Genomic DNA, 144,179 nt, shown 5'->3' with positions numbered 1-144,179 from the left:
TTGGGTATTTAGGTGTTCAATTAGGCAACAGAGAGCAAACTGTGGCTAGAGAGCAACTCCAGGTGCTTTTTCTCTTTCTCTGCGACTTTAATGCTCCAGGTGGGATCACTGAGTTAAACCTGTTTATTCAAAGAGTAGAAGGCTAAAGGAGCTCTGTCTGAATTTTTCTTTGGTAGGCTCTAAATTTAGAGCTGTATCTCTGCCTCTCAGAATTCAGTTCAATCTCACAATCCAAATTTGGGTGAAGAGATTCCCTGCTCTATTACCCTGCTAATAAGAGGCAGATCTGGAATTTGAACTTATGTCTATCTGGCTCCACATGTCAGTATTTAATTTATATATTATACGGGCTACCAACTGAAACATGAGACATTTCAAGAAGGCCACTTTATCCAAGACCCAACAGTGAGACATAGAGAGGATCAGTTTGTTTCCCACTTCTCATTCCTAAATGTCATCAGCATAAAACAAATCAAGATCTAGCATGGCATTTGTACAAAAATCAGCTCCTGACTCTAAAATAGAGCATAGGGCAGAAGGAACCTACTTTATTGATAAAACAGAGAATGGGTTATAAAAGAGGTCCCATGCATACCATGAATTGGGCTAGAAACCTGTATCCCAGTGTCATTATCTCAGGGAAGACAACAACTCAGGTGACCGCTTAGGAAGGGAGGGGTTGCTTGGTGGTCTGACAGCCTGGAGTTTCCCTGGCTCCTGCAGGGCTTACAGTCTGTGTGATCAATCCCCATCTGTTGTCTGTATCTCTGCCTACCGAGTGGTGATCTCTTTCACATGTCTTGTTACTGCTTAAAAACTAGAATATCACCACCTCTGTGAAGCCCACCCCTACTCTCTGAGGACAGCTAATCATGTCCTCCCTACTGAGCTCACTAGTTCTGGGCCTGTTCCTTCACATCTTTGCTTCTCACACTGTGTATTGTTCTCTGTCCTGTCACAATCCCAGTTAACCCTCTGAGGTCAAAGACTACAATATTCTTTTTTAAGGTTGAAGGGAGAATAAATTGAGATGATGTAAGTAAAGTGATAGTGTCTGGTGCATAATAGGTGTTCAATAAATGTTCCCTCACTTTGTTCTCTCACTTGTTGCAGTACTCAGAGCAATTCCTTCAAGGTCATGGTTTCTAGGCATATTTTTCTTGAATAAATGAACGAGTAAATTAACAAGTGTATTTCACCTCTTGCTCCAGAGTAGGCATCACATCTTATACTGACCTATATCTCCTGGAATATCTGCTTCCCTATATTTGTATCCTCTAAAACATCTGTAACAATAATGATCACTTGACTGGGCAGAGTATATAACTTGACTGGCATTCTCTTCTTGCAAAGGATATTGATAGATTGAACAATTACCTCTGGGGCAGTTGTAGGAAAAATATTTTCTATCATCTGTTTCATCTTGAATAAGTGAGATTGCCAGAAGTCTTATAGACAAAAACTTTCAATCTTGCTAGTAAAACTCAGCCCACTTGCCAAAGAGAGGGCTGATTTCCTTTCTTTCTTTCTTTCTAAATAGTTAACAACCAGTATAAACTACAGAAGGATAAGGCCTCCAAAAGTAAGAACCCTGATGAAATCCAAGTGTTGACTGTTATGATCCTAAGTAAGGTCTGGAAAATCTCATTTATTTCCATGTCCCCATGCCAACTTCACAGGTACTCAAAAAGTCTTTCTTTAATAAATAAAGTTCCTTTTAAGGAGATAAAGAGAAGGAAAGTGATGATTTCTGCAGTGTGATTTTGTGATGGTCTGTGGCTTTAAAGGCAAATAGTCCATAGGAAAGATGGAAAAACTAAGAATTCACATATCTGGATAGCATTACACAATTGTAAAAGCATTTTCCCCATATGTTATATAGTATTAGTTGCATAGCATTAATTGAACCCTTACTCTACAATAGGTGAGTTAAATACCATTGTGTTTAGTCCTGACAACAAATCTTGAAATGCTATGGCAGTGCTCATCTTATAGTTGGAAAAAAACAAGCTTGGACAGACTAAATGATTTGCCCAGGGCCACAGACGAGTACTGATTATCGTTCTCCCCATTAAAATATGGGCTTCATGAGGGAAGCATCTATAGCTCCTAGAATAGTACCTGGTATATAGTAGATGCTAAACTAATATCTGGTGAAGAATTAACCTGGTTGACTGACTCCAAAACCTTAGGTCTCTGTAATGTCATCTGTTACTTTGTAAAAAAAATATTTTTTTTTTGAAGAATCCAGAGGTAGCACCCTCTTTACACCCATGAGAAACTGAGGTTCTGGGAGATAAAGTTAATCTGCCTACAGCTAACAAGAATAGCTGTGCTGGGACTGGGCCTTAAGGTTCCAGAGTCCTGGCAGTATTTTCTGCTGGCTAGTCTGCCTGAAGACCATGGGACAGACACAACCTGTAGCCCGCTTTCTCCCTCTAGGAAAATCCAAGGAGCCTGGCCTGAAGAGAAACAGTTAAGAAAGAGTTAGGGCAGGGAAGGGATAAATTAGGAATATGGAATTAACAGATACACACTAACATATATAAAATATATAAACAAGGATTTACTGTGTAGCACAGGGAACTATATTCAAAGTCTTGTAATGATCTATAATGGAAAAGAATTAGAAAAAGGAATATATATATATATGTGTGCATGTGTGTTGAATCATTTTTCTATATACTCAAAACTAACACAATCTTGTAAATCAACTGTACTTCAATTAAAAAAAAGTGATATTCAAGACTTTCTGTCTAGAAACTGAAAGACAGCCTGATGCTAGAAGAAAATTTTGTCCTCCAATAGATAAATGGACATTTGAGAGTTACTTTCTTATTATACCAGAATTTGATGTTTTGAGATAGGGCTAGTCTCATGGTAATGTCTAGCCTGGTTAGACCTGCCTAGTTAGACAACAAATACAGTAGCTACTTCATCACACAATTGTTTTTTTTCTCTTAATCATATTATTTAAGGCTTCAAATGGTCTACGGGCCTTAAGTTTTTCAAAGAAGAGATATGTGTTCAATTAAACATTTCAAGGTTATGCAAACATCATATAAATATTTTGCCAAATACTTTTTTCTTTTCTTTTTTTATTTTGAATGCCAAAGAAAATGTCTCTATGTATATCCCAATGTTATTATAAGTTAGTAGCTATGCCAACTCCTATATTCATTTGTTAAGTATCCAGTTGGGTATGACCCTATGCTAGGTATAGTGTAAAACAAGTAGGTAAATATATACATAAGTAAATAAAAGTTTACAATATTCTATATAGCAATAAAGAGGTCATGAAAAAGGAGATGAACTTATATCAAACCCACAGACAGTAAAATAAACCTTTTATTATCTGATATAATAGACAATGAAATATTTATAGCTCTAAAGGTCAAGGAACTAGCCCATCTCACCTGCCATTCCTTTTTTGCTTTCAGGCTATCCTTTCTCTTTCTTTTCCATTAAAAAAAAAAAAACAAAAAAACAACTTTTCAAAGCATCAGTATCAGTGGAGACAAAGCAATGCCTATTCTGGTTACATCCACCTCAGGAATCCCCAAACCTAAGTATCTGGCAACAGCTTGCAGAACAGCCATACAAAGTACTCCTGGTGGGGAGAGAAGTCATCGACCTGCTAGCAGCTCATGTGCTGACAAAGCCCCCACAAAGGAGATTATACGTGGGCAAAATAGCCACATGGATATGCAGTCTGTAGCTGACACATCAGTCCCTGGATTCTCACACTGTGTCTGCTGTATGCCCAGGCAAAGCTCACTCTGAGGAGACTGTGGAGCACGGCAGCCATGTTTTCCTTGGCTATTGTCCCTTCTCTCATCTCCACATTTAATAACTCCACGTTGCATAGTGAAATCCTTGGCAAGGTAAGAAAGAAATCAAGCCCGGAAGTCACTGGAAGGGATCTGTGATTGTCTCTTGCCCTTCTCTCTTCTCCTGAGTGCACTTTTGCTCTCCCCTAATTTTTCCATCTTATACATCGTTTACTCTTTTCTAAATATAGACTTGCTAAAAACCACAGTGGAAAGATCATCTATTGAAACCAGAGTGATAGCAAGTAATGCACCCAGCAGGCAAATCGCAAAACAAATAGAGGGTGCACTCAGCACTTTTGCTTCTGCTGCACAAAGAACCCAAATAAGGCTCCTGGAAACACGGGTTGAGTAATCAAGTCCTTTTCCTGGATGTACAACAGCACAGCTTTGGGAGATAACCAATTCAGCTCATGTAATTGTACACTCGTCTGGAAGAGCAAAAGGAAGCACAAAAAGAGAGAAAAAGGGAGTGGGCCAAACTTCAACTGCTCACCCCCCTTCTGCACCTGCCATGACTTGCAAGCATAATATCATGTCCCAGCTGGCCACTTGTCCTGAATTCTGGGACCCCAAGACACCCATTGCCCTTGGAATTAAAGAATTACAAATGGAATTTTTGCACCTGCAAATTAAAAAAAAAAAAAAAAAAGATAGCAGTGAGAGAGCTTAGGAAAGTTCCTTTGAAACATTTCTATCACCCTTGTCAGGCTGTGTTTTCTGTCCCTGGTGAATGCTAGCCAGACATATGAGCAAAGGACCCCTGAGGACCATTTGGCTGTTTCACTGAAATTAATTTTGGTTCCTACAGATTAACCAAAAAGACATGCACTGGATGCAGGTGTGCCAAAGCTTGTGTTAGGAGCAAACCCAGCAAATTTTCTGGAGATGGTTAATGACTCCTGCAAAATTAATTTAAATTGAAATAGGATAAGAACATATGGAAAGAATCAATCATTCCCCATTTTGAGTGAATATTATTTTAGCGTGCATAGATTTCTGGTATAATTTTCTTTCTTTCCCTTAAAGGACTGGGATGTACTCACACATGAAGTCTTTTTGCAAAAGAAAAGATTTTTTTCCCCAGGAAAGAGGAGATATGTGTTTCATAAATCTTTTTCCTTGTCTGATGCTGAAACATATATCTGGGGCTTCACAGGCACTGATAAAAGCCCTTGCAGAAAACACAACTCTGTTCTCGGGGTAATTGTGCTTTCCTAGTGTCTGGACACTGGCTCTGGCTTCCATTTAGAATAAGATCTGGACCCACTTATTATGCATGTCCACATTAATTGGATGGTTTATAGCATTTAAATGTGAAATGAGGAGAAAGCACAGAGGCAATGGCAATAGAATGGAAGATATAAAAGAAAAATATTTTTCAAGTGTTTGGAAAGAAATGACTACATTAACAAAAATCCCACAGCCACATGTTCACACTCTTGTACTCCCATTTCATGTGCAAAGCCATTTCCAAAGTTTGGCTCCAGTTCTTCTCAAGGGGAATAAGACAGAAGTAGACACACCCATTTTAAGGGATAGGTTCCCAGAGTAGGACTTAACACCAGTGTAGTCTCTTCTTCTCCACAGATATTCTTCTAATACTATTTATATTTTATTTACCTAAATTATTTATGCCTTGTTCCAGAAAATATTTAAGGAAATATTATTTATACAAATTCTCATCCACATCAACCAGATATTTAATGATATTTACTTAATGATATTTATTCATTCTTTGTTCAACAAACACAGATTAACTTTCTGCACCAGGTATTGTGTTGGGCACAGGGTAGGGCAGGATTGGGGCTTCCCTGGTAGCTCAGAGGTAAAGGATCTGCCTGCAATGCTGGAGACCCAGGTTCGATTCCTGGGTCAGGAAGATCCCCTGTAGCGGGGCACAGCAACCCACTCCAGTATTCTTGCCTGGAGAGCTCATGGACAGAGGAGCCTGGCAGGCTACAGTCCATAGGGTTGCAAAGAGTTGAACACAACTGAAGCGACTGAGCACGCACACACACAGGGAAGGATACAAAGAAGATGGAAGATAAGTCCCTGGCCTTAAGACCACATAATTCAGGGATGAAATGAACACTTATCCTCCTAAATTTAAATATAGAAACACTGTTCATGCAAAAATGATCTGATTTTTTTCTCTGTTTTCACTTTGGATTTATTTTCACATGTATTTATTGGAGGTCAATTATGTGGCAGGAAGTATGCTAGGAACTGGGACTATAAATTTGGATCCAAAAATCCAAAGAACTATAAATCCAATCAACTATGGCTGATTCATGTTGATGTATGGCAGAAACAACAACAAAAATCTTGATTATAAACCTATTTTTTCAATTAAAAAAAAAATCCAAAGAAGAATTTCAAAACAACATTCCACAATTCTAGGGACAGTAGAAAAGAAGTCAGAAGACATCTATTTGAAATATTGTACCAATGGAGGTAGAACAGAGAATTCAGAAAATTAAAAAAAAAAAAATCATTCCTATGTGACTTTGGAAGAGATCCTACATTTTGTGGAGAACAGGGGAATAGGGAGTGGTGAAGGATTAATGTTCATCTAATTCAACTTTCCTTAGGCTAATGTTACAACTAATCCCTGTTCCCTGAGCAGTCATCAGCTGGGGGTGGGGGAGGGGGATGGTGGCAAAGATGAATCCAGATTCCAGTAACCAGGTTTCAAATATCAATTGTAAAAAACCTACAAAAGAGATCATCTGTAATCAAGTCTAGTACAAATAGTTAAAAGTAGGGAAAGAAAGCGGATGTGAGGTAGGCAGAAAAGGAAGTTCTCAAGAGAAAAGGCAAGCTGGAGGAGAGTAAAAGAAAAGACAAAATCAGATAGTAACAGACTGAAAGAATATCACCCTTCTTCCAGCCTTGCTGACTAGAATCCTGGTCTAAGCACTTAACCAACTGGTGTAACTAGTTTATGTGCTTCATCTGCCTAACTGATCCCTTCAGCTGGGGGCTGTGACCACTTTCTGGTCCTCTGTATTGCCAACCTTAGCACGGCGCCTGGCCCATGGATTGGCCAGTAAGTGCTGGTTAAATAAGAAAATGAATCAAGTGAAGGAGAGGTCAGAAGTAAGTTCTACAAGCCTATGTATTCTGTACACAGTGTGCTGTATCTTCATTTCCATCCATCTCAAAGTAGTTTCTGACTTCTTGTTTGACCCACCTTGGTTATGTAGGTGCATTTTGTTTAATTTCCACATATGTGTGACCTTCCCAGATTTTCCATAGGAAAATGGTAATGTAAACTGCTTTAGTCTGGGAGGCGGAGAGGATGTAAGTGTACAGATTAGAAAAAGCACGAGGTTTCCTGGTAACCTCTGCTCAAAATGAACACATCTATATAAAACTGCGCTCCAGCTCTCCACCCAGAGAATCCAGATGTGTTCAGCAGGTGCATATTCTTCCAAAATATATATCAATTACATGTTCAATCACACATGATCCTAGACACAGAAAGATGTGGCACATGGCAGAATCAGGATTCTGGGAAGGCCATAGGTCATCATGGTTAAGAGCTTAAGTTCAAATCCTTATTCTGCCATGTTCTTGGATGCATGATCTTAGGAAAGGTGCTAACTTCTTTAGGTTTCAAGTTCCTCCTTTGTAAAATGGGAAAGGTTATAGTACCGTAAGATTATTGCAATAATGATAGTAACCACATAAAACACAGCACCACAGGAAGCTTTCAATAAATGTTAGCCAGTGTTACAGTTAGTACTTAGGGATCTGGAGTCTGAAGCTTTTAATATCAAATATGCTGCTGTAGAGGTTTCCCAGGTGGCACTAGTGGTAAAGAATCTGCCTGCCAATGCAGGAGACATAAGAGATGTGATTTTGATTTCTGGGTAGGGAAGATCCCCTGGAGGAGGAAATGGCAACCCACTCCACTATTATTGCTTGGAAAATCTCATGGACAGAGGAGCCTGGTGGGCTACAGTCCATAGAGTTACAAAAAGTTGGAAACGACTGAAGCAACTTAGCAGTCTGCATGCTCCTGTACTCCTGGGCTCCCACTGAATAAAAGAACTGGAGCCAGATTTCCTGGGTTTGAATCCCTGCTCTCCCACATAATAGCTCTGTGACTTTTATCAGATTACTTAAACTCTCTGTGCCTCAGTGTCCTCATTTCTAAAATTGGGATCAGAAAGACCCTCACAAGGTTTATTGTGAGTAGATGAATTAATGTAAGCAAAGCTCTTATAATAGTGCCTTTCCCATACTAAGTAGCCAGTCCCCGCAATGATAAAACTTAAATTTTTGTTAAGCAAACAGACAACAGCAACAAGGAGACAATTAAACAAAATTACAAATTGTGATAAGTGCTATGAAGGCAATAAAATAAGGCTGAACTATGGGAATGGGAATGGGAATGGGAAGGGACACCTAATTAAGGTATCAGATGGTCAGGGAAGACTTTCCTGAGGAATAAATGTCTGAACTGACAGTTAAAAGAGGAATATCCCAATCTTAACCTTGCCAAGACCTGAAGGAAAAGCCTCTTAGGTATAGGGAACAGAAGATACAATGGCCAGAAGAATATTTCAAATTGACTTCCTAAAGATATCGGTAATCATAACATTCCTTAACATAAATGTGTTATGTTTACAGAAACATGATATAAAATGATGTATGATGAGATGTGAGAACATGTGCCAAATACACACAACTGAACCTTGCTGGGCACTTGCTTGAGTTATGTGTGCTACAGTGTGTACTTGAATTAAGTGTGCTACAGTGGCTTACTAAAGTGCACCATTTTATATAAGAGAACATGTGTAGATCTGAATTTTTATAAAAGACTGATGCAGACCTAAGCCTGCCTGATTAGTAATCATTTAAGACATTCAAATAAAAGTACAGAAGAGGCAGGAGGATTCTTAATCTGAGGTTTGCACAAAACCAGATTTACCTGGCAGCACAAGCTGATGATGATTTGTTTCCAGTGTGTTCACAATTTTGATAGGCACCATGTGTGCCTGTGTGCATGTTGTATTTTAGCAGTCTTTTAAATAGTTAGGAAATATATACATATTTAAATGAGGAAATGTCTGTGGAACCCCTAAATTCACTAAACCCTTTAGTGCCACAGAACAATTTCAACAGTACTATTGAAAAATATTCCACGTGGGAAAAAATTAATATATCACTGTTCTCCATTGTCTACTTTTATTCATTCGTTCATTCACACATTTATTAAGCTCTGTGCTGGTTATTCTTCTACCTCTGCCCTCTTCCTGCTCTAACCTGTGTAGCTTCCACTTTTCTCTGTGCTACTCAGGGCTCTGGAAGGTGCATCGCTCAGCGTCCCTTGCCCTTAGGCTTTAGGTTCCTTGCAGTTGGTGGGAGCAGAGCTGAAGATCAAAGGTGAGTTCTCTCTCTGCTTGGCTCCTGGTTCAGGTGGCAACTGGGTCCCTCTGTAACTAGCGGTGCTGTTAGTCACTGAGTTGTGTCCAACTCTGTGTGGCCCCATGAATTGTAGCCCGCCAGGCTCCTCTGTCCATGGAATTCTCCAGCAAGAATACCGGAGTGGGTAACCATTCCTTTCTCCAGGGGATCTTCCTGACCCAGGGATAGAACCCGGGTCTCCAGCACTACAGGTGGATTCTTTACTGTCTAGGGATGCTAAGTGAGCCTGAGAGCACTTCTAGTGATCTAGTAACATCATTTCCTCCCCTTCTTTTGTAGGCTGAGTTTTAACTTCTCCCCTCTGTTGCCAGGCTCTTGGTGCTTCAGCCTCTTTTGTGTATTTCTTTAACCTGCCCACACTTTTGTAAATTGTCCCTTCATTAACATCTCTTCAAAACCCAAACTGAGTATATCTTCTTTTTCTTGCTAAAACTCTGACTTGAACAAACTGCTGCTATGTTCCAGACCAATGTTCCTGTCCAATTGAAATATAATTTTAAACTTTTTAAAAGTAAAAACAAACATAAAATTTTAATAATATATTTAACTCATATCCAAAATATTATCATTTTAATGGGTAACCAATACAAAAACTTATGAACTATTTTACATTCTTTTATTCATATGTCAAAGCCTGAAGTGTATTTTACATGTCTCAATTTTAGTTAGCCACATTTCCCATGCTCAACAGCCACATGTGGCTAGTGGCCCCTGTACTGGATAATACAATTCTAGATATTGGGTTGGGACTGGAGATACAGATATGAAAAATTTTTATCCTTCCCATCATGGAGTGGGTGGCCCAGCAAGAAAGGTAGACAAGCAAACTGTTACAAAACAATGTAGAAAAGCCATAATCTGTGTTATGTACAAAATGCTATGGAAACAGCTCTCTCCACCAGTGGGGTTTAGAGAGAGAAGATAATAGGAGACATGTGAGGGAATCCTGAACACTGATGAGGATTCCACCAAGGAAAGGAGGGTGGAGAGAGCAATGCAAGCAGATAGTCCCCACCTTTTCATCTGCCCTGGCTGTGTCTGGTGTTTTTGGACTGACATAGACAGTCCCCAAAAAATGGACCTGAAATGGACATGCTGACCATTCAGGGTGCACTTGAATCTCCATAGTTATTCGGGTACAGATTTGGGTAGACCACTGTGGTCTTAGGCTCTGGGACGAACAGTTTTCAGAGGAAACTCAAGTAGGCAATAATGGGGAGGGTGCTGGTGAGATACATGTGTGGGGAGAATGTCTATACACTTTGAGAGAACCTGGATCCATTTTCAGAGGTAACAAAGCTGGCCACTGATTAGCTTAGTTGGTTCAGGTTCCTGGGCACAGAACCCAGATTTACTTTCCTTAACTGTTTCCTTTGCTTTAAGAGTTGTCACCAGACAGATATTAAAACTCATTGTTTCTATCTTTTGGAGATGCTTTTTTTGCTATTATTTTTTTGCTATTATTGCTATTATTCATTATGAACCTCACTTCTTCTTCAGTGGTTCTCAGGACTTAAGGCCCAAAATCAACATGCCTTAAGTCTGTGTCTCATACGAAAATCCTACTGCCTTTTGCTAAACATATCTTTCTTTTTCCATTTCAAAATGAAGACTCCCTCTGAAGTGAAACTGAAAGTCCCTCAGTCCTGTCTGATTCTTTGCAACCCCGTGGACTGTAGTCCGCCAGCCTCCTCCATCCATGGGAGTTCCCAGGCAAGAATACTGGAATGGGTAGCCATTCCCTTCTCCAGGGGATCTTCCCCACCCAGGGATCGAACTTCTGAGTCACCAGGGAAGCCCAGACTCCCTCTAGGAAAGCTCAAAAAGTTCGTGCTTCCTATCTGAGAGATCCTGCTGGTTCTTTGCCCTTTGAATAAAGGATATAACTTAAGGGACAGTAAGGAATGGCCACATCTTTCCTGCCTCAGCATACTTTATCAGATATTTTTGTAAAAGGATAAAGATCTACACGATCTGAAGAGAAATCAGAGTGTGATCATCAGGTATTTTTGGAAGACTCACCTGACTCTCCTGAATTCACCAACTTGTTTTCCAGCATAAAAATACCTCAGGGACTTTCTTGGTGGTCCAATGGCTAAGGCTCCATGCTCCCAATACAGGGGGCCTGGGTTTGAGCCCTGGTCAGGGAACTAGATCCCACATGCCACAAGTAAGACCTAGTGCAACCAAATAAATAAAAAACAAAGTATTTTACACATGTAACAATAACAAAATAGAGCTGCTCACCTTTCAAGCCTAGGGCCTTGTGCAATGTTCCTCTGATCCTGTTTGGGATGTAATAAGCACCCCACAGATCTATGGGTGATTCCACAATACTTAATAGCTGGTGAGGATTCTTAAGGATACCCAAACAGTGATGAGAGAGGAAAGGAGGATAACTATTCTTAGATACTAAAAAAGAAGTATCCACTTAACTCAAACAAACATTCTGGCGCCTTTCTGTGTGAGCAGAGCTCTGATTTCCAAGAGGATGGAGAGCTATGGCTGTTTATACATCCTTTGTCTGCAGCAGTCAGAAGGTATATATACTGTAGCCTTATTTTCCTTGTCTCCTCCTTAAGTCAACCATAAATCATTTTCAATACCAAGCTTTCCACAAAAATTCCCTGTGGTTTCTTTCGGTCTCACACTCCAACTATCACGTTGCGATTTCCATTGGCAATAATGTCAGCATCTGTTCTCCATACTGGCGCTATTTGCAAATACTTTGAGACCAAGTCCTTGATTACTACTCAAAAGTTCAACTTCTGTCTTCTCAGAGCCAAAACACATACTGTATGATCCAGTTTAAATAGTTTCCAATCCTCATTTGCGCAGTGGGCTTCTTCAGTTCCTCCCACTACTCATATAACTGTTTTAAAATTTCTCTTTATCCTTTTCTTTCAGTTCATTCACTGTGTAGATGATTAACCTGGGTCTTGAACATGGCTAACTTTGTTCTTCTGAGCTCCCTATATCCCTCCTGAGTTCCTTCCCTAGGGATTTCTTCCATCCATGCTGTTGTAGGCTGAGCTCCCATACTCCCAAAGGCGATTTATTGATGCTGCCTTTTTGTTCTTCCTCGGAGTGGTGTATTTCAGACCTCTGTGTGCCAGGAATCAGGCAATGATTGCACACGGAGAATCAATTACTCTTAAAGAGAAATTTCCATGGCTTACATCTGGCTGTTTTCTCTGGCTTAAAACCTTCACGGTTTTATTTGTAATGTGCATGTATTTACATGGCTTGTTTTTGATTTTGGTTTTATAAGTGAGTGTATGTATGCAGTTTGATTTCACTTCTGGTTTTGTTTATTTGTTATTTTTCTAAATGACTTGGTTGAACAGTTCTTCAGCTGAGCTGGGTGTGCCATTCTAAGCACTGTCTGCAATCAACATTTCTATGAGCTGTCCCTTTTGCACAGACACTGTGTCTGGATTTGTGAAAAAGTACATACTCATATGCCTGTGTGTGTACACATACACATGCAAAACTAATACAGAAATTAAAACAAGAAAATACCAAACCCAGCAGGCCAAAAGAAGTTATATCTATATTACATAATAGGTTGCCCATTAATTTATCAAAGATAAGTATGCATCTATACAAGGACTAGAAGAAATATTTTAATTTTTGATATAAATTATAAAGAAAATCACTAATATATATTAGATAACTAATACCAGTGCTACTACTAGCTCTAATTCTAACTTTTTTTTTGAAGGTCCTCCATGTATCAGGTACTATTCTATATGCTTTACATTTAGAAACCCATTTAATCCAACATCAACTCTATAGAAAGGTACTATTAATTATTAGTCTGTTTACAAATAAGAAAACGGACCACAGAGAGGTTAAGTGACTCATCCACAGTTGCACAGCCAGATAAATGGAAAAAAGTATAATTAGACACTTCACAATACGACCAGTAACGCTGAAGAAGCTGAAGCTGAATGGTTCTATGAAGACCTACAAGACCTTCTAGAACTAACACCCAAAAAAGATATCCTTCTCAACATAGGGGACTGGAATGCAAAAGTAGGAAGTCAAGAAACACCTGGAGTAACAGGCAAATTTGGCCTTGGAATACAGAATGAAGCAGGACAAAGGCTAATAGAGTTCTGCCAAGAGAACCCACTGGTCATAACAAACACCCTCTTCCAACAACACAAGAGAAGACTCTACACATGGACATCACCAGATGGTCAACACTGAAACTGGATTGATTATATTCTTTGCAGCCAAAGATAGAGAAGCTCTATACAGTCAGCAGAAGCAAGACCAGGGGCTGACTGTGGCTCAGATCATGAACTCCTTATTGCCAAATTCAGACTGAAATTGAAGAAAGTAGGGAAAACCACTAGACCATTCAGGTATGACCTAAATCAAATCCCTTATGACTACACAGTGGAAGTGAGAAATAGATTTAAGGGACTAGATCTGACAGACAGAGTGCCTGATGAACTATGGAAGGAGGTTCATGACACTGTACAGGAGACAGGAATCAAGACCATCCCCAAGAAAAAGAAACGCAAAAAAGCAAAATGACTGTCTGAGGAGGCCTTACAAATAGCTGTGAGAAGAAGACAAGGGAAAAGCAAAGGAGAATAGGAAAGATATACCCATTTGAATGCAGAGTTCCAAAGAATAGCAAGGAGAGATAAGAAGGCCTTCCTCAGCGATCAGTGCAAAGAAATAGAGGAAAACAACAGAATGGGAAAGACTAGAGATCTCTTCAAGAAAATTAGAGATACCAAGGGAACATTTCATGCAAAGATGGACTCAATAAAGGAGAGAAATGGTATGGACCTAACAGAAGCAGAAAATATTAAGAAGAGGTGGCAAGAATACACAGAAGAACTGTACAAAAAGATCTTCATGACCCAGATAATCATGATGGTGTGATCACTCACACTCACCTAGAGCCAGACATCCTGGAATGTGAAGTCAAGTGGGCCTTAGGAAGCATCACTACGAACAAAGCTAACAGGTGATGGGATTCCGGTTAAGCTATTTCAAATCCTGAAAGATGATGCTGTGAAAGTGCTGCACTCAATATGCTAGCAAATTTGGAAAACTCAGTAGTGGCCACAGGACCACAGGACTGGCCACCCCAATTCCAAAGAAAGGCAATGCCAAAGAATGCTCAAACTACTGCACAATGCACTCATCTCACACGCTAGTAAAGTAATGCTCAAAATTCTCCAAGCCAGGCTTTAGCAATACATGAACCGTGAACTTCCAAATGTTCAAGCTGGTTTTAGAAAAGGCAGAGGAACCAGAGATCAATTGCCAACATCTGCTGGATCATTGAAAAAGCAAGCGAGTTCCAGAAAAACATCTATTTCTGCTTTATTGCCTATGTCAAAGCCTTTGACTGTGTGGATCACAAAAAACTGTGGAAAATTCTGAAAGAGATGGGAATACCAGACCACCTGACCTGCCTCTTGAGAAACCTGTATGCAGGTCAGGAAGCAACAGTTAGCACTGGACATGGAACAACAGACTAGCTCCAAATTGGGAAAGGAGTATGTCAAGGCTGTATACTGTCACCCTGCTTATTTAACTTAAATGCATAGTATATCATGAGGAACACTGGGCTGGTAGAAGCACAAGCTGGAATCAAGACTGCCAGGAGAAATATCAATAACCTCAGATATGCAGATGACACCACCCTTCTGACAGAAAGTGAAGAAGAAGTAAAGAGACTCTTGATGAAAGTGAAAGAGAAAACTAAGATCATGGCATCTGGTCCCATCACTTCATGGCAAATAGATGGGGAAATAGTGGAAACAGTGGCTGACTTTATTTTTCTGGGCTCCAAAATCACTGCAGATGGTGATTGCAGCCATGAAATTAAAAGACGCTTACTCCTTGGAAGGAAAGTTATGGCCAACCTAGATAGCATACTAAAAAGCAGAGACATTACTTTGCCAACAGAGGTCCGTTTAGTCAAGGTTATGGTTTTTCCAGTGGTCATGTATGGATGTGAGAGTTGGACTATAAAGAAAGCTGAGTGCCAAAGAATTGATGCTTTTGAACTGTGGTGTTGAAGAAGACTCTTGAGAGTCCTTGGACTGCAAGGAGATGCAACCAGTCCATCCTAAAGGAGATCAGTCCTGAATATTCATTGGAAGGACTGAAGCTGAAGCGGAAACTCCAATACTTTGGCCACCTGATGTGAAGAGCTAACTCATTTGAAAAGACCCTGATGCTGGGAAAGACTGAGGGTAGGAGGAGAAGGGGACAACAGAGGATGAGATAGTTGGATGCCATCATCCACTCAGTATACATGGGTTTGGGTGTCTGGGAGTTGGTGATCGACAGGGAGGCCTGGTGTCATGCAGTCCATGGGGTCACAAAGAGTTGGACACAACTGACTGACTGAACTGAACTGAACTGAGACACTTTACAGAAGCTAAAATGAAATCACAAATGGAAAAATGTTCAAGATTGCCTGTAATTAAAGAAATGTACGTTGACATTAAGTGTCATTTCATACCACACCTCTGGTGAGACTTTGGTTAAACTGTCACTCTCAGATTTGGTGGAAATAATGTAAATCATTGTAAGGTTTTAGGAAAGCCACTTGTCATTGCTTATAAGCAACTGTAAAGAGACTCTCTTGAACTCACTAATCACATCTCTAGAATTTATTCTTAGAAAATTATTCAAAAGAAGACTCATATGAATACAAAGTTTGCTGCAGCATTTATCAAACATTAAAAGCAATCTAAATTTACAAATATAGAAATACTTACACTATGGTACATTAATGAAATGGAATATTATGTGGTCACTTAAACTATAATTGTGAGTGATAATGATAATATAAAAATGTTAGATCATGTTGAGTAAGGTAAGTCAGATGTAAAATTTTACCTATTTGGAGTTATATAAAATTATCTATCCATATATTCAAGGCCCAGAATGGAACATAAAATGAAAACACTTTTAAATGTTGGGATAACAGAATTTTTTTCTGATTTTTGTTTTTATTTCTGTTATTTTCTATATGATGGCAAAACCAGGAGCTGGGAAAGATAGAAGATGTTGTCTTTGCCTTTTGATAATATATACTTTAACTGAGAATTTATAGAATCACTGACATGTAGAGCTGAAAAGGACCTCATTGGACTCTTGGTTCAATTTCCTGATTTTACAAACAAATACTTTGAGGCAGAAAAAGATTGACTTGCTCAATTGCTCATATTTAATTAGGAGCTAGAAATTACAACCTCAAAATGACTCACTTTCATTTAGGGTACATTTGTTGCAGAGAAATTAAGATGTTAGGACCCTACTTGAAATATATCATATCCATAAAAAATGACTATTTTACTGATTCTACTTTCTTATCTGCATTATCAACTGCCTCTTTCCCCACCTGAAATAAGCTTTATGCCAAAGCAAGAGCTCTAATTCTCGACTGTATGGTACGCATCATGCATATTTTTGGCATTTCAAAGCATGTCAAAATATTTATCAAGAAGATGAGTATTTCAATAACAATGGAGAAGCTGCTAGTCATTTTCCCCTGATGGTAACAGCAGGGATTCAATTAAGATTTGATAAATCAATTAAATTGAATTTCACTTTAAAGCACTTAAAATATGTTTTCTAACACTGACTTTAAAACATCTATTTAAATATCTTAAAACTAATTCCTGGGATAGGAATGAAGGGTATAGGTGAATATATGTTTACACAGGCCTTACAAAGAGGCCCCCATCTACTTACCCATGACCACAGAAGAAAAGCATATCTTCAGGAAAAGTAGACGCACCTGGCTGGTGAAGTTCTCTGCTCTCAAACCCATTCAGATGATGATCAATTCTGACTGAGCTCTCTGAAAGGACAAATAAAAATCAAAACACATGGGAAGAGGCTAAAGAAATTTTGGAAGCTGTAGGTTGGTGTGGTGATACTAAAGTTGTTTGTGTGTATGTGCTGGATGGTTATGCTGAGTCCCCACAGCTGATTTGCAAGAAGTGTATATGAGGACATTTGAGGTCACAAGGTCTTCACTGCTGGGATTCTAGCATGCCTGAGCCATGTGCATTAGTACAGTGAGTTTCTGGAGTATTCAAACAAATAGTACCAGCAGCCAAACTGATAGTGCTGGCTGCTCCCCCCAGTACTTTGTACCTGAGCCCTTGACAGCAGCACCAGCTTTGGTCCCTGGGTCAGAAGCATGGGCTTGGTGGAAAGCCCTTGAAACACTCTAATGAGAAGACAATAAGACACAAATAAGGAATAAGAGTGTGTGTGTGCTTAATTGTTCAGTCGTGTCCAACTCTCTGCAGCCCAGTGGACTGTGACCTGCCAGTCTCCTCTGTCCATGGAATTTTCCAGGCAAGAATACTGGAGTGAGTTGCCATTTCCTACTCCAGGGGATCTTCCCGACCTAGGGATCGAGCCCATGTCTCTTGTGTCTCCTGCACTGGCAAGTGGATTCTTTACTAGTGCCACTTGGAAAGCTCAGGAATAAGAGAGGAAGACTTTAAAAGTCACTTATACATACAATCTCTAGTTTCAAGTTAATATACATATATTTAGATTCAAAACCTATTTATACTTTACAGTCTGACTCTACTGTTTTGCAGCTCCAAATCAGTTCAAAAGTCATGGAATTCTCTGTGATATTTTAAGTCATACTCTCAATGGTTTTCCACCCTGGCTAGGCATCAAAATCTCTGAGAATCGAAAATAAACACCAGTGCTCATGGTCCCCATGGATGGATAAAATCAGAATAAAGTTGTAGGACCAAACGATCAATATGTTGTAAGAGCCTCCCAGGTGTTTCTAAGGCACAGCCAATGTGGAGATCCATTGCTCCAACAGGAGCAGCTAGAGGCTTTCTAGAACAGTTGTTGTTCTAATATCCATATGAATTACCTGGAGATCTTATTAAAATACAGATCCTGATTCAAAGCATCTGGGGTGGGGATAGATTCTGTATTTCCAACAGACTCCTCTGGTGGGCAGAGATAGTAACAAAATAGTATACATTTTTAATAAAAAAGGGCAAAATAGAAAGTGTATATGTCTTCATTTTATATGACCAAAACTTTTGACTTGGTCACCTAAACATTCTTTAAAGTCAAGAAGATACTGAATTTGATAGCATGTACATTTCTATATTGCATCCTACCTCACAGGGGTGCCATGTATGTCATGTGTGACACTCATCAGGACCAAGCCTTAGGGAGCACAGTTGAAAGGGATCTTTGGATTGAAATAGCAGGGAAGCCAAGGTAATAGGTAAGAAGATGAACATGAACTCTGAAGGGAGATGTAAGATCAGGAAAAGGGAAATGAACATTTTTGTCTGAAGGCAGGCGATGGAGAGCTGGAGTAGAGGCAGTGCCTAAAATTCTCATTAAGACCCTCAAAAAATGCCAGGGCGGCTTCTTCCTTTTGTGCCAGCACACTGTGTGGGGAAAGTCAATGTAACACCTTTGCTTTAAACACTCTGTTTACCCATCACTTCCAGCCACAAGGGTTGGTGGAAGGTCTGAGATTTTTCCAGGTCTGCTTGGTGAAGGGTTTGATGATTCTAGAGTATTCTTAGTGGTGGGCATTATGAGAAAGTACTGTGGTGGTAGGAGGCCCAGGATCTCTTGTACTTAACTCCTCTCTCCATGGAGTGGGCGATGAGAGTGTGTGCAAAGTGCCAGGCTGAGTCCAAGTGGGCTGGGAATAGTAAACAACAGTGGTAGACAGGGTGATGTATCTGGAAAGTGGGTGGGAAGAACAGAGCTAGCGATAGAAGACCGCAAATTCATGATTTGGGAAGGCCAGGCTCAACACAAGGGCTGGTTTTTAACTGTGGTAAAAATACACATAAAATTTACCATCAACCATTTTTAGTGTACAGCTCAGTAGCATTATGTACATTCAAACTGTATTACCATCACCACCATCCATCTACACAACACTTTGCATCTTGCAAAACTAAAACCCTGGCAACCCCAGCCTACTTACTCTGTAAACTTGAATATGGTGTCATACTCTAAGAAATCATTGCTATATCCAGTCATGAAGCTTTTCTGTCTCTATGAATTACATGTATCCGTAAGTGGAATCATACCTGGTCCTTTTGTGACTGGCTTATTTCAGCTAGCATAATGTCCTCAAGGTTTATCTATGTTGTAGCATGTGTCAGAATTTTCTTCTACTTGAAGACTGAATAACATCCCTTTGTATGTATATACCATATTTTGTTTACCCACTCATTGCTGATGAAAGCTTGGGTTACTTCCACCTTTCAGTTATTATGAATAATGCTTCTATGAATATATACCACTTTGGGTCCCCACTTCTAATTCTTTTGGATATATATCCAGAAGTGGGGTTGCTGGCTTACGTGGTAATGATACCTTCAACTTTTTGAAGAACCACCATACTGTTTTCCATAGGTGGCTGCACTGTTTTTCATTCCTACTAACAGGGCACAAGTGTTCCAATTTCTTCGCATTCTTGCCAACACTTGTTATCTTGTTTTTTAATAGTGCCATCCTAATGGGTGTCAGGTGCTGTGCCATTGTGGTTTTGATTCATAATGTTGAACATCTTTTCACATGCTAACTGGACACTTTTCATACCTTCTTTGGAGAAACGTCTCTTTAATTCATTTGTTCCTTCTTTTAATTGATTTGGTGTTGTTGAGTTGTAGGAGTTCTTTCTATATTCTGGATATTAACCCCTTGTCAAATATAAGGTTTGCAGATACTTTCTCCTGTTCTGTGGGTTGCCTTTCCACTCTGTTTTGTCTTTTGATTTACAAAAGTTTTAAATTTTGATGTGTTCCAGTTGATCATTCTTCTGTTATTATTGCCTGTGCTTCTGGTGTCATATTCCAAGAAATTATTACTAAATCCAACATCTTGAAGCTTTTCCCGTATGTTTTCTTCTAAGAGTTTCATAGTTTTAGGTTTTACATTTGGTTTTTTTTTTTTTTAATTCATCTTGAATTAATTTTTCTATGTGATATAAAGTTAGGGTCTAACTTAATTCTTTTGCATGTGGAAATCCAGTCTTCCCAACATAATTTATTGGAAAGACTGTCCTTTCCCCACTGAACGGTCACAGCACCCTTTGGAAAAATCACTTGAGCATGTATGCAAGGGTTTATTTCTGGCCTCCACAGAGGCTAGTTTTTTTAATTTATGTGATCAGGTGATGATTATAGCAAGAGATGAGCCAAATCAGGTTCTTTGGTTAGATGACCAGCTCAGATGAATCATGTATAGGGCGGGGTTTTGTAGCACTAACAGAGGAATACAGTTCTCTTGAAGGCAGCCCAGACCTCATCCAATTGTGACTTGTTTTCCATGCTGTTTGGTTTTTGCTGGGTAGCACATGACTAGATTTATTCATGGAGGGCTTTGAAAAGCGTCTGAAAAATTAGGATGCCAACTGATATTGTTTGGGTTGGGTAGACCATGGTGGTCAAATGGTAGTGGCCAGCTAAAGCCAAGAGACTTTAAGTAGGAGATACCACATCTCAAACAGATGGGCATCCATCCTAAGTTGTGGGCATCTAAAGAGCAAAGGCCAAGTCTTAGTCATCCCAGTATGCCGTGTCCAGCAGTTTCTGGCACATGGTGGACAGATGCTTAATACATGCTTGAAATGAACTGAATGTAAGCCAAGGAGACAGCAATAATTTGAATAAGAAAATTCTTTATAGTTAGGAAAAGTTTCTTATGTCTAATTTACAATATTTATATTACAGGAAGAGTACATTTCTCCTCCTTTCAAAAAGACAAAGACTTGATCACCATCCTTTGTTTTTAAAAATCTATTAATTACCACTTATTAAGGACCAATTATCTCCAGGCATCATGCCTTTGACTTGATGTGCATTGTATTTAGTCCTTGCAACAAGCTTCAGGTAGCAATATGATCTCCAATTACTGAGGCTCAGAGTTGTTAAGTATCTTGTTTAAGGTTACACAACCAGCAGGACAGAGCTAGGATTTATATGTAAACAGGTCCCATGTTTCTTCTCTGAGAACTCTCTGTTTCTACCTGGAAGCTATCATTCTCATCTTCTAATGTGATGTTCTTCCAGGGTTAATAAACACATTTTCTTCATGGCTCCTATTAAAAAAACTATTAATAATATTTTATCTGTCTCTGGCCTTCCCCCAAGTTCTCCATGTTCTTTGAGTTTGGCATCAACCCAGCATTTAAATACTATTGAGTGGGGGGAAAATATCACAGGTTTTGACTTCAACAAAAGAACTGAATCATCTCTCTTTCCATTTTACATCAGCATAGAAACTACTTTGCACCAATTCACATATTCACAAAAAAGTCAAAAATTTAAAAAGCGAACCAATAAAAACCATATGTAAAATAGATAGCCAACAGGAATTGGCTGTCTGGCTCAGGAAACTCAAACAGAGGCTCTGTATCAACCTAGAGGGATGGAATGGGGAGGGAGATGGGAGGGAGGTTCAAAAGGGAGGGGATATATGTGTACCTATGGCTGATTCCTGTTGAGGTTTGACGGAAAACAGCAAAATTCTGTAAAGCAGTTATCCTTCAATAAAGAATAAATTAAAAAAAAAAAAAGAACCCTGGTGACAGCAGGGTGGTGAGGTGTGGTTTTGTTTACTTCACACAGACAACTTGATGAGAAGGATGGCAGCAAAAATCACTGAGCATTGGACCAAACATTTCTAGGTGCAGGAGCCTAGGTCCTGGCATGGTACACTCTGAGGTAAAGAGAGACAATAGGGTTCTGGAGGCAAAGTCAGACAAATACTCTGACATAGGTTTTTAGTCTCCCTGTGGCTTATTATTTTTCTGGCCGTGCCACATGGCATGTGGGATCTTAGTTCCCTGACTAGGGATGGAACCTGCAGTGGAAACATGGAGTCTTAACCACTGGACCTCCAGGGAAGTCCCTTCCCTACGGTTTACAGGAGGGCAGGTCAAGGGATGGGTTGTGACTCGGTGCTGGTGTTTCCTTCCCGGTTCCTGATGGGGTGGGCAGAGAGACTGAGTAAATTTGTGTCCATGTCCTAACTTTACCTTTTCCTGTTCACCCCTTCATTCCCCACACCAACAGGGATGCCTGACACGTAACTGGTACACACTGGCTGTAGTTGTTCTTGGTTGTTCAGTCGCCAAGTCACATCCAACTCTTTGAGACCCTACGGAGTGCAGCCTGCCAGGCTCCTCTGTCCATGGGACTTCCCAGGCAAGAATGCTGGAGTGGCTTGCTCCTTCCTTCTCCAGGAGATCTTCCTGACCCAGAGATTGAACCCGCATCTCCTACGTTGGCAGGAGGATTCTTCACCACTAAGCAGGGAAGCCCCCCACACTGACTGAACGGGCAGTAACAAGGAGATTGTGGGGAGAGGGCAGGAACAAGGCAACAATGCCAGGAACTGGAGTAATTTTTTTTTTTCCTATTAATTTACCGTTATTGTGTTTTATGAAACTATGGATCTGGGACATGTGAAAATTGGTAAATTAAAACAAAAAGCAACCAGTGGTTTTTCACCTTAAATAGTTTAAGAAGTGTTGGTGTACAGTGAGTCAGTGTAGAAGTGCTGCTTGGCAGAGTTGTGAGACCTCCTGGCCATTTATTTAGCGATGTCTAGTAAAGGTTTAAGTGTAGTGGGGTTCCCAGAATAAGTCACTGGTTGTAACTTTGGAAATTCATTTTGTTTGCAGTTTCCAGTATTCTAACCATGTACAAGTGTCAGAGCATACTGTGTAGATTCTACCCATCACTAAGGCAGATGCTTACAGACCAGGTAAGCTGCCACAGCCTTACAGGTAAATGCTGAGCAGATGGCTCAGCAATTGACAAAACAACAAAGTCGAGTCCACTCCATACTGCTCTAGTCTCAGTAGATGTGGGGTATGTTTTAACTCAGCACTTACAAGACGTTGAGGTAACTTCCACTCCTGTTGTTTCTTGCTGTGTGGAGGGACAGCAAACGGTCTCTTGAGTCCTGTCTTCCTCATTCCTGGGAGAGGTGAAGTGACTTAGCTGAAAAGTGAATCTGGGAAGTGAATTAGGCATGTTTAACCTAGTCCTTTTTCACTGTCTCTTGGAAGCCAGGTACTCTGTACAATTCAGGTACTGATATAATCCAGGTAAACAGAAAAACAGCTCATGGCCTCTGAAGCCTTTGGTTCTTCCTGGGCCAGGCTAGGAGGCATTTAAGCTTGCAGTCTAGTTCTCTGAAGTTCAATTACAAGTCACTCTTGCCACAATCTTCCCTGGCCTTGCATTTTTCTTTGGGTCACTGGAACAGTATTTGGCTACTCTGCCTGTGAACACTGCCTACTTTCTCTGGGCCAGAGTGCCAGCTGCTTCTACTGGTAGCCTTTCACAGTGGTGACTGTCTGTATGTGCCTGACCCTAGATTCCTTCTCATCATACTGACACGGTATGCTTCCTTAACTGGACCTTGTCTATGCCAATAACTTTGTCTGTAACTCTCTCCCCATATGGTATTTTATTTGCCATATTATTTTATATTATAGATTAAGTCCTTAAAGACAACACCCACCCAATGTAGTGAAGACCTTTATCAGTCAAGGTTTTCTATTTTTATCATTCCACTATCCTAGTTTAAACATCTTTTAATTTAAAAATGCATCAGTATATTTAAAGTATAGGCTCCAGGTTTGGAAAGTTACTGACACCTCATAACAAACTATGGATAAATTCCCCATGGTAGAATGAATGAAGAGTAACTTATACTCATATATAACCGTAACTCTAGTATAGATAAAGATACACAACTAGAATCAAACAATGTAAATGTGCCCAAGAGAAGAAAGCACAAGATTTACAAAGCTTACATGAAATAAGAAAATGTAACTGGGTTATAACCAAAGCTTTGTTGACTCGGCAGTCTTGTGGACTTAGAAAGGGAGGTGGCTCAAGCCAGATTCTTTGGGTGTCACAGCTTCTTCTTTCCAAGGTCAGGCAGTTGGGTACGGAACTGCATGCAGCAGGGGTAAACACTGCATGTGTTGTACATCATTTTCATTGTAGGTAAAAAACAGCAAACAGGGAATTCTTCATTCTTGAGAGTTTCCTTGTACCCATGATCAGCTTCTGAATGCACTTGGAGGAGAAACAATCCTATTAAAATGTCTCTCAAAAGCCAAAGCTAAATGACTAAACATCAAAACTTTGAGGAATGGAAAAAAAATCTATGAGGAAAGCATCAGCTTGCTTATCCAGGGAATGAGTAGAATTTTAATTCTCATTCCAGCATGGGGCCACTGGGCACCAAGCTCCTTTCACTCTGGGTAGAAAACAAATCCCCAGGTTGCTACTGAGCCAAACTTTAACTGGCCAGTCAGGAAATGAGCAGCACTCCCCCAAATGGGAAAGCCTGGATCAGTGTTTTTTTCTAAAGTAAACAAAAGATCTGCAGAAGTATTTCCTTGCGCTATTTGGCAAGAGAAAGAAGCACCTGGAGAGTAAGTTAGGAAGAGAAAGCCTGTAAGACATGGGAGTAGAACAAGGATGGTTATAATGAAGCTTTGTCTCACTAATCTCCAGAGCCCGAGTGTTCTATTACGAAACAAAGCAGCAAATGAAGAGACGCTTAGAAAGACTGGTTGATTAAGAATACATTCATGACAGGATAAATAGATGCCTTTCTGGATCCTGAATTTCATCTTTCATTTGGATTTTTAAAAAACCTTTAAAAATTATCTTCCAGAGAGTCAAAATGGAATATATACATTAAAATAAATGAGGGATGTGAAGGAAGATGTATGAGCAAGGAGAAAAGCTATTATCCTCGGAGGCAGAAATTTCCTTGCTTCAATGCGGCATGTGATGCTGGCAATTTCAGCCATTCTCTTTCAGGCAATTTTCAGTGCAAGTTCCAATGCTGCTTAAGGGGACGCTGTCTCAGCTCACCTGAAGGAGGAGGGCATAACTAAAGATGTATGGAGAGCTATTACGTTCTGTTCAGCAGGACAGACTCAGGAGAAAGACAAGTTTCTCTCAAGAGGCTGGAGGTGAGAGAAATGAGGCAGCAACCATAGTTGCTTTTGTTAAGTACACAGGATTAAAAAAACAAAACACGACTGAGCGACTGAACAACAAACTAATGCAAGAGACTCAACATCTCATTAATGCCAGGAAGTTACACAGTTTTAGAGCTTTTCACCAATAAAGTCTTAAAAGACTTGAAGGGTGATTGTCCTTCCCTAAAGTGTTCTGAAACAACCAACAATTGATATCTAAAGATTACATAAGAAAGAAAAAATTAACTTCTGCTTTTCCTGCGAAGAACTAGAAGTCTCATGTAAAGGAGCAATGGGTTGAAAACACTGCCAAAGAATCTGTGTTAAGGATAATAAAACTCATAGTTTTCTTGAGTAGGCCCAAGTAGGAGAGACGTTTGGGCCTTTTTTAGGAGGCAATCAATAGCTCACCTAATTTGGCAGGTAACAGCTGATAGAAAAGCACATATTTTCTGGAGTCCAGGCTCTACTTAGTGCCTATCTGCTGAAAAAAATCAAAGGTAAGGACACAAATCACAGGGGTGCCAAGGACACTGCTAACCAAACACTGTGTGTGACTACTTGACATCTATGTGCTCTTAAATATCCTTTTTTGCTCCTTATGTAATGTTAACATTATTTATCTCTTCACCTGCCTCTAGCTCTTCCTGACTGAAGGCTGAGTGGTTGTGAAACCACATGCACCGCAGAATCCAAAGCACCTGTTTTAAACCCTTGGCTAGTGGAGCTGCCTCGGAGTGTGCTTTCGACGAGCTCTGGGAGCAGCTGAGGGTGGGCTGCTTTGAGCCATCTGGAGGTTTTAATGTGCCCCGTGCAGCTCATGCCAACCTGGCTTGCCAGAGTCCGGGTCACTGTGCCGAGACACTTCAGAATGGTGCTCAAGGGAGCCGTGCTCTGCCACCACCTGGGCCCTCTCGCAGATGAACTTGCACTTTCAATTTGATGCTGTTTTTCTTACCCTCTGCAGGCACTTACACGCAGAACTATTATTACTTGCTTGTTACTGCATGTTGCTGATTCATACGCAGAGGAAAATGTAATTTTGTCTTAACACCTCTTCCCTGTCATTTAAGGCATATGTTAATGAAAGACAGATTTTGGCACCCAGTCTCCTCTGCAGCTTTGAGGCCACAGTATATATTCATTATAAATGAAGATGCAACTGTTATTTTATTTCTATTTGTATTTATAACTACACCAAAGCCATCTTGCAGGTATCTTTGTGCCTCTCAAATCCCAAACCATATTCCAAGAAATGCTCAGTATTTCATGCTTGAATTGGCATTAATGTGGCATTCATGTACATACAATGTTTTAAATAAAGATGTTTTCACTCATATTTTATTATTGACACTCTCTGATCACATATTTTAGATTATGCTGGAGCTGAGCCCTTGAGGACACTTTAAGAGTTTTTCTTTCCACTTGCAGTACAGACTGACTTTTTTTTTTAAGTGAGGAGTATGCAACTGATGGGTGCTCTGCTTGTTTGGAGGGGAGCCAAATAGAAGTCTGAAGCCCCGAGGGGGTGGGGCCAGAGCAGAAGTAAACATATGCAGAATGCGAAAAGAGCTGACTGCAAGCTTCTGCTTTGTCATTCCTCTCCCTTCCTTTCCTTCTCTTTCCTTCCCAGTGTGGAATGTGCATAAGTGCTACCTACTTATTTCATAGAATCACTGTATCTAGAAGGAGCTATCTCCTTGAAGATCGTCTGATCCACACTCCCCCCTACTGCAGTAATTCTCCGCTTGATTCAGGAGCTCTTTTTCTTCTCCAGCATCATTGTAGCCTATCAATTAAAAGTGGACTGGTGAGAGGCACAGTTTTTGGAATCAAGACAGTTCTGGGTCCAAACTGTGTTTCTGCCACTGACTCGTGGTGATATCCTAGGCAAGTTACCCAATACCTCAGTGTTCTAGTCTTATCTGTTAAATGGTTACAATAAAACTAATTTGTAGGAGTTTGAGGATTAAATGAAGGAATAACGTGGTATATAAAAGTGTGGTATATAAGAGACTTAGCACTCAGAGCTGAATTAAGAGCAGCTAAATGGTTCAATAGGAACCAGGACCCATGTTTCCTGACAGGCAATACTTCTCCACACATTTTACTGTCTTTCTCGCAAGGTCTCATAAAACCATGGAAAACGTTTCTGTTGCTGGAGTACTCTGTATGCGGCCTTGTAGACTGCAGATGCTGTTATTAATAACAACATTGCACACATATTCAGCACTTTAGATTTTACAGTGCACTTTCACAAGAGGGGGGTGAATAACCCCGCCAACATGTCTACTGATGACTAATAGAGGCAGGAAGCAGAAGGAGCAGAGGCTCTGAAAGAAGTCTATTAATGATGCAAATGTGAAGTTATCTGCACTTGTGAGAAGCATAACAAACATTAACACCAACTGGAAGTAACAGTGCATGATATATTCTGGCTTCAGAACTTGGCTTTGATGAGTTAGAAAAGAGGAATACAGCATAGGAGTTTGGGGGCAAGAATTTAAGTTACCTGAAATTTAATGGTCTAAATGCTTCAGAAGTCCAAGAGGGCAGCTCTTCACAATAGGTGAATAATTTTCACGTACAGATGAGTATAGCAATGATTTAGATCACATGATGGTAGAAACCTCAATGTGTTCGTAATTTAGAGACAAAGCATATGGAACTGAGACAAGTAAAACAAAGAAGTTCTCAGAAGTCAGTGTTAACTGGGTGTTTCAATACTACAAACGTGTCACACCGAAAGGCAAAACTTTTAATAACAGAAACTGTTACCTTGGCTTTCTCACAACCTTCTGAAACAGTACTTCATGTGCGTGAGAATTTTTACATTTGGAAAATGCTCAAAAGTGAATTTTTAGAAAGGGAGGAAAATGCAGGGTGCATTTTTAATATAGCATATTTCATTGTTTCTGTATTATAAAATGAATGAATACATCTTTTTGTTAGAAAGAAAACGGTCCTTTTGAAATTTAGCTCCCTCAGCAGATGAATTTTTAAATATCAAACTCTGCCTAACTAGTCCTACCTCTATGGATATGAGGGAAAAATGAGAATTTCATGCAGCTGTCAATTATTTTAAACTAATACCCAAGCAGATATATTTGCAACATTTCATGATTTCTTAATATCTATAGGCAATATTCCAAATCAGGTCTTTCTCTTTTTTTTCCTCTGCCAAAAATCTATATTTTGTCTGGCAGCAAATTCAAGGTAGGGGGTTGATTCAGGTAGGCTGAGGAAGAGAAAGCAGAAGACACTGATAGAAATGGCCTGATAAGCAGCCATGTGGAATAGGAGGTCTATGCTAGACAGAGCCCAAAAGAGCCCAGTTTGTGTCTCACAGTCCAAATTTGGTTTGATGTATTTTTGAAGTTTCTAAAGGTTAACTACATGCTGTAATACATTATAGAAAGACACGAAGCAGAATTTTACTGTGCCAGTCAAGAAGCTGGCTTGAATCTGCTATTTAGGACTGAGAGAGACAGTACAATTTACATGTGTGAGAATGTGGGAATAATTTTACCTTCTGTTGTTTTTAAAACCACCTTGGGCCATGATTTTTAAATTGAGACACAAGAAGATCTGCGGGAGCGGGTGGAGGGGGTGGGGGGGAGTTCCCATAGCAACATTAACTTATCTAACTGCCCTTGTTGTATGTAATACTTTCGATACTAGTTTGGCTTTAACATACACACTTTAATTAGGAAAAACAACTGAGTTAAGAGTCTCAGGCAAATTTTGACTTTTATATTTACTGCATGTTTAAACAGAAACCTTGATATTGTACTTCTGAGGATTTGCTACCAAGGCAAATGTATGCAGATACCTTTCATGATTTTCCTTGCCCCCATCTCTGACCTCACTGCATTCCATTCTATTGACGACTCCTCGATCAATCTCTCTATATACATTTAAAGCATGCTGTGGCTAGGATAAAACAGAAACAAACCAATCTTGAATGACTCCAGTCCAGAGGTGAGAACCCAATGCACCCTCTTAATTAAGGCTGTCTACAAGCTGGTGCCCTCCCCATCTTTTCTCCGCTATTCTGAACTATGAACAGCCCTATCAAACATACTTGTCTTCTCACCATCTTCTGAGAGCATACGTTCTAGGACTAGTCTGAGACCTACCTCCTCCCACAGCCCTAATTCTTTCCTTCTATCCCACAGCTGATCTTTCTCTCTCTTCAGAACATTATTACTACTGCTGCCACCACGCAATGTCTGACTGGGCAGCATCCATCCCGTCTTTTTTTTACCACAGTGTCCTCATTTTCCTTCGAGGAACTTTCCTCCATTCACTATGGTCTGGTGGAACCATCAAATAACCTGCCCTGACTCAGTCTGTCAAGAGAAGAATCCATGACCCAGCTTGGATTAATCACCTCCTGCCAGGAAGTTGAATTTTAAGTGAGTTCAAAAAGAAAAAATTGTTGGAATGATCATTCTAGGTCCTTTCAAGAGATTGTCCATGTCTTTCAGATTTCTGTGGCTCATAATCAAAGTCTGTTAGCTGAAAAGCTCCCTATTTGAGTACTTGCTCATATATTATCTTGGTCATGATTTAGAGGCTTGGGATGCACACATTTTGCTTTGCCAGCTAGAGCCTCTTACACTCTCAAAAGACAGGGCTGGGACTTTATTTATTTACTGTATTATTCCATATAATTCACAAAGCACAAAGTAAGTACTCAGTATACATTGTGTAACAAATGAAAGCCCAGTCTTAGAAACTCCATTTTTACCAAATGCAACTTGCAAGCAAATTTATATCTTTTTTGAGGCAAAGTGGTAAATACATTTTTATTTTTTCGGATGCATGGGTCTTTGATGCAGCTCATGGGCACTTCATTGTTGTGTGAAGGCTTTCTCTAGTTGCACTGAGCTGGGGCTGCTCTCTAGTTTGGTGTGCGGGCTTCTCATTGCAGTGGCTTCTTCTTCTTGTGGAGCACTAGGGTGTGCAGGTCTAGTTGCCCCATGTCATATGGGACCTTAGTTCCTGGATCAGGGATTGAATTTATGTCCCCTGCATTGGTAGGCAGATTCTTAACTACTGGACCACCAGAAAATAGTAAAAAATTTTTAATTGCTACAATTTAAGAATTTTCCTGGGTAAGTAGTCTTCCTAAAGAAGGCTTCCAACTTGTACACCAAAGAATAGCCTGAAAATAATGTTAGCATTAGTCATACTTCCCCAATTTTAGGAAAGGAAAGAGAAATTAAAATTCTGTTTCAGACATTAGTCTCTAAGTTTAAAAAAAAAAGGTTTGGGGATGGACAATAGACAATAACAAAACAAAAAAAATAGGCCTTTGCCTTGGTCTTGTGACCTTCCTTGGAAACAAGGCGAGCTGACTCTGCTATCAGTTAACAATGGAGGAGAGTTCAACTGTGTTAAACTAATGTATAAATAAAGGAGATGGTTTTTTTCACTTCTAAAAAAATGGCAGGCTTTGGTTTCTCAGAATCATCTGACTTATATCAATAATTTACCTAAATGCTTTTAAAACTCAGAGAACAAACAAAATGGTTAAGACATAATAAATCCAAACAAGCTTGCGCATATTAAGATTTGAAAACACAGAATGTTGTGCTCTCTTCCAAGTCACTTCTGTGTGCTTAACATGCACAAAACAGTTCATCCAGGACAAACAGCAGGACACATAAATTCTCTTCTTCTGACTGACTTTTCAAAAATGAAAGATTTACCGAAGACTCTGAATACTGTAAGCCTCTGATTTGTACCTTAACACGATACATAGTTCAGCCATGAGAAAGGACTGAAAATACCAAGTTGGAGCTTTTTTGAGTCAAGTGTAATGGCTTCTGGAATTTGCCTTGAACCCACACTCGGTGCATTTTCACTTTTTTTTTCCTATTAACTTGTAAGCGACGATCAACCAGATTCTGCTTCTCATCTAACCCAGCCTTGCAGAACATATTGTGGACTTCCCCTGTGAGACAAAAATGGCAATCAAATATATGACATGTGACTTGGGGGGGAGAGGGGCAGACAGGAACAATGGAACATTAATGGAATGATTGACCATATGAATTTCATTTATACCAAGAAACATTTTCTAGTACAAATTGATGAAGGAAACCTATGACACCAAGTAGGTTTCCTCTACTTCACACAAACACACCAAGTATAAAACAGCTGAACGCAGTAGGTATAAATAGATACACAACACTACTGGCTGCAGCTTTCAATATTTTGAGACATGCCTTAGGTCTGAATTCTTGCTGGTTTGCAGAGATCCCAAATGGCACATTATAAAAGTACTCATGTAAGTTTGGGGAAAGTACTTGAATGCAGAATTCATTTTAAATGCTTTTTTTAAAATGAGACGTTGACAAAGGATAAGTAATTTTCTATGGACTCTTAAAATCAAACTCCCTCTTTTGACTGTGGCATGTCATCAATTTTTTCATAACTGGGCTAATGGTACCTCCAAAACAGAAACTTCATTTGGGCATGAGAATAAAACAAGTGATTCTTTAAAGCAGTTTCAATTGGAAAGAGATTAAAAGGCAAAAGGCCACTTTCAAGCTTTTACACACAACAGTTATAATCACTAAAGTGTAAAGACATCTAATGTTTAATCAGCTCCTGAAGCCTCAGTTTAGAGCTTTTGAGTTTCTCCCTGCAAATAATACCCAAGAAAAGTTTCCACAGCTAATTATTTCCTCTTATAGATATGCATACCTTTTGTAAAGAAATATGCTCTGGTGCCATCTCCTCGAACATAAAAGTTTTCAGATAAACAATGTCCTAAAAAAAAATTGTGACAAGAGAAACTTAGTATTCTTTAAAAAACTACCACCCACAACAAAACTGACATGAAATGTAAACACAGCATTATTTAAAACACATGAAAATAATTCCAAACTGAATAGAACATTACCCCTTTTAAAACGAAGCTGAGTCTTATCATATCTTCCATAGTCCCGAAATAACAGCATTCCCCCAGGTTTCAGTAACTTGGACAGTCGGTTTATAACACCTTGCATCCTTTGAAAACAAAGCAGGAGGTTGTGGAAGTCTTGTTTTCTATGCCACATTTAACATTCTTAATGATAAAATAAGCATAGCTTGATAAGGCCAAAGAAATCTATGCCACAAACATAAGGGCACCAAAAACAAAAGTATTTTGTATAGAAAGAAAAAAGGATACCAATTTGCTCAATAATCAGATTCAAAAAGTCTAGGATATCAAGAAATCACCCAAATAACTAGAGTGGTAACTTCACATAGCTTGATGTATGATGTCAAAACTGAACTGCAAAACTATACAGACATTCCTGATATTTACAGCAAATTAAGGTAGTTACAAGGCAGAAAAAACCAAAGTCGTTTCATTTTCCTTGCATGACAAAAAAATATGCCAGGGCTGTCTCAAATCAGATAGATATACCTAAACAGGGACATCTTTTCCTCCAAAACAAGCTGCTTTTCCTTCTGACTTCTTTATTTAGTTCAAAGGTACCATCATTCACTGAAGTGTAACACCTCAGAAAAATCTTTGACCTCTTTTACTTTTCTCTTCTTCTACTATACTCTTCACAACTACTCAGGCATCAAATTGTATGTCTTTTTATTATCGTTATTACATATTTGGTATTTTCTCTCTTTAGTTTCCATTAGTACTCCCTTAGTACAAACTCCAAAGTCCTCTGGCTGGAAAGAGAATTGCTTCCTAACTAGCTTTATTATTTTCCCTACCAATACTTCCTGTATATTATTGATGAATTATTCTGTTTAAAATGATGGTTTTCTCAAATCATCCCTTTGCTCAAATTTTCACGATATTAATCCGTAGGATAAAAATCTTAGTTCTCTTAGTTTCTTAGTTGAATCCTTAAGATCACCCACAACTGGGCTCAATTAACCTTTCCAACATCTTTCCCACTGCTTCTTAATCTAAGCATGGCTAGCCAAACTGTTACATGCTTGGTTCTGAGCCGCCCATGCCTGTGCTCGCGTGGCTCCCGCGAAAGAATTCTCTCCTCCTTATTCTCTGCCCATTTAAATTCTATTCACACTCTAAGCTCCAGCTCAATACTGGGAAGCCTTTCTTTCTTTTACTGTTTATTCTACCCATCTGGCTCCCAATCAGACATGACCTCTTGTGACTGCTCTTGAGTTAATGTTTTTTGGTTAAGTGTTCAAAGCCTTACGTGTGATTATGGTACAGAGATGGCAAAGATTTCAGATCTCATAACAAGCCAAGTGACTGACACTGGCTGCCAACAGAGCTCTATTAAGAAGGACTCAAGACTTGCTGGGAATGACAATCTACAAAATCAGTTATCACTGTCGGCCCTGGGCAGAGAATGGTAAATGGTAGCCTGTGTACTAAGTCCTTTCTGTCTCTGCTTTATCCAAACTACTTAAGGCTTCTGAGCATTTCTTATTTAAAAAAAAATGAAAGGTCTGGATCACATAATCTGTAAATTCCTTCCAATTAAAACATTGTTCAGTGGAATAATGGGGTGAAAGAGTATGTCAGGTAATGAAGGAAGTAGGCAGTGAGAAACTGAAAGTAACTATGAAAATAAGAGACAAAAAAAAGTGGCATGACTAGGAGAAAATCTCATTTAAACAAACTGGAACATAAGTACATGAAAAAGAAAACTATTTTTCCTTGTTTATTTTATTACAGGTTATTTTCACACTGTGCTTATATCCTTAGGATCTGGCAATTAAAACCATATCTAAAGCTTAAAATATTCACTTTTAGGATAAACAGTTTAGGTACAGAGAAAAATCTCTTTCTGCAATTATTAGCAAGACAAGCATGAAATGAAAACACAGAAAAGCAAAGAGCCAAATACTTCAAAATGTAGTCTCCTTTTGCAAACCCTTTGCTCCCAACTGTCCTTTAAAGTCTGCAGTGTGGGTCAAGGCAAGGGGTGGGGAACTGCTTCTCTTATCAGTCCATCTTGGCTCATAGTGCAATTCCAGAGCCAGTTCCTGAGAAATGCAGGTGGGAGTGGGTTGGGGGTGAGAGCGACAAGACAAGAATGAGGAAAGCCCCTTTTCTCTTTTTCCATCTGACTTGGGCCAATTCTGCTATCCTCACCTATCTTTGGAAGGAGGAAGATGAGAAAGAAAAGAAGAGATTTTTAAAAAAGTGTTTATTGACAATCTCTGTGTAGATCTTTAGAAAAGATATTATCTTTTTATTTCAATGATAAGAAGGACAGTTACTTCTTGTTTTGTAGCCTTCTATGGTTTACTTCCATTTAAGCTGGGACCCCCTAGACTCAAGGCTTGCTGAATTGCTTTTCCAAGCTGGCAAGAAGCTACTTTTCTAGAATTTTCCTGGGGCTAAATCTACTATCACAGTGCTAGATGACCTGAAAGATAACTGCCTCACTTTTCACTTACTATTATACAACTTCTACTCACTTACCTCATTTTTAGATAATTTCCATGTAGGTAAGAAAGTACCTATGTTAATGTACTGACATGATACATCTGAATCTATTTTAAAATAAACAGAATGAATATATGTACTATAAAAACAATCTTTTCAAGACATCTGCTTCCCCTTCTCCTTTCCATTCAATTCAAATCATGAAAAAACACATAATCTAAACTAATATAAACAGCCTTCTTGAGGGTTTATTTGAATTGAAACATTTCCTGTTATACGTGTTAGATAGAAAATCTTGTTCATTATCCACCTCCTCTATCCTTTTAGCTGTGAAACAAAATATAGATGACATCTTTCTACTAGTACCTAAATAATGCCAATAGCCTAAACAAGTTAGCAGAAAGAGGTTACAGAAACTGGGAGGAAGTAACTTCATGAAACTGGATAAATCTCATCAGGTGCAATTATATATTTCATTCATTATTTGGAAATCTAATTATTTTTTCTACAAGTAATCAAAGTGAACATCTCTGAATGAGAAGTAAAAGGCCTATAAAGGATCCTAATGATCTTATAGCAAAGAAAGAAGTACACAATGCTTGATTTCTCTGGGAAAGAGTAACACTCACCAAAGTGGTTGATGCCAAGTCTGCACCTACTAACCAGAAGATCACAAAAACCCAATTTTAAGACACATTCTGAAGGGACAACTCCAGACATTTAGCACACATGTGTCTTAATACATACAAAGTGGAAAAATTTTAAGAAAAGTGATCATTTTAATTGCTGTAATATCTCTTTGTGCTTCCTCTTTGGAGAAAAGCTATATTTATTATTTCAGAACACTATATGAACAAAAATATTTAAGTCATAAATACTTAAATGATGGCACTAGACCAACCTTAGATTATAAAGGTCCAAGGTTAATCTGGAAAATCTTGATAAACCCTAATTCCCTAGTGCGCTTCCTTAAAACAAATATTTTAAAGACCTATGTGAAGCCAGATTCACAGCCCACCTCATTACGAACATTCAGCAAGAAGCTAAATCAAAGATGTTTGTTTCTGATCACCAAGTACAGTTTCCCTCTTGGGAGTCTATTAGGCTGTTCTGAATTTGTAATTTTCTTGAAGCACTGTCACTTTTAATAGGTATGTGTCTTGCCAGAAGATGCTCGCTTCTTTCTGACAGTGACAGAAAGCTCACTAATGAAACAGTTTGGCCAGTTTCTTTCTAAAAGTCTGAAGAAAGGAAAAAACTGCATTTAAAAGGCTGCATATTACATGTAATGTAGTTCACTAAATAATAAATTCAAGAATTGTCTTTTTGCTTTGATAGATCTGAAAGCCACTCCTGATAAAGGGGCTGTACATATTTGCTCTGCCCTTTCGTCGTCATTTACCTGTCAGGATGAATAGAAGACAGCACAAAGACAAGGAGAATGACATCCAGGGTCCCATCCGGAAAAGGGTAGGGTAAGCCATGGTCACAAACGTCATGAACAAAGGCACAGCACTGGGATGCTCTGTACGATGCATGAGACTGTCATAATAAAGGAATGAAAGTTTTTAGCAGACTTCTAGTATTTTTTTTCCAAATCAAAAAGGTTAATTTAACTTCTCCCAAAGGCCTTTCTTCTATAAATTTGATTTTCTGATTAGCTTATTTCAAGCTGTCATAAAAAATTAAGTCTAGCACTTGGAGTTGATAACAAATATTCTTTTGCAGCCCTTCTTTAGCTTTAAAAGTGGAGTAGGGCAATCTTTCTGGGTCAGCAGGCAGCAATGCTGGAAGCTCACCCTATGTTACTTCGCAGGCACTGAGACGGTCCTCTGCGCTCTCTCTCACTGCTTGTTCCATGTCTCCTTTGGCTTAATACGTAAATATCCTATAGTATGCAATCAACATTAGGTAATGGTGATGACTGTATAACTCTGTAAATATGCTTAAAAAATCACTGGATTGTATACTTTTAAATGGTGAATTTTATGGTACATGAACTATATCTCACTAAAGATGCTATTTTAAAAATGCATTAGAGTACACACATACTATTTGCCTATAGAAACAATACTAAAAGAATATATACCAAAATTCTGAGTCACTCTAGGACTCTAGAAAGCATGACTATAGGTAAATTTTATCTTTCCCTTTAGGCTTTTCAGTACTTTAGAAAATGTCTACAATGAAAACCTAGTAACCCTTATTACCAGAAATTATGTTCCATGTGTTTACCAAACATTTTTGTTAGCAGAATTTCCATTCCTTTTCCATTTTCTAAAATTACCTCTTTTTCCTATGATAATGCTTACTAGAATTTGGGGATTGGTCAAATAAAACCAAGTTCCAACTGTTTTCCTTATAATCAAGGACATTTCAGATTTGTGATAATGCCTTTTCAGACCTTTTTTTTTTTTTTTTTTCCTGCAGAATTTTTAATTTAATGAGTGCCTACCATGTGCCAGGCTACATATAAAGTTCTAGGGACATAAATATAAATATCACCCTGTAGGAGCCACTCCCCTGAACTCTTAAGTCCCAAACAACTTCAATTGTTTTGATGATATGATTTGCAAAATAGTAAAAGTTCAGTTAAAAATGGTCACAGAGGTGCTTCCCTGGTGGTCCAGTGGTTAAGAGTCTGCCTTGCAATCACGGGTTCAATTCCTGGTTGTGGAAGATCCCACATGCCATGGGGCAACGAAGCCCGTGCACCACAACTACTGAACCTGTGCTCTAGAGCCTGGGAGCTGCAACTACTGAAACCTGCGTGGCCTGAGCCTGTGCTCTGTGACAAGAGAAACCACCACAATGAGAAGCCCACGTGCTGCAGCTAGAGGGTACCCCCCACTCTCCACAACTAGAGAAAGCCCATGTGCACAGCAACAAAGGCCCTGTGCATCCAAAAAATAAATAAATATAAAAAAAGAAAATGACATATCTCAAAAAAAAGGGGGGGGGGTCACAGATAACATTTGATGCAGTTACATTAAAAAAAATCACTTCAACAGTAAATAAATTAGATTTTTTTAAAATACAGCTCTCTTTAAAGAAAATATAAGGCATACCTTTACTAGCTCCACAGCTCCAGAAGCAAAATCACAACAATAAAGAAAGAACTCTGGCACATTCCTATGAAAATGGAAGAAATATTTAAATCTAGAGTTCAGATAAGCTGAAGCAACACAAGAAAGAAACTGTAAGTTGGAATTTGTTAATAAGTACTTAACAGAATTTTGGATGACGCTTGGCTTGTTGTTTCTTCTTTTAAGGTACTGTTCTCTATAGTGGTGTGTGAATGCCTTCATGTTGTTTCTGAACCAACACTGTCTCAAAACACTTATCATTTACAGGGTAACTTTCAAGTTCCTGATCTGGTTTTAAGGCCCTCCCTTTCTTGGGCCTACTTGCCCTATATTCCAGCATACTCTCACATGAGAAACCTCCACAGCCATCCATCAGCATTGCTCAATCTCGCTCCTACCCCTCCCAGGCACTCTTTCTTGTCTGCCTCCAGCTGGCATGGCCTGTAATTCCTCTCAGCTTAGCCAAGTTCTATTCTCTCCAAGGACCCTCAACCCCATGTCTGTTGGCACCTCATTCCTTTTCCTGTGTGTATACTCATTTGTTCCTGGGTCTCTCACAGAGGCTCTAATGCTCCGATGATGATGTATATACATATGAAAAAAATAAAATAAATATATATATTTTAGAAGTTGTAGTTACATGCTATTAAATGTTTATATTAATACCATGTACATACATCTAAAAATAATAAAACATTTGTATATTAATTTTGTTATCTTTTCAAATGATTTTCAAACTTTTACTGAGCCCCATATATGGACCAAGCATTAGAATACAAAGTAGTAAATGAAACTGTCTAATAAAATAGTAAGAGTATGGGATTTGGGAGCCAATTACACGTGTTTTTAAATCCTGGATTTGCCACTTATTAACACGGAATTAGACTTAACGTCTCCAAGACTCAGTTGCTTTATTTACAATATGCAAAGAAAGTGTAAGTTAAGGGTTTTTTTTTGAGGGGGTATGTTTATCCATATGAAAATCTTGACTAATTTTAACTGGCCTCCACTGAACTTAGATAAGTTTTTTACCTGAAATTCAGTAAGGATGGCTGAGCCATGGTTACTAACAGGCAGGGACATATAGCTGACCCTTAAACAACGCAAGTTTGAACTTCTAGGTCAATTACACATGGATATTGTTCAACAGTAAATACTAAGTACTATATGATCTGTGGTTGGCTGAATCTGCAGATATGGAGGACTCACAAATACAAAGGGATGTCTATAAATTTTTGTGGATTAATCACCTGCACTGTTCAGTGGTCAACTGTACTTTGAATTTCGTGGGTCAATACTCTTCCTAATCATATCTTACGTGCTATTATCAAAAGAATTCTCAAATCATCTTGCTTAGTTTTGTGTCTGAATGACAAGAGATTAGTATGTCCTTAAACAGTAATTACAGGTATGGTGTTGGTTTTTGTGGACTTTACAGCCTAATTTCCATAGAAGTTTGGATAAGGCAGGCACTTTCAGGCCAAAGTTTAAGAATTTTGAAGGGGGAGGATGGCATTGCCAAGTGCAAAGAGGGGAAAGGTTTATAGGTGTGAGTCACATGCCAGGGATGAGAAGCAGAGGTGATTTAGAATAGAAGGAAGGATATATGGGCTTTGAAGCACATAATTAGAACTTCTAATCTGATTCAGGAGGCATATTAGGCAAGGAGGATTTCTAAATAAATATGGAATACAAGCACAAACATGCATTTATTAGCAAAATCTCACCCAGGCTGACATTACTCTCTTAAAGGCTACTCACTGATGAATACTATATTAACATATAGTATTCTCATATATAGTACAGTTTTCACATACAGTGCCACTCTGTGGCACTAGGAATTTTAATTCAAATTAAGATCTGTCCAAATAAATGAACGTATGATGAATAGGATTTGGTTATGAAAAGTTAACCAATGCTGAATCAAAGTTAAAATTTATGCTGCTTTTCTTTTTCATTCAACCCATTTAAAAATGCCTCCTTGGTGGCTCAGACAGTAAAGAGTCTGCGGGCAGTGCAGGAGACCCGAGTTTGATTCCTGGGTTGGGAGGATTCCCTGGAGAAGGAAATGACAACCCCCTCCAGTATCCTTGCCTGGAAAATTCCATGGACGAAGGAGCCTGGCAGGCCACAGCCCATGGGGTTGCAAAGAGTCGGACACGACTGAGTGACTTCACATATAAAAATAGTGCTTTATTGCAGCACGCACCCTTGTTGTTTCCTATGAAATCCCTATATTTGTGACTCGTAATTTCTTGGGTGGTCACACATGTTTGAAATGTCTCAGTAAACACTCAGATACATATATTATTAGTACTACATGATATGCTGGCCAAGGGCAAGGGCTCTGAAACCAGACTGCCTAGGGTTGAATCCCAGTTCTACTGCTTAGTTGGGTAACCATGGATGAGTTACCTAAGCTCTCTGTAATTGGTGTCCTTATCTTTATTTTTAAAATTATTTTATATTTGAATATAGTTGATTAACAATGTTGTGTTAGTTTCAGGTGTATAGCAAGGTGATTCAGCTATACACATACATGTATATATTCTTTTTCAAATTCTTTCCTCATTTAGGTTGTTACAGAATATTGAGCAGAGTTCCTTGTGCTATACAGTAAGTCCTTGTTAGCTATTTTAAATATAGTAGTAGTAGAAATGTCAATCCCAAACTCCTAACAGAAGTAAAATATGGCATCTAAGTTGGTTGTGAGGATAAAATGGACTCAGATAGTAAAATTTATAGAAAAATGCCTGACTCAGAGTAAGCACCTAATAAATGTTAAAAAAATATCATTTTTATTATTCTTGCTATCATCATCACAATCATCATTGTCAAAGGAATATCTGCCTCTGCCTTCCAGGAACTTAAAAACTTAAGAACTTAATATGCTTTTGTAAAAACTTCCATATAGCTCAAAATGCTTCTCTGGATACTGGCACATCTAGCTCATTATGACAGGCATGCAGTCTACCCTTGTGCAGAAATTATTAAACAACCACAAGATACAGAACACTCTAGTAGCTGAAGGAAAGCTTGTGCCATTTGCCATGTGTCCTACCAGATAGCAACATGACCTCTGAGACTGAATTCCCACTGCATCAGCAGCCCAACTTGGTCTTGTGACCACTCAATGATTTTCCAGGGCTTTTCTTTAAAATCAGCTGACTGTCTTGGCCCTTCTCCCAGGAAACAGGTGTAAATATCACTACTACTACCACACCACCAAACACTCTCTTGGCAGGAGGTTTAAGAATTAAATGATCCTTGGAGAATGATATGACCTCTCAATTCCGGGGGTCTAATTATGGTAAAATATTCTGAAAATGTAAAATATTAATTCTATGATCTCCAAAAGTAATAAAACATAATTTCTTTGGTGGGGAAAAAAGGTTTAATCCTCCCTTTGGAAGGCGAATCACTAGTTGCCTTTTAAAGATGAATTAATTATCTCAGGTTATTGAGTTACAGTGATTTCTAAAATATGAATATGAGGCCAAAAAAAGACCCAGTCACAAAGAAAGAGTCAGGGGGTGAGAAGGCAAGAGCCTGCAATTATTAGTCAGATGGAGAAGTTGAAGGGGGGAAAAATACAACTAACAAGTGGGGAATCAGAGATATTAACCAGTCAGCAGGCACCAAGCTCTGTCTAACTATCTACATTATATTGTTAGGCTACCTGGAAAACCAAATTAGAATACATTATGCTCTCTACCTCAAGAAATATATAAATAGTAGCTGAAGAAAGAAGATATAAGGAAATAACTTGCTAAATAATAATTTGAGATGAGTCATAGAGTAACACATAATCAACTACCAACGTAGTAGATTTACGTGTATTACAAGTTCAGAGAACACCAGGGTGAAGGAATCTGGCTATGTGGTATAAGAACAGGAAATTTTGGCCTAGAAACGGGAAAAGGAAAACAAAGAAAATAAATCCTGAAAGAAAAACGCCATTCAGAACTGCAAATTGGCCAGTATCACTTCTGGCCAGACACTTTTAACTGGTAATTTGATGATATTATGGAATTACTTTTTATTATGTTAGGTTTATAACAGCAATTAGGAATGTCTTGCTTTCTGGAGATCCATCATAAGTTCATAAAAATAATGTGTCATGATGTTGGCCTCATGTAAGTAACTGCTGAAACAAGGTGGTGGCTATATGAGAATTTACTGTATTACTCAATTTTTCTGAATGCGTTTACATTTTCACAATAGAAAGTTTAAAAAAAGACTTTAATAAATTTTAAAATATGCATAGTGAAAAGACTGAAAGGAATTATAATAAAAATTCTGTCAGCAGCTATATTTTGATGTTTTGATGGTGGGAATAACGGGTGATTCCTTCCCACCCACTTTTCCTCTAATGGGAAAGTTCTACAATGTGCTTGTGTTAATTTTATAATGGAAAAATGACAATCGGAAAGCTATTGTGTAAACTTAAAAAACATAGGCACTTGACAGACCAGCCATAGGTAAAAGGAGTAAAAGTTTTGTAAGATGTGTCTTCTTCATCACCTACTAAAACACATTGGTGAGGTGTTGAACAGGAAGGGCAGGTCAGGAGAACATCTCTGCTCCTATTACAGACTTCACCCTTTATGAATCTTAGGGTTAGGTGTGATAACTCCAAAAATTTCAACTCTAGAGAGTCATTTCAACTCTACAGGAAGGTTTTATCCTGGGTGTGGCTCCAGAAGTGATGACAAAATAAAATGAGTTTAAAGCTTACACAAAATAAAGTGTAAGCTTTAAACTCAATTCTCTATGTGTAAAATGACACCTAAGTAACCTGGAGGAGTAAATAAATCTCTAAAGTTCAGTAATTCCCAGCTTAGCAGAAGGATCAAATCTCTTGCTCATTTCTTACTCTCATCTACATAAGCACAAACTTAAAAAATTACTTCAACTCATGGTGGACAACCTATGTCTGTGAAACATTATTTCCAGAGTAATTATCAGTTCACATGAAATCAGATACAAAGACCAAGCCACTGCTTTTGAAATTTGGTTTAGTCATTGTTTATATGGGAACAAGAACACTATTGGTATATATATGACAACATTTTCCAAGTATTTCTCAATATCCCATACATGTGCAGAATTTTGTAGGAGAAAATTCTAAAACTCACTGCAAAGTGTTCAGAATTGGAAAAACACTATTCCCAGCACCGCAGCCAACCTAAAATCAAAGAATAACTAAGTATCATGAAAAGAAAGTTAAATTTTCCTCATCAATATCAGATTTTTACTTTAAAAAACTAAAAGAAGTGTTCTGAATCTTTGGCTATCGGAGAGTTGTATAAGCTCAAAATGGAATAAATCACAAAAATAATATGTACTGAGAAATTTGACTAAAATTTTTACATACCAAAACCCCAAATGAACCAAATTAAAAGGTGACAAAAACACTGTGAAAAAAATATTTGAATTAAATATGATAAAGGGCAGAGTTCCTTAAAAAAACACAACTAATAAATAAAGGAAATAAGTAGATGACAGAAGAACAAATGGTTTCTAAACATCTGAAGAACTATATGACCTATTTAACAATCAAAGGAATCAAGTTAAAATATGGTTTTTGTCTAACAAAGCAGAAAGCAATAAAAATAAGATTATTCCAATCAATGAGGGTGTGACGAGACAGACCTACACTGCTGTAAATAGGTATTAGTACAACTTCTTAGAAAGCAACTTGGCAAAATATTTTAACAATATTAAAAATTTTAATAAGTTATGAACAAGTCAATTGAACTCAAATAATAAAAGAAAATACAGAGAAGTCTATACCTGAGGATACTTGCTGTACAAAACCTGAAAACAATTTAAATGCCCAGTCAAGTGAAAACAGATAAGTAGAATCAGTACTTCACTTAGTATAGTAATTTTTAGCCATGAAAATGTTTATAGAGAATTTTTAAAGATAGGGAAAACTGCTTATGTTATAATGTTAAATACAAACAAAGAAAAACACTAAAATGCAGATATAGTATAGCTCAACTATATAAAACAGTATAAACAAAAGGAGAAAAAAGTTAAATGTTAACAGTGGTTAAATCCTTTGTTTATGGGATTGTTTATTCTTTCTCTTTACCAAATTCTTTGTAATCAGCATCTACTATGTTTATAATCAGAAGGAAAAGTTTTCTTTTTCTAAAATAGAAAATCAAAGTCTACACCAGATTATAGCAAATTATATACGTCACTTATTTCTATTTCATCTACAAGTGGGTAACAACAGAAAGAGATGGAAATTGAGGCCAAAACTTCACTGGTATTTAAAACGGCCTTCAAGTTAGAAATTAAAGCAGACAAACTTAAGAATAGTTTTAAATCACAAACTTAAAACCTGACTGATTAAAGATATGAGTCCCTTACATAATTTTTATGCACAAAAGTACACAGTTATTTGATCATTTTCCCTCTAAAGAATCTGGATCATTAATAAAGTAATATGTGATGTACATTAAAAAAATTTTCTCATGTAGTACCATACCTCAAGGATTCTGAAAGCAGCACTGCTACCAGGAAACAATTCAGTCTTCAGAGGTCTTTCTCTGTATTCTTCAGAGTCCAGTTTAGAAAAGTCAGATCCTGCTTTGCTTTGACCATCTGATGAGCCAGAACTTTCTTTATAATGATTTTTTTCTTCAGGCATAGTAGGGCAGTGCATTTTTGAGAAAAAACTTTCAGTATTAATTTTCACATGATTCCATGATAATTCTTTCACCTTCTCTTCAGTTTTCTGACCAACCGGAAGAATTTCAGGGAATTCCCTCAATAGCCAATTACGATCTTTGAAAAACTTATTCTTATGAATTTTATAAAATGTGTCCCAATATTTACTGGCTTCACTCTCATACTTAACTAAAATAAAGAGAAAAAAAGATTTATTTTATTATGAATTATATGTATTATTAGTTACTATTTTAATAACTAAATATATTAAAGTCACTCAGTCGTGATTGATTCTCAGTGGCCCCATGGACTGTGACCCACCAGGCTCCTTTGTCTATGGAATTTTCCAGGCAAGAATAGTGGAATGGGTTGCCATTTCCCAAGGGGATCTTCCCGACCCAGGGATCGAACCCGTGTCTCTTGCATCTCCTGCACTGGCAGGTGGATTCTTTACCACTAGTGCCACCTGGGAAGCATTTAATGATTAAATACTACTGAGTATATTACATATACTATTAATTTATAACAATTATATTTACTATTGAATAATATTACAGTAATTTTTACTTATCTGATTCTTTTTGAACCTCTTAAAGGTTAGAACTACAAAGTATTAGTCCTCTCAAAATGTGTCAATGTGTAGGGTATTTGGGCTTTTCCTGGTAAACCTGCTTCTGTCTCAATTGTTTAGCTGATACATTTTTGTGAGGAATAAAATAATTGCAAAATACTTTCTAGAGTCTCTTCTTGAAATCTTAATAATCACATTTTTACCAATAACCCTGTAAGTCTCTTTATTATCTTAGAGAAATAATAACCTCACTTTTTATGTTGCTATAAATGTAGTTTTAACATAACAAGTGTCTGTGCAAACTGGTAATCGAACAGGAAACTGTGGAATAATAAATGATGTAATCTTGAGCTAGAATGGTGCACTGAAAAAATCTACTCCAACCTCCTTGTTTTGCATTTGAAGTAAGGACACACAGAGGGATGAACCCACTTGTCTGGGTCCTGGAGCCCTGTCATAGAACCAGGACCAGACGTCCTGACTCGTGGGGTTTAGGGGCCATCCCACAACTCCATTCTTCACCCACCTCCAGAGGCATCTCTTCATACTGACATCTCCTAATATGAAGGCTTAAAGAGAATTTCTGATGCAATTTAAAAGGAGATATGCATTTTGTGATGTCATTCCTTAGATCAATCCTGGGTCCCAGCATCAGGGTCAGGTCAACAGTCACAGACCTTCCAGCGATTCTTAGCTTTCTGCCTCTTTCTATCTGTATGTTAAATTAACATAATCACTAATTCACTTACTTTCTCACTCACTCATTCAAGAAGCATTCCTTGGATACTATCATGTACCAGACGTAAACCCTGGCTTAGGAATTACTTTCAGTCAGTGCAGCAGCCATGAAATTAAAAGACGCTTGCTCCTTGGAAGAAAAGCTATGACCAACCTAGACAGCATATTAAAAAGCAGAGACATTACTTTGCCAACAAAGGTCCGTCTAGTCAAGCTATGGTTTTTCTAGTAGTCATGTATGGATGTGAGAGTTGGACCATAAAAAAAGCTGAGCACTGAAGAATTGATGCTTTTGAACTGTGGTGTTGGAGAAGACTCTTGAGAGTCCCTTGGACTGCAAGGAGATGCAACCAGTCCATCCTAAAGGAGATCAGTCCTGAATATTCATTGGAAGGACTGAAGCTGGAGCGGAAACTCCAACAGTTTGGCCACCTGATGCGAAGAGCTGACTCATTTGAAAAGACCCTGATGCTGGGAAAGATTGAAGGCAGGAAGAGAAGGGTACGACAAAGGATGAGATGGCTGGATGGCATCACCGACTAAATGGACAATGAGTTTGAGCAAGCTTCGGGAGTTGGTGATGGTCAGGGAAGCCTGGCATGATGCAGTCCATGGGGTTGCAGAGTCAGACACAACTGAGCAACTGAACTGAACTGAGACACATGACATTTTTAAAGTGCTTTCAAAAATTTTAAAAAATATTCTGTTATAGAATAATTTCCAAGACTTAATGTTACGCGAGAAAGCAAAATGTAGAACAGTATGTATACGATGCTATTTTTTAGGGGAAAAAAAACTATTTTTTAGGGAAAAAAGGAGGAAAAACGCATGTGTTACATGAACAGAAGACTTTGGGCAGGATAATCACATAATCAGTCATACTGGTTGCCTCTCAAGAGTAGAACTGAGTGGTTGGGGACCAGGGTTTCAGGAAGAATTTTCATTTGAATTTTGATCCATGTAAATTTTGATTATCTATTCCCAACCCCCTCCCAAAAAATTAAACTAAAACTAAAAACAACAGACTCTATTCTTTCATAATTTTAAAGAAGCCCCTATCCTGAGAACAAGCAGTTGCCTACAGTCAGTTTTGTCTTTGTTACAGAACCCTGTCCTGAAACCCTTATAGTTTTCCTTTTCTTTCCACTTTTATCTTTATGGCCTTGTACCATGGATCTCCACCCATTTAGCCACAAGACTTCCTTCCCATCAAGGCTGAATTGTATCTGGCAGCAGGACTGCTTGAAAGACAGAAACTCCTATCTTTATTTAAGGTCTGAGAAATGAAAGTAGATCTCTGTAACAAAAGAATTATGTGATGTTGAAGTCCAAAACATGCTTGCTCACATCTGTACTAATGGGTGGTGGTGGTGGTTTAGTTGCTAAGTCATGTCTAAATAATGGGAAGAAGGCTATTTATGGTTAATCTAAAAATGTTGTAGTTTTTCAAAGGAAACTATAAGTAAGGTGAAAAGACAACCCTCAGATTGGGAGAAAATAATAGCAAATGAAGAAACAGCCAAAGGATTAATCTCAAAAATATACAAGCAACTCTTGAAGCTCAATTCCAGAAAAATAAATGACCCAATCAAAAAATGGGCCAAAGAACTAAACAGACATTTCTCCAAAGAAGACATACAGATGGCTAACAAACACATGAAAAGATGCTCAACATCACTCATTATCAGAGAAATGCAAATCAAAACCACAATGAGGTACCATTACACGCCAGTCAGGACGGCTGCTATCCAAAAGTCTACAAGCAATAAATGCTGGAGAGGGTGTGGAGAAAAGGGAACCCTCTTACACTGTTGGTGGGAATGTAAACTAGTACAGCCACTATGGAAAACAGTGTGGAGAGTTCTTAAAAACTGGAAACAGAACTGCCATATGACCCAGCAATCCCACTTCTGGGCATACACACCAAGGAAACCAGATCTGAAAGAGACACGTGCACCCCAATGTTTATCGCAGCACTGTTTACAATAGCCAGGACATGGAAGCAACCTAGATGTCCATCAGCAGACGAATGGATAAGGAAGCTGTGGTACATATACACCATGGAATATTACTCAGCCATTAAAAAGAATTCATTTGAATCAGTTCTAATGAGATGGATGAAACTGGAGCCCATTATACAGAGTGAAGTAAGCCAGAAAGATAAAGAACATTACAGCATACTAACACATATATATGGAATTTAGAAAGATGGTAACGACAACCCTTTATGCAAAACAGAAAAAGAGACACAGAAGTACAGAACAGACTTTTGAACTCTGTGGGAGAAGGTGAGGGTGGGATGTTGCGAAAGAACAGCATGTATATTATCTATGATGAAACAGGTCACCAGCCCAGGTGGGATGCATGAGACAAGTGCTCGGGCCTGGTGCACTGGGAAGACCCAGAGGAATCAGGTGGAGAGGGAGGTGGGAGGGGGGATTGGGATGGGGAATACGTGTAAATCTATGGCTGGTTCATATCAATGTATGACAAAACCCACTGAAAAAATAAATTAATTAATTTTAAAAAATAAATAAAAATAAAAACCACCCAGGAGAGATTCCTAAAAAAAAAAAAAAAATCTAAAAATGTTGTATTTTTAAAAATAGTTCTATCTCAACTCAAAAACATTGGGAACGTGCCTGATATACTGTGTAAGAAAACAAAACAACATTCTGAAAATCAGACTCAGGAGGAATTAGGAAACTGTCAAATTTCCCCAGTCTTTTCATACCTTCTCTTCTTCCTCTTATCTTAAAAACTTGCTTTGTAACTCACTCTGTGCTAGTAAAAGATTCTTCTGCTTAATAAAAAGTGACCCACCTAAGAAGACCTATATTTAGTCAAATCTCTAGTATCTGAGTTTCCTATACCAAGCTACTTCTGAAGTGAGTTTGAACCTAACTATTAGTAACTAGAATGTTAACACTACAAGTGATTAATTTGTGGCACTATCCCCCTCGGAATTAACTGGCAGAAGAAGGGATAGACAGCAGGGGAGTAACTTGAAAGAAAAGATGTTCCTAGCAGTATTACTTATAACATGAAAAATGGGAAATAACTCAAAACAGCCTCAACATTGGAATGATCAAGCAAACCATGCATGTCAAAACAGAGTAATCTTATGCAGCAATTAAAATTTAAAGGATAATAATATTAAGAGAAAAACTTAACACAGAATGGTCTGCAACTTTAAAATTGCACTGGCTGCACTTTAAAATTTATATTCATTTATAATCATCAGATGGAAATTTGGAGTGTTAAATTGCTAAAATAATTTAACAATTATCAGGTAGTTCTTCCTTGGCAAAGGTTTTTTGGCTTTTTGAATTGGGGTATAGTTGCTTTACACTGCTGTGTCAGTTTCTGTCGGCAGCAAAGTGAACCAGCCGTATGTACACATATGCCCCCTCTCTTCTGGACTTCCTTCCCGTTTAGGTCACCACAGAACACTGAGTAGGGTTCCCTGTGCTGCACAGCAGGTTCTCATTATTTATCTAGTTTACGCGTAATAGTACATATACGTCCATCCCAACCTCGCAGTTCATCCCATGCCCTGCACCCCTTCCTGCTTGGTATCCGTATGTCTGTTCCCTATGTCTGTGTCTCCATTTCTGCTTTGCAAGTAAAAGTATGTATACCATTTTCTAGATTCCACATATATACATTAATATATGATATTTTTCTCTTTCTGATTTACTTCACTGTGTATGTCAGTCTCTAGGTCTATCCATGTCTCTGCAAATGACACAATTTCATTCCTTTTTATGATTGAGTAATATTTGCAAAGTTTTATCTGCATCTTAAACAAAGATAAAGAATCTTGGTTGAATTCTTCATTCTACTTTCCTAAAGGATATCTCTATGTTCAAGTTCTAAAAAGTCTATGTACTTTCCTATTAAATCCCATGAATTTATGGAGAACATTAACAAATGGCACCCCACTCCAGTATTCTTGCCTGGAGAATCCCACGGACAGAGGAGCCTGAGGGGGCTATAGGCCGTGGGGTCACACAGTGTTGGACACGACTTAGTGACTAAACAACAAACATTATAGTTCTACAAACTGCAAAGTGTTGGATCAGACTGCTGTAATAAATATGAGCTTGTACTACGTTTAATTTCTACAATTTATCATGAAAATGAACCTGCAGTGAGGTGACTAGAATCTGATTCAGATACCAAATATATCAAGCACCTAAATTCAACCTAAGCTTATCCAATCTTTAAAAGGATCTGATTACTATTAAAAGATGATGGTCAGGTCTGCTAATATGTACACTTTCAAGCTTTTTCAAGTATTTCTCACTCAGGAATTAGGAGAAAACAAACAATCACATAAATCATTGTACCAATAACAGCAGCATTAAAAATAATAACAATAGTATATACTGAGTGTTTATTTTGTGCCAGGCACTATGTCAAATGCCTTACTTGGATTTTTTCCCCATTTAATCCTAACAATACCTCTCAGACATACATACTATTATAGACAAAGAAGTTCAAGGTTAGAGGGGATAAAAAATTTGCCCATGGTCATCACCAGAGCTAGGACCTGAACTAAGTCTATCAGACTTTATGCTCTTAACCATTATATTGCCTTCTAACACAAAATCTAGATTAACCTCCTCCAAAATACCTCTGAAAATAACCTGTTTTCCTGATTTTGTACTTTCCTCTTATTATGAAGCATCAAGTTGAAATTAAAACCTCAGTATGACTTAAAATCAGTAAAACAGAACAGTAAAAATAATGCTGATTGGAGTGAACCTACATAAAGGCAGATCAGAAATACAGAATTAATTAAACTCCATTTGAATTATATAAACAATAAACTATGCAAGATTGCATGATGAAATTATGATGAGCAATGGGAACATAAAATGTTCTATGAGAATAGATGGGTTTGTGGGACAGCAACAAAACAGAAACAAAACAGAATTGGCTGGGATAAAGGCTAATGGACTGGAACTGGGTTTTGGGGTTGTTGTTTTTTTTTCAAGTTGTGCTTTCAGCAGTACCTTCAATCAATGCTGGCAATTCCACAGTTCCCAGCAATGTATATAACAGCTTCTGAGACCCTAAGGAAGCTCAATCAAACTCATAATTATGGCTGTGAGACAAGGTAAACACATCCAACATTTAATTTAATTTTGTGAACTTCAAGAGTATCTGTGGTATCAGGGGAACTGGATGAGCGACTTTCCTGACCATGAGAGAAAAGTTTAGTTTAAACCTCTGTTTCGCTCACGGTCAGTCCAATAATGATAGAAGAATACAATGTGGAGAAATCAGCCCTGTCTTTATCTTGTCCAGCTGACTTTCTAAACAGGTATATCAATTTTTCCTGGAGGAGAAAAATTTCCCTTTACTTTCCTAGGTTACCAACTCAGAGTTAATTGCTCTATGCCAACGGTGATAAAAGGGGTGTAGTGATCTGTTTAACCACAGTCAGATGAAACAACTTCTCAATTATTCATTTATTAAATTCAATACTGCTGAGGGGAAGAAAGACTATGACACACTAACCATACTTAAATATTCAGAATTCACTCTGAATCACACTGAATATCACAACTAAAAAAACTGAATTAAACCATCTATGTATTTGACATATTAGTACAAATTATGAAAATTTATTCTAAGTTGCAATGTAACAAAAGTCATTTTAAAGCTGTTTTTGTACATCAATTACACAAACACCTAAGCTCTCAAAGTTGGAAATTTCCACATGTCATTGATAAAGTTAATTGTCTAATAAAATAAAACTCTTAAAGTTATGAAATTTAAAGTCTGAGCACAGTATGAAATTAACAACCAAAGCTGACCTATAAACAAGTACTCTAAATTTATCAGCACACAAAACTTTAAGCTACTCTATTTTTTTTCTCACATAGGACACTCTCAAGTGGCAAGGTATTCACAAAGGAAGGTATAGTGGGATTCTTTTACTATTTTTCTTGACATAGGCAACTCACTCTAGGTAGATAGTTATTTACAAGGATATTTTAAAGTAAAAATAGCAGCTGCATTTGTTATTAAGTTTAAAAAACCCATTACATTTGCTAAATTACCAGCTGAGATATAACACACTGGAAATGTTTTTAGGAAATTAAAAATATAATCATATTAACTCAAAAACTGCCAAATGTATCTTTCTCATTTCTCTGAATTAATCTGTTTTAAAAAGAAATCTGAGCTATTATAAAATTTAAAATAAATTACCAAAAGGAAATGTGGAATCACAAATCATTAATCTGAGCATCTAATTGAAAGAAATATTGCTAATGATAGCCTAGATGCTTTACATTTTAATCACAGGAATGAAAATGTCAGCCACTGTACAGCAAAAGACTGTCTCATCTGTGACGGCTAAGTTCTTATTTTCAGAATTGTGAGGGTGTTTCCGGACTTCAGTTCTCACCAACAGCTGAGACAATAGATGAGAAATGGGAAATGGGAGTGACAGGAGAGACTGACATACACAGAGACCAAAAGGAAGGTGCCAGAGAGCTGGTCAGCATGGGAGAACCAGCAGTACCTCCTCCTAGGGGCATTGAAATAAGTAAGATAAAATCAATAAGCAAGGCTCATGCTATATACTATTCTGTAAGTGGAATACTTTGCAATGAGAGAAAATTGGCTTTTTCAAAGATTTAGGACTCTCCTGGATAAGAAGAGATGGTAGGGACTTCCCTGGTGGTCCAGTGGCTAAGACTCTGTGCTCCCAATGCAGGGGGCCTGGGTTTGATCTCTGGTTGGGGAATAAGATCCCACATGCCACAACTACAAACCCATGCAGCCAAACAAATAAAAATAAATATATATTAAAAAACAAGAGAGACTGTGGTTAACAGGGGCAGTGGGAGAGGAACCGGGTCACAGCTTCCTTTGGGCTTTCACAACGTTTGGGAATAGAGCTTTTAAACGGATCTCTTCACCTTGACCCATATTCATCAGAGACATTAAATATCCAATGAGGAGCCTCACCAAGGGCTTCTGCAGACCTGCAGGTTGATGATCCCTAGTGGAGACTGGAGTGGGTGGCTGAGTATGTACCTGGTCTCACTGTAACGTCCTGTCACTCAACATGGTTCCTCAGGACAGAAGTTTTCTCTCTTTCTTTGCCACCCTCAGCAGCTGCCTTGGTTGCTGCTCTGGGCAACCTTGCTTAAGTGTGATGTAATGGCCACCCTCATTGTGGGTTCCTCTACTTGTAGCGGTTCTCTGACATGTATAAAATCCACTGCACTGAGTAGTGTTATGCGGGTAGGGACTCAACAGAAGCCTTGATCACTGGGAGGAATTTTTAAATGAATTCTTTTGTTCTGTGTCTCCACAGCAGCCAGAAAACTTGCTCAGAAAGAGACTGGACATGCTAATAAGCAAACCAAACGCTTCAAAGGAGTACCATCAGTCCTCTCCAGCTTGCTTTTCCTGCTTCTACAGAGAAAGGCCAGTCACCACCTTTCTATTTCAGTCACATTATGGTTCTGTGGGAACTGTCATTTTCCTTTACTGCGGTTTCCAAGGCCCGAAAATAACCTCCTCATTAGCTTCACTCAAGTTCATTGTTAACATAAATAGGCCAAAATAGGCAGCCACATATAGAGTACTTTAAGGGAACATTATCAGCACTGCTCATCTATTTATGTTCTAAACAGAAATACTCAAAAGAGCATGAAAAAAATCCTTGGTTTTTCAAATTCTCAGGAAATAAACTATGGATAATTTTTAACTTCCTGGAAAAGAATTAAGATGACTGATATCTTTTAATTCTGTTTAGGCTTGATTCTCTCTGTCATATCCAGGTGGCCACTAGCAGAAGCTTGAGTAATGTGGAAAATATGTCTGTGCAGCTGCTGGCAAAGAAGCAAAATTATACTTCCTCAGAAACAGTGTGACAGAGTTCCTGCAAAGGAATGCAATGTTGGCTGATTTGTAAGCAGAATTGCCACTGGTATGCACTCTCAAATCCAACCCCAACACTCCCTGGCCACATCCCATTCTGGGACTGCATGGCTGGAGCTCATAAAAATAGAATGGTTCCACTGTGGATCAGGTGCTCTTCCCTCCTGTCCATCCTTCAGGACACATTCATGCTTACGGTAAGGAAGGAAAACTAGCTCTGAGGGACAGCAAATGATACCAGAGGATAAGATAGGGCCACACTGCCCCCTTCACTGGTAAAGGGCAGTTAATGAGGGCTATTTCACTAGCTCAGTTTTCAAAAGCACCCTTTGCTTCAAACTTTAGCCTCAAGTGTAGACTAAAGTCACCAGAACAATAGTTAACTACCAGTGGGATTAGTGATTTTTACTATACTTGGCTTGAACAGAGGAGGAATGCAAACATTTTTCCCTGGGGAGTTTCAGGACAGCTGATCAATGTGGAAACAAAATTCTATCTCAGGGGCTGGCAAACTTTTTCTGTAAAGGGCCAGACAATAAGTAGTCTGTGTGGGCTATATAGACTCTTTTGCAACTATTCAACTCTTTAGATACACTCTAAAGCAGCTATGGGCAATGTTAACAAATGAGTATGTGCTCCAATAAAACTTTATTTATAAAAACAGGCAGTGGGCTGGATTTCGACCCATGGCCACAGTTTGCTGCCTCTTGTTCTATCTAACAGGTACACTGATATTGCTACATGAGTGATTGAGAAATGATGATAACCAGAACCAAGTTGCTCTGGAAAAACTAACTTATGGTATTAGAAGCCAGAATAGTGGGTGCTCTTTGTGGAGTTTTAGGGGTTTAGGAAAGTAATTGGGACACAGCATGAGGAAATTTCTGGATTACTGATAATTTTCTGTTTCTTAATAAGGGTATTGGGAAAATTCACTGAGTTTTGTGAAAACTCATTTATAAATTGTGTTTATTTCTGTGGGTATTTGGTATATCAATAAACTGTATTTTCTTTAAAGAAAACAAAACAAAACAACCTGTTTTAAAGGAGAAGTCATTTAAGAAAAACAAAGCAGAAAATCCTCTCTAGAAGACAGTTGGGCCAACTGTCTGTGGGTTCCCAGCTACTCAGTGAGGACAGAGGCAACATTTTTTTAGTGTCTTTTTAAAAAAAAAAGAAATGTGGTTAAAAAAACACATAACATTCACCATCCTAACCATTTGTAAGTGAACAGTCCAGCAATGTTAAGTGTATTTACATTGCTGTGAAACAGATGCCCATAACTTTTTCATCCTGCAGATCCAAAACCCTATACTCACTAAACAACAACTCTGTTTCCCATTCTTCTAAGCCCTTGCTAACCACCATTCAACTTTCTGTTTCTATGAATCTGACTACTTTAGATACCTCATATTAGTGGACTCATATAGTATTTGCCTTTTTTGTGACTAGCTTATTTCACCTAACATAGTGTCCTCAAAGTTCATCCAGATTATATGGCATGGGACAGGGATTCCATTTCTTTTTATAGCTGAATAATATTCCATATGAATAGGCCACATTTTATTTATCAATTTATCTGCTGGACACTTGGGCTATTTCTACCTTTTGCCTACTGTGAATAGCGTTGCTATGAACGAAGGTATACAAATATTCCTTCAAGACCTTTTGGGTATCTCTTTCAATTCTTTTGGCTATATATCCAGAGATGGGGCTGTCAGATCATATGGTAGTTCCATTTTTAATTTCTAGAGGAACTTACATATTGTTTTCAGCAGAGGTTGTACCATTTTATAATTATACCACTAGTGCACAAGGGTTTCATTTCTCCACATCTTCACCCATACTTACTATTTTCTGGCTTGGTGATTACACAATAGGGCAATATTTTAGAGACCATTTTTGAAGGTTGGCAAGGCCTTACCTAAATTAAACTCTAAATATCAAAGGCCTCCAAGAAAAATAGCTTAAATCGTTATTGAAACTTTGTGTTCATCTTAAAAGACCAGCAACATTTTGATATGATTTTACCTTCTTTGCTCAAAGTTTTGAATTCATTGAATATTCCCAGCAGTTGAAATGCACAATAGCATACTAAAAGATAACAAGGAAAAATTTTAAATTGTGTTCTCCTGTGTTCTCTCTCAAACATTTCAAATGTTTGAAATGCCACCTTTACCTATCTCCCAGAGAAAGCAATAATATGACTATCAAAAGAGCAAGTACGTATAGGGTAAGTATGCAATTTATTTCATTAACTTTGGTTTCACTACACTGGAATGATTGGGAATTCTCCTAAAGGAACAAGTAAATTAGCATAGGCAGAAGCTAAGGACTCTCTAAAATGGTGACACAATTAGGAGGAAAAGAGACTGCGGTGTGAACGGAGTCAGTGGGAGGTCAAACAGAGAAGCAGGCTCCAGGAGCTACATATAGCTGCTTACCTTGCTCTTCCGAAAGGACTCGCACAGCTGAGTTTTCCTCTACTATTTTTCTGGCCGCTTCTTCTTCTTCTTTTGACCATTGCATGTGATCCCTTTCAAAAAAATAAAGATTATAAAATGTGTTTTATAATTGAAGAAGGCAGAAAAAGAGTGCTAAGGGATACATCTTTCATTCTAGATTAGTCAAAGACAAAGGATACAAACAAATCCCATATCAAATGAATATATTTTGTGTCAGATATTCCTTCTGATAGTGCTGGTATAATCCTGGAACTCCTACAGTTCTGTTTAACTTTGGTTGTGTTGCAAGCCCCAGCCACCTTTTGGAAATGATTGCTGAAGTAATGTCCCAGGAGCACTATGGTGCCTGTTTATCTGGGTGCTGGTATGGTTTCCTGTGTTTTATTCTAAAGCTTAATCTTTTTGTTAATTTATGAACAGGGCATTCTTTAAAAGTTTTTTAATATTCCTTTTATACTTTTCTTATTAGCTGCCTTAATTTCTGTGTATGGATTTACTTATGTTTAAATGATAGACTATTTGACACAGCATATTCGAAGGTTATCCTTCTAAGATCTGGCACTTTCTAGAAATAAGTATTTTCAGGTTCATAATTTACTCTATACGAGAGAATATTATTTTCTGCTACTAAAATACCTTTCTTTAAATAGAAATAACATCTTTATACAAAAAAAGGTGATTTTTTTGTTTTGTTTTTACAAAATCTGCATTTCTTTTTTTTTTTTTTTTTTTTGCAATAGGTAAGACTATAAGTAAGTGATGCAGTTTCCTGGAATAAACCACTTTTCTAAGCAATAAAATCACATATACAAAATTCAAGTCTGTTGCAGTGGTACAGAAGTAATGAGTCTCAGGACTAAGGTGGCAGTAATGGAAAACAGAAAGGAAGAATACAGGGAGTTATGATCTGGAGATTAACTAGATATTGAGGGGAGAGAAGACTGAGAGTCAGGAATGATTTTAAGGTATTAAAACTGAGTACTGAGGAAAGTGCAGGCAACAATGACAGAATAAGGGGTTGCTTTGGGTGGAATGATGACAAGCTTGGTACTATTTTAAGTCAGGCTTATACAATTAGATATGACAGGGTATAGTCTAGTGACCTGGTTATAAATACATCTGTGAAAGGTGAGAAATTACTTATTAGATGAATCAGAACCAATATACTGAAGTTCCTAGGAAAAGTATATGATAATGTAGAAATTACAGTTTCACAGACGAAAATTTAACCTCAGTTATTTAAAAAACCCAATTATTTACAAACCAAATAATCACTTAACAGCTTTATCACTTGCTTTAATGAATGAGATTGGGACAAATTTTTCCTTTGACTTATTTTAACATATGTGAGCAACATATATATAACTTGGAACTGATAAGTACATTTTATATTCTGTACATAAAAATTACAGAGAATATTATTAGATGACAGTTACGACATTAAAAGCAAGAAATCATTTGTTGAAAAAATAGTATTACTAAAGCTGGGGATAAGTTTCTCATCTATAAATTTCTAGGAAAATAGAACAGTCAATTTTCCTGTTAAAAAAATCAAGCTCTGAGACAAAGAGAGTATATGTGGTTTTTAGCTTTACACATTTGTTTTAAATTGTAAAACTTGCTTCTTCCTGAGTATTTAATAGATTCAGTTATTTCTTAAATTGCTCTAACTTCCTTACACTGTTTTTTATGTTGCTTCATTTTCTTAACTGCTAAGTGAGGAGAATATTATACCCTAAGCCCCAACTGAACAGATTTTCCACTATATAGTTACAGAATCCCCTCAGAAACCTATAAAATGTTTCTACTGTATTTATGGGGACTTCCTCCAGACCTGCTGCTTTATGGCTGTTCTTATATTAGAAGAGTCTGATTCATGTATACCCAAGCCCAAGAGACAGCAATAAGAATCATTCAGGTTTATAATAAATATAATTATAATAGAATTTAAGCATAGAGACAGCTAACTAACAAACAAACTGAAAATAATCAGGTATTTAACAACCACCACCACCACAACTGAAGGAAGAAAAAATAGTTTATTTGTTTGACTTGCAAATTATACTTCTGGGAATTTATTGTAATGAAGCCACTAAAACAGAGAAGTACCTATACAACAGTATTCACTGGAATACCAAATATAATAGCAAAAAATTGTAAACAACCTCAGTGATAGGATAATGGGAAAATTATTGTAACTCAAAGGAATATTATGTAGACATTTAAAATGGCACATATGAAGGTTATTTAACAATATGGAAAAGTGTATATGAAATAAGATGAAGTTAAAATGCAGGTCCCCAAACTGTATATGTATTATAATCACAACTACACATACACACATACACACACTGGATAAAATAAAAACAATTATAGTAGAATTGTGGAATTAAGAGTAACTGCCTTACAGCCTGGAGGGGAGAAGAGTCTGGGGGAGAATGGACATATGTACATGTATGGCTGAGTTTCTTCACTGCTCACCTGACACTATCACAACATTGTTAATTGGTTACATCCCAATACAAAATGAAAAGTTAAAAAAGAGTAACTGCCTTAAAATTTTCTTAATATTTTAAAGCTGCTTCAATTAGAGATAATTAAAAATATTTATTAAAAAAAACTATACTGTATGTTTAAGATATGTTAATAACAATGGTCATTAAAACTTTACATTATCTGTTGGGGGAAAACCCAGCAATCTTTATACTAAAAAAGAATATATGTTTTCCTAAAAAAGAGAACTGAGAAGAAAATATAAAACATATTGAGTATTTTTCCTGAAAACTTGAAATTGAGAAAAAAGATCTTAAAAAAGACAGGATTTTTAAAAAGAAAAGTTTCACAACATGGCTAGTAGAATAAAATCATAATTTTGGAGTAGTCGTAAGTCCTATGAGTTCAGTTCATATGTGTCTGTGTGTGTGCGATTTTATATTCCTTCTATATACATAGTACAAAGCTTCTGACTGTGTGGATCACAACAAACTGTGGAAAATTCTTAAAGAGATGGGAATACCAGACCACCTGACCTGCCTCCTGGGAAATCTGTATGTAGGTCAAGAAGCAACAGTTAGACATGGACATGGAACAATGGATTGGTTCCAAATCGGGAAAGGAGTATGTCAAGCCTGTATATTGTCACCCTGATTATTTAACTTAAATCATGTGAAATGCCAGACTGGATGAAGCACAAGCTGAAACAAAGATTGCCAGGAGAAGTATCAATAACCTCAGATATGCAGATGACACCACCTTTAGGGCAGAAAGTGAAGAAAAACTAAAGAGCCTCTTGATGAAAGTGAAAAAAGGAGAGTGAAAAAGTTGGCTTAAAACAACATCAGAAAACTAAGATCATTAAAAAAAAAAAAAAAAAAAACTAAGATCATGGCATCTGGTCCCATCACTTCATGGCAAATAGATGGAGAAACAATGGAAACAGTGACAGACTTTACTTTCTTGGGTTCTAAAATCACTGCAGATGGTGACTGCAGCCATGAAATTAAAAGATGCTTGCCCCTTGGAAGAAAAGCAGTGACCAACCTAGACAGCATATTAAAAAGCAGAGACATTACTTTGCTAACAAAGGTCTGTCTCTTCAAAGCTATGGTTTTTCCAGTAGTCATGTATGGGTGTGAGAGTTGGACTATAAAGAAAGCTGAGCATCAAAGAATTGATGCTTTTGAACTGTAGTGTTGAAGAAGACTCTTGAGGGTCTCTTGGACTGCAAGGAGATTAAACCAGTCAATCCTAAAGTAAATCAACCTTGAATATTCATTGGAAGGACTGATGCTGAAGCAGAAACTAAAATACTTTGGCCACCTGACGCGAAGAACTGACTCATTGGAAAAGACCCTGATGCTGGAAAACATTGAAGGTGGGAAGAGAAGGGGACGACAGAGGATGAGATGGTTGGATGGTTGGACCAACTCAATGGACATGAATTTGAGTAGGCTACCTACTCAAATGGATAGGGAAGCCTGACGTGTTGCAATCCATTGGGTCGCAAAGAGTTGGTCATGACTGAGTGACTGAACTGAACTGATACATATTACAACTGAATGATGGTTCCTTGATTAGCTTTAAGTTGATGGGAATAACAGTCTAAAATAATCATGCATTTGGTTTGGTTTCAAAAAGTTAAAACACACACACGCTCTCCAGTCACTTAGCTGGGGTACTAATGTTTTTGAGGATCCTACTTACAGAAAACTCTGCTGAATGTGGTGCCACTGCCTATTATAATTTTTAACAGTTAGATATAAAACAAAGTACCCAGTGTAAACTATGCATATAAAATGTTTTTGTCTTTGTCATTTACTGTGTATGTAAAAGTGTTATTACAGAATAGAATTTAAAGATAAATTTAAGGAATGTATTAGGTGCCTAGTGAAATTAAAAATAAAATATTCTAAAGTAAAAGGAAGAAATAAAGTTAAATAGTTTCAACCTAAAACTATTCCAATAATCTTTAATTCCATAACAAAGTCATTTTTATTGCACAGTCACAATTATGGTAACAGAAAAATCTGAAATCTGACCTTTGGTTTAAATATCCTAATCAATTAACAATTCTTAATTTTTCAAGTTCCCTTCCTGTATGTTTGGATACACATACACAAACACTTTTCTATATAACCAGAAAATCTTCATAATTATTAATAGGACTTAAAACTGTTGTATAGAATCTGTGATTTGGACCATGACAGAGTACCTAGAAATAGGCTTATCTTTCTGCCATAAAATACAATAAATCTGGATAAAATAGTATATAAAGCAACTCTTTTTAGGCATTGGACTATACTTCAGACAGCACAGGACTGTGATCCTTAAAAGAAGAGAAACACAATAGGTCATTCCCCAATTTACTCTGGCTTTCTGTCTAGGACATGTTCTAGACTCTGGTGCAGAGGGGAGTCCAAGAAGAGCCTGGCTGTCTCACTGAATGACAGCATTGTGAGTTAAGAAGGCAGAAATCAGGGTTCAGAGCCACTGAGATGGTGAGGCTTTGTGTGGCGGAATACTGAAGAAGAGAGGGTTGGACAAAGAGGAGGGCCACTGAAGTCTGCATAGATTGTGCAGTGCAGTGCTTGGAGATGCTAGAGTTCTGGCTAAGCCAGAGATCACTCTGAACACCTTGGGTATTCAGTTAAGACCCCCAAAATGCCATGCTATAGAAATAAGAACCACACTAGATTCAGAACAGATTCAGAAAACAAACTTTTATGGTTACCGGGGCGGGGCGGGGGCGGGGGAGGGGGCGGGAGAAGGGATAAACTGGGAGACTGATACATACATACCACTGTATATAAAACGGGTATCTAATAAGGACCTACTATACAGCACAGGGAACTCTACTCAATACTCTGTAATGACCATGACCTATATGGGAAAAGAACCTAAAAAAGAGTGGATATATGTATATGTATAACTGATTCACTTTGCTATATACCTGAAACTAGCACAAAACTATCAATCAATTATACTCCAATAAAAATTTAAAAAAGAAAAAAAAATTTTTAATGCTGAAAGAAAAAATCTGTCAACCTTGATTTCTATATGTGGTGAAGATATCTTTCAAAATTTAAAAACAGAGATATCTTCAGGTATATAAAACTTGAGATAATTTGTTATCAGCAGAATCTACATGACAAAAAATTTTTTCAGACTAAAGGAGAATGGTACCACATAGACACTGAGGTAGACTAAAGAGACCACAAGCGATAAATATGTGACTAACTATAAAAGACAATATTAAAAAAAAATCCCTTCTTAATTTCTCTTAAAAATTACTACCTATACACAGCAAAAATAATGAATTACAAAGTTTATAACATGTATAGAAGTAAAAGTGTGTGTTAGTTGCTCAGCTGTGTCTGATTCTTTGCGACCCCATGGACTATAGCCCCCACAGGCTCCTCTGTCCATGCGATTCCCCAGGCAAGAATACTGGAGCGGGTTTCCATTCCCTTCTCTAGGGGATCTTCCTGACCCAGGGATTGAACCCACATCTCCTGCATAGCAGGCAGATCCTTTACTGTCTGAGCCACTAGAGGGCTATAGAAGTAAACTGCTGCTGCTGCTAAGTCGCTTCAGTCGTGTCTGACTCTGTGCGACCCCATAGACGGCAGCCCACCAGGCTCCCCCATCCCTGGGATTCTCCAGGCAAGAATACTGGAGTGGGTTGCCATTTCCTTCTCCAATGCATGAAAGAGAAAAGTGAAAGTGAAGTTGCTCAGTCGTGTCCGACTCTTCGAGACCCCATGGACTACAGCCCACCAGGCTCCTCCGTCCATGGGATTCTCCAGGCAAGAGTACTGGAGTGGGGTGCCACTGCCCTCTCCAATAGAAATAAACTATATAACCACAATAAAGCAAACACTGCATGAATAAGTAGAATCACACTGTTGTAAGGTTTTTACATTTTACTGACATATAATGTTAGCTGAACTGAATGGAATGTTGTAAAATATTAATTCTAAGTGGACTTGTATGAAGTTGAGGAAGCACACTGCAATGTCTAGAATTGTGGTTCTCCAAGTGTGATCCATTTTCAGGCAGTTCATTAAGTCAAAACTATTTTCATAATAATACTGTTATTTTCATTTTTCACTGTGCAACATTTGCATGGATGGTATAAGAGCAATGATGGGTAAAACTGCAACTGCCCAAGTATGAAACGAGGCAGTAGCACCAAAGTGTATTGATGATCTCTGATTTATGATGGTTCAATTTGTGATTTTTCGACTTCATGATGGTACAAAAGTGATATGCATTTAGTAGACATTGTACTTGGAATTGTGATCTTTTTCTGGGCTAATCATAGTGCTATAATACTGTCTCATGATGCTAGGCACTGGCAGTGACCTGCAGCTCCCAGTCAGCCATGTGATCACAGAGATAAACAATCAATGCACTTACCATTCTGTATGTATACAACCTTCTGTTTTTCACTTTCAGTACAGCCTTCAATACATTACACAAGATACTCAATTTATTAAAAAATATGTGTGGTATTACATGATTTTGCCCAATTGTAGGCTAATGTAAAAGTCCTGAGCACAGGCTAAATTCTGTTTGGTAGGTTAGATATTATTAATTGCATTTTTGACTTACAATATTTTCAACTTATTTGTACATAACCCCATTGTAAGTCAAGGAAGATCTGTACTAGCAGTCATCAATTCTATACCACCAGTCAGGGGATGATAAAGAATATACCAGTTTTTGTTTTAAAAAATTCGATTCACTGGAGAGTGTGTTGGTAAGCATGCAAAAAGCTGCACACTGAAGACAGATGACTGACTCGTAGAAGAGCACTTGTACGACTGTTTGCACTGTGAACTGAATTAGGTGCTTTTTTCATGGAAAGCTATTTTTACTTGAAAGAGCAACTGTAGACAAACTACAGCTATTCAGACTTGAGTATTTGGCATCTTAAAAGTAAATGAAATGAGCTTATCTATCACTTTAAGGAAAAAAAATGACAGTATTTGCTGTCAAAGATAAATTTTGTGCTTTCAAACAAAAATTTGAATCTTGGAAAAACTGTGTCCACCACCATGAGTTTGATAGCTTTCAATACTTAAGAGATTTTTCCTGATGGGAATAATGGTGTATTAATAAATGTAATTTCTGATTATTAACGAAATGTGTCATTTGGATCTACATAAAACAGGGAGCTAAACTTTCCAAATTATCCATGTGTGATATTATAAAATGATACCTAGGTTTAAAAAAATATTCATTCAAAGTTTAAGGTGCAACAATGGTTTATAATATAGCAGAATATCAAAAGTTCACTGATATGGTTTCATATTCCATATTTGCTACTAAGAAACTGCTACTAATAAAATTATCATGCTTATAAACTTATCATAAAAGGTTATTATAAAACTCTTCTCCTTTACAAGTACATATTTGTGTGAGGCCAAATTTTCTTTATATAATTCAACCTAAACAGCATGACATAACAGACTGAATGAAGAAGCAGATATAAGAATCCAGCTTTTTCCATTGTCAGATATTAAAGAGACTCTCAAATATTTAAAACAATGCCATTCCTTGCACTACATTTTTGGGGAGCACATAGATATTTTCATTAAAATATGTAATTTATATGAACATGTAATGAATTTATTATTGTTTTAAAATGAATTAATACTTTTAATGTTCAGTTTCAATGTCTAATATGGAACATATCAATATATACAGTCCACATAAATAAAAAGTTTTGGGGTCCTCAATAATTTACAGTGTACTGGGGTCCTAAGACCACAATGTTTGAAACTGTTGCTCTAAAATAACATCCAAAAAATAATTTTAATATGTATAGTCAAAAAGTTAGTAGAGAAAAATAAAAGAACAGATGAGTCAAAAAATAAACAGAAATATAACCAGATTGTATCAACTTACAAAGCTACCAGGATTGGGTGTTACCTTAAATTTCTTGCTCTTTTTCTTTCATTTTTGACATTATTTTAGTAGATCTAAAAAGGTACCAAATTGTTTTGATTTGTATTTCTTTTACTGTTGTATATTTTCCCATATGTTCACATGCACTTCTTTCTGGGTCAACTTTCTATTTCTGTTGCCAATTTATCCACCTAATAAAAGGTTTTCATGCTTTTCTAACAATATAACAAACACTCAAATGTTAATCTTGATGTATGGCAGTGGAAAGTAATTTAGATTTTCTGTGTCTCAGTTTTACTATTAGTAAAATAAGTGTAATAGTTCTCAAAACAGTATACAACTAAGATTATGTACTTTGAAATTATAATTATCCTATTTCATCAAATCTAAGATACCATTATTTTCTGCTTAAAGCTCAACATTCAGAAAACTAAGATTATGGCATCTGGACCCATCACTTCATGGGAAATAGATGGGGAAAGAGTGGAAGCAGTGTCAGACTTTATTTTTTTGGGCTCCAAAATAACTGCAGATGGTGATTATAGCCATGAAATTAAAAGATGCTTACTCCTTGGAAGGAAAGTTATGACCAACCTAGACAGCATATTAAAAAGCAGAGACATTACTTTGTCAACAAAGGTCCATCTAGTCAAGGCTATGGTTTTTCTGGTGGTCATGTATGGATGTGAGAGTTGGACTGTGAAGAAGGCTGAGCGCCGAAGAATTGATGCTTTTGAACTGCGGTGTTGGAGAAGACTCTTGAGAGTCCCTTGGACTGCAAGGAGATCCAACCAGTCCATCCTAACGGAGATCAGTCCTGGGTGTTCATTGGAAGGACTGATGTTGAAGCTGAAACTCCAATACTTTGGCCACCTCATGCAAAGAGTTGACTCATTGGAAAAGACTCTGATGCTGGGAGGGACTGGGGGCAGGAGGAGAAGAGGACGACAGAGGATGAGATGGCTGGATGGCATCACCGACTTGATGGACATGAGTTTGAGTAAACTCCAGGAGTTGGTGATGGACAGGGAGGCCTGGCGTGCTGCGATTCATGGGGTCGCAAAGAGTCGGACACGACTGAGCGACTGAACTGAACTGAACTGAGGAAAGAAAAAACACTTCCAATTACAATGGTAAGATGCTATCAATTTTAAGAAATATCCTGATTTCAGAGATGTTAATTTGTGAAAAAAATGTCTCAGGCGGATAAAATATAGCTGTTATAGATATATCAGACAATAACTGAATTAACTTCAACTAAATCTTTTCTACTACTGACACTAATTTGTATTTCTGACTCCTGGATTTCCACTTATCTTTTTGACTGTAATAAACATTTAAATTGATTGTTTTTTATTAATAGGTCAGTTTCTCACTTAGGAAGGTGTGACTTACAAAAGATACACAAAAGAACCAATGCCTTCCCATTTCTGCATAAAATGAAATAGAGCTCACAGCTGCTGGGGAAAAAAAATTCACTTCTCTCATTAAACATTTATCGACAACCTGTATCTATTAGCCTGTGAACTGGGGATTTGAAGATGAAGATTTGGTATAACTCAGAATTGTTAAGATGAGGAGCTGTAATTGATTATTAAAGAACAAAGACCGTAAGATAGACAATAAGATGGGAATAGGTATGGGGGGCATTCTTTTTAAAAAATCAAAATGCAAATAATACTAATGCTTATAAAGTTTCATCTCTACCCTATCTCTTATCCCCATGCCCACCCCTGAGATAAACACCATTATCAGTATGATGTGGACCTTTTCAGACATTTCTCTGAGTATATAAAAACAAAGATATGAACATACATGTAGTACACATATAGAAATTCCTTAATAAAAATGAGGCCATACTAGAGATACCTTTCTGCAATTTGTTCCTGTTTAATGACATATCATAACCAACTCTTGATATCAATACACATGGATCTTTCTTATTTTTATTAACTGCTACATTATTTTCCAATGTATGGATATAAATCATATTTTTAAAAGCCTTATTGAGATATAATTGACATACAGCATATATTTAAAGTGTACGATTTGATAAGTTTTGACAAATGTAATCTTCATGAAACCATCACCACAACCTAGATAATGACTATTATCCATCACCCTCAAAAGTTTCCTTGTGCCCTTTTGTAACTCCTCCCTTCCACGCTTACCCTTCTCATCACACCCACCTCCTGCTTCACCAACAAACACTGATCTGTCATCTGCCTCTACAGATTAGTTTGCATTTTCTAGTCTAGTAAAAGTAAAGTACACATTATTTATTTCTATCTTCTTTCACTCAATGCCCTCCTCCAGGGGATCTTCCCAACCCAGAGATCGAACCCAGGTCTTACACATTGCAGGTGATTCTTGACCGTCTATTACAATTTGTTTATTCATTTACTTATTGATGGATATTTGCATTGTTTCCAAATTTGGTTATTAACAAATAAAGCTATGAACAATCATGTAAAAGTATCAGTATGGATATATGCTTTCTTTTCTCTTGGATAAACATCTAGGAATGGAATGGCTTAATCACATACAGGGTACCTGTTTAATTTTTAAAGAAGCCGCCAAGCTGTTTTCCAAAGTGATTATATTGTTTTATGTTCCCACAGCAGTGTATGAAAATTCCAGTTCGTCTACATCTTCACCAACAGTATTGGTACAGTATTTTGAATTTTAGTTATTCTAATAAAAATGTAGTAGTATTTCACTGTGATTTTAATTTGCACCTCCCTAATGACTAATGGTGTTTGAGTATCTTTTCATACGCTTGTTACCTGTGTATGTTCTTAGGTACAGTGTCTGTTCAATATTTTGCCCATTTTTATAAGGTTGTTCATTAACTGAATTTTGAGGGCTTTTTATATATTCTGATTTTATTAGCCATAAAATGAACAGACTATTGATATATGCAACAACATGTATAAATCTACAAACATCATCCCTAGTAAAAGAGGTCAGACAAAAAAAGAGCATATATTGTGATTCCCTCTACATAAAATACTGGAAAATGCAAACTAATCCATAGTACATGCTATGTTCTTTCTCCTTCATTCCTCCTTTCCTTTCTGTTTTGCTGGCAAATAAATTCTCTTTTATCTTTCTCAGTAAGCTTCAGTTTGAAGGCTAGGTATTATGTATTTTCTGCACTCTTCTGGTACTCTGAGGGTGTCAGAGGTGGGGGAGAAGGGGAAACGCTACTGAGTAGTGGGCAGACTTGATGAGGGTCTGGGTCTGCTTTTTTCTTTTTTGAGATTAAGTCCTATGCTAGGTCTCATTTACCTAGTTAGGATGTGCCCTATTCCTAAGGTGGTTTCCCCTGGGCTTTGGACAGTTCCCTCAATTCAGCATGGAACTCTGGAAAATGGTGAGACCCACAATTTCCCCTGCTCTGCTAAGACCTCTTCTTCTCCAATAGGTAAGAATATTTATTTTCAAGGATTTTTTCTCAAATTTTGCCAGGGTTGCCTAGTGAGTATTAGTAACGATTTGTCAGCTGATCTTTCCGTAGTATTGCTTCCGAGGGACAGAGGTAGGTTAGGAGCCACTCTGAGCCACATACGAATCTACAGTTTCCTTCCTTGGTCACTAATAGTCCATGTTCCTGAACTCTTAAAGTTGCTGTTGGTATAGTTTTTGGTTTTGTTTTTTTTTTTTTTTTACTATTTCTTACTCATTTTGTTGGAGGAGAAATACTTTGGTTTTCAAATTCAACCAACTTCCTCTCCTGGAGGACTCAGGCTTATTCATGAAACAGACCAGAGCTCCTTTAGAGCAGTGATCATCTCCTACTCCTCTCCTGAGTACTCCTTAGAATCTAGCCCAGTGATGGGAACATGTGAATATTAAAAAAATGGGGAAGAAAGATACCACTTCATGTTTTACAATGGTAATTCTAAGTGTCCTGAACAACAGAGCTTGATTTAGTCTCATAAAATACTCCTTTTGTCACACCATTTACCCAGTTTCAAAATGTGAAACCTCTCTTCCAAGTGGGCTGGTCTATTTTTTGCTTTGAAAAACGCCTTGTGTACAAGACAGGTCTTTGCTTGTGCTAATGTCTAGAACAAAAGGATTTTCACTGTTTAAATCTTCCTCCTTTGGTGCACAGGTTAAATCCTACCTACTCTATCAAGTCTTATTGACTCTTGTATATCCCCATCTCAAAAATCTCTTCCAATTCTTAAGACTATCCCTATGATCTTTACTGTCTTCACTATATGACCTTGCATAGTCCCCTATACTGTTTATGTATTCATTGGTATATATCTCAATTCTTATATCAAGAATGATGCCTTTTAGTGAGCACTTATTCCTACTAAGTGTTTTATATATTTATTTCCTTTAACACACACAACACTTGATGAAAAAAAACTTGCTCAAATTCCTATAGCTGGAAAGGGGTAGATTCAGGACTTAAATTGAGATGTTTTTGATTCTAAAGCCCATGTTTAGCTACAAAATTAACTCAGACTAGCTGTAAACTTCAAGTAGACATAAACTGGATCTCCTGTTTCTCTACATTGATTCACTTATTCAAATATAATTATTAACTGCCTATAATATAGAGAGTATAGCAATGGGACAGACAGAAGCTAAGATCTTCTCTGAAGAGTCATATAGTCTAATAATGAAGATGAAACAAACACATAAGTAACTAAAGTGAATGTTAGGAAACAGTAATAATAATATAGCTAATTCTTACATGCTGCTTACTTGTTATACAACTACATACTAGATTCAATCCTCACAATGACTCTATGAGGTAAACATTACTATTATTATCCCATTTTAGAGATGAGGAAACTGAGGCACAGATTAACTTCCTAAAGTTATATACACAGACTGTCTCTTTCAACATCTAGATTGCCTCTCATGATAAATTACTGTATAAGGAAAATTCAGACTATATAATAAGAATTTTTGATATCTAAATTCTAGTGGGATTCCAGAAACAGTCAATTATTTAAATGAGTTTCATAATAGAAATTCATGTTGCAGGATATAGATCCTACCTTGGACCTATAGAGAATTATTTAGTGCAGTGTTTTAAACTAAAGGTCATGACACTTGCAGTCAGTCATGAAACCAATTTAGCCTACCTACACTTAAAAAGAGAAATAAACAGAAATGGAGTAGAAAAGAATAAATGGAAACTATAAGTACATGGTAAAATTGTAAAGGAAACTTCTGTTCCTGTTTCATACATATGCATGTGTTATATGTACATGTACTGGCCCATGATGTAAACTATTCTCCTTACACTGGATCATGCCAAAAACCTTGAAAGCTGCTGGCTTAGCTGATTTAGTTATATGACAATACAAGTGTTTACTGCTTCCTTATAAATTTTAGGGACCCCCTGAAAAGTTCCTATACCCTTAAACCAGGAATAGCATGGAATAAGAAATGATTTTTCCAAGTAACTGTAAGTTGCTCAATATAGACAGATGTCTGAGCCAATTCTCACGAGCAATCTGAATATAGTTTCATGTCAGTGGCTCCCAAATGGATAAATGTAATAAATATAAATAAAAGACTATAAGCAGAACATAAAATGGTTTGGTCACTGTGGAAAAGTTTGGTCATTTCTCAAAATTTAAATAGAGAATTACCACATGACCCCACAATTCCATTCCTAGGTATTATCTCTAATACTTGAGAACAAAGACTCAAACAAGTACATGTATCCACATGTTCACAGCAGCTCTATTCACAAAAGCCAAAAGGTAGAAACAATTTAAATGCCCATCAGTGAATGAATGGATAAACCAATTGTGTTGTATGTGGAATATTTTTCTATCATAAAAAGGAATGAGGTACTAATACATGCTACAATATGGATGAACCTCCAAGACTTTATGCTAAGGGAAAGAAGCTGGACCCAAAAGACCACTTGTTGTATGATCTCATTTATACGAAATATCCAGAAGAGGTAATTCCGTAGAGACAAAACACAGACTGGTGATTGCCGGGGGCTGGGAAATGTAGCGCACGTATAAGCCGCTTAATGAATCAGGAATTTTACTTTAGAGGAATGGAAATGTTTTGGAACTAGACAGAGATGCTGGTTGCACAAAATCGTGAATGTAATTTACGCCACTGAACTGTTCCCCTTAAAATGGTTAACTTTGTGTTATGTGAAATTTACTTAACTAAACTATTAATAAGAACCTATAGGCAGATGTAAATACTAGTTATACAAATTCTAGAATCTGGAGGGCAAATATTACTCAGGATATAGAAACTGAAAAAAAAAAAGGGTTATTTTCATTCTGTCTCCAAAAACTTTTTAAAAGAGGTTCATATAGAGAGTAAATAGTTCTTATTAACTAAATCAGAAGCTAGAGGAAAAAATAAACTGTACACAATTCTGAGCCACATCTCAGAGAAAATTGACGTGTATTTTTTAAGAAAAATCTTAAAAGGACTTCCTGGTGGTCCAGTGGTTAAAACTCCAAGCTTCCAGTGCAGAGGGGCCTGGGTTCAATCCCTGGTTGGGGAACTATATCCCACATGCTTCAACTAAGAACTGGCACAGCCAAACAAATAAATTGTTAAAAAATCTTAAAAAAATAAAAATTCAGCATGAGAAAACATTATTCTTAAATATAAAGAAAGAACTAAGGAAGGAAGCTAGAACTTTTAGACAGAACTTTGTACTTGAAGTAAGGAGAAAGTAAACCAGTCTTCTGATTTTCAGTTTAATTTATGTATCTTCTCTTCAAGCAAAAAAAGGTGGGGGGCTCGGGGAGATGTGCGGAGATGATGTGAAGCAACTACTTCTCTCTTCCCTTGGAGGAAATTATTATTATTATGTTTATTACAGTACATATCTGCCTTTGGAGAGAGTTCACTAGAGGTATCATGGCACAGGCAGGATAACCTCTTTCAGGGGTATGCTATGGAAGAGGATGGCTATAGAGACCAGATCAAGGTTTTTCAAACTTTCTCTAGGCTGCTAGAATGAGGGAGCAGTGGGAGAGAAAAGGGGAGATGGAGCTGTTGATGTCCCAAGCCTCTATGCCCACTTCACTCAGAAGAAGTTTGTTTTTTACCTCTTAAATATTGGGGTTTTACATTAAGATTTCACTTGGAAAAAAAAATTCAGCTGCTGAAGAAATATTCGAAAACCACTGGACTGAATCACGGAGAAGGCAATGGTAACCCACTCCAGTACTCTTGCCTGGAAAATCCCATTGGCAGAGGAGCCTGGTGGGTTGCAGTCCATGGGGTCGCTAAGAGTCAGACACGACTGAGCAACTTCACTTTCACTTTTCACTTTCATGCATTGGAGAAGGAAATGGCAGCCCACTCCAGTGTTCTTGCCTGGAGAATCCCAGGGACGGCAGCGGAGCCTGGTGGGCTGCCGTCTATTGGGTTGCACAGAGTCGGACACGACTGAAGCGACTTAGCAGCAGCAGCAGCAGCAGGACTGGATCAAGGATTCCTAAACCTGGTAGCTCAAAAGAATGACTAAAAGAGCTTTTTCAAATTACAAATTTTCGGGCCATACCTGCAAAACTAGTGAAATAACTCCCAAGGGATTCTTGTGCAGTAGCCCTAAGCTAGCCCATAGTGTTTGAGAAGCACTGAACCAGATGACCTTTGCTTCCCTGAGAGCCTATGACAAAACAGAACTTAAGAGGGCAGGCGGGAATCTTCGGCAAAAGAGCTGATGGTAGCAAATAGAAAATGAGATGTAGACAACTAAATAACTAGAGTCTACTGACAAACACAAATACAAACAACCAGAAACATTTGGCAGACAAAGAGCTTGCCTAGAACCAGAAGTTCCTCTGGAGGTTTAACTGCTTGGCAATTATTTCATAGCCTATTATAAAACTGTTCAAATTGGTGATGATAGTCAAAATGGTTTAACTCAGCAACAAGAAAGTATAATGTCAGCCAAATATATAATTTAAAATTTTTTAGTAGCCATATTAAAAAAAGTGAAAAGAAATAAAATTAATTTAAATAATATACTTTAGCTCAATATATCCAAAATAATATCATTTTAACATTTAATTAAGTACAAAAATTACTAATGAAATATTTCACAATTTACTTGTATTCAGTCTTCAAAATGTTACAGCACATCTCAATTCAGACTAACTAGGTTTCAAATGCTCAACTACCACATGTGGGTAGCAGCCACCATATTGTATAACGCAGGACTAATTAGTAAAAAGTCAATCTATTTCTTTTTAAAATTGATATTCTGTTTCAATATAGAAAGTCCATTAATTACTTTCCTAGCCTAGAGGTCCTGCACCCAAGGCTGAGGTAACAATTTTGTCTGTAAATGTTATACCCAGCCTCTTATCTTCAGACCTGACCCCTCTCTCTCCTCCTAGCAGAAGAATCTGTGTTCTGGACATTTTTCTCAGAATGTCTGGCTCCCAAAACCTATTCAAAATATCTAAAACTAAATACAACATCTTTATTCCAAAATAAAAAATCAATTTACTGTTATTTTGTCAAATTCCTATATCTGTTATGAGTATTCATATGTGGACATGTTTTCCTTTATTCTGGTAAATACCTGGGAGTGGATGGAATTGCTGTGTCATATGGTAAGTGTATATTTACCTTTATAAGAAACCACCTGTTTGATATAGAGAATAAACTAGTGTTCTAGTGGGGGAGTGGTTACCAGGGGGGAGACAGAAGGAGGGGGAGGATTAAGAGGTACAAGCTATTATGTATAAAGTAAGCTACAAGGATATATTGTACAACACAGAATATAGCCAATATTTTATAACTATAAATGGAGGATAACATTTAAAAATTGTGAATCACTATATTTTATACCTGTAACATATAATATTGTACATCACTATACTTCAATTTTAAAAAAAGAAAATAAACCATTTGTTTTCTTCTAATATATATATATATATTTTTAAAAATCAATTTACCTCTTGATTTTCCTATTTCTGTTAGTCATTTGGGATCAAACCTTCAGAGTCAAATGTTTCCTTTTCCTTTATTACAAAAGCACCAAGTTCTACTTTTTCTTTCCTTACAACCTCTCATTGGCCCTTTCCTGCTTCTAGTTATACCTGCTGATCTCTGGATATACTGTTAACCAAATACTTAATATACCATGTATAATGAATGCCATTTCTCTTCAGGGACTCTGTCATACCTTTCACTTCAGGTGTGAATTTAAGACCACACAATCTTGCTCCCACACCTACATCTGGTCTATCATCATTCCAACTTTATCATTTTACAATCTCCTAAAAAAGCCTTTATTTTAGGCAAACTATCCTATTCTCCTAAACAGGCCTTATACTTCCTCATCTAGGTGGGTATGGCTTTCCACCCACCTGGAATGCCCTTACTCCTGCTTTACGTTAAGGCATTATTCCACAAATATTTATGTGTCTGGCACTGTACTGGGTACTGGAGAAAGAATAAATATCTCAGTTTCTCCAATTAAACCTTCCTTAATATGCCAATTATACCTCAATAAAGCTGAAACTAAAAAAAAACTGAAAAAAAAAAAAAAACCCCACAACTTCCTGACTATGCCAAAATAGAAGTGATTCTGCACTGTTGAACTGTTCTTATATGGAACTAGGCCTTGTAAGAATACACTCAGCCCTTATAATTGGCTGCTTTGTATTCCCAATTATCAGTTTTCTCTATAAATACCAGTCTATCATCACAATTAGAGGAGTGGATTTCCTAAAAGCACAAACTTGGGTCAAATCAGTGTGTTCTCCCTGGTGCTTAGCTGTAAAAGAGGCAAGTGGAAGGCTCTACACAGAAAAGAAGCCCCTTCAGTGAGACGCTGCAAAATCAGGATCAGAAGTGGGCAGGGAGGGCCTGCAAACACCCAAAGAAACTCAGAATGGGCAACACTTAAGTAATGATCCAGATCCTTACGTGCACTAGTGGTAAAAGAACCCAACTGACAATGCAGGAGATGCAGGTTCAATCCCTGTGACGGGAAGAACCCCTGGAGGAGGACCTGGCAACCCAGTCCAGTATTCTTGCCTGGAAAGTCCCACAGACAGAGGAGCCTGGCAGGCTACTGTCCATAGAGTTGCAGAGTCTGATACAACTGAAGTGACTTGGCACGCATAGAAGTAATGATCTATTACCCTGGCTATTAGACTTAAACAACATAGGGTTGAGTTTTAAAAATCTTTTTCTGGCACTAAATGAAAATAATAACACTGTTGACACTTAATGTACATACATTATATCACACCTAAAAAGATAACTCACCACATGTTATGTTCAAAAACTTTTGTTGGATCAGTTAAAATCCTTGATCCCAGGGGGGCCACTGGGTGACAACCACTTTGGTATCTGTGAGGTACTTTTCTTATCCTTGGACAGGAAATATAATTTCTCCAAATCACATTCATCCTAATCAGTACCTGGAAAGTTTCAAACAACTAATTAGTCAATGTGGATTAAACAATGTATTATTTACCTAAGAGCTAAAAACTGGTGTAAAAGAATGACAAACGGAAAAAGGACATGAAAACGAACCACTTTTAAATGAAAGATGGGCACAGTAGCTTCTCTCCTGAAGCATTTAGACTTAAGAGAAAGGAAGAGAGTATCTGGAGTGTGCAACACTGTCTGGCATTCTTTATAAGTCACAGCCTTGACCAACTTTGCTTTCTTTGGTATTTGCTTATATAACTCTTAGCACATGGCCAAAGCATGAAAGCCCAGAATCTGGATTTTGTATATTAAAAAGTTTTTTAAAGTTATTATTTTGCTTTGGGAATTCTATGCAAATGTATTTCTGGGAAATATTTGATGACCACTAGACCAAAAACCGAAGTAGAGGAGCAAAATAAGAAAACAAACATTAATCTCATTCTCTGGGTTGAGCTGAATAATGTAAACACTGGTAAAATAAACAAGTAAATACTATATTAAGATCCCATCAGTTAATTCTAACAATCATAACACATACGTACATTTTTAAAGAATCATCATCAATCCATCTGCAAAATAGATTTCCCTGTACAAAAAGCATGCTTAAATCCCAGCTCAAAAGGAGAAATATCATTTGATTAACCAGATCTATCTCCATTTCTGGAGAATAACTTAAACATTTAAAAAGTATGTTACTTTAATTATGTACCAGCATATATGTCAGCTTAAAATCTTTATGGAAAAGTATTAAAATAAGCTCGAGAGAGTTTATTTTTTCTAGTAAGAATCCATTGTAACACTGCTTGGCATTTCACCCTCATTCAGTTGTTCATTACAACATTCAGCCAAATGCTGTAAGCTGTCAGGTAGAAACAGATGTTAAAAGGTGTGTATATATAATATGCATTAGATACTATCCAAAGTGCTATTAGGCATAAAAATGACATGTATTGTACACCCTTTACCACCTTATGAAAGTCAATAGGTTTTAAGACTGTGAATTCCAAAACAAACTGCAGAGTGTCAAAAATATCTCATAGTGCTTTTAAACATAAAATTCAAGATATTCTTTCCAGAAAAAAAAGGCTTAGTTATACACACCAAAAAGACTGCAATGATTCCATTTAAATGTAACTAACAGTGATGAGAAATGAAACATTCAATAGCTAGTGCAGATTTTCTGTTTCTTATTTGTTTTTCCTTCTCTACATACAAGCTCTTTGGTGGAGGCAAATGAAATCAAATGCCCCGCCTACCACTACCTTTCCACTGCTGTGCCTTTGTTCTTTTCTCTTGCCACTGCTCTACAGAGGACTAACAAAACCCTACCAGCACAATTATTTTTAGAGCTCTCTTTCTGCACTGAATATTATTCATAAAATCTTCTGTATGCTGAAGAGCAAAAATGGATTACACCTAGAAAAAGAGGCAATTCATGTTCAAAAGTATAAAATGATGTAAATGTTTCTGCCCAGGAAAGCAAAATCAAAATGAAATTTCAATCCTTCAAATAATCATGTGATACTTATCTGTATCTACTATATATAGAAAAGGAAGAGAGGGGGGAAAAAAGATATGAGTTTCTCTCACTATAAATGACCAGGAACCTCTATAGACAGCTGGAGACAAAAACCTATAACCAGATTGCGTATTAGGCAATTCAGGAAAATGTCAGAGAAGCGTGTGCCTTGCAGACTGCTAGTCCATAGAAAAAACATGATGTGGCCAGCTCCTAAACATGTGGCAATTTGTCCTGCTTAGGCAGCTGCTTCTCTGATTAACCACACAAACATCTATCTATTTCATATATGTATTATCTGCAACAATCTTGCATTGCTCTTTATCTTGATTATATAAATATACAGTGCATGCATGTGCATGCTGTCACTTCAGTCGTGTCTGACTTCTTGTGCCTTGATGGGCCACAGTCCACCAGGTTCCTCTGTCCAGGGGATTCTCCTATCTCCTTAGGATACTGGAGTGTGTTGTCATACCCTCCTCCGGGGGATCTCTTCAACCCAGTGATCGAACCTGTGTGTATTACTTCTCCTGCACTGGGAGGCGGGTTCTTTACCACTAGAGCCACCTCAGTTCAGTTCAGTTCAGTTACTCAGTCGTGTCCGACTCTTTGCAACCCCATGAATCGCAGCACGCCAGGCCTCCCTGTCCATCACCAACTCCTGGAGTTTACTCAAACTCATGTCCATCAAGTCGGTGATGCCATCCAGCCATCTCATCCTCTGTCGTCCCCTTCTTCTCCTGCCCCCAATCCCTCCCAGCATCAGGGTCTTTTCCAATGAGTCCACTCTTCGCATGAGGTGGCCAAAGTACTGGAGTTTCAGCTTCAGCATCAGTCCTTCCAATGAACACCTAGGACTGATCTCCTTTAGGATGGACTGGTTGGATCTCCTTGCAGTCCAAGGGACTTTCAAGAGTCTTCTCCAACACCACAGTTCAAAAGCATCAATTTTTCGGCGTTCAGCCTTCTTCACAGGCCAACTCTCACATCCATTCATGACCACTGGAAAAACCATAGCCTTGACTAGATGGACCTTTGTTGACAAAGTAATGTCTCTGCTTTTTAATATGCTAAGTTGGTCATAACTTTCCTTCCAAGGAGTAAGCATCTTAATTTCATGGCTGCAATCACCATCTGCAGTGATTTTGGAGCCCAGAAAAATAAAGTCTGACACTGTTCCCACTGTTTCCCCATCTATTTGCCATGAAGTGATGGGTCCAGATGCCATGATCTTAGTTTTCTGAATGTTGAGCTTTAAACCAACTTTTTCACTCTTCTCTTTCACTTTCATCAAGAGGCTCTTTAGTTCCTCTTCACCTTCTGCCATAAGGGTGGTGTCATCTGCATATCTGAGGTTATTGATATTTCTCCCAGCAATCTTGATTCAGGCTTGTGCTTCTTCTAACCCAGCATTTCTCATGATGTACTCTGCATATAAGATACACAAGCAGGGTGACAATATACAGCCCTGACGTTCTCCTTTTCCTGTTTGGAACCAGTCTGTTGTTCCATGTCCAGTTCTAACTGTTGCTTCCTGACCTGCATATAGGTTTCTCAAGAGGCAGGTCAGGTGGTCTGGTATTCCCATCTCTTGAAGAATTTTCCACAGTTTATTGTGATCCACACAGTCAAAGGCTTTGGCATAGTCAATAAAGCAGAAATAGATGTTTTTCTGGAACTCTCTTGCTTTTTTGATGATCCAGCAGATGTTGGCAATTTGATCTCTGGTTCCTCTGCCTTTTCTAAAACCAGCTTGAACATCTGGAAGTTCACTGTTCACCTATCGCTGAAGCCTGGCTTGGAGAATTTTGAGCATTACTTTACTAGCATGTGAGATGAGTGCAATTGTGCAGTAGTTTGAACATTTTTTGGCATTGCCTCTCTTTGGGACTGGAATGAAAACCGACCTTTTCCAGTCCTGTGGCCACTGCTGAGTTTTCCAAATTTGCTGGCATATTGAGTGCAGCACTTTCACAGCATCATCTTTTAGGAATTGAAATAGCTCAACTGGAATTCTATCACCTCCACACTAGCTTTGTTCACAGTGATGCTTTCGAAGGCCCACTTGACTTCACATTCCAGGAGAGCCACCTAGGAAGCCCTAAATATATAGTAAATTTATATAATAAACATAAACACATAATAAAACTACATAAATGCTTTCTCAACTAAATTGCAAACTTCTAAGGGTGGTATCAAAGCTGCTCACAAATTACTTGTTTGATTACACAAAAATGATGCTTGTCTGACACAAATTTAATCGGAAGAAAGTTACTTCATATTTCTCAAGGTGGCTCCTTATATCCTAGTAGAGAGGAAGAAGGAAGTGACTGAAGAGTGTGACAGTATACAGGCTATACTCCAGTTAGAGTCACTGCAATGACAAACAAATATGTACTTTATGTCTTGACTACTGTGTTGCTGCTGCTGCTGCTGCTGCTAAGTCGCTTCAGTCGTGTCCGACTCTGTGCGACCCCAAAGACGGCAGCCCACCAGGCTCCCCCGTCCCTGGGATTCTCCAGGCAAGAACACTGGAGTCGGTTGCCATTTCCTTCTCCAGTGCATGAAAGTGAAAAGCGAAAGTGAAGTCGCTCAGCTGTGTCCAACTCTTAGCAACCCCATGGACTGCAGCCCACCAGGCTCCTCCATCCATGGGATTTTCCAGGCAAGAGTACTGGAGTGGGGAGCCATTGCCTTCTCCGTGACTATTGTGTTAGCTTAACATTTACTGGGTCATGGTTCCATTTTGTGATGGAAAAGAAGTGTAGGGTCAGCTTCCAAAAGAGTTTTGGTAGGAACGTTTGTTTCTGCCACCAGAGAGCCCCACTCTCATTATGTACCCTCTATTAAGTCTCTTTTGGCATACCCTGAACTGAATACAAGTTTAACTAAAGTATTATTTGCGTAATGAAATTATATGGATAAGTGGTATTTTATTTGAAGTAGCACAAAGAAGCACAGCTAAAAGTATTCTAATTACCCAAAAGAAGTCAGGAAAGGAAGGAGAAACTAAAGATCTAAACTAAAGATGGAACAATTAAAAAAACAAATAGCAAGATGCCATATTTAAATCCAACCATATCTGTAATTATATTAAGTGTAAATGGACTCCAGTTAAAAGACAAAGGTTGTTAACTTGTATGAAAAAGCAAGACTCAACCATATACAGGTCTCCTCCACTATCCGAAAGTAGAGCATTCCTGTGAAAACCTTTTGTAAGCCAAAATGGCATAAAGCAAAAAAGCAATTAGCACACATCTTGCTAACAGATGCACAAAATAAATCAAGGTAAAGCAAGGTGCTCAAAGCTATGGTGGCTTGATGTTGAGTGTAGTTCCCAGGGAAGGAGCTCAGAGGTGCCACTCTCGATGGTTAGAGTTTGCACTGCCTCTCTACAACAGCTCACTGCAAAACAAACACTGAAAGCTATTTTCACTTTTCACCTCTTTTTGTATAAGTGAAAATCCTCTTCAGATTTCTTTGATTTAGTAAAAACAGGTACCAATATAGGTCTTTCATCAAAGTGAAGTAGGTAAAGCAAACTTTCAAAAAGCAGGGCATACCTGTACTGTCTATAAGAGAAGCACTTTAAAGATACAAATAGATTACAATTAAAAAAGAGATACCATGAAAACACTGCATGAAAAATACCGGTGGAGGTATAATAACAGACAAAGTAGACTTAAAAAAAGACTAGTACACTTAATAATGATGAGCCAATTCATCAAGACATAACAATCCTAAATGTGCATATACCTGATAACAGAGTTTCAGAATACATGAAGCAAAAACAGAAATTTTAAAAGGAAAAATTCATTTCACAGCAATACTTGAGACTTCTAAAAATTTGAGTATAAATGCTTTACAATGTTGTGTTAACTTCTGCTGTACAACGTGAATCAGCTGTAAGTATACATATATCCCCTCCTCTGGAGCCTCCTTCCCACACCCACTTCCATCCTCCCCCCCAGGTCATCAGAGAGTACGGAGCTGAGTTACCTGTACCACACGGCAGCTTCCCACCAGCTATCTACTTTACACGTGGTAGTGTATATACGTCAGTGCTACTCTCTCATCCCCACCCTCTTCTTTCTCCACTGTGTTCACAAGTTCATTCTTTACATCTGTGTCTCTATTCCTGCCCTGCAAATAGGCTCATAAGTACATTTTTCGAGATTCCACATATATGTGTTAAAATACAGCATTTGTTTTTCTCTTTCTGACATACTTCCCTCTGTATGACAGACTCTAGGTGAGGTTAATAGCCCTCTCTCAGTAATAAACAGAACAGCACTCAGAAACAAATTATCAAAAAATCAATAAGGACACAGAAGATATGAACACTATCAACTTAACCTGAATGACATTTATAGAAAGAGCAATATAACTAATAACAGCAGAAAACACATTCCTTCAAGTGAACATGGAACATTTGCAAAGGCAGACCATATATGGTGAGGTATAAAAAAAGTCCTAATAAATTCCAATGTATTAAAATCATATAAACTATGCTTTCTGACCACAATGGCAATATAAATATTAATATTTTTGATGAACTGACTCATTAATTCTCATTAATAAGTATCCCTCCTTATTTTGAGTAATAGTCATTTTCTTGAAGTCTATTTTGTCTCATATTAATGTAACCCCACCAGCTGTCTTGTGCAGTGTTGTGTAGGGTATATCTTTTAAAAAACATTCTGTTTACATTTAAAAGAAGGAGCAGATTACTGATTCTTGCTTTTTTATCCAAACATATCTAGAAAAATTCTCAAATGTTTTGAAGTTAAGCAATGTACTTCTATACAACCTATGATTCCAAGATTTACATGAGTTAGTAAATCTTAAGGCAAATCAGAAAGTATATTGAACTGAATCATAATCAAATCTTAAAATACCAAATTTTATGAAATGTATCTAAAGCAATGTTTAGAGGAAATTTTATAGCTTTAAATGCTTTTATTAGAAAGGAAGAAAGATCTCAAATCAGTGATCTCACCTTCAATTTCAAGAAGCTAGAAAAACACTAAATCTGATGAAAAGTATGTAGAATGAAGGAAATAATCAAAAATAAAAGCAGAAATCAATGAAATAGAAAATGAATAGGAAAGATCAAGGCCAAAATTTGATTCTTTGAAAATATGAATAAAAGTGACAAACCTCTGGCAAGACTGATACCACACATTTGTGTTTCAGAAAATAAAAATTTCTAGTAACAGGAAGGAAAGAGGAGACACCACCATAGACCCTATAGACCTGGAAAAAGGTAACAGGGAGATATGGTGAACAATTTTATTTTCTTTATTAAATGGGATTAATGCCTTGTAAAATACAGTTTACCAATAATAACTTATGTAGCACAAGAAAAAATTGAAATAGCCCTAAATTTATTAAGTAAATTAAATTTATAATGAAAAGCAAGCAAACATCACACCCATTAGAATGGGTATATGGGCTGCAGTCCATGGGGTTCCAAAAAGAGTAGGACCTGACTTAGTGACTAAACAAAAACACATTTTAAAAAGCTCAGAAATTAACAAGTGTTGGTAAGGATATGGAGAAACTGGAGTCCCTGTGAGTTGCTGGTGGGAATGTAAAATGGTACAGTTGCTGTGAAAAATAGTATAACAATTCCTCAAAATATTAAATATGGAATTACCATACAATCTACCAATTTTATTTCCGGATATATACCTAACCAAAGTGAAAGTGGGGACTCAAAGAGATAACTGCACACCACATTTATAGCAACATTATTGACAATAGACAAAAGGTGGAAACGATCCAAATGTCCATCAAAGATGAATGGACATCCTTTTATGATATACACATGAAATAGAATATTACTCAGGCTTTAAAGAAGGGAATTTGGAACATGCTGCAACATTGATAAGCCTTGAAGGCATTATGCAAGTGAAGTAAGCCAACTGCAAAAAGACAAATGTTTTATCATTCCTCTTATATGAAGTTCCTAGAATGATCAAAAGTTCATAGAGAGATAAAGTAGAATGATGGTGTCAGGCACTGGGAAGAGGAGAAAAAGAGTTCAGTGTTTAACAGATATAAAGCTTTAGCTGGGGGAAGATGAAGAAGTTCTGGAGATGACTGGCTGTGATGTTTGTACAACAGTGTGAATAAGGTGAATGCCACTGCGCTGTACACCTGAAAACAGCTACAACAGTAAATTTTATGTATATTTTACCACAATGAAAACAAACCAAGAAAACCTTCCTACAAAGAAAACTGGAAGCTCTGATGGCTTCACTAATGAATATCAAACGGTTAAGGGAGAAATAACACCAATCCTACACAGACTCTTTCAGAAAATAGAGGAGAAAACACTTAGCAATTTGTTTATGAGACCAGCATAATGTGGTGGAAAAGCAATATCCTTGTATGAAATAAGGCTTTGAATACTGGCAACATTGTTACAATTCAGTTTTCACACAGACTTAGGACTTCTCATTATAGTTCCGAATTATCTAGTGTTTGTCAGGAATAAAACTTGCAGATATTCCAAAGGGGGAAGCCTGGCACGAGTTTTCCAGGCATGTCTTGGTGTGCAATTTTAATTGCTAAGGCTTATATTCAGTTTGAGTTACAAAAGTCCAGAGCAGAGAAATACAAAGGCAACAAGAATCTCCACAAATCCTTGTCGGGTGTTTGAGAGTGTTTTTATTTACTCTTGGAAGCCCTTGAAAAGGTTTGTGGTTTTGACCTTTTACTTCACTTCGCTCAAACTAATTCTGCCATATCAAATTCTTGGCCATATATAATCAAGTGGTATGTCTGTGACGTACTTTGCCTATAGGTTCTCACGTTCAGCTCACCATCCTATAACACAGTTCTTCCTCTCACGTCCTGTCAAGGTCAAAATGAAACACAATCAAGAAAGAATATGGCTTTAGGGCCATGACCCTCTGAGATCTCAACACCATGACTCAAGCATGAATAGTCAAGTGGCTAAAGCAATTACTAAGGAACAGATCCAGAAAGGAACTGAAGCTCATACAGGTATCAAAGTGACAGAATTTCATTATCAGTAGCATTTATTATGCTATAACTACATTGGTATGCCATGAAGAGCTGACAGACTTCCTGCCAGCTATCAGATGTAGGTAAGAGTGCACCCATTTTAGAATGCAAGGAAATGACCAAACACATAAAATGACTTGGATTCCACATATATATATCATATGACATGCCAAGGAGAAGATGGTTTTAATACAAGTTTTCTGAGTTCACCATTAACACCATATTACACTTGGAGCAAAAGCAAGTGTAGAGAATAGATCTCTGCCCTGCCTCCAAATTGTGGCTAAATGCTTTTGCTTTCCACTAAAATGGAGCCCTTTTCACAGAGACTGACAGCCCTTACCGTACCAACAAACTATATCATATTCTTCCAGTTAGGTAAGATGTACACAGGATATTTCATGTTACAAACATGAAAAAGTGTCTAGTACTTGAAAATATTATTTTTGTAGAGTAATTGTCTTAAGTACTTTTTAAATAAAGAAAATGATTTTAGTAAAGGGAAATACTCCATACCATACTTTGCAATTTGAACAAATATTTGAGGAAGTAAACCAGCAATCCCAATTTATCTTTCATTTAAATATTAATTTTAAAAAGTTAAGCATTTACGATGCTTGAGGCCCTGTTCTAAGCATTTAGTATTATCTTAATCTCTATTTACCTATCAAAGTAGTTCTACTTTTATATTCATATTGCAGAGTAAAACCTCATACAGAATGAAATAAAGCAACATGCTTAAAGTTACCCCACCAAAAACTAACAAGGCTTCAACTTGAACCCAAGCAGATGAATGAGAGAGCCTATACTCTACCTTTTATTTTTTTAAAATCTTTATTATGCATATACATACAATATGCATCCTAGTTTCGTATACTACACATGCAAGAAGCATCACAGTACTCATTCCCCAGTCTTTATTGGGGTTGCTAATTTGTTGTACTTGACATAAGGAGGCCCAGACTGTCTTTCCTCCATCTTTCTCACTTCTGTTTTTTTCTCTTGGGCCTTAATCAAATAGCAAGCAATGCCACTGGCAAACACCAGTCCCCTGATATAGGAAAGCAGAGTCATTCTCTTTTCAGTACTCAAATCTCAAGATATAGGCAAAGAGTGCTTCTATCACCTAAATAACATAAGATTGTTAACACCCAGTTCTTCTCACTGGCCCTCTACTTTTACACAGCTGAGGAGTAGAAGCAAAGAAGGGCTTATTTCCTTTGCTATTAGGCTTGAGCCTAAGACGGCTTTCTCACATCTCAATACTATTGGAAGAGCACCAAAGAACTAGAGCAGACAGTGCTGCTGTTTGTGCGGCTCTGTAATGGTTATCCGTGGAGCACTTGGCTGACTCTGAGTTGCCTCCCTAAGAATAATTCCCTGTAGTCTCAGCTCACTGAAATCTCAAGGAAGGAAACTGCCATTAATCATACACTAAATGCTTGCCCTTTGTTTAAAAGTTAACTTCCCTTGGATGTTTCCTGGGCTCTGAGCATCCTTTAAATGAATAAATTAGTGAGACATACATGTTTTTACCTCTGTAACTATTTAGCTTTTCTTCTCAGCTGGGAAGCTGGTACAAAGGTTTCATTCAGAGGAACAAACATCATCTAGATAAACCTGCGCTAACATTACCTGAGAGGCTACCATTAATGAAAGCAAATTAAAGTGCTATTGTTGTACTGTTTTAAATAGTGAAAGCCGACAGGTAAGAAACATTAAAGTATCAACTATACCTGAGTGACAACTGAAGCTTCAATTAACCCTGGCAATTTCAGGGAACTCTTTAACTGTGACCATCTGTAAGGCAGAGCTCAGGCAACACATACATCTTGTTTTAATCTTTCTTTGGATGATTATAATTTCAAAGTATAAATAAGGTTATTAGCAAGAACAGAACAATTACAGTAAATATTTGCAGAGCACTTTGATCACACTATGACGTCAGTCACGCTGCAGCTTCAAAATGGGAATCTCATGCTGTGTTTGCTCTGCATGGCCACCCTTGAACGTGTCACTATGCATACACTCACACACAGAGGTTAAGGGACTCGCACATTGTATGAGGAACTTCATGTAAACCCATCTCAAAGCTGCCCTTATACTCAATATCTGAAGGATATACTGTTCTAATTGCTCTGGAATTTGTCTCCCAAAACATTATGCTGGACCAGAATGAAATCTGTTTTAACTTACCCACCTGGCATTTCACATTTTTGTGCACTACAGTAACTTCTGGAAGTAGTAATCAGACTTGGTGGACTGAGAAAAGGTATTAAGTTACATGCATACTTTATGTGTTACCAATCCTTATGACTATTAGTAAAAAACTCACATGGATGAAGTTAATGGAATTCTACTCTCAGTGAGGCTTCTCCTTTCTGATTCACTGCAAATGTCTCTAACCCTAAGTACACTAGATAGCAGGAGATGCTTATACCTGTAGGCAAGATTTACCCAGTCATGTTTGGACTAATGTATCAATAAGGCTGTCCCAGAACAAAATGGAGCATTATAAAGAATTCAAGTTATAAGTGAATGTTATCCATAAAAAAAAATCTGAAATGTAATAAGAATAAAAAGCACCCAAATGAATGTATTTCCATAATTTCAAAGCAATGTGGGGTTTAGGTAGGCAGAGATTATAGCACCATGCAAACTCTATTTTAAAGAACTATAATTAGCTATAACTTGGAAAAAATCAAGGCAAAATGCACCATAATCTATCAGGTAAAATTTTGACTGTCACATCATAGGAGGCATGACACAGTCAGTAAAGGCACCAGAGAATGGAAAGTAAAATTCACAAGAGTGATACAACTTCTACATGAAAACAGAAAAGCTGAAAGTTTCCAGGGAGCAATATAGAAAGCTATAGATTATAGAGTGGGTGGACAGAGTATGTTAGATTCCTCATTAGGTGCGCTTGCGATTTCCACCAATTAAAGTTAGATGTTGCTCCCACGGGGATCACCCCCTTTTCTCCTTTCGTTTTCAAGAGTCTTCTCAGCCTGGTCGTCTTCTACCCTCAGGCCGTTTATCAAACAGAAAACAGATCCCTGATTTCCTTGTAGCCTTGTGATTACCTGGAGCTTAATTCCTACATCTTGATCTTACTGAAAAGATTAGCCTTCCTAAAAATTCACCATCTCATCTGCTCTTGCAGTTTTGTTCTAGATGACAGAAATCTGTTAAATGGCAAAAGTCTTGCTTCCATACAGAAGAGAAAGGAGTTGAAGGATAGCTTGCTGGCACCCTCAACTCTGCCTTTTTCCTGAAAAGAAAGTGATGCTGTGACAGGAGAGAGAAAGGGCCTAGTTCTTGATGGTATCACTGAACAGGGAAACCAATGATAGTTACGACTTTCCTCTGGATTTCCTACTAGATGAGAAAAATAAATCCTTATATATTTTAGCCACTATTAGGTTTTCTGTAATTATCACCCAAGAGGAGCTAAACATAACATCCATTACTGGATCTATTAGAAATTCAGGGACAAGTCTTCTTGGTTCCTGCCCTCAAGAATCCTACTACCATGTGAAGAAGAAAGAGATGCAGAGTCCTGTTAAATGTGTAATAGAGGTGAGTATAAAGTGCTATTAGAGTACAGAGGAATGAGTGATTAAGTCTCTTGCTTATGGTTAGGGAAAGCTTCTTGGTGGAGTCAACATCCGTACTGGGTCTAGAAGAGTGAGTAACAACATTCCAAGGAGATAAGAATAAAAGCCAGGGCACCTCAGACAGAGGGACTAGCAGAAATAAAGACAAAGAAGTGTGAAAATATGTGGTATTACATATTCAGGGAATCAAAATAGTTTGAAAAAAGATGCTAAGTAAGTCTGGAAATGAGTTGAACCTGTTACACTAAGGGCAGTATGAAGAAGCTACAATACAAATATACTGGAATTGGACTATTAAGAAACAGATGGTAGGAACCAGGTTTCTCACCAGGAGTGAAAGGTTACAGATAAGTGAGGGGAGAAAACCAGAATAATTCACATGGTGATGAATTAGAATTGGAAGTCATCAGTATGAATTCATATTTAGGTTAATCTAAATATAGATGTTACATACAGAACTATTTGGAGATCTGTGTATAAACCAGGGTTAGCACACACACATATATTTCCTTATTCTGCTAGTTCTGAAGCAACGAGCACACCAGGGACCCAGATCTTGGTTTCTAATACCATTCTCTAATAAAAGCAATCAGGGCTCCTCGGAGAAAACATCTGATGCTAGAACTGGGGCAGGGAATATATAAAATGAGCCTGTAGCATGGTGCCAGAAAGTAAGGAACTGCTCAAACACAAACAAAAAAACAACCCACAACAAAAAGGATGTGTCAAAGGGACACATAAGCCACCTGAAAGTGCTCCCAAAGGCCAAAGCTGAAATACTTTGAGCAATGAAATAATTTTGACTTATAACCCAAAGTATAAAGTAAACATCCATGTGTTCATATTGACAGAAATGGTTGAATAAATGAATAAGTAAATGGGGAAGAAGAGACAAACCTTCCGAGACTTTCAAAATAATTGACGTAGACATTCCACTCTCAAGGAGGTGGAACATAACTCCTCATTCCTTAAATGCGGGCTATGCATAGTTACCTCCGCTAAAGAGCACAGTGTGGGAAGTGGGGGAGTAACTCTGCAGTGGAGAAACTTGACTACTACCTCAGTCAGGTGATCGAAGTTAACATCAACAATAAGTCAGGGTGACAGTATATATTCTTTATATGGCGTTTCCCAGGTGGCGCGAGTGGGAAAGAACCCGCCTGTCAATGCGGACGTTTGATCACTGGGTTGGGAAGATCCCCTGGGAAAGGGCACGGCGACCCACTCCAGGATTCTTGCCTGGAGAATGCCATGGACAGAGGAAGGAGCCTGCCAGGCTACAGGCCATAGGGTCTCAAAGAGTCAGACATGACTGAAGCGCCTTAGCACACACACATTCTTCACATGATATGATGAGAACAGCACTTTGCCTCCAATCTAATCTGAGAAAAACATCAGACAAAGCCCAATTGCGGAACACTGAACAAAATACCTGACCATATTCCCCCAAGCTGTCAAGGTCATCGAAAACAAGTTGAATCTGAGAAACTGCCAGAGCCACAAGGTGTCTGAAGAGACATGATGACTAAATGTAATATATCTTCGATCGGATCCTATGACAAAGCAGGTTATTAGGTAAACACTTTTTAAAAACCTGAATAAACAACGGAGGCAGATAGAAGAATATCTGTTAAGACACAAAGAATCCCAAGTATCTTAGTAGGATGAGAGAAAAATAATCCAATGTTTGAAATAAAACAGACTGGAAGATACTGGAAAGAGATGAATTGATAACAAACAAGTTTCAAGAAGCGGGAGGCAGGGAGAAGTACACAGAAAACAAGTTACCCGTGTAAGTTGTCAAGCACATTCTCATCTTCTGATGAGTGAGAACAGGTGTGTTTGTAGTGGAAGGGCAGATTGTTAAGAGAGCCCTTTCCCAAAGCTCTCTTCTCTGTGAAGTAAGAGGCTAGAAGGTATGGGACCTTGAGAAAAGAAGGAACAGTAAAAAAAAAAAAAAAAAAAGAGAGAGAGAGAGAGAAAGGAAACTAACACTTGAGTAAACGAATGTCAGCAACATAACCTGGCCATATGAAGTCTCAACTCAAATTATGATGATTTATTGTCTGCCTCCTGAGTACTCACTCCCAATGCCAAGAGCTCGTGGACTTGGGATCTATGAGTTTGCAGAGAAGCCACAGTGGACCTATCGAAGCCAGAGACGGACTGCACAACCTACACTAAGCCAATCAGTAGATTCCAAACTTGTGGGCACTGAGGCTGGTTCAGAGGTCAGCATGAGACTAAGTCTGGCCAACAGAGTGCATCTTTTAGGTCTAGTTCTAGAGATTTCGGGACAAAGACAATTTCTCATAACTGTTACACATAAAAGAGGAAGCATGAAGCCCTGGAATTCTTGAAAGCTGTATCAGTCATCTCAGGCTGCCTTAAAAAAAAATACCAGACTGATTGGTTTAAACAATGGAAATTCATTTTCTCACAGTTCTAGAAGCTAGAAGTCCAAGATCAAGGTGGCATAAGGGTTGATTTCTGGTGAGGTCCTTCTTGCTGTTTTCTTGCTGTGTCCTTACATGGCCTTCCATCTTGCATGCTTGTGGAGAGATATCGGATATCTCGACTTACAAGGACAGGGTTCTATTGGATTAGGGCTCTACCCTTATGACCTCAACTTTTATTTCCTCTGTAAAGGCCCTATCTCCAAATAGAGTCACATGGCGGGTGTGGATCTTCAACACCTGAATTTTCGGGGAGGGGACACAATTCAGTAGATAACAAAAGCTATCTTGAAGCTATGTGGCCTAAGGATGATGGCATGGTACAAATTTAGGATGAAGCCAACTATGAAGAAAGAAAACTGGGAAAATTAAAAGAAGTTAGGTTCCACTATTAGAGTAAGTTTCATTTGAAGCCAGTCCCACATCTGGCTTTTTCAGTTATTGAGCCAATATATTACCTTAATTGTTCAGGCCAGTCTGAATTTTCTGTTATCTCCAACCAAAAGTAACCTAAATAATAAAGCAGTGTGTGATTTCCCCTACCACCAGGCGGTCTGAGGGAAAATACTCAGTTTTACCTATATTAGGCCTGTCTAAGCTGGTAGTACAGAAAGCAGTGGTGATTTAGGATGTGAAATTGAGGGAGAATATAACTGAGGACCATAAAGTAAGTCCAAAATGACTGGAAATTTAAAAATAAAGAGGAGAGAGGAAGGACTAGGGGTAGGGGAAGGTTGATGGACTTGATGTGGCTGAAGTCTGGGTCTAACAGGAAACAAGGTGAAGTAAAGACAGATAGAAGGTACTGGTTAGTAATCAGGCCTTCTGAGTTTGCTAACCAGTATCACCTAGTAACAAAAACAGTAACACTGTAATGAGGAGATGGAAATCTTGCTTTGAATGAAAGCAATGTGGGAGAACCACAGGTCATGAACGCCTAGGGGAAAAAAAAAACTTCCTAGCATGGACAAAAAGCTGAAATACAGACTCCTATCCACTACCTCATTTTAACATTTAGCAGGTCATTATAACAAATCTCCATCCTTTGCTCCTCAGGATCAATCCCCCACTAGACACATCTAAGAGTCTATGACAATTTTTTAAAATTGTATATTATGATAACCCAAAAATAAAATCAATACGAGCAAATGTGTAAAAGCTACTTGATTTCCGGGCCTATATGTGCATTTATGATCTTATTGCAACAAGCAACACAGATGGAAATGATACCTCTGAGTACACGGCACACTGTAAAAGATTCTGCAGTATTCGGAATCGAGACAAGTGGTGAGGGAATTAAGACACACAGCGCACACAGTACAGATAGGGTGAAGTCAAAAGAGCCTATGTGGTGGTGGTCAGTACCTTGTTTATAATGACAGCCGCAATTTAGTTTTGGTAAAACATCAGCAGTCACATTAAAATGTTGCTAATTTGAATTTTATTGGCTTTGTGGTTGTATCTGTGCTTATTTTGACTTTATAGTTGAAAATGAGCTCTGCACAAGGAACTTATATCCAGATTTATGCAAGACATTAACTCAGGGAGAATATTTTTCCTTTAAATGGAGGTTTATGTATTTTTCAACATTGAGTAATACAGTATTAGAAGATTCTGTTCTAGAAAATTCTTCTCCCACTTCTTCTTAACAGCAGAAATGCTCCAAGTCAGGCAGAATCACCTCAATTCTCCTTTGAAAACCATTTCAGATGAAGAGAAAAAGGGTTTGGATTAAGTTGAATCCAGGCTCTGCCACTTACTACCACATAACCTCTGACATGATACTTAATTTTGTTAACCTCAATTTCCTCAATAACATGTGACTAATAAGTTTACTGCAAAATATGAGAAGGTTAATCAATTGGAAAAGTAAATGGCAACCCATTCCAGTATTCTTGCCTGGGAAATCCCATGGACAGAGGAGCCTGACAGGCTACAGTCCATGGGGTTGCAAAAGAGTTGCACACGACTTAGCAACTAAATAACAACATAGGAGGTGATCTATCTAGCATATATGTAGCACACTGCTGGGTGATATAAGTGCTCAATAGTTGATACTACTGTTGTTACCATTAGTCTGGCTCTTCTTACAGTCTCCATATGGCTTTATGAATACTACAGGGTCAAGTCTTCCACTATGTTTATTATACAGCCCTAAAGTATCCCCAACTTTCCAAGAAAGTGAAAGACTAATTTACCAGCGAAGTGGGGTAGTAGAGTAGAGAGTGCTGAACTGAGAACAGAATAAGCCTCAAGTTTAAATCATTGGTCCAACCAATCCATTAATTATCATTCTGGGGAAAGTCACATAATTTGCCCAAGGCTCACTTGTAAGATGGAGACAATTCCTAAGTCAAAAAGTTTATACAAAGAACAGTGAAAACTCCACTGTGTTTCACAAATGTAAAGTCAAATTGAGTGAATTCCAGAAACACTTCTAAAGGGCAAAATAACGAAATAACAAAATAACGAATTAGGAACACCATTCTCACTTTCCACTGTGAAGCAGGCAGGTATTGAGGTGATCCGTTAGGACAAAAAGACAAATTGAAAGTAACAACCAAGTCTTTTACTTACTGTAACAGTGCAAGCAAGAGGAAAAAGAGGCCCTAGCTTCCTTCCCAGTGTGGAACGGCACTAGGAAAGGATCAAGTGGATGCAACATGATGCGAGAAACTGTCTCATCACCCAGGACCCCTGAAAAAGAGACTAATGCCTTTCTGTGGGCCCATGGACAGTGAGTGGGTGGGTCAGGAAGAGGGAAAGAGTCCAGAGTGTCTCCTCTGAGGCTCCCAGTAAGGAGTCCTCTGAATGCAGGCATCTAGTCTAGGAACTGTCAAATCAAAAAAACTAAAACAATTCAGTAACGAGATTGATGTCTTTTTTCAAAGGAAAATCATACATGGATTGGGGGGTACAGTGCCTCACAAGCAGTGGAGCACTCTTCCCAAGTTGTTCTGGGCAAGAGCTGGTTTTATAGCACAATAGAAGAGGCAATATGGAAACAGGGCATGATTGCCTAGGAGGTCAGGGATTTTGTTATAAGGCTAGCAGGTCCTGTTTTCTAGTATACAGCAAGCTAGCTAAAATTTAATTCAGTTCAGTTCAGTTCACTCAGCCACATCAGACTCTTTGCGACCCCATGAACTGCAGCACAGCAGGCTTCCCTGTCCATCACCAACTCCCAGAGTTTGCTTAAACCCATGTTCTTTGAGTTGGTGATGCCATCCAACCATCTCATCCTGTCATCCCCTTCTCCTCCTGCCCTCAATCTTGCCCAGCATCAGGGTCTTTTCCAATGAGTCCGTTCTTTGAATCAGGTGGCCAAAGTATTCAGCTTCACCATCAGTCCTTCCAAAGAATATTCAGGACTGATTTCCTTTAGAATGGACTGGTTTGATCTCCGTGCTGTCCAAGGGACTCTCAAGAGTCTTCTCCAACACCACAGTTCAAAAACATCAATTCTTTGGCTTTCAGAGCTTTCTTTATAGTCCAGCTCTCCCATCCATACATGACTACTGGAAAAACCATAGCTTTGACTAGAGGGACCTTTATCGGCAAGCTAAAATTAGGTTGGTAGATTGTGACTGGAGTATGTTAGGTTTCCTCAACAGGTGTTTCCCATAAGTACAGGCTGACTGGGTTTAGAAACGTGACCTTGGGCCACTGAAGCAACATACATGAATCAACTTAATCAGAAGGCAGATGTACATAAGACAACGGCCACACACACGAGGTGAGTTGGGGAACAGAGGGAAGGAGGTCTTGACTGAAATCCCTCCAGAAAATGGCAATGCACTGGTTGTGTACTGATTCTGGTGTGCACACTGGTATGCACCAATTCTTTCAATGAGGCCTTGCAGGAAAAGACTTATAATTGCTTACAGTCAGGTCTGAAAGATCACACATCCAATTCCAACCTAGAGCCAGACTCCTCACCCACCCAAAGGAAAAAAAAAAGAGAGAATACAAGCATTCTTTACTTAACATATAATAAACTTATTCCAAGAAATTATATATAAACTAAAACATCAATACAGGGACTTCCCTGGCAGGTGAGTGATTAAGATTCCATGCTGTCAATGCAGGGGGTGTGGGTCTGATCCCTGGGCAGGGAAGTAAGATCCCACATGCCAGCAGGATGCAGCCAAGAAAAGAAAAAAAATCAATACATTTAAGATGATTAAAACAAACAGCCCATGAATAATAATGCCACAGCAAGTTGCTTTAAGAATAAATGAGAATGTTAATTATAGTCTTAACTTTCAAGGACCACAACCTGTAGAGAAACCTCAGTAATCATCAACATACAAAAGGTCTTACTTCTAAGACCATCTACAAGTCAGTTGTTATGAGCTCAGAATCACATTTTCTACAGGAGCATTTTAATTGATGATTAAGGTACCAGGTTAGACTACACATGCTTTTGAAATCCATAATGTGGATGAAAAGAAATTTGTTTATTTTAAATGATCTTAGAAAACAGGCAAATTCCAAATTCCATTTTCGCAAACAGCTGAAACACTGCCAATCCATAATGCCTGGGGCAACTGAATCTTATTTAATACAGAAAAACAATCTGATTAAATGATTCTTTTACAACAACAACAACAACAGCAAACACATAAAATCTGTCAACCATCTCTTTGACACCTGATAACATAAGGCATATCTACAAAGTTATGTTGCTTAACTAAAAATTACAACTCCACATCAAAATAAAGGTTGTCCTTTCAAATAAATCATGTTAAAAGATTACTATTTATTCCAATAACAGTAAAATATCTTTGAAAACATTATTTCAGATAATGTCCTCATAGCAAGTTAATTAATTCTTTTTCATATTCTCAGTGGTGGTAATTTTTCTTACAAGAATATATATCCTTTGTTGTCTTTAGAGTAAATTGTTCTTGCTGTCATAAATGTATAGATTTCCAACATAACCAGCTTGGAAGGATCATATTCATTAACATATAGTTTCTGGTATGTTCTGTTTCCTTAAACAGTCCTCAACAGTCATACCTCATAAATTACATAGTCCACACTATACTACCACAAATGATAGTATCCTTTCTGTTTATTCTGTTTTGAGAAGCCAAAACTATCTGGAAACACTGAGCTAGATTTAAGGTTTTTTTTTTAATTGATAATCAAAACAAAATATACAGAGGGAAAGATCCTTCTTCTGATTGTAACAAAAAAATATGAAATATCTAGGAATAAATTTATCCGTAAATGTACAGGAATGATAAGAAGAAAGCTATACAACTCTACAGAGGGGCATGGAAGATAATTAAAAGGAAGACAGTGGGTTTTTGGAATTGAATACTCAATATTGTGAAAAATGTAAATTCTGGTCAAAATTAAACTAATTCCAATCAAAGTTCCAAAAATGTTTGGGGAACCTGAACAAATAGTTTAAAGTTCATCTGGAAGAATAGACATATAGGAAGAATCAGGAAAATACTGGAGGGAAAATGAGTGTTGTTGACTGTCTTGGGGTAGGGTTAGGGAGGATGGGAGGAGTCCTTGTCCTTTCAGACACTACAAAACTCTACAAAGCAAAATGGCCTGGCCATGTCTACAGTGCCTGGATACACAATCAAAGCAGTGGAAGAGAACAGAAAGTCCAAAAACGAGCCAGAATTTGTGGTTCAGTTGCCAAGTCATGTCTGACTCTCTGAGAACCCATGGACTGCAGGACGCCAGGCTTCCTGGTCCCTATATACAAGAATTCCATTTGTAATAAAGCTAGTTTTCAAATCAGTAGGTTAAGGTTGGCCTATTCAAAGAAGTGCATTAAGAAAAGGGGCTACCTGGGCTTCCCTGGTGACTCAGATGGTAAAGAATCTGCTTGCAATTCAGAAGACTGAGGGATTGAACCAGGAAGATCCTTTGGAGAAGCAAATGGCTACCCACTTCCAGTATCCTAGCCTGGGAAGCCCCATGAACAGAGGAGACTGGTGGGCTACAGTCCATGGGATCACAAAGAGTCAGACACAACTGAGTGACTAACACTCACACCCACACATTTAGAAAAAATAAAGTTACATCCTTGCTCCATCTAATACCAAAATCAATTCCAGATGAATTAAAGTTTTCAATGTAAAAATACTTTTTAATAGATCTAGAAAAAATATATGTGAACACTTACTAAAAAGTGGGGTAGAAAAGACTCTTTTAAACATGATACCAAAGCCAACATAAAGTATAAAAGAAAAAAGACTGATTGCTTATAAGAATGACATACTATGCAAGACATTAGTGGATATAAATACAAAATGTTACAATGTGTTAATATGATTAATATGTAAGGAATGTTTAGAAAATAATTGAAAGTGACCTCTGTAGAAAATGTGCTAATACCATCAGTAAGCATTCACAAAAGAAATGCAAATGGCCACTAAAAATGTTAATTTTTGACACTTAAAAATGTTCATCACTCATAAATATTAATACCTTCTAGGGATGCTTTTGACTGCAAATAACAGAAGACACTATTCAAACTGGCTCAAATAATAAGAGAATATTCTCTCTCTTAACTGTAAGTCCAGAGGTTGGGCAAGTTCTTGGCATGGCTTCAGTTCTATAATATCATCAAGGACCCAGGTTCATGTCATTTCTCCATCTTGCTCTAAACAGCATCACCTTCATTCTAAGGCTGGTTGGCTTTGTCAATTACAAAATAGTTGCAGTGGTTCCAGGCATCACACTGGCATGACAATATCCACAGGAAGAAAAGGACCATCTCTTTCTCATGTCTCTTTAGCAATGAAGAAACCTTTTCACAAGCTCTTCGACAGACTTGCTCTCAGATTTCACTGGCCAGAATTGGATCACAGACTATTTCTAAATCAGTCTCTGGTAAGAGAAAGAGTTCCTATGACTAGTACCTTAGACCAGGGGTTCTCAGAATGTGGTCCTCAGATCCCAAGTGGCTCCCAAGACACTTTAAGGGGGTCTGCAAAAAGTCAGAAATATTTTCATAATACCATCAACATGTTATTTGCATTTTTTACTGTGGTGACATTTGCACTAACAGTGTATAGGCAATGGTAGATAAAACCACTAGTACCTTGGTCAGAATCAAGGGAACAGCACCAAACTTTAGGGGAGGTAATGCCTTCTTCACCAACCATACATTTGAAGAAAAAAACCCAAAAGGCCAATTTTACTTAAGCATATCCTTGAAGAAGCAATAAAGACTGTTTTCGTGGAACACCATTTTTACTTTAAAAATGTATTTTCTCAGAAACAAAGTAAGCCTGTCAAGAAAACAATGGACAGCATTTGTTGCCACTGATAAAATTCAAACCTTCAAGCAAAAATTAGAATTTTGTAAACCCTATGTCCACCACTGTGAGCTTAAGAGCTTACTGACACTTAAACACTGTTCTTATGAGAATAAAGTATTTTTGATGTTGTATAATGAAATGTGTCAACATTTGGAAGATCTCCACAACTCAGTGAACCAGTATTTTCCAGATGGCCAACATATGATGTCACAAAAACATGCATGGGTAAAGGATTCAAAGTGCAAGGTAGACCATGGATTTTAATGTAACAGTATTAAAAAAATTCACAGGTATGATTTCAAATATTATATTGCAATTAACATTTAAGAAACTACCACTTACTGGGATCAGTATAGGATCAAGGGAGATTCTTCATACTTATCTGAATAGACTATTCAAGCACTCCTTTCTTAACTAGAAAATTATAGATCTGTGTGAGATCAGCTTTCCTTCATATATATCAACCAGAACAACATAACAGACTTAATGCAAAAGCAAATATAAGAATCTAATCATCTTCTTTTAAGCCATACGTTAAGATTTGCAAAAATATAAAACCATGCTACTCTTCTAATGTTTTTCTTTTGAAAAAAATAGGTACTTTTAATAAAAAGGGTATTCATGCTAATATGCAACAGGCTTATTATTGCTATTTTAAAATGACTTAAATATTTACATTTTTTCTTAGGTTTAATTTCTAATACAGTAAATAATGATAACCATGATCCACATAAACAAAAGCTCTTGGAGGTCCTCTATAATTTTTCAGAGTGTCAAGGGGTCCTGTGACCAAAAAACTTGAGAACTACTGCCTTAATTTTCTGGGGTGACATGGAGAGTGGAAAGTTCACCAATTTTTAAAAAATGGTGCAATGTGTTATTCACTATCATTCTGGCAAAGGTAAAATGTGATCAGTAGCATGCAGTAAAAAGCATCCTCAAACACTGTCAGGGAGACTACACCAAGAGACCTTTCCTGAGGGAACTGTGGCAATACATGAACATTTTTAAATAAGAAATCTGATAGACACTCTACTTCTAGAAATATATCTTAAGAATATAATCAGAAGAATATATTAAGGATTTATCACAGCATTATACTGCAAAGTTGCAAACAATCCAAATACTCATCTTTAGAGGACCGACTATGTAGTTACTTAAAATGTTGGTAAAAACCTAAATTTGTTGATATAGAAAAAAGTCCATGACTTATTAGGTAGGGCTAAAAAGGTAAAAGATTCATGGGGTCACAAAGAGTCGGACATGACTGAGTGACTGAAATGAATTGAAAAAGGTACAAAAGAGTACCTATGGTATAACCGCTTTAAAAAATTAATATATATATATATTAATCAGTGTGTATATATATATGTATACACACATATGCACACCAACACATACACATATGTATGCACAGAAAAAGTCTGGAAGAGTTTACAGGAGCTTCCTCTGATTCAAAGGCTCAAGGATATCCTTACATTTTCCTAATGTCTCTAAATATTCTTTTCAAGAAAACTCAAAGTACTTTTACAATCAGAATAAAAAACTATTTTTAAAACCATTACGTATATACACGGCCTTCCCTAATAGCTCAGTTGGTAAAGAATCCGCCTGCAATGCAGGAAACCTGGGTTCGATCACTGGGTTGGGAAGATCCCCAGGAGAAGGGAAAGGCTACCTACTCCATTATTCTGGCCTGGAGAATTCCATGGACTATACAGTCCATGGGGTTGCAAAAAGTCGGACACAACTGAGCAACTTTCACTTTCACTTTCAAGTATATACATTCTATGTACTATCCACGCTTGGGAAGGAAGAGGAGAAAAGATGATACGGGCAGTGAAGTAACACTAAAAAGTTAACAAATTTTCTGACAGTCACCCATTTCCATGGAGGAAAAGATGCCATGGAATCTGTAAGAGTTTGGTTAGAGGGATCCTGACAGGATGCTATAGCTGACTGGATTCAGGACCCAAATACCTTAGGTCAAAGAAGTCCAGGGAAAGGTTACTTTTTAAAAACCCCAACTTTTTAGACCAGGTGAGGCAGATAATTACAGATGCTGAGAGGGTGAGGCAAAGAACCTGGAAAGAGAAAGAAGTTCTCAAATGACAAACAGTAGCAGGAGGAGGTGCCAATCAGACAAATAACCCACCTTAGAATATCAAATTCCAATTATCCAGAAACTTCCTATTCACCAACTAGGGCAGGTACTTCCTACATTGCTGTGTGACATTATGGCTGCTGTCTCTTTCCATTTGGTAACTGTGTTTCTGATGTGCTAGAACCTTTTCATTTATAGTACTTGTTAATCATCACACAGATGGCTCGAGTCAGGTCTGCCCAGCCTAGCTTCTGGGAAAGCTCGTGCACCCTCTACTGGTCAGCTCCACATCAGGACAAGAAGGTCTCTATCTGGAGGAGACAACTTCCTAAATTACAGGGACACACTTTTGTGTTCTCTATATAGGCAATTTCAGTGAAGAGTTTGGAAATCATTTCCTCAAACTGCCACCTTAAAGAGACAACTCCAGATTAAAATAATGCCTTCCTTTGTTAGGCCAAAGAAAAACATCACAAAAACTAAAGTGCTGTGAGAAAATATACCATCTAAAGCATTTTAAAATCAAATGACTTCAGTTTACTACATAATAAGTAAGTAAAGGTATGTAGATGACTGCCAACACTTAATATGACTATCAAGTTCCATTAGAGTTGAACTCTGGTTGAAAACCTGAGATTATTATAACAAATAATACTTGTACAGGTTTTACAACTTACAGAAGCTCTCACATTCATTTTCACACCTAATCCTTACAACAAATCTATACGCTAGGGAGGAAGGCAGGACGCATTCCTGTTATTATTGTCTTACAGATGGGACTAGAGGCTCAAAGGGATTAATGAGCTGCCTTGATCACACAGCTACAAGAACCCACACTCCAAGTTGGTCTCCTGATTCCAAATTCTATGTTCTACTCAAAACTCTATTCTACCTGAACTGCTGATCTACAATGGGCTTTCTGAAGGGTTCATATGTATTCTAGGCAGAGAAGTAAAAGGCCTAAAAACATGTTTCTATAATACATTCATTCCATTTTGTTTCAAATATTACCAAAATTTTAGCTGCTGAAGCCTAAATCTAAGGAGTTTGTGCTGTAGGCAGTGCTTTGTAAAGAACACCAGTTTAACAAGGGAAATGGATATTTTAATAAGGAATCTTACCATCTTGATGATTTCCCCCTTACACACAAACTATGAATAATGTTTTGTCAGAATGCCAAGCTAAAACTCAGTATGCTGATGGATAATCAGTGAAATTCAGCTATAATCAGAAATCCCCCAAAATGAAAAGTAAAGAAGCAATGATATTAATAAATACACTCAAACAATTACATAGTGCTGAATGTGTATGGCATTACTCTAAGTGCTTTACATACATTAACTCACTCAGTCCTCTGAAGAATCTAACAGATAAGTAAATTGAGGCACATAGAGATTAAGTAATTCTAGTTAATTAGGGTAACCAGGTTCACATAGCTAATGAGTAGTGAGACTGAGATCTGAACCCAGGCAGACTGGTACCTGAGCTCATCTTCTTAACCACTAAGGCAATGTGGCCTCTATTCAGTGGTGGTCAGTGTTGCATTTTTAAAGTAAACTTTCAATTTTAGAATGGTTTTCGATTTACAGAAAAGTTGCAGATAGTACAAAGAATTCCCATATAGCTGACATAGTTTCCCCTATTATTAAAATCTTACATTAGTATAGTGTATTTGTTACCATTAACAAGTCAATATTAACATATAATTATGAACTTAAGTTCATAACTTATTCAGATTTCCTTCATTTTACCCTAACATCCTTTTTCTCTTTCGGGTTACCATCCACGACACCACACGACACTTCGTCATCAGGTCTCCTTAGGCTCCTCGTTGGCTCTAAAGTTTCTCACACTTTGTTTTTGAAGACCTTGACAGTTTTGAGAAGTATTGATCAGTTATCTTTAGAATGCCTCCCAGTTATCTTTAGAAAAACATCATCAGATGTTTTTCCTCACGATTAGACTGAGGTGACAGGCTTTCGGGAGGAAAAAATGTCATTCTTATCACATCATATCAAGGGTACATGATATGAACATGACTTACGACTGCTGATGTTAACCTTGATAAAGTGGTGAGTTAGTGACTGACAGGTTTCTACTGTAAAGTCACGTCCCCCACTTTCCACACCATACTCTTAGGCAGGAAGTTACTATGCACAGCCAACCTTTAAGGAGGAGAGAGTTATGCTCCGCCTTCTTAAGGGTGGAGTGTCTACAGAAGTTATTTGGAATTTTTTTGCACAGATTTGTTTCTTCTTCCCCATTTATTTAATTCAACCACTTGTTTGTATCAGTATGGACTCACAGATATTTACTTTAAACTTTGGGTTATAACCCAATACTATTTGATTTTGCTGTTCAAACTTTCCTGCTGTGGCCATGAAAAACCTCTTTCAGTTGCCTCCTATATCCTTTTGACACATTCTCATCAGTGTGTTTTTGAGCACTTCCTTACTTTCTGGCACTACAAGATGTTGTAGACTCCTGTATATTCCTTGACCCAGTCCTAGAATCAGCCATTTCTCTAAAGGATGTTTGTTACTTTTATTAGAGAATGGTCTGGGCATTGGGTGTGCTCTCTGCTATTAGGTTGTCCTCACTTCTGGGCCCTCTCAAGTGACAAAGCAAGGAAATATATGTGTGTATACTACACCATGCATATACAAATATCTTTATCTACAAATGTTTCCATGTATATCCATCTGTATCTACAGTTAAGCTAAAGTAGAGTTTATACTTACGTCTCCAACTCTAATCCATTACCACCTGATCATACTAGCCTTCCACTCTTGGTTGTCTACAATCTCCCACACCAACAGTAAGAAATCTGGCTGCCATCATCCACCAGGCAGTTATTAATTGTTCAATTCCAGTACACATGTGAAGTAGTTTCAGAATTATTAACCCATATCTGTGGGAAACTTTTATCGACTAGAGGACAGTACTTATGCAGTTCCTACTGCTTTTAGTCTCGCAGCCTCAACGTCACTTAGGTCAGCAACTTTCCCTGACCCCTTTCAGTGAGGTCATTGCATACTTTTGTAATACCGCTAGATTCTTTTGTCTCAGTATGCATTATATCCTGGAACCCCCTCTTCCTCTTGTTTTTAAAATTTTGCATATATTAAATTCTACTCTTTGTGTTATAAGGCTATGTTGTTGTTGCTGTTTAATTGCTACGTCATGTCCGACTCTTTTGTGATCCTATGGACTTAGCCTGCCAGGCTCCTCTGTCTGTGGAATTCTCCAGGCAAGAACACTGGACTGGGTAGCCATTTCCCTAAGAGATCTTTCCAATCCAGGGATCGAACCTGCATCTCCTGCAGTGGCAGGTGTATTCTTTACTGCTGAACTACCAGGGAAGCTCACTGTTAAGCTATATGAGTTTTACTAAATGCATAGTGTGGGACTTTCCTGGCTGTCCACTAGTTCAGACGCCACACTCCCATGGCAGGGGGCACAGGTTCAGTTCCTAATCGAGGAACTAAGATCCTGCAAGCCATGTGCAGCACAACTGGAAGAAAGAAAAGCGTGGTGTTATGGATGCACCATCACAGTGTCACACGCAATCTCCACCCTGAAAAACCCTCTGTGCTACTTAATCAACACCTTCTCCTCCCTAAACTCTCTACAACAGTGTGTTCATGTTTACAAATTTATGCGATTCTCACTTCAATCCTGTTTCCACTTAGCAGATGACTGAAGGATATTCAGAGAGAGTAAGTGGCTTGGTCAAGACTTCAGTAACTGATGCTGCTGGTGCTGCAACTTGTGCCATCTGACCCTCAATGTCAGGCTCTTTCTACCATACGATTCTGCTTCCTTGTTTTCAGCAAGGAGGGGCATGACTGTGCACAGAGTCAAGAAGGGAAGACTGAAATGGTGGTAGGTGATCACATTTTACATTAATGGAAGCTTTTTACATTAAAAATATGAGGAAGTGGAATTCTAGTTCTGGTAATTTGGTGAACCTGATACCTCCAAAATCTTTCTGCTATTAAATATTCCTAAAAGGCTGGACAAGTACATTAGATACACCAGTAAACCAGCTAGATAGAAAGAGAAACCCTCAGAGCCAGCAAAGGTCCAAGGAGCCAAGAGAGCAATGAAGCCAGTAGTTGACCAACTCCCACAGTGTTTAAAAAACAAAATACATCACAAAAACTTATCTAAACCCAACTTTGGTTTGACATTAGAAAATATATTTATGTGATTACCACATTATCAGACTACAGGAAAACACTATATCATCACCTCAGCAGTTACAGAGAAAGTTTTTGACAAAATTCAATACCCATTCATATTTAAAAATAAAATGAACAAGACTTTTAGCAAATATGGAATGGATGAGAATTTCATTAACCTGACAAAAGGTAGCTATCGAAACCCTCTGATGTCATCCTTAATGGTGAAATATTAGAAGTATCCATTTATAAACATGAATAAGACAAAGAGGTCCACTATCACTGGTTCTATTCAACACTGCACTGGAGGTCCTGGCCAACACAGCAAAAAAAAAAAAAAAAGAGGAAAGAAGGTAAAAGAATTGTGAAGGAAGTTAACAAAACTGTCACAGTTTCCAGAGGACATGATTGGCTATGTAGAAAAATCCCCCAAACCTTACAAATAACAATTATCGCTATTAAAGATAAACATTGGCAAGCAAAAGATCAATATACAAAAACAATGTTGCTAAATATAAGATCAATATACAGACAATTGCATGTTTATATACTATCAAAAATATAGTTAGAAACTTAAAACTTAAAACTTAAACTTAAAAATATACCACTTACAATATTGACCAAAAATACACTGTACTTAGAAAGTTGCAAATTATGCAGTAAAAAAATATTATAAAATTTCATTAGTGAAAGTCACTCAGTTGTGTCCGACTCTTTGTTACCCCACGGACTATACAGTCCCATGGAATTCTCCAGGCCAGAACACTGGAGTGGGTAGCCTTTCCCTTCTCCAGGGGATCTTCCCAACCCAGGAAGCGAACCCAGGTCTCCCACGTTGCAGGCGGATTCTTTACCAGCTGAGCCACAAGGGAAGCCCAATAATACTGGAGTGGGTAGCCTTTCCTTTCTCCAGGGGATCATCCTGACCCAGGAATTGAACCGGGGTATCCTGCATTGCAGGCGGATTCTTTACCAACTGAGCTAAGACATTAAAAAAGATCCAAATAAATGGAGAGATATACTGTTTTCAGAGATAGGATAATTTGATATATAGTAAAGATGTCAGTTCTCCTCAAATTGACAGGTAGATTTAATGTCATCCCAACCAAAATTTCAATAAGGTTTCTGTAGAACATAAATGGATTTAAAAATGTATATGAAAGGGCAAGTGCAAATGGCAAAAAAAAAAAAAAAAAAACCCTAAGTAACACCCTCCTAAAGAAAAGCAATAAAGTAGAGGTCTTGCTCTACTAGCTCGAAAGCCTAAAAGTGGTCAGGTATTCATTAACCTGGGGATAGAAAAACAGACCAGAAAATAGAGCCTAAAAATAGACTATGAATGTAAACTTGATAAACAGAGTTAGCACTACAGATCTGTGGAGAAATGAGGACCCCCTTCGATAAATGATACTGACAAGTAGTTATCAGTGTTATGAGAAAAAAAAAAAAGACAATAAATGGGTGTTAGTTAAGGTGCTTAGTTTGGGGTAATTTGCTATGTAGCAATAGAAAATGAATGTGTGTACCAAAAGACAGGTTTAAGGTCTATAGCAGCACTTTTCTAGGAATAAAAAGCCCAAAAGAAGCAAAAGCCCAGCCAATAGAAAATGGATAAATAAACTGTAGAAAATTCACACAATGAACTACTATATATTGGTAAAAATAAATGAAGTTAACCCACAGGTACTTTGTCAAGTATAATGTTGGAAAAAAAAAAGACAACCTGTATAAGAGTACATATATGCAGTATGATTCAATTTACATGATGCTCAAAAACATTCAAACCTTAATGTTTTATTTATATTAAGAGAAAAGAGGAATCCAAGAACTGGGATTGGCACATAGACGTCAAAATTTTAGGTAATGTTCTGTCTTATTAAGGTTAATAATAGCTATCTGGGTATTCACTTTATTTATTACTTATATGTTATGCCATCTTAGCTATACATATTCTTTTTAATAAGTAAAATACTTTTTAAAATAAATAGCTTTCAAACTTCACTGTTTGAAAGCCAAAGGTCTCCCTGTTGGCTCAGTGTAAAGAATCCGTCTGCAATGCAGGGGACACAGGTTCAATCCCTGGGTCAGGAAGATCCCTTGGAGAAGGAAATGGCAACCTATTCCAGTATTCCTGGGAAATCCCATAGACAGTGGATCCTTTAAACCTAAATCTTTCTGGATTTTGCATATGAATGAATGTACTACATATTTGTACTACAATGTAGTACATCATTAAATGTACATTAATGATGTACTACATATCATTAAAATATACAGAGAAAAATAAAAACCAAATTTAAAGTTAAAAGCCTCAATTAATTTCAAAATAAATTTCCAAAAATGACTCTCACCCAAACTATACAATTAACTTGCTAACTGGTCTGCTTCACTCTTGCCCTGATGCTGTACACAACTATCTCTTAAAGGGAATATCACATCACTCTACAGAGATTTTTTTCCATCACGTTGCCATGGACCAACAAGCTCTGACCCCTGTCTATTTCTGGCTTGATTTTATTCCTCTCTTTCCACATGCCCCAGCCATAGAACAGATCCTAACATTCTCCAGCATTAATGTCTATAATGCTAATGTGTTAAGTTAATAAAATCTTTGTTTCCTTCATTGACAGCACATCAAGTATTTCCCTGCTTTCCATTTTTTCTTGGGAGTTTGGGATGCTTGTGGTTCTGCTTGCTGAAGCTGAAACTCCAATACTCTGGCCACTCTGATGTGAAGAACTGACTCACTGGAAAAGACCCTGATGCTGGGAAATACTGAAGGCGGGAGAAGGGGACAACAGAGAATGAGATGGTTGGATGGCATCACCAACTCAATGGACATGAGTTTGAGCAAGCTCTGGGAGTTGGTGATGGACAGGGAGGCCTGGCATGCTGCAGTCCATGCAGTTGCAAAGAGTCGGACACGACTGAGTGATTGAACTGAACTGAACTTGACTTTTTATTTAATATCTTTAATATTTTTTATTTAATACCTTTAATATTCAAATCATCAGAAGTCCTGTCAATTCTTTTAATATAAATATATCCTGAATCTGTTCCCTTCTTTCCATCTCTCCTCCTACCACTCTAGCTCATTTACCATCTCTTATCTGAACCAGTGCAACAGCCACCATCTCCTTGTTTCCATTCTCTTGCCACTGCAGTCTATTCTCTACACTATAGCCACAATGATCTTATTAAAACAAATTAGATCATGCTACTTTCCTTCTTCAGAGCATCCTATGGCTTCCCTTCACCATAGAATAAAATCCAAAACTCCTTACTCCCGACAAGGCATACTAGCCTTATGATAGTTTTAGAATAATCCAACATTGTTATTGCCCTGGGGACCCTGCTTTGGAACATCCCTCTGCATGAACTACTCCAACTTTAGTTCTGTGCAGATTGCCTCATCCTCATTTCAGGCTCAGTTCAAAACTCCACTCTGCAGAAAGGCCTTTCCTGACCATTCTGGGTACAGCAGGGCTCCCGACCATTCACTATCAAGCACATCCCCCTGTTTTATCTTCTTCACAGTACTTTATCACTACATGAAAATATTTTTAAAATCTATTTACTGTCTATCTCCCTGGACATGTGAGGATCTTGTTCTCTGACCAGTTAAACCCTATGCCAAAATAGTTCCTAGCACATTGTAGATGAAAATAATTACATGTTGAATGAATGACCTCTTGTGGCCTTGGTTCAAATTTTTTTGTCTCTGAGCAAATGTTTAGGTTTAATAACCAGAGTGCTTTATATATTTATTCTGTTATCCCTCTTTAAACAAAATATATGAACAAAAAGCATTTTATTAACTTCTGAACTCTTATCGCCTCTTCTTCATCTTGAAAGTATCATGGCAAGGATGGTTAAGTATTCTCAAGGCATCATATAGACACAGAATTTAAAAAAAAAGAATTAATGTTTGTTCTATGCCCCAAATTAAAAGAAGTCATTTCCTAATCTTAAGCTAGGGGTTTATGCCATTTTACCTTCAACAAGAAAATATCCACTTTATAGGGAGAACTGTTAGGGATAAAAGTTTTTTAAAAAATTATTTCTTCTTATTGGCTGGGTCTCCCTGTTGGCTCAGTGTAAAGAATCCGTCTGCAATGCAGGGACACAGGTTCAATCCCTGGGTCAGGAAGATCCCTTGGAGAAGGAAATGGCAACCTATTCCAGTATTCTTGCCTGGGAAATCCCATAGACAGCGGAGGCTGGTGGGCTAGTCCGTGGGGTTGCAAAAGAGGCAGACACAATTCAGCGAATAAAACATCATTTCTTCTTACTAATATTGTGGTTTCCTACATTTAAAGGATAAAGACTAAATATAATTCTATGTTAAAAGTACTTCAGTTCAGTTCAGTTCAGTCGCTTGGTCGTATCCGACTTGTTGCGACCCCATGAATCGCACAGCATGCCAGGCCTCCCTGTCCATCACCAACTCCCAGAGTCTACCCAAACCCATGTCCATCGAGTCGGTGATGCCATCCAGCCATCTCATCCTCTGTCGTCCCCTTCTCCTCCTGCCCCCAATCCCTCCCAGCATCAGGGTCTTTTCCAACAAGTCAACTCTTCGCATGAGGTGGCCAAAGTACTGGAGTTTCAGCTTCAACATCAGTCCTTCCAATGAACACCCAGGACTTATCTCCTTCAGGATGGACTGGTTGGATCTCCTTGCAGTCCAAGGGACTCTCAAGAGTCTTCTCCAACACCGCAGTTCAAAAGCATCAATTTTTCGGCGCTCAGTTTTCTTCACAGTACAACTCTCACATCCATACGTGACCACTGGAAAAACCATAGCCTTGACCAGACGGACCTTTGTTGGCAAAATAATGTCTCTGCTTTTTATTAGTTAATGATAATAGAATCTATACCTACATTGTTTTTAGAAGAGCCCATTCATTCAACATGGGCTTCCCTGGTAGCTCAAACGGTAAAGAAACTGCCTGCAGTAGAAGATCTGGGTTCGATCCCTGGGTTGGGAAGGTCCCCTGGAGAAGGAAATGGCAACCCACTCCAGTATTCTTGCCTAGAGAATCCCATGGACAGAGGAGCCTGATGGACTGCAGTCAATGGGGTCACAAAGAGTTGGACACGACTGAGGGACTAACATTCATTCAACATACATATGCATCCATAGCACAGTGCCTAAAATGTGGTTAATGCATATGTATGTTGAATGAATGGACCTCTCTAAACAAATGTTGGGAAGACAGACAAACAATTCTAATATAGTGCCACAGCCAGTGAATGCAGAGAAACATGAGAGAAGAGGCCACTAAGATGGAAGGGTCAGGAAAACTGTCTGAGAGGAGCTGAGATACCTGACATGTGTCTTGAGATAAATGGCTAAGAGGAGAGGAAGGGAGCTCCAGATAAGGAAAAATTTAAATGTGAAGGGACCCTGGCTTGAGCAAGGAGGAAACATGTCAGAACCACAGGAGCAAATGTGAAGGATGGGCAAAGCTGAGGCTGAAAATGTGGGCAAGATGCAGATAACAGAGTGCCCTGTATACTACACTGAGACTTACAGACTTTGTCCTATAAAGCACCTATACAGACCTTGAGGGATTGGTACATGTAGTCTCAAGATGATATTTCCCTAGGGATACTTTTTATTTTTTCAATTTGATAAAAATCTAAACAAAATTTTTTTGAACAAAAGGATACTCTGGATCATCCCTTTGATTGATTACTGTCACAAGATTTCAAATCACGTTTGTGTTTAGCACTGCACTGGCTAACAAGTAGGACTATTTGTCATTGGCACAGGTTAATGAGAGACATGGAGACTATTTTATGTAAGTGATGTCTGTCAAGTGAAGGTCAAATGAAATCTCGACACAAGGAACAAAGGAAGGTTTTTACAGTGGTTTAAACAAAGAAAAGAGGTGAAGTCACTGGGTAATCTCTTAGCCAAGGGCAGTAAGGGCAGGTCTTTCTGTAAGGAATTTATGCCCCCAGACCAGTGAAGCATGGCAGGTCCGGCAAACAGTCTCACCAGTATCAATGAATAAGCATTGTTTCATAGTTTTGTTTCATTTAATGTACAACTGTTTGAGCATTATAGTTGTTCATAAGATACAACATAAGGAGTTTATATACAGTTATATATTTGCATCTATCTAAGGTACTGAACATATTTTAAGTTCACCATAGAAAATCCTAGGTAGCTACTTAGGTTTGAGAAATTCTGCTCTGGGTGACTGGAAGCCACTGAAAGATTTAATAGGGAAATGACAGATTTGTGCTTTAGAAAAATCACTCTGGCAGCAGTGTGGAGGGTTGGAATTGAAAGTATTTAAGGCAGGCAGAGAGAAGGCTACTTAACATAATAATGTGAAAAAATGGTGAGGCCCTAAATTACTTGGGGGGGGGGGGGAATATGAAGAGGGGATAGATAACAGAATCAAAAGTACTTGGTTGAAGGCGATGGAAAAGAAGGCAGCTAGGACGACTGTCCCTTGGGTGGCTTGGTTGTGAGACCACTGAAAGACAAGCAAATGGGGGTGAAGGGAAAGGAGAAAAAAAAGATGAATTCAATTCAGCAATGATTTGAATTTCATTTCAGCCAAAGAAAATCCAGTTATCTTTTCTGGGTCTGTTTTCCCAGTGACAGCTGCATTCATGAATTACCAAATTAACTATTATAGCGCGCTCTAAAAATATACAAAGCACTCCACAGTATGCTGTAAATAAGTCATGAAAAATCAGCAAAAGCCCAGGCCCCAAAGGAAATTCAGCAGGGTTAAAAAGTTTTATCCTAAACGCTTAAAAACAGCGCATTCCCACAGTACTATACTTTTTGCCCTGTCAGTCCGATGCAATCACACCCTAGCCCATGTCTGAACAAGAGGCCACGTGGGAGTCGCTAAGGCACCGCGCTCAAGGGACTTACAGGCAAAGCAATGGGTCTCGTCCGGGACATGCTTACTGAAAACTTAGCGTGGTGAGAATGGCACACCTCAGTGACACAGCCCCTGAGGATATGACAGGAAACCTGACCCGACCGGGAGGGCCACTCACAAAGTTATCTTAGAGGAGTCAACGTGGAACATCTTAGGCAGTCTAACAACAATGTAAATATTTCATATTTCATTCCCCAACAAAGAGGAGGGGGAAAAGGAGAGAAGGAAGGAAAATGCAGCAATTATCGCAAAGCCAGCCCGAGTGTCCACGGGCCACGGAGGGGCGGGCCTCTAGAAAAGAGTAATTCAACTCTGGTAGTAATGCCAGCATTTTCACCACTAACTCACAATTACAAAGCATAGTGTTCAAAGACCCAAAATGTTTAACCATCCACAACATCCAACGTTATGACTGAGGGGAAAGCCGAGGGCGTACCTTTCTTTTCCACAGGACGCTGCCTTGTGGGGGGTGGAGGGGCGGTCGCACACGACCCAGCCCCACTCTCGGCACCCAGCCAGGGCTCCCAGAGCGAAAGTCGGGGACTGAGAAGCGTGGGGGTGCAGGGACGGACCCCTGAGTGCACGGAGGAAACACGGAACAGAGACCAAGAGATGGCAGCACAGCGCCCCCACAATCCTCCCCAGGCTTCGCGAACAGAGCCGGAAACCCACGCCAACGCTACGGCGCAGCCTCCGCCCGGCCAGAAGAAGCGGGGTGAGGCGGGGTGAGGCGGGGTGAGGCGGGGCCAGGCGGGGTGAGGCGGGGCCGCGGCGGGCTGGAGGCGGGGCCGCGGCGGGCTGGAGGCGGGGCCGCGGCGGGCTGGAGGCGGGGCCGCGGCGGGCTGGAGGCGGGGCCGCGGCGGGTTGGAGGCGGGGCCGCGGCGGGCTGGAGGCGGGGCCGCGGCGGGCTGGAGGCGGGGCCGCGGCGGGCTGGAGGCGGGGCCGCGGCGGGCTGGAGGCGGGGCCGCGGCGGGCTGGAGGCGGGGCCGCGGCGGGCTGGAGGCGGGGCCGCGGCGGGCTGGAGGCGGGGCCTGGGCAAGGGCTCGTTCCCCCTTGCCTGATGGGTATTGTAGTTCTGGGTACAAGCCAGGCTCCCTCTGCGGACACTGGGAACTACGTTTCCCGGCAAGAGAACGGCTTCGGTAGACCGCGCGTTAAGTACGTTGCAGTGTCTGCAGCTGGGTCCGGAGCTGGAGAGCGTTAGCGGGGCCAGCCCGGAAGGGGGTTTCTTTTCCTGCCCAATCTCCACTCTCCGGCAGCCCCGGCTCTGTCTTTCCTCGCCCCACAGTTGTGCGCTTCCGGCCCCGGCTCCCGGTGTCAGTTTTTCTGGGTTCCTCGAGGAGTTGGGGCCAGGAGGTTCGGAGATAGTGGCCGCTTCCCGGCGCGGGAGTAAGGGGCGCGCCCCTCTTCCGCTCTGCCAGTCCCGCGCCGGGCCCGCGCCTCCATGGGCCCAAGCCAGAAGCCCAATGTGTGCGGCCGGCTCAGTCGCCGGGCGCTGGGCTTTTTCTCGCGCGACGCGGGCATGGTGCAGAGGACGAACCTGGGCATCCTGCGGGCGCTGGTGTGCCAGGTGACCGCCTGCAGGCCGGGAGGGGAACGAAGGACAGCGGGGCGACGCGGGTGGGGGGCGCAGGGGAGGGTCAAGCTTACTGCTAGGGTACAGTTTTTACGCAATATAGTTCCCTTTTAAGAAGATAGCAAGTGACGGGCAGGGCGGTCGCGGCCTTGAAACTGGGGGATTAGTAAATAGCCATTAGCAGAACCATCACATGCTTTTAGACTTTCTTGTATCTTGCAAACAATTTTTCTAAAAATTGATTACCCCGCTTAAGCCAAAATGTGAGGGCAGAGTGAGGAAGAATTGAACATACTATTTTTTAAGAACGTACTTGAAATTACTTTGAAAACTGTAAATTTAAATATACAATTTAAGGTTGGTGCACAGAAACTTATGAGTTATTTCCTAAACCGAAATTCATTGTGTTTTTCAGGAAAGTACTAAATTTAAGAATGTTTGGACAACTCATTCCAAATCACCTATAGCCTATGAGAGAGGAAGAATATATTTTAACAATTATCGGTGCTGTGTCAGCAGGTATCTTGGTGAAAATTTTTTATGTAATTCATTTGACTGTTGACCTTTAATTTTTATAGAAACACATGCCTTCATTAGTGCTTAGTGTAACAGAGAATGGAAAAATGGGTTCAAATAAGGGTAGGGTATAAAATGCATGTAATTTAACATCTTGTTAAACCTAAAGGCTGAGGTTTCATCTGTGTAAATACCAATTTAAAGAGAATTTATAATGCAGGCAAAATGACAGATTGCTGAGTACAGTGTAGTATTTTATTCTTCCTAAGGGATACCAGATGTCAGAAAATCCAAGTACCTACTAATTAGATGCTGTTTTAGAGAAGAATTTCTGTATTTTGTTTTGAAAGTACTTGCCTTTGTTTTAAAAGAAAATTTTCACACTTGCTCATGTAGTATATATATAGTACATATATAAATAGTATAGTGAACCCCCCATACATTCATTATCTAGACTCTAAACAAGATTTTGCCACATTTGCTTATCTGTCCCCATCTCCTTTTCCTTTATACCTTTGCTAAATGTTTTAAAGCATATTCCAAACATGCTGTACTTAAGTTTGCTCCTCTAAAAAAGTACGGTTATTTTCTTTTTTAACAGCTTAATAATTCACCTATTTAAAACATATAATTCAATGTTTACATCCTTGAAATTCATATTCAGTGAAAATGATTTGATGAACCATTGATGGTTTGGAAAAGACCCTGATACTGAGAGGGATTGGGGGCAGGAGGAGAAGGGGACAACAGAGGATGAGATGGCCGGATGGCATCACTGACTCGATGGACATGGGTTTGGGTAGACTCCAGGAGTTGGTGATGGACAGGGAGGCCTGGCATGCTGCGATTCATGGGGTCGCAAAGAGTCGGACAAGACTGAGCGACTGAACTGAACTGATGGTTCATATAGGCTACCATCACTACAGTTAATTTTAGAACATCTTCATTACCTCACAAAACCCCAAAACACTCTACCCTTTAGCTGTCACCACCATACCTTCACCACCCTCAGCCCTGTGCACCTGCTAGGCTACTTTGTTTCTATAGGTTCAACCATTGTGGACATTTCAAAAAAATTGAATGATGTAATACTTGATTTGTGTGTGTGTTTGTGTGTGACTTTTTTTTGGTGACTGGCTTCTTAGTAGATTACCAGTTTATTATAAAACTTTATAACACAGGAACAGCCAGATGGAAGAGATGCATAGGGCAAGGTATGTGGGAAGGAGCACAGAAATTCTATGCCCTCTGAGCATGTCACTCTTCCTGAATCTTCAAGTGTTCACCAGCCCAGAAGCATTTCTCCTTTTCTAAAGTATATATTACATGCCATACATTTCCCTCTAAGCACTGTTTTTCCTGCATCTGACAAATGTTGAAACATTGTATATTCGATGTAAAATTTCTGGAGACATTTTTCTACTTTTTCCTTTGTGTGCGCTCAGTCCCTCAGTTGTGCTGTCTGCTCAGCCATGTCCCACTATGCAAGAATACTGGAGTGGGTTGCCATTTCCTGCTCCAGGGGATCTTCCCTACCCAGGGATCAAACCTGCACCTCCTTCGTTGGCAGGTGGATTCTTTACCACTAAGCCAGACCCCTGTGTCAATTAGAAATGTGTCATTTAAGCTCTAAATATTTTGAGATTTTACAGCTATCTGTTATTGGTATCTAACCTAAATCCATTGTGGTCTGAGACCATATTTTATATTTTTTTCTAGTCTTTTAAATTCTAGTATTTTATGACCCAGAGTGTAGTCTGTCATGGTGAACTCTTCACATGGGCTTGAGAAGAATGTATTGTTGCTGAAGTAGTCTAAAGATGTCAGTTTGAGCCAGCTGATTGTCAGTACTGGTCAGTTCAACTATATTCTTACCGACTCTACTTGTTGGATCTGTCAGATACTGACAGGTTGTTTTGAAGTCTCTAACTATAATGGTGGATTTGTCTGTTTCTCCTTGTATTCTATCATTTTTGTCTCAATATTTTGACATTCTGTTGTTAGATGCATTTACATTATATAATTCTACTCTTTATCCCTGATAATTTCCAGTGTGGAAGTCTACTTTGTCTGAAATTAATATGGCTACTCCAGCTTGCCTTTTTTTTTTCCTTAAGTTAGTATTTGCATGGTATATCTTTCTCCATCCCTTTGCTTTTAATGTATCTGTGTCTTTATATTTAAAGTGGGTTACTTGTATATAACATATATTCAAGTCTTGTTTTTTATTCACTCTATCAGTTTGTCTTCTGACAGGTATATTTTAGACCATTCACATTTAAAGTGATCATTGATATAATTGGTTTGATACCTCCCACATTTGTTTTGTTCTCTTTCTTCTTCTTTTGGTATTCTCATTATATGTACATTACACATTTTCTAATTATCCCACAGTCCTTAGATGTTCTATTCTTTTTTTTTTAATCCTTTTTTCTTTCTGGTTTGGGAAGTTTCCTTTTTTATCTTTTTCATCTACTAGTTTTCTACTACTAGTTGAAAGAAAGGATCTCTTTAACTAATTTTCATTTCACAATGTTGGAATAACAGATTATGAAGGTGGAATTCAACAGAGTTATTGGTAGTAAATGTTAAAAGGTAAAGAAGCAATTCAATATGCTCTAATTTTGGAAAATGATCTGCAGGTGGGTATAAGTATATAAAGAAAAAGTAGAGTGAAATGAGCCAAAATATTAATAACTGAACCAAAATATTAATATTGGATAGTTTTGTGCTTTTATAATTTATTACATATTTGATATTTTTTCTATGAATGTGTATTATGAATTTTGTGATTAAAAAATAATGTTGACATTTAGTTAAGAAGAGGAAAGCAAAGCAGCAAGTTGTATTTTTGGTGTTCCTAATCTCTGAATTAAAAAAATCGCTGAAATCCAAGCAAACGCTATCTTATTTATGAAGAGGAATAATCTTTTTTCCCCCCAGTGTTGCATCAGAGCCACGAAAACTTTATGAAATGCCAAAATGTTCCAAATCAGAAAAAATAGAAGATGCTTTATTATGGGAATGCCCAGTGGTAAGATTTGCTTTTGTAGTATGTTTCTAAAACATTTGTAGTCTAGAACTGCTTATTGTTAATATATTGTATAAAGAAATAAAACATTTTAAGTATCATAGTGATTCTTAAACCTTGAAAGGAAGCAAAAAGCATATTTTTTATTTTTATTTTTCTTCATGAAGTAACTTCTGTCTTAAAAAATTATATGTTAATACTATGAATATACTTTTAACTTTTAATACCATTTTTAAATCTTGAAAACTAGAAAGTGTTGTGCACTGATTAAAGGTTTCATAAGCAATATATGCTAATTTGTAGTTATTCTCAGTGTTTAAGAGATTATTCTACTTAATATATTGAGACAATAAAATATTTAGGGCAGCAGTTATGTTTCATGACTCTGAAAGTGGATTCTTAATGTGTTTCCTCTATTAATCTTCTTAGGAAATAATAAGATAAAAATGAAAAATAAAATAATAGATAAGCTCATTCCATCAGATCCATATTGCCCCTGTATATATTTTTCAGAACACTTTTTTCATAAGATATAACATCTTATCCTTGCTAGAGGAGTTGGGAAGCAAATTTATTTGTAGAATTACTTCACAGAGCCTTTAATACTATTAATACTTATAATAATACTAATGTGCATGGTTATTGTCAAACCATTTTCCCAACTCTTTTGATCATAGAACTTCCTATTTTGAGTTATATTTCTAAATATTAATTTTCCATGGGATCAGTGTTGTAAGAAACATTTAAGGAGTACTGCAGCAAGTTAATCCAGTCTTTCAATCTGGCTGTTTTGTTTTTTAGGAAAAATAGAATATATGACCAAAAATAATGTTTAAAGTTAATAGACCATGCTTTGCATTTATTATTAAAATTCTTTAAAAGGAAAAAAAAAAGATTTCTTTGTACATAAAATTGTGATTTTTCTCTGGACAGTTATTGTCTTTTCATTGAAATTTTCCTTTTTCAAAATAAGAAGCTTTAAATCTACATTTTCTTCCCCAACTCCTTATTGAAAGTTAAAAATAACTATTGTGCCCCCAACATCTAAAGTGTTCTAATCCACTTTCATTGATGAGGGGAAGAGGATGACAGATTTCTTAATTGAGAAAAATTTTGAAAGACATCAATGCAAAGCAACACAAATTTAGAGCAATCTTTGCAAAAATAAAGTTTCTAGTAACCTAATTCCTAATCTCACTTCTCTTTGAACGTTTTGTTCTTCTTTGAAGTGAACCAAGATTTTCCATTGAGAAAAACAGCAAAACATATAGTATTGTTGTTAATATACTGATTGTGAAACTAAATTTAAACTAGCACCCTGCTCTTCTGAGACAGTGTGTGAAATACAACTTGTAGTTTAGGCAAATAGCTCAAACCTATAGGTTTGCTACCTAATTTTTTTTTTTAATAGGCAAGATATAGGTGATACATTTTTTAAAACTTTAAAAATTCCTTGAGATAATACTTATGCAAGACATCAAAGAATAAAAAAAATTAACATCATTGCCTGTGATTTTAGTGTAAGACTTAAGTAGCTAATAAGTTTAAACACACACACACAACCAAGAAACAAATGCACACAAAAACCTTGTTTCTTTCCCTAACATTTGAAAGAGGAGACAAATCTTAAGGCGTGTAAGTAAAATAAATGTGCCTGCATTCTTTTCTATTCACTTTTCAGCCTAAGCAACATTAGACTAGTTTTAACTTCTCTATTCTTAACTTTCATCTTTGAACTTACTTTTTATTCTACAAATCAAAGTAGAACCCTTGGCTTCTCTTTCTCTTCCTGCCTTAGACTTCCACCCTAAGGCGGCTCCTCAGTGGCAGATGTGCCCTTTTGAGGGGTAGTTCATTGGAGTCAGGGATTATTTTTAAAACTAGGTCCATCTCTGTTCTTCTTTGGCTGCTTTGATTCTGGATGTTAGCTTTCCATTTGGAGTTGGAGTAGAGCCACAGTGACTAGTGGGATAACTTGCTTTTTCCCCATTTGAATTTCTATCAGTAAGAAAACAAGTCTCGGAATAAAGAAACATCTGTTCTAGGAAATGACTCTTAATTGCTTATGCTATCGAATGTTATACTTGGTTTTAAGAACTGTTGTCCTAGCAGCATCATTAGTGTTACTTGTATTATTGTTATTATGACGATGATTGACTAACATTTGTTGAATACTTAATGATTAACAATTAATAAATAATAATTATTTCTGGAGAGGAAATGGCAACCTATCCAGTATTCTTGCCTGGAAAATCCCATGGAAAGAGGAGCCTGGCAGGCTACGGTCCATGGGGTCGCAAAAGAGGCACAATTTTGGTGACTAAATGAAAAATAATTATTTCAGGTACTGTTTAAATACTCTATTTGAATAAGATGACTTAATAAATTAATAATGAAAATCATTTTTCACAATTTTAATCTTTCCTCATTTATTTTTGCATTTACATTTCTTTTTAAAATTTACTTGTTTGACTATTTGTTTAGCTGTTTTCTTTGGATATGGATTACTATAGATTGTTCATGATCAAGCAGTTTCAGTTTTATCTCTTTTAAGGGAGAAATGCTTCCCAATCCATCAGATTATAAATCCTCACTCATAGCACTGACTGCTCATAATTGGCTACTTCGTATATCAGCAACTACGGGAAAAGTCCTTGAGAAAATATATCTTGCTTCATATTGCAAATTCAGGTATTAACTGTGACTCTATTGCTTAAAATTTGATTATGAAAAATTGAGACTTATGACTTAGGATATTTCAAGATTTTTTTTTTAAGTTTTCCATTGTATATGTGGATCTCAGTTTATAAATCTATTTATCTCTCCTCATGACTGCTTTTGAAAATCTAAGGATGGAGACCCTCTGTCATTTATCTTTGTATTCCTCATAAGTAACTAACCTCTAGTAGTTGTCAGATACCCTTTTTTAAAACAATTTACTTTTTACAAATAGTATTTTTTATGTGGGATGTAATTTTGGTAGATTTTTCTGAAAACTAGTCTGTTGCAGTTAAATTACCAGCTTAGTATAATCTAAGAACTGTTACTTATAAACTCATAGTTTTATAAATTAGATGTAATTTTTTGGAATGAATATAAACATGCAAAATGTGAGTTTAACATTTTTAATGTTTTTTGTAGCTTCTGTTTTACATCAGGAATGGTTTTGGTTTTCTAAGTTTTGAATATTGACAGATCAAGCACAATTTTTATTCATTGAGACTCCAGAAGGATTAAAATTATTTATATATATAAATAGGAATAAATGAGGAATATATGAGGATCTTCAAGGAATTCTTTTGTTTATTTTTTAAAATAAATTACTTTTATAATTTAAATAACTGCAAAACTGTTCACTTATAAAATATATATTTTATTTTGATTTGAAGTGTAAGGAAACTGACCCAAATGAGTAAACTTCTCTTTATTCTTTTAAAAGATACTTGAGCTGGGACACTCCTCAGGAAGTCATTGCTGTCAAGTCAGCTCAGAACAAATGTTCAACACTGGCCCGACAGGTAGACATCTTTAAAAATTCAGTAAAATAAAGAATTTGTTTTCAGAGGAACTTGTCTGAAAATTTGTTATGAGAGAACTAATAATCTTTGATTTCTGAAGCATGCTATCAAAATTGTTTACCACAAATTTAAAATATTCTCTTCAAGCCACTCTGGGGAAGTACAACAGATTACTTTCCGTTCCATAGCAGAAAAATATTCACTAAACCTTATTCTACAAAGTGAAGAAGCTACCTTCTTCAAGCAGAGAAATCACTCAAGTTTTAACTGTTGATATTTTTTCTATTTCATTTAGCCATGTTAGTGTAATCCTAAATGATATGACCATGATAATGCTGTGTCTTTTGATTAGGCTCTTGATGATTAGAATTCCAGTTTATGATATAAATTAAATTGTGTTATATTATAATCCAATCTATTAATATATATTATAACATGATCTATTACATAGTACATACATACATTTTGTTATATAGTATATAAATTATGTTTTTTACAAAATATATTATGTTGTTAAATGTTACAGGTATGCTTGCTTTAATAGATTTTTGAGTGTATGTGTATTTTGTAGTCTCTGAAGGGCTAAAGGTTTAGTGGACATATTTTGAACATGTAGGCTTTCCTATTTAAGTAACTTTTCAATTTGATAGAGGGTGGTTTTCACTTCATGAAAACAGAGTGTTTTTATTTTTTTAATTAAAAATTTTTTATAAAAAATTTTCATAGAAGTATAGTTGTTGTACAGTATTATAGGTGTACAATATAATGATTCATGATTTTTCAAGGTTACATTCCATTTATGTGCTCATACACTCAGTTGTGTCTGTTTGTGATCCCATAGACTGTTTAGCCCCGTGGGGGCCTCTGTCTGTGGGATTCTCCTGGCAAGAATACTGGAGTGGGCTGCCATTTCCTCTTGCAGGGGATCTTCCCCACCCAGGAATTGAACCCACGTCTCTTATGTCTCCTGCATTAGCAGGCAGATTCTTTACCCCTAGTGCCACCTGGGGAGCCCATATCCCATCTATAGCTATTATAAAATATTGGGTTATTCCCCGTGTTGTACAGTATATCCTTGTAGCTTGTTTTAGACACAGTAGTTTGTACCTCTTAATGCCCTAATTCCTGTTCCCTTTACCCACTGGTAACCACTAAGAAAACAGTGGTTTTAATATATTCTTGAGAGCTGTCTGTGATTTTAGTCTTTCCTTTTAGGCAGGCATTCAACAGCCTGTTTTGCTGTACCTTGCAGTGTTCCATGTGCTACCTTTTTCACTCATAGGGATTCTGGAGATCAACAAAAAGGTAAGAACTCATTTCTGATTTAATTATATTATTAATTCTTTGACATTAAGATGTAATATTATTGTTTAATTGTTTATTAGGTATTTGGTAAAGTTTTTAATTAGGAAGTTAAAAGCAGCTGCCCAGATCCTAAAGGCAGTAAATGGAGAAACTGGAAGTTGAACTTATATTTGACTCCAGAGATTAAACCAAATTTTAGAATAGAGTGGCTACTTTATTTTAGCATTCATTATTTGAAAATACATTTGAATTGCACAAATCCTTCTTTACAAAGTGGGAAACAAGGATCAGGGAATAGAAAGTCCTGGGCTAGTCAAAAACAAAGCAAACCATAATTATCCTTTTAAGAGATGACAAAAAACACAACTCATGAATGTAATTGTTCTCTTTGTGCTTGTGGATTAATTGTGTATACTTATTACAGTCTACAACAGGAATGTAGTCATAAATTGTTTCTATTTATTCTTACATGTTCAAAATAATCATCTGAGGGATTTGATTTTGATTGTGGTTACTTGAAACGAAAGTACATCTTTCACTTACCATGCATAGTAAGACTACCCAGGGACCAGGTTCAGAATGTACTTTAATCTCTTTGCTGGGGTAGTAAACCTTTACTAAGTGATTTATCGTGAGTAGAAACAGAAACAGATTTTCACTTAATTTCTACTTGTTCTTTCCTTGCTATGAATATTTGTCTATGTTGGTTGGCTTTTGTTAAATATTAAAAGAGGCACAGATCGAGTTCTTTATCAGAGCTCTGTGGACATCGTAACAGGATCCAGTGCACGGAACAGACAGAGAGGGAGCAAGGAGCCAAAGCCTTACTCAAGATCAGCTAGGTTAACTGTCTCTGTATGTATTTGGTCTTTAACATGTTTGGTTTTTATATGACTAAAAAATCAAATAGTATTAAATGTTCAAAGAACAAGGTAATGATAAAATTCTTGAGTTGGCTGTTTTTTCTTAGAATTACTTTCTTAGATCCAAATCTTTCACCGCTAGCCAAGAAAGGTCCCTCTATAAATAATATTTTATAAAGAATAGGTCCCAGAATTTATTCAACCATGCAAATATTGCGTGGTAGAATTAAATGGGCTCAGTTTACACCTACATCCATAAGGAAAGGGGTTTGTTATTAAAAGATTTTGACACAACTGAAATAAATGAAAGCTGCTGCATCATTTTGAAGGATATATATTAAATGCCCATTAGTACTTCAGTTTGAGACCCTAGGGGGTTACCACTCACCCCTAATAATACCTTAGCTGCAAGTTCCTAAATTATAATGAAGTTGGAATGTTAGGCAGCAGTGTTGTAGTGGTAAACTGAATATTAAACAGATACACATACCACAGTGAAAACTCAGAGGATTGGCCTTCTGGTCTTTTCTCAGGTGATGTCTACCTTTCCCCTCAGATTTTCGGGAACGTCACAGATGCCACCTTGTCTCATGGAATACTGATTGTGATGTACAGCTCGGGACTGGTCAGACTTTATAGCTTCCAAGCCATCACCAAGCAGGTAGAGAAAATTCAAATTTGCCGTATTCAGATTAACTTGAGATTTGGATGGAGGTATGATTTTTTTTTAATGAGATGTTTTTAACGTAAGGCTCTAGTGTAGATTTCAGCTCCACAAAACTGTACAAATGCAGAAAGGCAAAGTAACCTTTAACAGAGGGGTGGGAAGATAAATAGAAAGGCCCTTGAATAAATAAAGACATTTTCTCTGTCATATACATGTGAATTTGATTTTTTTAATCTCTCAACAGACAGCAAATAAGTAGGTGCTAAAGCCACCATTTTTGTTTTGTTTTGTTTTTAGTTCATGCAACAGAAACTTGACTTAGGGTGTGCATGCAGATGGGGTGGGACTACTGGAACTGTAGGAGAGGCTCCCTTTGGCATTCCTTGTAATATTAAAATCACAGGTATGGCTACAATATAGTACTTTTTTCACCTTAAAAATTAAGTGGTCGTATTAATAGTGATTAATTGTAATCATCCAAATGTTTTTTTCCTAAATTCAATTCATTTTGCTCCTATGCAGAGTATTTCTTGCTATTGCATAAATGTTCACAGAAATCTGTTATTCACTGAAATAAAGGCCTGGGGATGCTGGACCTTGCTTGGCCAGAGATCTGTAACCTTTGGCAAGTGACTTTACCTTTCTGGTCTTGATTTCCTTATCTATAGAATAATAAGTTGCAGCAAATGATGATACCTTAGCTCCTTTAGAACTTCAAATTTTACAATTCTGTGAAATTTACCCAACTTAAAGATCAACAAGGCACAAAAAAAGAAAATTATATACAATTTTATAAATATAATAAAAATGTTCTACATTTAATTAGCTTATCAAATTCAGCAGTTTGTTGAAAAGAAAACTGCTACAAAATTGAGCAAAACCATAACTGACCAGAGTTAATCTCATCAATACAAGGATTACTTAATGCAGATAGATGTAAAAATCATGAGTAAATTTAAAAAGAAAATATATTTTGTTATCTTAATATTTGTTTATCTTTGTTCTTAGTTCATTAAAAATTATTTTTTATCATGTTATTTTTTATCATTTACTTCTAACCAATAAACATCACATATTTAGGTAAAACTTCAAAGGTTTTTCTAATATGGATCAAAATACAATTTTTTTCTATTGTTATATAACATTACATCATCAACAGATCAAGAAACAAATGAAAGACTTAATTGTGAGAAAGGAAACGTTCTTTTTATTAGTAAATAACAAAAGTATGAGGACTGAGAGAATTCAGTATAGCCAATTTTCCAAGAAGTTCAAAATAAATATTTTAAAAATTACTCAAATTTTTGGCGTCTTGGGCGAGCTGAATTAGGCAGTTTTGTAAAAACTCAGCCTTAGCAATACTTTCTATGTGTGTGTGTGTGCTCAGTCACTCAGTGATGTCTGGACTCTCGTGACCCCATGGACTGCAGCCCACCAGGCTCCTTTGTCCATGGGGTTTCCCAGGCAAGAATACTAGAGTGGACTGCCATTTCCTACTGTGTTTGATACAAATACAGAAGGCAGGATTCTGTTAAGTATTTGAAAACTACAGACTCCAGTGATAACTAATATGTATTATTTTGAAGAGAGTTTCCCTAAATGGTAGCATTGTTCTCTTTGAAATGCAGATAATAAGCAAGTAAAACAAAGAACAGGGTGATAAAGAAAGCTGATGGAGCCTCTGATTGTGCTGTGATTTTGGTCCCTGTTTATAGAGAGAAGACTGGATTTGGGATCACAATCTTGGTCTGCTCCTATGAGAATGAAATTCCACTACTAATTGGTGGTATGGTAGTGAGCAATTACTTAACCTGTATGGGCCTCACTTTTATCAGCTTTAAAATAATAACATTTGAAAATATGATCTGTGAAATCATGTGCCATTGTAAAATAATATAGTGATTGTTAGACATTTAGCTTAGAAGAGTAGCATATTATATTGGAAACTTTGTGTATTTTTTCAGACTATGTTGACCAAAATCCAGTTTATTTCTCTAGATTTGTTTTTCAGGATCAGTAAAACCTATACAAATAATACTCATTTTAACTTTAAGTAACTTTTTTAAGACAAAGCAGTTCATTTTCATTATAGAAGAATTAGGAAATAATGATAAAAGAGAGAAAGTTTAAAACACTCACAGTCATCCTGAATGGCATTAGTTGCTATCACCTCTGTGTTTTTTGGGTAATCTTATAATGTATGTATGCCTAAAACCAAGAAAGAATCATACTGTGAACACTGTTTCATAACTTGCTTTTTCAAAAATCAACTGTTGAAGTGTAATCTGCATGCACTTAAATGCAGCCATTTAAACTGTATAATTTGAGTTTTGCCAAATATTTATATCCATGAAACCACTTCTACAATCAAGATTTGGAATACTTTAATCACTCCAAAGTGTTCCCCAGTACCCTTTTCAGTCAGTTCCCTTCCATCCCCAGCCTTCGGCAACCAGTGAATGTACTTTCTTTCACTCTAGATTTCTGGAGTTTTGTCTAAATGGAAGCATATGATATATAATTTTTATCTGGCATCTTTCGCTCACCATATAATTTTTGAGATTCATTGCATATAGCTATCTGTAGCCTAACCCACTTTTAAATGTTAATATATTACAAATATTAATTTCCATTGGGATTATTTAATAGATGGTCTTGTGAAAACAATAAAGTTGGAGTCCTGTCTCTTTACATCTGAAGAAACAATAGGTGGATCAAAGATTTTAAAGTTCTGTGAGAAAACTTAGAGAATCCTTTTATCGCAGAGTTGAGAAGACCTTTCTGACACAAGCACAGAGCCATTAAAGAAGAGATTGCTAACTTTGGCTACTTAAAGACAAAGTGCTTCATGGTAAAAGCAAAAACAAAAGTAAATAAAAGCGCACACACAAACCAACCAAAATTCAAACAACAAATAGGGGACATATTTGCAACATACACTATAAAGGGGTAATTCTCTCATTATATATGAGTTCTGCAGGGCAATAAGGAAAAATGACAACGTAGCAACAACAACAAAATGAGCAAAGGATATTGTGCAGAAGAGGAATATAAGTGACTTTTAATTAGGAGAAGACAAAGCCCAATGTCACTGATAAGAGAAGTGCAAGTTAACACTACTGTGAGATACTTCTTTTTAGATTCTCAAATATCAACAAGTTAGGTAACAGGATTGGTGAAAGTATAGAAGAGACACTGTTGTTTATTGTTGGAGTCCCGTGTGGAGGACAATTTGTCAATATATTTCAAAAATTTAAATACATGTATTCCTTGAGCAATTCCATTTTTAGAAATTTATCCCAGATATATTCACATGTGTACAAAATGACAAACATATAACATTTTTCTAACTACAAAAGATTGGAAACAATATATATATTGATAGGTGACATTGGTATTCTTTCATTGTTTGGCTGTCATAAAGTTAATTATTAAAAAAAGAATTCTTTTTGCCCCTTTATAGAGAAGTTTCCAATATATATTAGTAAGTGAAAAAAGGAGTGCAAAACTATGTGTATAAAAGGCCTCATTTGTGTTAAGTATTCATACGCATGTGTTAAAAATACAGATGTGAGCACATGCTTTCAGGATTGCTTGAAGTATCTGGAAGGACACACAGAAAAATGATAAATGATAGTTACTTCTAAGGGAATCAAATAGAAGGAAAACTTAGTTTTTATTATATTTTTTTCTGATACTTTTTGAATGCAGTGCTCGTATTATCTTTGCCAAAGAGTAGTCCTCTGTATATGTGTGCACATGCTAATTAAGCTCCTCAAGGTTTAAGAACTTGATTTATGTACCATTATATGTATAACTTTCCCTTGTGGCTCAGCTGGTAAAGAATCTGCCTGCAATGCGGGAGACCTGGGTTCGATCCCTGGGTTGGGAAGATCCCCTGGAGAAGGGAAAAGCTACCCACTCCAGTATTCTGGCCTAGAGAATTCTATAGACTGTATAGTCCATGGGATCACGAAGAGTCGGGCACAGCTGAGTGACTTTCACTTTCATATGCATAAACTAAATTTATTTAACCAGTTTACTATGGACATTTAGATTTTTAAAATTTTCTGTGCTTATAAAAAGTACAAGAATATTCCTATAATTATTAATAATACTGATATTTCCTCATCACAAGGTGTGAGCTCGGCCATTCTTTGCAAACTCCTAGCCCTTTCAATTGAGAATAGAATTAGAGATCAAAATTTGGGATCTTGGGGCTAACCGTGACACACCAGCATTGTAGTGAGCCAAGTCCTGATGCTACTTGGGGGCCATTTTTAGCAACTTCTGGGAAAAGTATTTCTTCTTAAATACATTTTTTTGCATTAATTTTTCTCCCATTATGAATTCCTATTTTATATTCTCTACAACTTCCCTACTTAAATTTTTAACCCCCAAATCAAACTCTAATTATACTTTTTTCTCTTCATAATTCTTCTTTTCCTCATCCACCATCATTCGGTAGCCACCACGTTATCACATGTGATGTTTGTATATCTTTCATAATTTACTGACTGATGTCCTTAGCCCATTTATCTATTGGGGTGTCAATAGTTTTCTTATTGCTTAAAAAAGACCTCTTTATATATTAAGAATATCACCCTTTTCTTGAAAGGTTTCTTCAAGGGCATTTTAAATGTACTTGATTTATTTGTATCTGTCTGTTCTTTCTCCTGAAGACTTCAGTTTGTGAACTCACGTTTCATTATTTGTTTTTCTCCTTTGTATAGCTTTAAGTAGTAAGTTGCCCTTATGCAGAGGCCTAATCAGGCACACACTTCTGTATGTAACATGTGACTCTGTAGTGAATGCTGTCCCTAAGACAAGTCCTTTTACAGACGGTGGTGGCCTCACAAACCAAAGATTAGACTCTGAAGTTAGAGGGAAACAAAGGACTCAGATTAGCCACCTTCCCAAACAAGCCAAGCGGTATCCTCATAAGGGCTATCCCCAAAGAATTCTGGTCTTCAGAAGCAGCAGCACCTTCTGTTTATGCCTGTCTCCAAAAGTAAGTCTGTTACACTCTGTATAAAATCAAGTATCATCAAAGAAGAGGACTAGGAAGCACTAACAGATAGTCCTTTTGTGGTGTCAGCCTCCAAAAGACAGTGGCTGACAAGATATACCTAAATTACCTTAAAATTAACTTGTCTAATACTAGTAGTAGTGGCTCTCCTTTGATAAAACTTCCACTGCGACAAGACCCATCCTAAGTGGTTACTTTCATTATGACTAGTATCATTTCTACTACATAAACTTAAGCAATACTTCTCTTGTAAAGTTTGCTAAATAAAACCTGTTAGTCTAGAATATGAAAGATCTCTTCCTCACATTTGAAGGAATTATTAGACCTAATACCTGGTTGGATTGTTATGAGAGTTGGAAATAGTATCTAACCGAGGTACTTATTAAAAATGGCAACTGCTTTTATTAGGCGTACCTTGTCTTTTTTTTGCCATCATAGGCATCTTCAGCTCACTTTATCACCCTCCAGCTGCATGTCACACATATCCTGAAAATGGATGTCTAGAAAGTTGACTCATAACCTAACAGCTGTTTCCTACTTGCCTTTTCTTATCAGTAAGCCTCTTTCCAGACTGTATTTTATTTCCTTGAACATAGTCATTTTTCATTGGTAGAAATTAATAGATGATACATGCAAAGAAAGGTTGAATTCAGTTAATGAATGTTCCAAAGCTACCAGAACAAAGAAGCTAATAAATTCCTTTTGCCCATCTCTGCAGATACACCGCCACTGCTCTTTGAGGTGTCCTCGCTGGAGAATGCTTTTCAGATTGGAGGCCATCCTTGGCACTACATCATTACACCCAATAAGAAGAAACAGAAAGGAGTTTTCCATATTTGTGCCCTAAAGGACAATTCCTTGGTAAATCATGGTGGTCAGGCTTTAGTAGTAAATTAATATCAGAAATTCTTTATTCTCTACTTCTCTAATGGGTCCACATTCCCAGGAATTACTTTTCAGTTTGTATCAGTAATTTGTGAACAGTGTAAAGTACAGGAGAACACAAAGAATATAGCAAACACTTGTGTGTACTACCCAGAATTTAAAACATTATTAAAATTTGAAAATTCTCAGGGCACCAAAGATTTATTAGTTTTTCTTCTTACCATTTCCTTGACCTCAGGTAAAGCATCTCTGAAGCTCCATAGTGGGAATCATTGGTGGAATATGTTCAGGCTGCCCCTGAAATTACTGGTGGAATGTGTTGTTGGTTCTGCTTCTTCACAGTTTGTTGCTCTTGGTTTTTCAGAGCAGAATTAGCTAGTATTCTGTTGGTCACAGTATAAGCATTGAAACACCAAGTTTTCAAGGATATTTTAAAGTTATATATGGCAGAACAGGAAGAAAGGGTATATAGCAAGACAACAGAAATTTTTACCCTTTGAATTAATTTTGTCTATTTTCCTTTTAGAAATGATTTAGACATTGATTTATCATTTAGTAAACATTATTGAGGACCTAATATGTGCCTGACTTGGCTGGAGACTGTCCCTTCTCACAAGTTGCTTATACTCTCAAAAGAAAGCAGATGTGTAGATTAAGTAAAATGCAGTCCATTCAGGACGGTGGTTGAGATGAGTGCAGAAGAGGGAGTGCACAGAGGAGGGGGTTTTATATTTTTGTTTATATATTCTTGTTTTATATTGTTGATTTACCTCAGTTCTGAAACCTCTTGATACATCAAATTAACTTTTTGTGAGACAGACGCAGCTGATTCCACACCCTTCTCTTGCAGAATCTTTCTCTGTCAGTCTCTGTAGGACCAGTGGCTTTGAGAGTCACCGGTCACCTTTCACCACCCTAAAGATTTGCACAGTCTTGGGTCTATTCATCTATTTCCCTTTAGATCATGGCCACCAGGAAACATTGTGTATAGTATCTTTGAAATTTTTTTTTGCAGAAGCATTCTTCCCTTCTGTTTTCTCATTAACCTGCCACATGTGGCACCTCCTGTTTGGCCCAGCCCAGTGACATCCTCTTTTCCAGTGGATTCTGGGGACTGTTTATTACAAGTTTGTGGTTTGGTTATTCACCTCCCAGCAGTGGACATCCTTCAGCCACCAGGACTCTGTCACATTGCTTTTTCGTTGAAATTTCTATCCAGTCAAACCCTGCATAGTTCATATTTTTCCTAAATAAGAACTGATAATATATTCTTTTATGTGTGTGTATAAAATGACCTTCAACATCTACATCAAGCATGCCTATCTAGTACTCTCTTTGTATAATTACTAATTGTAACATTTAGTCAGATCTGTATTTTAGTATATTCATAAATAATTGCTGAATCCAGGGGAGTTTTCAGTACTTTGCTGGACAACTTCATTGCAGTGACATTACCTTAATGATGCATATGTGTGTTACTTCTGCACCTGTCAGTCAGAAAAGTTGGTAATCCAAAAACATATGTGCAGGGGAACTGAAGAATTCAGAAAATGACCTGTAACTTGCTATTAAACTGAGCCTTAAACTAGCATTCAAGCAAATAGTAACTCCAGATGCTGATGATAATGCTGCCTGGTATTTAACACAGAGAGAGATAATGTTTCTTTCGCATGTTGTGTTTAGATATTATAATAAAGAGAATAGTCTCCTAAAGAAAGATATGGGTTATGTGTGCATGTTTATGTGTGTATTTTATTTAAAAAAACATTAAAAAGTTTTATGTTACACGAAGGAGCATTTGGAGCTAATGTCAAAATGGACACATTAACTTTTTTTTGGCCATGCTGCGTAACACAGGCAAGATCTTAGTTCCACGACCAGGGATCAGACTCACACCCCCTGCAGTGGAAGCACAGAGTCTTAACCACTGGACCATTCGGGAAGTCAGTGGTTGCAACCAAGATGTTTAATTTCATTGACGTTCTTATATGTAAAATGCAATAATACAACCATTTCTCTTAGAAATCATTAGGTTCTTGAAAAATTAAAACACCTGTGCTAATTTGATACATAAAATGTGCTAAATTCCAATTTTTAAAAAAGCATGGCATACAAAGCACTTGTGATGTAGCCCTAGCCTGCCTCTCCAGTCTCATGACTGGACACCCTGCTTCTCAGTTCAATTTTGTCTGCTACTCATGTTTTTGCATATGCATGCTATATGGACGAACACATCTGTGCTTTTGATTGTGTTATCTCTTTTCAAGCCACTTTCTCATTTTAAGGCAGAGTTCAAGCTCCTGAAATTCTGCTTACCTGATTTAGATGCTTGATAATATCCTCTGTATGGCTTGGCTACTTTATTTTCTCCACTGCCTTATTCTGTTTCTGTCTCCCTTCTTGAATATGAGCTTCTGGGTTAGTGCATGTCAGGTATGAACACCTAGTGTCATACCTTGAACACAGTGTCCTATCAGTATATGCTGTGGAATTAATACTTTTATATGTCAAAAACTTTGAGTATCTAATAAAAAAGGTGTCATTTCATTTTACATTGGAGAAATTAAATGACTTGGATAAAGCCAGTAAAATTAATATATCCATGCTGGTATTAGTCCCCAGTGCTCCTGTGTGTAACGTAAAACATCTGTTACATATGTGATCCATATGGCAGTATCTTTTTCTTTATTTTAATGTTTAAATATACTACTATGAAATAAATCTCTCTACTTACTTAAGTGCTAGGTAGTATTAGACCATTTCCTTAGCATTAGTTTAATATCTGACTTACGCAGGAAGACTGTCTGACCTGTTTCATTGCATGTTTATTTTTGTGCTGTCTACTCTTCTGATTGACAATTTGTTGAGGATAGGAAAGGGAGAAAGGAGTTGTGGGAGACTGAAAGTGAAAGTGAAGTCGCTCAGTTGTGTCTGACCCTTTGCGACCCTGTGGACTGTAGCCCACCAGGCTACTCCGTCCATGGGATTCTCCAGGCAAGAATACTGGAGTGGGTTGCCATTTCCTTCTCCAGGGGATCTTCCCAACCTAGGGGTCAAACCCAGGTCTCCCTCATTGCAGGCAGACACTTTAACCTCTGAGCCAACAGGGAAGCCCATGTATTTGTGGGAGACTGCAAGCACATAATTATGACAGTTAAATAAGGGAAAATCCATGTACCTTGAAGGCTAATCTGCTGTTTATTAATAGTAGGTGCAGAACATTATGCAAATGATTTTTCCTTTTTGTGCATCAGTTTCCTCATGCATACGATGAGAATAGCAATATATGCTTCAAGAATTGCTGAGCTCAAAAGAAATAATGAGTAGAAAACATGTAATGCAGTGCCAGACACAAATTAGATGCTTGAGATATGGTAACTTATTATTTGTGAGGCATAATACATGGTGCATGGCACATCTGTAAAATTTCTGAATTTAAATGTTGTGGATTTCTCAAGCCCGAGTATCCTAATTTATCTCTAGTATACATCCCAGTTCAGCTGGTTAATATTTTCTCTTCCCTTACCTTTGACTTACTGACCTATCACTGATACTGGTTTTGAAAACTATTTTATTTTCCTTTAATTTTTGTTTTCAATATTTTGTCCCAACTTCAGGCAAAAAATGGGATCCAAGAAATGGAATGTTGTTCTTTAGAATCTGATTGGATCTACTTCCATCCTGATGCTTCTGGCAGAATAATACATGTTGGCCCAAATCAGGTCAAGTGAGTATTTTCCTTAGTTACTTTAAAGTTAAAAGTAGCTTTTGGTAGTACTTATTGGCAACTTTATTTTTGCCAGCTAACTACTGAGCCAACTGTGGAAATTACTAGCTGCTTGCAGGGTGCTTCCTCAGAAAATGGCATCTAGATAATGTTACTTTATACTTTCAACCTTGTCGTTACTCTGTAAATACTACATTTGGGTAAGTTCTTTGATGAATAAGGGATGACATATGAAGGAAAGGAGATCACGGATTGGTTCCTTCACATCAGGTCTTAATTCATTTCTCCAAGATTAATGAGAGATGATTTATCTTTGTTCTAAAAGACAGTCTTACTGCTGGAGAAGTAGCAGGTTGTTTGAAGTAAACCTTATTATATTTAGTTTACCCACATCTTTCATACAATCAAAACACTCTTCATTTAGTTTCCCTGACTCCACAGTGCTCCTGAATATTTTCCTCCCTTTCTGATCTTTCTTAATATCCTTTCATGTTCTTCCTCTTCTCACCCAGACTTTGTTAGATGTCCTCAGGATTAGATCCTCTTTCCCCTCTTTTTTGTTCCCTTTCTGCTTGATTCTTCTGTTTATTCCCTTGGCTTCGAAGATCATGTATACACCAAAACTCCAAAAAATTTTTATGTTTGCCTAAACTTCTCATCTAAGCTTATGTCATAAGTCCAGACTCATTCCTTAACACTTTCTTACCTTCTTGTTTTTCATCAGTTTACATGTACTTAAATACTCAGTTGCATTTGCCTGTATCCTCTCTCTCTCTCTCTCTCTCCCTCTCTCCCTCTCTCCCTCTCTCCCTCTCTCCTCTCTCTCTCTCTCTCTCTCTCTCTCTCTCTCTCTCTCTCTCTCACACACACACACACCCCATATATCCCATCAATCCCATTTATTTTGCTACTAACATTTATTTTGCTAACATTTCTTAAGTCTACCTCTTTCTGCCCTTGGCCACTGACACCATCTTGGCTAGACCATTGTCATCACTAGCCTAGACTATAGTAATAGCCTTCTTACCAGACTCCAAGAATCTACTTTTTACTCTTCGAGTCTGTTTTCTTCTTAGCAGCTAGGATTTTTAGAAACATTAACAAACACAGAAACCTAACCATGTGAATTCTGCTTTAACCTTTTTATGGCTTCCTGTTGCACTTAAGATAAAAGACCAACAGAGGAGCCAATCTAAAAGATTCCTCCCACTCAGTTTACTTTATTCATGCTGTCTTGTCAGAAAGCTGAGGACCTGTTCACTCTGCTTGGAGTCTGTTTCCCTTTTCTGACGAATTTCTGTTCATCTTTTATGGCCCTTTAAATGTCCGTTTTTCAGAGAGTCCTTCCCTGGTACCCTTCATTAGATTAGCTCCCCCGTTATATTTTCTCTGTGTCCACTATGTAATCTTCTTCTGTAGTACTTACAGAAATTCAAACTAGTTATTTGTTTGGCTGTCTGTTTAAACATCTCGTTTTGGAATCATGAACTCCATAATACAGGGAAAGAGTCTGTCTTGCTGACACCTGTAACCCTGGCATGGAGCACAGGTCTGAGTGCAGAGTAGGTGCTCGATGAGTATCTATTGAATAACAAGGACCGTGTCTGCATTCTTTATTTTGTGTGCCTCATGATAATTAGTCTACTCTGGATCAATTTATAGGAGGATGAAGGAACTTAATGAAAAAAGATTACTAACTTTTACAGAATGTCATAAAAAGTATAGTTCAGCTTTAGTAAATCTTACTCTTCCTGTTTGTTACCACCCATCTTTTATATTAGTTTGAGTTTAAGAAAATAAGTTTCACAACGAGTGTTGTCCTTTTGCCAGGTTTTAAAAGACAGGCAGTCTTAAATATTGGCACTAATTAAAATAACTAATTAAGAAGTTTAAATATAATCTGATTTCTTTGTCTTTGGCAAAACTCGAAGGCCTTCAGCTCTCCTTGGCCACAGGGGCTGCTCCTCCCTTCTCTGTCTTCACTTGCACTTGAGACTCTAAGATTTGAGGACATTGTGCTTTTAATGCTTGTTAATGCTGTGAAAAGATTTGTGTGGGTGGTGCGAAAATTATTTTATTTTCACTTGCTTAACAAGCTTGATCTGTGAGGCCATTTACACTCAGAAAACCCAAATCTTTAAATATAATGCTAAGACAAAAAAAGTATGAAGTCATTTGCAGTTTTAAAATATTACTCTATCATGAAAACTTAGACTAAGTTGCTAATGCAGTCTGTATTATATTTAACGTTTAGTGTTGTTCATTGATAACTAATTCTATCTTCAGAAATAAAAATGTAAGTATCTACTATAATGCCACTATTAAAGCTGAAACATTAAAGACCTACTGCAAAATGCAGAGAGGAAGTTCTTTAGAACGACTTTCAGTGTGAAAGCTAGTATAAGCCTCAGCAAGCTGCTTCAGTAGCACCTGTTGCCACAAGTCCAGTGTTTTTTATTTTTGTTTGTTTAAAAAAGTCTCTAAATTTGAAGAAAGTTGTGGACACTTAAGTTATCAGATATTAATATTTTGGAGTAATGAGGAGAAGAGAACTGACTCAGTGTTGTTAGTATAAGTTTCATTTGTTCAGTTTCTTTTCAGTAGTTCAGCTTTGACACTTTGATGCTGTGTTGATGTCTTAGGTTCTTAGAATCCTTTTTACCTTTTCAGAGTTTTAAAGCTAAGTGAAGTAGAAAATAATAGTGCCCAGCATCAGATCTCTGAAGATTTTGTCATTTTGGCCAAAAGAGAGAAGAACAAAGTAAGTCAGCAGTACTTTAAAATCCTTTGTATATCACTGTCTATAGGAGAATATAATGTGCAAATGTGTTTGCCTTTTGGTGTGGCTGAAAAGAACAACACAATCCTGTAAAAGTCTGTTCATTTTGTCTATATGGGTAGCCAGTCTTAGCCCCATGTACCTATGAGGTTTGAAAAGAGCCAATTATATTGACTTTCTTTTGCTTATTTCTGTTTCCTTTCTGGGTTTCTCTTTAAATTTTTTTGATAAGTTGTTGACCTCTAGGTTTAATTAATTGTGCAAACCTAGGGTAAATTGGGTTAAAAAATCACACACCACTCTTTAATTCCAAATGATTCTTTTTCTTTAGCATACAAATTAAGAACAGGAAGAAAATCACGCAGAGAAAAAAGCAGATCCACTCTTTTATTTGCTGTACTATCAGTTCAGTTCAGTTCAGTTGCTCAGTCGTGTCCGACTCTTTGTGACCCCATGAATCGCAGCATGCCAGGCCTCCCTGTCCATCACCAACTCCTGGAGTTTACTCAAACATGTGCTGTACTATACTAAGGCAGAAATCAGAAGGGCAAGTCACATACTAAATCTGTAACCTCTGTGTTTATTTTTGCCTATTTTGGAATTTTATTATAATAAAGTATTTTTACTAAGTGGAGGATCTGGAACCCGATTCAGAATTTTCTCAACTGAGGAAAGACTTACGGATGTTGGCGAAGGATTGGTTAGTTTTAACAAATTTGTTTAGTCTTGCCATCAACTACATATAACGGTACTTGTCATAGCTTTTTATTTCTCTCCATGTGATAGAATGAAAACCTACCCACTGTTACAGCTTCTGGACGAGTGGTAAAAAGAAATTTTAGCATTCTGGATGATGACCCAGAACAAGAGGTATGATGTTAGCCAGAAATAATAAACCAAACTAGCATGAACTTGCCCTGGGATAGAGGTCGGGAAGCTCCATGCAACCTTAGTCAGTAGAATTGCGCAAGCTGTTTGAACCAGGGCATCCCCATCATCTTCTCCTTTCATACTGAAATTATTCATGAGATTTTGCTTGTAGAAGTGTTCATAAGACCAAAATAATTTGAAAAAACAATTATTAGCTTATTTTTTTGTTGTGTTGATGTGCACGCTTCCTAGGGAAATCTCTTCTAGGAAAATTATTGAGTTCTATTCTGATGATTGTGACTTTTGCCTTATGTTTCACTTACTAGACTTAGATGTGTTTGTTAATGTTCATGGCCCAGAGAAAGAAGGTGTGAGGGTGTGGTAAATCAGCTCAGCCTTTGGAGATACATTTCTACCTATGCTCCCACCCATTCATTTTTCTTTCTACGTAGTTTTATAATGTTAGAATAGTTAAGCCCCAAGTGTAGAAATAATCAAAACTGGATTTTGCCTCTCTTTTATTTTACTTTGTCTTCTGTTCCCTAAGACTTTCAAAATTGTCGACTATGAAGATGAGTTGGATTTGCTTTCTGTCGTAGCTGTTACTCAAATAGATGCTGAAGGAAAAGCTCACCTGGATTTCCACTGTAATGAATATGGAACTTTACTTAAAAGTATTCCACTCGTGGAGTCATGGGATGTGGTGAGTAGAGTCCACAGAATACAAAGTTGTAAGAGTTTTCTTTATAGGTGACTTCTGTTGGAACAGATGTCACTGTTTTCATGTCAGTCCAGGTTCACCTATACCAATGACCATGTGGAAGAGATTTTCCTACACGTATGGCAAAATGAGTTCTTTAGCCTTTCTCCCCTAGAAAGTAGAGGATGCCTGCTGACCAGTGGTCTTAAAGATAAAGCTTCATGTTTTCTCCTGAGACATGATTTCCTACCACAGTATGATTTTCTCCCATTTTACAAGTTTGGTAATGTTTTGAAAAATAAGAATTCTGTTTTCTATATTGAATCCCCACAGTTACTTAATAGAGACTTCTAATCATGTAGGGTTTTCAAGCACTCTTGGAAGCATTTGTCTGCTCTTTTGAGTAATATGGAATATAAAAGTTGTAAGGAACAGTAGATGTTACTTTATCCAATCATTGTTTTATCCGTGGAGAATGTGAAAGATTTAGCAACTTGCCAATAGTCACAAGTGAAATAGTAGCAATGTTGGCAATAGACTCTGGGTGTTCAGACACCTAAGTCCAGGACTCTTCATTCTTAATATTTTGTGTAATGCTTTTCTCTAAGTCATCTGCATATCCACAAATAATGAAAAATAAACTATTTCTGGCAACTGTTTTGCCTTCAGGTATATATTTGAGCATCCCTAAAGATGCTGTGACGTCTTAATGAAACTGTATTGAACATGGTTGTTATGTGAAGAGGAAATCCCATTTGCCTGTGTTTTCATTACAGACATACAGCCACGAAGTCTACTTTGACAGAGACTTGGTGCTACACATAGAGCAGAAACCCAGCAGGGTGTTCAGCTGCTATGTTTACCAAATGGTATGTGACCCTGGGGAAGAAGAAGAAACCACAGACAAAAGGAGTAAAACAGATCACAATAATTTTAAATTTTGAGACGTAACTTATTAAACTTCTAGCCAACCACCCCAGGAGCCATGTCCAGTCCTCTTTTTTATTATCTGCATAGTATATTCTCCAGTGTTTTCCAGAAAAGGTCTTGTGTTGACTTCAGATGATTGTGGCTTCTTCTTCAGATGACTGTGGCCATACAAGGTGGTGAGGACTTCACTTTATATAAAGGTTTTTACAATAACATCCCAAGAAGCCTAGCATTTTGCAGTTTTTTAGGTGGGTGGTGATGCAAATATAAAATACTGAAAGTCAGAGAAGGAAAGTTAATTCTAATTATTTGGAGGTCATTGATTAGGGAGTGTTTAGCATGGTTATTAAAGGATGGCATGGAATTTTGATTGGTGAAACTAGGAGGAAGAGACAGAAGGATACAAAACATATAGAAGGAGATCCTGTATCCTGTCAATCAGACTTGAAGGATGGAAGATGAGATCTATAATATGAAAGCATACTTGGAAACAAAACTGTGTCATCACGGTTTTTAAAATATATATATGTATGTGTGTTTTATATTATATATAGTAGCAGAAGTTGACTTTTCCATGTTTTTTTCTCTTTGATGTTCCCATTGGTTTTTTGTGTTTCTGTTAAACTAATATAAAAGATTTCAAGCAAGCTTTAAGTGATTTTTTTTCTCATACATAGCCTGTTTAGCTGTTAATGCATCTAAGAATATTGTACTCATTTCACCATTCTATTTATTTGGTGAATCTGCTTAGGCAATATTTTTATACCTAAGCGGTAAGATAAAGGTATCCTCGGTTATACCAGCTCTGCTCCCTGTGGGAAGAATAGATAAAGTCCCAGGAGTTCTTATTAGCTTGAAAACTGACTGACAGCTAGAGAAAGCTTTGGGTTCTATCTTAATTGTGAAATGAGTATTTTTTTTCTTCTTTGTTAGAACCGATGGAAATATGATTCTTGAACTCAGATAATCATTCTTAAGAATATTAAATAAAAGCAACCCAAGTAAAGGGAGAAAATGTTTCTTTGTGCTTCCTACTTGAGAAATCCAGTTGCCTGCAATCCACATGTTTAGCACATTCTCTGATTCAGACTCAAAAAAAAAAAAAAAAAAGTGGTAAAAATAGAAGGGGAGAAAACAGCAGTAAAAATCATTGCTGATTCAAATGTAAAGTTAAAATATGGGATTTTAGCTTGGATGATTTATATTAAAATTATCCAGTTCTTCCTTCAGTTTTGGCTTGGTATGTTAAGAATAATGTGAATTCTGCCCTGCCCTTGAAGTCTGCAGATAAATTTTAAGCTTATTGTTCTCAACAGGGCTGATGAGAGAAAGGTGTTAGCTATTCAAAAAGTCAAGATATTAGTAAAAGAGTCCATAAACTTAAAAGAAATAAAGGGAGCAAACTTAAAACTGTCATTTGTGCAATAGAAAAGAAGATTGCCAACATTTTGGAATAGCGGTAAGTATTTATATGTTGGCTAAAAATAAATCTTGGCGAATCTGCTTCTATGTATAATAACCATTTGGAAAAGTAGAAGTGATTACCTCATGAGCAAGATAATAAAACTATCTTCATCTATTAAATTCTGATCATTTTATATCTACTAGTTGAAAAATTCATTCTCAATAGCATACTTAGTAGTACTATTTAATATTTGAAGCTTTCAGAGTATTTTGGAGATATAATTGTGATTACAAAGAAGTTGGATAGTTATAATGTGCTAGAATATTGCCCCAAACTTCCAACTAAAACATGAACTATATCTAAACAGTCCTGTCCAATGAATTTATATCTTGAAAAACAAGCCTGGTAAGAGGAAATAGATTTAAAAAAATCAAAGAAAAGAAAAACCAGTGTGTGTGGGTTTTAAAGCAGGTGCAGTGCTATGTAAAAGCAGAAAGCCCGCTCTCCATTTTCAAAAGTATTTCAGAAAAGGATGTCTTAAAACTTTAGTCCTGTCAGATTTTTTTAAAAAGAGGTTTGTTGAGTTTCTCCTTTGCTTAAGTCAGTGCCTTCTTTTGAGGAAGTGATAGAAATTCATCTATTCACAAAGGCATCTGAGAACTATCTAAAGATGATACCGCTCTATTTAAACAAATTAAGGTATTCTACATTTTCCATCAACTGAATGTTTGGTTTCTTGTACATGCGTTATTCTTAATGGTAACATATTTATTCAGTGTTTTCTGTCAGTCGGGCTTCCCTTGTGGCTCAGCTGGTAAAGAATCTACCTGCAATGCAGGAGACCTGGATTTATCCCTGGGTTGGGAAGATCCCCTGGAGAAGGGAAAGGCCAGCATTCTGGCCTGGAGAATTCCATGGACTATACAGTCCGTGGGGTCTCAAAGAGTCGGACACGACTGAGCAACTCTCATTTTCACGTTCTGTCAGTCACTGTGATACATGTAAAATGAATTGTCTCACTTAAGATTCAGAATAACCATATGAGATATGACCTATATTATCCTTCCTCATGTTACAAATGAGGAAACTGAGGCTCACAGAAGTTAATTTGCCTAAGGTCCTGCAGAGATGGGAAATGCATTCAGATTTGTTTGATGCAGCCTTACACCAAATTTCCTCTAAAGCTCTCCAAAGTCAAAGGATGTTATTTTATCCCATATATAGCATGTTAACAAAGGTAATATTAGGTATATAGGAAAACACTCTAAAGTCTTTTTTTAAATGATGATTAGATATCCAAATTCTGGACAAAGTCGGACACATTGACCTATTCATATATTGTTGTTCATATATTCAGTCGTGTCTGATTCTTTGCGACCCCATGGATTGCAACACGCCAGGTTTCCCTGTCTTTCACCATCTCCCGGAGCTTGCTCAAATTTATGTCCATTGAGTCAGTGATGCCACCCAACTATCTTGAACTCTGTCGTCCCCTTCTCTTCCTGCCTTCAATCTTTCCCAGCATCAGGGTCTTTTCTGATGAGTCAGCTCTTCTCATCAGGTGGCCAAAATACTGGAGCTTCAAGCTTCAGCATCAGTCCCTTCAATGAATATTCAGGATCGATTTCCTTTAGGAAATTCATATATTTAACTTGACAGAAAAGATAGCTCTTCCTGCAATGGTTGAAAAAAGTCAGTTTTTTTAAAAGTACAAAAAGTAATTCTCTCATTTTGTGGTGATAATAAACACCAGTATTAGTAATTACTCTTAATGTAACTTGGCTTCCTTTTCAATAATTATTATGTTTTCTTACCTTTCTTAAAATGTTTACATGTATAACTTACCTTTTAGAGTCCCAGAAAGTCTGCAGGGGCTAATTTCTGGTCCCTAAGTTTCTACAGAGTTTCTATCCTATGGAAAGAATAATTTATTCCAGTCCAAGGGTATATAATAGGAAGATAAGACCTGGGGATTTTCCCCCATTGTTTTGTAATAAAAATGTTCAAACATACAGCAAAATTGACAGAATTTTACAGTAAATACCCAAATAACCAACCGCATGGATTATTCATTTATTCTACATGGTTTATTACTTATCCATCCATGTTATTTTTATGGTGCATTTAAAATAAATTGCAGACGTCAGTATATATCCCCCAATACTTCAAAATGCATATCATTAAGTAGAGTTTATTATAGTTTAGTTTTTAAATTTTTCAGTGTACATTTACATGCATTGTAACGCACAAATGTTAAGTATATAAATTTGCTGATTTTTTTCACAAATCCATATACCTCGTGTAACCCAAGCCCTATTTAAAATTTAGAACAGTACAGTCATGCCAGAGAATCTCATGCCCCTACTGAGGCAGTCCTTACCTACCTCTCAGATATAACTACTGTTCTGATTATTTTGCTTCACAGATTAAATTTGCCTGTTCTAAAACTTCATATAAATGAAATCATACAAAGTATAGTGCTTCTTTCACTTAGCATGTTTTTGAAATTCATAATTCAAAATGAAATAATTCATGTTGCCTGTATCAGTGGTTCATTTCTTTTCATTGCTGAGTATTGTCTTTTTTCCACTTTCCTGTTGATGGATACCTGGGCTGTTTCCACTTTTTTTTTTTTTGGATATTATGAATAAAGCTACTGTGAACATTCTTGTACAAATTGTGTGTGTGTGTGTGTGTGTGTGTGTAAACACATGTCTTTATTCATCTTGAGTAAACATCTAACTATGAAATCATTGGGTCCTTGATTAGGCATATGTTTAGTTTTATAAAAAACTGCCAGACCTTTTTTCCAAAGGATTGTACCATTTTACATGCCTGCAACCATGGGGACTTCCAGTTGCTCCACATTTTCTCCAACTTTTCTGCTTGTTAGTCTTTTTCATCTTAGTATTTGTGGTGGGTGTATTATTTCCAGTTGATACTTTGACTATTTCTACTTGTGCCTAGTAGCCCTCTTGTCAGATCTACCCCTTTATCCTTTTTAACACCACCTCCTGCTAGGAACTGCTGAAAACATTCTTTCTTTGTGATAATAGTTAAGAAACCCAAAACTCAGCTTGAGTTATTCTTTCTCAAACATGGAATACATCACTCACCAAGGAACTCTTTCCTATAATAAAGACCAACATCTGAGAAAAAACCTGAGTTGCTGAAGAGATGTTTTAGACTCTTCCACATGACTGCTGGTACTGATCAGGATGGCACCAAAACACTGTAATAAAACAGAATATGAGCTTTTCCTGTAACAGTTACAAGTTCATGTTATTTCTACGTCAGGTGAATTTTTGATGCTAACATGAAAGTATATTAAACAAGCTGTATGCTTTCCCCAACAGCTAGATTTGGTGTGCTTTAATTCATATTTCCTTATTAACTAATGATAGTAAGCACATTTTCATGTGTTTGCCCATGTGTAAATTTTTAATTTTCTAAACATTTATTGAGGTATAATGTACATACAATAAATTATACATATTTGAAGTGTACAATTTGATAATTTTTACATGTATGTACCAATGAAACCACCACAAGCAAGATAATGAATACATCTATCATCTCAAAAAGTCTCCTCTTGCTTCTTTGTAATCCTTCCCTTCTGCCTCTCTCTGCCCCCTCTCCCTTCCAAGGCAACCAGTAATCTATTTCTGTCACTTGAGATTAGTTTGAATTTTTAGAATTTTATTTAGAAGTTACATGGTAAGTACTTTTTTTCCCCTGCTTTCACTCAGTATTGTTATTTGGATATCCGTTTGTGTTGCATGTATCAATAGTTTATTTCTTTTTGTTGCTAAGTAGCACTCCATTATACTTATATAATCAAAATTTGTTAATATATTTACCTGCTAATGTACATTTGAGTTGTTACCATTTTTTGCCTACTACAAATAAAGCTACTATGAGCATTTGCAGACAAATTTGTATGGACATATGTGTTGTTTCTGTTTGGTAAATACTAAGGAAGGAATGGCTGAGTCATATATTAGGTATATGCTTAACTTTTTAAGAAGCTTCCAAACTTTTCCCTAAATGGCCAGATAAAATTATTCTGCATGATATGATAAATTCTCTATCTAGAGAACCCTAAAAACTCCAGCACACAACACTATTACAAATAATAAATGAATTCAGAAAAGTAGCAGGATACAAGGTTAATATACAGAAATCTGTTGTATTTCTTTATACTAACAAATAACAGAAAGAGGAAGTTTCCAAAAAAAATTCTGTTTAAAATTGCATCAAGAAGAAAAAACTTAAGAATAAACTTAACCAAGGAGATGAAGGACTTCCCTCATAGCTTAGTTGGTAAAGAATCTGCAATGCAGGAGACCCAGGTTTGACTCCTGGGTTGGGAAGATCCCCTGGAGAAGGAAATGGCAACCCACTTAAGTATTCTTGCCTGGAGAATCCCTTAGACAGGAGCCTGGTGGGCTACAGAACATGGGGTCACAGGAGTTGAACACAACTTAGTGACTAAACCAAGGCGATGAAAGACCTGTACACTGACAACTATAAAACATTGATCAGAGAAATGTAAGATGATTCAAAGGAATGGAAGGTATCCCATGCTCTCAGATTGGGAGAATTAATACAGTAAAATGACCATACTACCCAAAGCACTCTACAGACTTTATGTGATCCCTATCAAAATATCCGGGACATATTTCACATAGAGCAAATAATCCTAAAATAATGTGGAACCGCAAAAGACCCAGAATTGCCAGAGCAATCCTGAAGAAAAGAAGAAAGCTAGAGGCTTAACTAACTCTTGAGCTTCACATTATACTACAAAGCTACGGTTATCAAAATAGCATTCTATTGGCACAAAAACAGACATAGGGATCAATGGAACAGAATAAATAGCCCAGAAATAAACCCACACACCTATGGCCAATTAATCTACAACAAAGGAGGCAAGAAAATGCAATGTAGAAAAAAGTCTCTTCAGCAAGTGGTGTTGGGAGAGCTGGACAGCTACACATAAATCAATGAAATTAGAAAACTTCCTCACACCATCTACAAAAATAAATTCAACCTGGTTTAAAGACCTAAATATAAGATGTGACACCATAAAACTTTTAGAAAAACACAGGCAAAACATTCTCAGACATAATTCGTAGCAATGTTGTCCCAAGGCAATAGAAATAAAAGCAAAAACAAACAAGTGGGACCTAATCAATTTAAAAGCTTTTGCACAGTGAAGGAAACCATCAAAAAAACGAAAAGGCAACCTACGGAATGGAGAAAATATTTTCAATGATCCACTTGATGGGTTAATATTCAAAATACACACAGCTCATACAAGTCTGTATCAGAAAACTCAATCAAAACATGGGCAGAAGACCTAAATAGACATTTCTCCAAAGAAGACATCCAGGTGGCCAATAGGCACATGAATAGATGCTTAACATCCCTATTTATTAGAGAAATGCAAATCAAAACCACAATGAGGTATCACCTCACACCTGTCATAATGGCTGTTATTAAAAAGTCTACAAATAATAAATGCTGGAGAGAGAGTGAAGAAAAGTTAACTTTCCTATACTGTTGGTGAGAATGTAGATTGGTGTAGCCACTATGGAAAGCAATATAGAAGTCCTTAAAAAACTAAAATAGAGTTACCATATGATTCAGCAGTCTTGCTCCTGGGCATATACCTGGAAAAGATGAAAACTCTTAATTTGTAAGGAGTATCCCAGTGTTCATAGCAGCACTATTTACGATAACAAGACATCAACGGACTGTTGGTTTAAGAAGATATGGGAAGCATACAATGGAATACTACTCAGCCATAAAAAAGAATGGAATACTTCCTTTTGCAGCAACATGGATAGACCTAGAGGATATCATACTAAGTAAAGTAACTCCAACAGAGAAAGACAAATATGTAATATCCCTTATATGTGGAATCTAAAAAATAATACAAATGAATCTATAAACAAAACACATAGACTTATAAACAAGCTTATGGTTACCAAAGGGAAGAAGGGGATTCGGAGTATGGGATTAATACATAACAAACTGCTGCTTCTGCTGCTAAGTCACTTCAGTCATGTCCAACTCTGTGCGACCCCATAGACGGCAGCCCACCAGGCTCCCCTGTCCCTGGGATTCTCCAGGCAAGAACACGAGTGGGTTGCCATTTCCTTCTCCAATGCATGAAAGTGAAAGTGAAATCGCTCAGTCGTGTCCGACTCTGAGTGACCCCATGGACTGCAACCCACCAGGCTCCTCCATCTATGGGATTTTCCAGGCAAGAG

At 37.5% G+C, this 144,179-nt stretch overlaps 3 protein-coding genes across 8 annotated transcripts; 1 reads left to right on the top strand and 2 right to left on the bottom strand.

Moving 5' to 3' along the window:
- Positions 1-29,034: 29,034 nt before the first annotated feature.
- METTL8 (methyltransferase 8, tRNA N3-cytidine) lies at positions 29,035-110,784 on the bottom strand. 5 transcript variants are annotated; one of them, XM_061135107.1, is made up of 11 exons: positions 99,054-99,168; positions 96,497-96,564; positions 74,806-74,960; positions 56,122-56,213; positions 44,276-44,646; positions 42,912-42,961; positions 37,756-37,819; positions 36,090-36,229; positions 32,213-32,319; positions 32,014-32,079; positions 29,035-31,258 (listed from the first exon to the last, which is right to left on the bottom strand). In XM_061135107.1, the coding sequence occupies exons 3-11, from the start codon at positions 74,946-74,948 to the stop codon at positions 31,068-31,070; spliced, it is 1,224 nt and encodes a 407-aa protein (XP_060991090.1). In that variant the 5' UTR covers positions 74,949-74,960; positions 96,497-96,564; positions 99,054-99,168; the 3' UTR covers positions 29,035-31,067. The 5 variants fall into 5 exon arrangements, with proteins under 5 accessions (XP_060991090.1, XP_060991089.1, XP_060991091.1 ...); XM_061135106.1 differs by lacking the exons at positions 96,497-96,564; positions 99,054-99,168 and adding an exon at positions 110,537-110,777; XM_061135108.1 differs by lacking the exon at positions 96,497-96,564 and having other exon boundaries at positions 99,054-99,169.
- LOC133050997 (basic proline-rich protein-like) lies at positions 110,780-111,546 on the bottom strand. Its single transcript, XM_061135385.1, has 2 exons — positions 111,519-111,546; positions 110,780-111,426 (listed from the first exon to the last, which is right to left on the bottom strand). The coding sequence occupies exons 1-2, from the start codon at positions 111,544-111,546 to the stop codon at positions 110,780-110,782; spliced, it is 675 nt and encodes a 224-aa protein (XP_060991368.1).
- Positions 111,163-141,818, top strand: DCAF17 (DDB1 and CUL4 associated factor 17). Of its 2 annotated transcripts, none has more exons than XM_061135801.1 (14): positions 111,163-111,258; positions 112,092-112,195; positions 115,136-115,226; positions 117,778-117,914; positions 118,663-118,741; positions 119,957-120,046; positions 121,466-121,570; positions 121,874-121,979; positions 127,324-127,466; positions 131,108-131,217; positions 133,888-133,978; positions 134,783-134,866; positions 135,414-135,569; positions 136,343-141,818. In XM_061135801.1, the coding sequence occupies exons 3-14, from the start codon at positions 115,167-115,169 to the stop codon at positions 136,508-136,510; spliced, it is 1,329 nt and encodes a 442-aa protein (XP_060991784.1). In that variant the 5' UTR covers positions 111,163-111,258; positions 112,092-112,195; positions 115,136-115,166; the 3' UTR covers positions 136,511-141,818. The 2 variants fall into 2 exon arrangements, with proteins under 2 accessions (XP_060991784.1, XP_060991783.1); XM_061135800.1 differs by lacking the exon at positions 111,163-111,258 and adding an exon at positions 111,265-111,670 and having other exon boundaries at positions 136,343-141,817.
- Positions 141,819-144,179: the final 2,361 nt, after the last annotated feature.

This window comes from Dama dama, chromosome 33, assembly GCF_033118175.1.
Source record: "Dama dama isolate Ldn47 chromosome 33, ASM3311817v1, whole genome shotgun sequence".
NCBI classification, from domain to species: Eukaryota; Metazoa; Chordata; class Mammalia; order Artiodactyla; family Cervidae; genus Dama; species Dama dama.
The sequence above is the reverse complement of the archived record's forward strand: the minus strand, read 5'-3'. Positions and strand labels throughout refer to the sequence as shown.

Coding starts and splice junctions, on each gene's coding strand:
- METTL8 (XM_061135106.1), bottom strand. CDS start 74,948: ATGAATGTGATTTGGAGAAATTATATTTCCTGTCCAAGGATAAGAAAA. Junction 42,962..44,275: donor CTGCTTTCAGAATCCTTGAG/GTATGGTACTAC, acceptor CTTTGATTTTAG/GTTGGCTGCGGTGCTGGGAA. Junction 31,259..32,013: donor AGCATATTTCTTTACAAAAG/GTATGCATATCT, acceptor TTTGTCTCACAG/GGGAAGTCCACAATATGTTC.
- DCAF17 (XM_061135800.1), top strand. CDS start 111,545: ATGGGCCCAAGCCAGAAGCCCAATGTGTGCGGCCGGCTCAGTCGCCGG. Junction 127,467..131,107: donor CCCTAAAGGACAATTCCTTG/GTAAATCATGGT, acceptor TCCCAACTTCAG/GCAAAAAATGGGATCCAAGA. Junction 135,570..136,342: donor TCGTGGAGTCATGGGATGTG/GTGAGTAGAGTC, acceptor TTTTCATTACAG/ACATACAGCCACGAAGTCTA.
- LOC133050997 (XM_061135385.1), bottom strand. CDS start 111,546: ATGGAGGCGCGGGCCCGGCGCGGGACTG. Junction 111,427..111,518: donor GCGGGCCCGGCGCGGGACTG/GCAGAGCGGAAG, acceptor CGAGGAACCCAG/AAAAACTGACACCGGGAGCC.